General features: G+C 37.6%; 1 pseudogene across 1 annotated transcript; it reads left to right on the top strand.

Moving 5' to 3' along the window:
* The first annotated feature begins 35,136 nt into the window (after positions 1–35,136).
* LOC309815153 (AP-3 complex subunit sigma-1-like) lies at positions 35,137–96,999 on the top strand (annotated as a pseudogene). Its single transcript has 5 exons — positions 35,137–35,733; positions 36,685–36,821; positions 83,437–83,505; positions 84,106–84,158; positions 96,888–96,999. The product of its transcript is annotated as an AP-3 complex subunit sigma-1-like (transcript).
* The last annotated feature ends 47,180 nt before the right edge of the window (positions 97,000–144,179 follow it).

Here is a 144,179-nt window from a genome sequence, read left to right as displayed (position 1 = left end):
ATCTTCCTTGGGGACAAAGACATGACTTTGATTTCTTTTGTACTCTCCTCATAGCATATGGTATCACGTCAGACAGGGCTGAACTGTAGGGGCTGTGGGCCTCTTTCCCTGTAAATGCAGCCTATGGAGCCTAAAGGCACTACTGCCGGAGTCCAAAGACCAGGGTTGCTCAATAATTATTAGCTATTATTGCACTTGTTCAGTGAATTGGTCTCACTGTCATCAAATAATTAGGGAAAATGAAAGCAGATCTAGGAATTTTCACTAGGAGAAAAAAATCTTTCATGACTAAATAATTTTTAAATTCTTTTAAAATAGCACCTTGTAAACCAAGGTGCTACTTTGTTATAAAAAGATGGTTGGCAGATGAGTTCTTACAGATAAAAATGTATTGTTAATAACAGCATTTATTATTTGCCCACCATAAGCCCACCATTGAGCGAGATACTTTACAAAGGTTGGCTCACTGAGTCCTTTCAAAACCTCTGATATGTAAGTTTAGTTATCCTCTTTGTTCACATGAGGAAACTGAACTCCGAAAAATGAATGAACTTGCCCAAAGTCATCTAGTTAGTTAGATATCAGAATACTAGAATCAGGACTGGGGGTGGTGAGGAGTAAGATTCCTGTCTGGAACACAGTAACAGCTGCTAGTATCCTGAATCTAATGATCGACTTCCAGCAGAGAACATCCTAATCAACACCTCAAATCTTTATCAATTCTTGAAACTCAGGTTTAATGTTTCCCAAGTTGCTGATGGGACAGGTCATATCAAAAATCAACATAACCAAAATAGAGCTCAAATTTTTATCACCACATTTTAGCCTCTTATTCCAGATCCTTACATGTTCCAGTAATGTCACTATTCCCAATGTCCTCACACTCCAAGTCTCCACTCAGCCCAAGCCATCTCCAATAACTAATTACAATCATCAAGAAAGCAGCTGCCACCTCCTAAAAAAAAAACCACTCTGCTGGCTACTGGGTTTAGGTCTAGAAGACAGACAAAAAGCACATTAGCCAATTCATCACTTGAAGGAGCTTAAAATCTAGCAGTATTCACATAAAATGTTTAAAATGTAAATCATAAAGTAAACGATCCAGAAAAATGCAACTGGAACTCAGAGGACAGTTTACCCTGGGCTGGAAGAGTCATAAAATGCTTCACGTGAGAGGCGAGATTTGACTGGGCCTTGAAGGATAGAGGAAGCATTGAAACAATGATTTTAAAAGAAATTCTTGCTCACGGTAAAACACTCAAACTGCACAGAAGGACACAAAGGGAAGAGAAAATTCCAGACTCCTCTTCTCCTGGCCCGAGGAGAATGTGCTGCTGGTGATTTGTCAATTCGACAGAATTTAAATACATGAAGGAAAAAGGAACAAAGGAAGAGGGAAGAAGGGCCAGAACAGCACAGTCCTGACAAGCAGAGGTGGTCATGGTGAAGAGGTTTGATGTAAGAGACTAAGAAATGGAGGGGGGAGGGATAAATGAGGAGTTTGGGATTAGCATGTACACACTACTGTATATAAAAGAGATAAACAATAAGGACCTACTGGGAACTCCTAAGGGAACTCTACTCAGTATCTTGTAATAACCTATAAAGGAAAAGAATCTAAAAAAGTGTGTATATATATATATATATAATATATATATATATATTATATATATATAATATACATATATAAAATATATGTATAACTGAATCACTTTGCTGTACATCTGAAACTAATACAGTATTGTAAAGCAGCTATATTTCAATAAAAAATTTAAAAAGAAAAAGAAATGGAGCTGAGCCACGAAGGAAGCCAGCTGTGCCTTCTCTCACTCACACATCTGAGGACCAACCAACCATGTTCCAGGTTTGTGCTCGAGTCTGGGGGATGCAGGGAAGTAAACATGGTCGTGGCTGCTGCCCTCACGGTCTCCAGGTCAGAGTTTGAGGAGTCTCACAGTGACTTTGATAGGTCTTTAGCAAAGTAAATCTAGATGCAAGTTGAATCAGAAGGAGACCCTGGAGGCAAGAAGTTCCATTAAAAGACTCTGTACATTCCCGACATAACATGATGAAGTCTTGAAGTGGAGGGGCGGCAGCAGAATCCATACAGTACAACTGCTCCAAGATCTAACTTCATGAGGAAGAAATTAAGACCAAGAGAAGTTATATGCTGTGCCCAAATTTGGAATGTAATTAAGGGCTTTATAAAATAACCTTTGATAAGAAAGTCTTGAAGAACTAAATGTGAAAATAAAACTTTAATAGTTTATGAGATATAAAAGGATGAAACTTTTACCACTTAGAAATGGAAAAGATTTCTTAAACAAGATATCTATACCATAACAAGAATAATCAAACATGCATCTATTTTAAATTTTAAAAAGAATCTTTTCACCCAAAGGTGTCCTAAAAATGAAAAGACAAGCCACCAGTTGGGAGAAGCCCATTGAAACGAGCTTCATTTCATTTCTGGAATGAAATTACAGAAAAAAACTCTGATATCCAGAATATATAAATAACTCTTACAAATCAATGAGTTTTTTAATGCAGTGGGAGAGTGGACAACATGGATGCCTACACATTCCAAAGAAATCTGAATGTTAAGAGGGGAAAAAAATGGTCAACAACATTAGCAGTCAGGACACAACACATTAAAACTGCAAGGAGGGCTTCCCTGGTGGCGCAGTGGTTGAGAGTCCGCCTGCCGATGCGGGGGACGCGGGTTTGTGCCCTGGTCCGGGAGGATCCCACATGCCGTGGAGCAGCTGGGCCCGTGAGCCATGGCCACTGACCCTGCGCGTCCGGAGCCTGTGCTCTGCAACGGGAGAAGCCACAACGGTGAGAAGCCATAATTTCACATCCCGAAGGCTGGCAAAAAATAACATAAACCACTAAGTGTTGACAATGATACAGAACAAAAGGAACTCTTATAGATGGCTGGTGGGACATAAAGAGACAAAACTCCTTTTGGTAATTTGACATTACCTGCTAAATGGGAAGGTACAAATCCCTCCTACAATTCTCCTAAGAATATACCCTAAGGAAAGGTCCTTTGTTAGCACAAGGAGATGTGCGTATGAACATTCGTAGCAGCCTTGTTGGAAAATAAATAGAATGTCCATCAATACATTAATCACTATATATTATACAACGGAATACCATAGGGTAGTAAGAATGAATAAGTAAGACCTATTCATATCAACAAAATAGTAATCAGTTAAAGTTGGGTAAAGAAGACTACAAAGAGCATGGTGTTCCTATTTATAGAATTTTAAAACAAGACTCTACTGTGTGGTACACACATATACCTACATACTTAGCAAAGTATGAGGAAATGTGTGGCAATGATAAACACAAATTTCAGTGTACAGGGTACCACTGAGGGGAGATAGGCTTGGAGAGACTCTGAGAGTATCAACAGCGTGTGCAGTGACTGGGTACATGGGTGTTTATCGTAATATTTATTTTTTTGTGTTGCTGAAACATTTCACAGTAATTCCCAATTTATAATGAAGAACTGAAAAGTAGTTTGAGGCACAGGTACACAGTAACAGAGAAAGAAAAGAGTCGACTATTACTTGAAAATTTTCCAAAATATTTCATGTCTTCTCTTCTCCCATTCCGTTTCTCTCCACCTGGAGCCCATCATTTATACCTGAATTAGCACAATAGCCCCCTCAGGCGTCCCTCTTTCCCCATCTGGTGGCAGGCTGATCCACTTCCCTCCGTCCCAGAGGTCACTTCTCCACGTCACCGTCTATACAAAGTCCTTCAAAGCTCCTATCAATGCTAAACATTCCTGAGTCATCAGTAAAACCATCCAGAGGGTGCCTCCATCCTTCTTAGTCAAATTCACTTCCAGGTCTAATTAAAACGCACTGGAGAAGCTGGTGCAGAAGACCATCTCCCTGAGCCAGCAATCTGCCAAGCTGGTTTGCATCTCCATGTCTTTGTCAAAGTTTTGCTTTATCTGAAAAGGCATCCCTTCCTCCTACTTAACTCTTACCATCTAGGCAAGTCCAACGTAAGGCCGTCCTCTTTAGGAAGCATTCCAAAATGATCCCATTCCTCTGGGTTCGATTTTCAGCTGCCCAAGGATTCGAACTATATTTTGCACTTCGACAGTCTCCATACTCGTGAATACAAGGAAGATCATATGATTTCATTTGCTTGTTTGCCCATCCTTGGAAAGGCTATATCCATGCCAAATATCTGCCATGGATCATCTAAATCCCTTGGTATTCTTAGCATCAAAGCAGAATATTTTAAATTACCGATAAAGTAGAGGCAAATCTAGAAAAATGATGATGCATTATTATAAAAACATGGGTCATGTCCATGCTGAGTCTTACATTGCCTCGCAGATCTTTAAGGCTGAGCAGTGGTGTAACATCGAAAGCTGGGGGCAGGGGCAAGGGCAGGTTAGCACACCCGTGCCGCTGGCCCACCACATCTCATCATTCCAGTGTCTCAGAAGTGTAGATCGGGCAGAATGTACTACTTGCCTGGCCAGAAACTAGTATAAAAAAGTCAGGGAAATACCAAGGAGGCTGTGAACCCATATAATTTTAAATGGTAGATTCCAACATCCCCTACGATCAAGAGCCACCTGACATAGGTTCTAAGTAAGTACCTCTACAGAAATCAACCTCCAGCAAGAAAGTCAGCTGTAGCCACTTCTCCACCTCCCACTTCATACCTCTCACCCCTGTGATCTGATTCAACCTTTCAAGCCTCAGTGAACATTTGCATCCCTTCCATCAGCAACCCCTCTCCTAGCCCCTATCTCTGTTACCCCTTGAGCTTATGGTCTCATAGAGGTTGACAAGCACATCAACAGAAAATGGAATATAAGTGTGCATCAAGGACTTCCCTGGCAGTCCTCTGCTGAAGAATCCACCTTACAGTGCAGGGAACTTGGGTTTGATCCCTGGTCGGGGAAATTAGGTCCCACACGCCACAGGACAACGAAACCCACCCACCGCAACTACTGAGCCCGTGAGTTCTAGAGCCCTGCGCCGCAACAAAAGATCCTGCACAGTGAAACTAATAAATAAATCAGGGTGCGGCCAAATCAATCAATAAATAGATGTTTTAAAATAAATAAATGTGCATCAGATTCAGTGGAGACACAGGAAGGAATGCTTGATCCTTTGGGGTAAAGGGTGGGAAAGAAGTCTGTGTTTAGCGTCAAAGGGCCGGGGGAAGGGTGGAATCTGATAAAGGCAAGTGGGGTGGTTAAGCTATGCATATGCTTGAGTGAGAAGGAGGAGAAAGGAAAGGGGGTAAGAGGGGTTTTTTCAGGGGGGGAGGGGTTTGTATTGCTTTGTTTTTTTAATCCTTATCTTATTTCAGAACCTCCCTCTGTTGACCAGAAGACTGTACTTTCCGTAGCTGGAAACAGAGCACAACCTAACCCATCACATGCTGGCCATGCTGGGATCAGCCCTGTGTTTAACCAGGTGTTATCAGAAGAAACTTAGGACCAAAGGATGCAGAGTTTGAGACTGCAAGGAGGGCCATGCAAAAGCCATGTAATAGTACCCTCAGAGTTACGGTCCTTACACAGCTGGAATACAGATGTGCATGCACTCATTATTCATTCATTCACTCAATGTCTACTGACCACTAAGTAAGTCCCAGGTGCTGTGCTAGGCGTCAGTGATACTTTGTGAACATGCTATTTTAGTCCCTGATCTCATGGAATGCATAGTTCAGCGGGGAAGACAATCGATCAGATAATCACAAAAGTCCAGGCATCATTATTTACTGTAAAAGGACCATGGTAAAAAGTATCAAGGCAACGAAGCTGCCTGCAACTGGACAGCTTCACTGATTAAATGACCTTTCAGCTGAGGTCTAGAGAAATGGAAATAATGTAAGAAACATGTTACAGGGAGTTCACACAGGAAACTTCTAAATGTGTTACTGCTTCAGGGTTCCCCTGTTGCCCCTTCCCAGCTCCAAGTGGGAAAGCTCATCCCTGTCTGATAGAAAAGGTGACTTTGCTTCTGAGTTAGTGTCTGGGTAAAGAGCTTCGAGGACAGTGACTGTGCCTTGCCTTCTTGCTAGACTAGTCTGATGAATCATATCAAAGAAGAGCTGTTTGCAAAGTCTGAGACAAGATCAAAATGCCATTTTCCTCTTCAACGGCAGCCTGTGTCTTGCAAAGAAATCTCCATGCTATCTACCAGTGGAAATTTCTAGCCCGGAAAAAGATATCACACTGAGTTTCCACTGAAACTGAAACCCAGAAAGCAAGGGTCCCCAGGGCAAGGATGTAATCTGGAGGTTAGAGTGAGGGTTAATGCCAGTCCTCCTATCAGAATACTCATAAACGTTCTCCTGTAGTAGAATTAAAAGGCAAGTTACTCTAGCAGATGTTTCCAAATTAGCCAAAACCATGTCAGGGAGTAAAGCAACAGAGCTGGAAATGCGCCCAGAGAGAGAGAGAGAGAGAGAGAGAGACCTTCCCACAAGCAGCCTGATGGAGCCACTGAAATGCCTCTGAGCCCTCCCGGTGCAGATGGGGATGCAGGAGCAAGGAGATACTCAGGTCCCAGCACAAATCCTCCTCTCCTAATTGCTCATCCATGGCTCCAATGAGACTGCCACTCTACTGAATCCTAAGAAGTCCTGGCAGGATCAGGCAGTTAATACACTGCCAAACCACAGTCTTCACGCTTGCTTTTGTGCTGTTGCTTACAAATCTGACAAGAAGCGTTGGGAGAAGATATAGAAATTGTCCATGACAACAGAGGAGCAAACCATGATGAATGAATGTGAAAATGAACAGTATAGTGTCAGGCAAATAAATCCCAGGAGGAGGGTGGGTCTGCATCTTCAGAGAAGACCCAGAGCACTGATACCTAGTTCACAACAGCCCCAAACTAGGCAATGACATCCCCCGCTATGCGGGTTCTCACCTACCCAGGAAAGAAAAGGCCCAAGAATCTGAGCCAAAGATCCATGTCTACATATCCAGAGGATTTCCTGGGTGTGAGCTGGGCTCCCAAGTGGGCTGTCACGTGTTACCCAGTAATCATTACCTCCTGCAGGAAGGAGAAAACAATAAACACCATCCAGGAAAAACCTTAGGTCAATAAAGGCAGAGAAGATCTCCAGTTTCTCACTGGTACACCAGCTGTCTGGCCCTACCATTGTCTAGCCTAAAAGATGTAAAATTTGTGGGTCAGCACAGCTCACATGCAATACCAACTTCTGTGCAATCAGAGGAAGGAAGAAAAGACCTCAACGAAAAGCCATTCACCATTTTAACCACCTTATATCCACATCCCATTTTTTCTGCCCTCAACCACACGTTTTCCTTAGCAGGTGGTTTGTGTGTTGCAGAGTTACAAAAAAAAAAAAAAAAGAAGTAACAAATTTTGGTATGCATTAATGGTATATTATACATGGCAAATATACATTTTGCGTAAGCCAAAGAGGTATGTGTTAGAAGAAAAGGAACTGGTACCTGGTATCTCATACAATGAGTTGTCAGTGGATGTTTAATAAATTAAAGTGAAAGACTGATAATTAGTTCTAAATCCTCCTCTGTGGTAGAAGAATGGTTTAGACCTTCCTAGGAACCACATCTTTGGCAATTCCTGAGAGACCACACAATGAAAGTCACCTTCATTGGGGAGTAACAGGAAGCAGGCTACACATTCCCCATGATTTAAAAAAAGAAGAGGGAAGAAAGTCAAAGAAGAGGACTTCCGGGTAAGATGGCGCAAGAGTAAGACGCGGAGATCACCTTCCTCCCCACGGATACACCAGAAATACAAGCTACACGTGGAACAACTCCTACAGAACACCTACTGAACGCTGGCAGAAGACCCCAGACCTCCCAAAAGGCAAGAAACTCCCCACATACCTGGGTAGGGCAAAGCGGAGAGATTTCCGCACAGAGGATCGGTGCCGAGCGGCACTCACCAGCCCGAGAGGCTTGTCTGCTCGCCCCGGCGGCGCTGGAAGCTGAGGCTCGGGCTTCAGTCAGAGCGCAGGGAGAGGACTGGGGCTGGCGGCGAGAACTCAGCCTGAAGGGGGCTAATGAGCCACAGCTAGCCAGCAGGGAGTCCGGGAAAACTCTGGAGCTGCCGAAGAGGCAAGAGACTTTTTCTTCCCTCTTGGTTTCCTGGTGCGCGAGGAGAGGGGATTAAGAGCGCTGCTTAAAGGGGCTCCACAGACGGGCGCGAGTCACGACTGAAAGCGTGGAGCCCAGTGACGGGCGTGGGACGCTGGGGCTGCTGCTGCCGACGCCAAGAAGCCTATGTGCGAGCGCAGGTCACTGTCCACACCGCCCTTCCGGGAGCCTGTGCAGCCCGCCACTGCCGGGGTCCCGGGATCCAGGGGCGGCTTCCCTGGGAGAACGCACGGCGCGCCTCGGGCTGGTGCAACGTCACACCGACCTCTGCCGCTGCAGGCTAGCCCCGCACTCCGTGCCCCTCCCTCCCGCCCGGCCTGAGTGAGCCAGAGTCCCCGAAGAGGCTGCTCCTTTAACCCTGTCCTGTCTGAGCGAAGAACAGACGCCCTCCGGCGACCTACACGCAGAGGCGGGGCCAAATCCAAAGCTGAGACCCAGGAGCTGTGAGAACAAAGAAGAGAAAGGGAAACCTCTCCCAGCAGCCTCAGAAGCAGCGGATTAAAGCTCCACAATCAACTTGATGTACCCTGCATCTGTGGAATACATGAATGGACAACACATCATCCCAAATTGAGGAGCCAGGAGTCAGTGCTGTGCCTCTGAGGTGGGAGAGCCAACTTCAGGACACTGGTCCACAAGAGACCTACCAGCTCCACATAATATCAAACGGCGAAAATCTTCCAGAGATCTCCATCTCAACACCAGCACCCAGCTTCACTCAACGACCAGCAAGCTACAGTGCTGGACACCCTATGCCAAACAACTAGCAAGACAGGAACACAATGCCACCCATTAGCAGAGAGGCTGCCTAAAATCATAAAAAGTCCGCAGACACCCCAAAACACACCACCAGACGTGGACCTGCCCACCAGAAAGACAAGATCCAGCCTCACCCACCAGAACACAGGCACTAGTCCCCTCCACCAGGAAGCCTACACAACCCACTAAACCAACCTTAGCCACTGGGGACAGACACCAAAAACAACGGGAACTACGAACCTGCAGCCTGCAAAAAGGAGACCCCAAACACAGTAACATAAGCAAAATGAGAAGACAGAAAAACACACAGCAGGAGAAGGAGCAAGATAAAAACCCACCAGACCTAACAAATGAAGAGGTAATAGGCAGTCTACCTGAAAAAGAATTCAGAATAATGATGGTAAAGATGATCCAAGATTCTATTTCCCAGATCCAAAATCTTGGAAATAGAATAGACAAAATGCAAGAAACAGTTAACAAGGACCTAGAAGAACTAAAGATGAATCAAGCATCGATTAAAAACACAATAAATGAAATAAAAAATACTCTAGATGGGATCAATAGCAGAATAACTGAGGCAGAAGAACGGATAAGTGAGGTGGAAGATAAAATAGTGGAAATAACTGCTGCAGAGCAAAATAAAGAAAAAAGAATGAAAAGAACAGAGGACAGTCTCAGAGACCTCTGGGACAACATTAAACGCACCAACATTCGAATTATAGGGGTTCCAGAAGAAGAAGAGAAAAAGAAAGGGACTGAGAAAATATTTGAAGAGATTATAGTTGAAAACTTCCCTAATATGGGAAAGGAAATAGTTAATCAAGTCCAGGAGGCACAGAGAGTCCCATACAGAATAAATCCAAGGAGAAATACGCCAAGACACATATTAATCAAACTGTCAAAAATTAAACACAAAGAAATCATATTAAAAGCAGCAAGGCAAAAACAACAAATAACACACAAGGGAATCCCCATCAGGATAACAGCTGATCTCTCAGCAGAAACTCTACAAGCCAGAAGGGAGTGGCAGGACATAATTAAAGTGATGAAGGAGAAAAATCTGCAACCAAGATTACTCTACCCAGCAAGGATCTCATTCAGATTTGATGGAGAAATTAAAACGTTTACAGACAAGCAAAAGCTGAGAGAGTTCAGCACCACCAAACCAGCTTTACAACAAATGCTAAAGGAACTTCTCTAGTCAAGAAACACAACAGAAGGAAAAGACCTACAATAACAAACCCAAAACAATTAAGGAAATGGGAATAGGAACATACATATCGATAATTACCTTAAATGTAAATGGACTAAATGCTCCCACCAAAAGACACAGATTGGCTGAATGGATACAAAAACAAGACCCATATATATGCTGTCTACAAGAGACCCACTTCAGACCTAGAGACACATACAGACTGAAAGTAAGGGGATGGAAAAAGATATTCCATGCAAATGGAAACCAAAAGAAAGCTGGAGTAGCAATTCTCATATCAGACAAAATAGACTTTAAAATAAAGACTACTAGAAGAGACAAAGAAGGACACTACATAATGATAAAGGGATCGATCCAAGAAGAAGATATAACAATTGTAAATATTTATGCACCCAACATAGGAGCACCTCAATACATAAGGCAAATACTAACAGCCATAAAAGGAGAAATCGACAATAACACAATCATAGTAGGGGACTTTAACACCCCACTTTCACCAATGGACAGATCATCCAAAATGAAAATAAATAAGGAAACACAAGCTTTAAATGATACATTAAACAAGATGGACTTAATTGATATTTATAGGACATTCCATCCAAAAACAACAGAATACACATTTTTCTCAAGTGCTCATGGAACATTCTCCAGGATAGATCATATCTTGGGTCACAAATCAAGCCTTGGTAAATTTAAGAAAATTGAAATTGTATCAAGTATCTTTTCCAACCACAATGCTATGAGACTAGATATCAATTACAGGAAAAGAGCTGTAAAAAATACAAACACATGGAGGCTAAACAATACACTACTTAATAACAAAGTGATCACTGAAGAAATCAAAGGGGAAATTAAAAAATACCTAGAAACAAATGACAATGGAGACACGACGACCCAAAACCTATGGGATGCAGCAAAAGCAGTTCTAAGAGGGAAGTTTATAGCAGCAATACAATCCCACCTTAAGAAACAGGAAACATCTCGAATAAACAACCTAACCTTGCACCTAAAGCAATTAGAGAAAGAAGAACAAAAACATCCCAAAGTTAGCAGAAGGAAAGAAATCATAAAAATCAGATCAGAAATAAATGAAAAAGAAATGAAGGAAACGATAGCAAAGATCAATAAAACTAAAAGCTGGTTCTTTGAGAAGATAAACAAAATTGATAAGCCATTAGCCAGACTCATCAAGAAAAAAAGGGAGAAGACTCAAATCAATAGAATTAGAAATGAAAAAGGGGAAGTAACAACTGACACTGCAGAAATACAAAAGATCATGAGAGATTACTACAAGCAACTCTATGCCAATAAAATGGACAACCTGGAAGAAATGGACAAATTCTTAGAAATGCACAACCTGCCAAGACTGAATCAGGAAGAAATAGAAAATATGAACAGACCAATCACAAGCACTGAAATTGAAACTGTGATAAAAAATCTTCCAACAAACAAAAGCCCAGGACCAGATGGCTTCACAGGCGAATTCTATCAAGCATTTAGAGAAGAGCTAACACCTATCCTTCTGAAACTCTTCCAAAATATAGCAGAGGGAGGAACACTCCCAAACTCATTCTACGAGGCCACCATCACCTTGATACCAAAACCAGACAAGGATGTCACAAAGAAAGAAAACTACAGCCCAATATCACTGATGAACATAGATGCAAAAATCCTCAACAAAATACTAGCAAACAGAATCCAACAGCACATTAAAAGGATCATACACCATGATCAAGTGGGGTTTATTCCAGGAATGCAAGGATTCTTCAATATACGCAAATCAATCAACGTGATACACCATATTAACAAACTGAAGGAGGAAAACCATATGATCATCTCAATAGATGCAGAGAAAGCTTTCGACAAAATTCAACACCCATTTATGATAAAAACCCTGCAGAAAGTAGGCATAGAGGGAACTTTCCTCAACATAATAAAGGCCATATATGACAAAACCACAGCCAGCATCGTCCTCAATGGTGAAAAACTGAAACCATTTCCACTAAGATCAGGAACAAGACAAGGTTGCCCACTCTCACCACTCTTATTCAACATAGTTTTGGAAGTTTTAGCCACAGCAATCAGAGAAGAAAAGGAAATAAAAGGAATCCAAATCAGAAAAGAAGAAGTAAAGCTGTCACTGTTTGCAGATGACATGATACTATACATAGAGAATCCTAAAGATGCTACCAGAAAACTAATAGAGCTAATCAATGAATTTGGTAAAGTTGCAGGATACAAAATTAATGCACAGAAATCTCTGGCATTCCTATATACTAATGATGAAAAATCTGAAAGTGAAATCAAGAAAACACTCCCATTTACCATTGCAACAAAAAGAATAAAATATCTAGGAATAAACCTACCTAAGGAGACAAAAGACCTGTATGCAGAAAATTATAAGACACTGATGAAAGAAATTAAAGATGATACAAATAGATGGAGAGATGTACCATGTTCTTGGATTGGAAGAATCAACATTGTGAAAATGACTCTACTACCCAAAGCAATCTACAGATTCAATGCAATCCCTATCAAACTACCACTGGCATTTTTCACAGAACTAGAGCAAAAAATTTCACAATTTGTATGAAAACACAAAAGACCCCGAATAGCCAAAGCAATCTTGAGAAAGAAAAATGGAGCTGGAGGAATCAGGCTCCCTGACTTCAGACTATACTACAAAGCTACAGTAATCAAGACAGTATGGTACTGGCACAAAAACAGAAAGATAGATCAATGGAACAGGATAGAAAGCCCAGAGATAAACCCACGGACATATGGTCACCTTATCTTTGATAAAGGAGGCAGGAATGTACAGTGGAGAAAGGACAGTCTCTTCAATAAGTGGTGCTGGGAAAACTGGATAGGGACATGTAAAAGTATGAGATTAGATCACTCCCTAACACCATACACAAAAATAAGCTCAAAATGGATTAAAGACCTAAATGTAAGGCCAGACACTATCAAACTCTTAGAGGAACACATAGGCAGAACACTCTATGACATAAATCACAGCAAGATCCTTTTTGACCCACCTCCTAGAGAAATGGAAATAAAGACAAAAATAAACACATGGGACCTAATGAAACTTCAAAGCTTTTGCACAGCAAAGGAGACCATAAACAAGACCAAAATACAACCCTCAGAATGGGAGAAAATATTTGTAAATGAAGCAACTGACAAAGGATTAATCTCCAAAATTTATAAGCAGCTCATGCAGCTCAATAACAAAAAAACAAACAACCCAATCCAAAAATGGGCAGAAGACCTAAATAGACATTTCTCCACAGAAGATATACAGACTGCCAACAAACACATGAAAGGATGCTCAACATCTTTGCTCATTAGAGAAATGCAAATCAAAACTACAATGAGATATCATCTCACACCAGTCAGAATGGCCATCATCAAAAAATCTAGAGAATGCTGGAGTGTGGAAAAAAAGGAACACTCTTGCACTGCTGGTGGGAATGTGAATTGGTACAGCCACTATGGAGAACAGTATGGAGGTTCCTTAAAACACTACAAATAGAGCTACCATATGACCCAGCAATCCCACTACTGGGCATATACCCTGAGAAAACCATAATTCAAAAAGAGACATGTACCAAAATGTTCATAGCAGCCCTATTTACAATAGCCCGGAGATGGAAACAACCTAAGTGTCCATCATCAGATGAATGGGTAAAGAAGATGTGGCACATATATACAATGGAATATTACTCAGCCATAAAAAGAAATGAAATTGAGCTATTTGTAATGAGGTGGATGGACCTAGAGTCTGTCATACAGAGTGAAGTAAGTCAGAAAGAGAAAGACAAATACTGTATGCTGACACATATATATGGAATTTAAGAAAAAAAAATGTCATGAAGAACATAGGGGTAAGACAGGAATAAAGACACAGACTTACTGGAGAATGGACTTGAGGATATGGGGAGGGGGAAGGGTAAGCTGTGACAAAGTGAAAGAGCGGCATGGACATATATACACTACCAAACGTAAGGTAGATAGCTAGTGGGAAGCAGCCGCATAGCACAGGGAGATCAGCTCGGTGCTTTGTGACCGCCTGGAGGGGTGGGATAGGGAGGGCGGGAGGGAGACGCAAAAGGGAGGGGATATGGGAACATATGTATATGTATAACTGATTAAATTTGTTATAAAGCAAAAAAAAAAAAAAGTCAAAGAAGAAATGATTCCTTTATTTGAAAATGAAGAATTACAATCCCTGAGGATCTTCTGGAAATAAGAGATGGCACAAGATATGATGGGGTGCTTTTGAACCTCCAAGTGTATCTTTGGCACAAAATTTTTAGAATTCTAGACAAAGGGTCTTCTTGTGATTGTGTTTCTTTAAAACAAAAATGTACAAAGAAAACAACATCTCATAAATGTAAGGCATAGATTGTAAGTGTGGGAGGTGAGGATTGGAGGCAAGTGTCAGATTTTTCATAAGTCCTTTCATGATGCTCCTGGTTTAAGGATGCTCCTTTAGCGGGACAAAGGAGAAAAAGAAACAAAAGAACTTACAACTACATTGTTTCCTTAGATTAACCATGAGAGGCAAGCAGTGGTTTCTACAGAGATGAAATCTTCATGACAGTCTTCCAATGGAATGCTTCCTAAGAGGAAACAGATCCTTCTGCATGAAGCAGAGCTGCTCTGAATAAGGGTAGAACAATTTGTGGGAATGATCCAGAAGATACCATAATGTGAATCTGTCATAGAAACTTCACTATGAAAACACACATTTAGGTGGCATATTACTATTCTTTCTGAATTTGAAATATTACATGAAATCAAAATCAAAACACTGAACTCTTTGTTTCCAGAAGAAGTTGCTATTCAAAGAATATGTTACTTGTCTCAACTGAGTTGTAGATGAAACTGTTACTATGCTACAACTCTCTAAATGAGTAGTTAGTAAAACTTCATTTCCTCTCTTCCCAGTTTTAAATTTATATTTAGAAATTAATCAATCTAGGGAATTCCCTGGTGGTCCAGTGATTAGGACACTACGCTTCCATTGCAGGGGGTCGGGTTCGATCCCTGGTCAGGGAACTAAGATCCTGCGAGCCGTGCTGCATAGCCAAAAAAACAACAACAACAAAAAGTAATCAAATAAATAAATAAATAAAAATTAATCAGTCTAGACAGCCATATAGAACAAAGGCATACATAACCTAGTAGAAGTTAAATCAAAGTGCATGCAATCTGTATTTCCAAATTTGATTCAATAGAACGTTTACGCTTAGAAGGACTTAGAAAAGTAGAACTTACAGTTAGTTTAGGCTATTTCCCTGCATGGGCTACACAATATTTTGAGAAGATGGTCTTGATTTCAATAATCACTCATATCAAGGTTTTAGTCCTGGCAGAATGAAGTTTACATTGAAGGAGAAATTACAGATTCTAAACCATGAAAATTCCCCATAAGGAAAACTCAAGTATTATTCCCCCCCGCAAAGCACAATTGCTAGTGTGTGACTTGAAGAGTTTTGTCAGAAAATTACTTCATAATTTTTTAAAGAATCTGTTTACCAGTTCATTTTGCCAATATTTATATTGTCTATAATTTTTGAGATCAAATATTTTATTTAGCGAACTAACCTTGGGATAGAAATATAGAGAGAAATAGCAGACGTAATTTTTAAAATAGCCTATATTTGTGAAGGCATTCAAGTCTCTTCTGATACAAAGGAGCTAATACTTTCTCTTAAGTGAGTCAGTTGTTGTTGTTGTTTTAATAGTCATGGAATTTTAGATCTAGAATTAGGAATATTTCAAGGAAGTGACTTTACTGCAGCAACTTTAAACTGAACTAATACACCCAAAGGAAATTAATAACAAGGCCATTGACACCAGATTTCTATGAACTTTCCTATTTCATGCCAGAACATGAATTTTCTGAACCAAGGGTAGTTTTCGTAACCTAAACGGTTAAATTTCAAATGTTTTGCAAAGTTATTCGATATTTCTTTATGACTTCGGATCTCCTTTTTAAAAATGTAAGCAAAGAAAACTTTATCCTTTTGACATTAGACAAATTAGGATACTTGTAACATCTCTTGCCTTCCTGTCATTTTGGTTCAAGTTGGGATAAAGATGACTGCTCCACATGCAAAATTACCTAGGCCAATAGAAAGTTGCTTCCTGAAGCTGAAATTCGGCTATAAATAACCGTCAAAAGGCAGTTAGCTCCTTCCTGGTAAAAAATAATTTGCAAGATGTTTGTATTTGGTCCTAAAATTGCTTTCCTAGTTCTGAACATTCCTCATCCCAGGATCTGACTACAAGTCAGACTGATCCATCACCAGTTTACAAAGCCATTCTCGAAGACTTTAAAAGCTAAAGATCTGCCTTGAATTGTTACTTTTATGATATGTTTTTCATCACTGTAATTCCATAACTTCATGTGTTATGCTGGGGGTGGAGGGTGGGGGAGAAGGGGCATCGATCTCTCAAGAACGGAGCCAAGCTCACGGGGTCAAGAGGGGACAGTCTCGCAGGAGTCCAGAAAGGAGATAACATCTCACCGCCCCCCCCCCCCGGAGGGTCCTGTCCCAGCCTCCTCGCTGCCTCAAACCCCCTCCCCTTCTCCGACAGAAAATTCCGCAGCCTCCTGGCCGGGAGGGAGGCGAGCCTGAGAGCCCTGGGCGGGAACGGCGCGCCAGCACAGTGTCGCGGGCGCGGGCATCTGAGCAGCCCCTTCCCACCGCCTCCCGGGGCCCCCGCGCCAGGCTGGGCTGGCTCGCCTCCCGCGAGGGGCGCAGCCTCCCGAGCCCTGCAGGCAGGATCTCCCATCTCCGCGCGGCCCCCCGAAGTCCTGCCTGCAGCTGCGGCCGCCGGCCCAATGAAAGTGCAATTTGTTATCCCTCCCGGCCCGGAGGAGGGGTGTCCGGCTCTGGTCCCGGCTCAGCCCCGACCGTTCAGCTGGCTGAATATCGGGTCTCACCGCCCGCGCCGCGAGTGGCCGGGAATTGGCCTTGGCCTCGGCCGCGGGCGGGGGTTGACTCTCCCGTGATCGCTCCCTTGGACCCCGTTCTCTCCGTGTGTCTCTCTTTCTGTATCTCGGTCTCTCCCTGCTTGCCTCTGTCTCTCTTTGTCTCTGCTTCTCTGGCTTTCTCTCTCTCTTGCGCACGCGCGCGCGCGCACACGCACACATACACACACACACAGGGGAGGGGGCTGTCTCCACTACCAATGCCAAAATGTCACCTAAAAAACAAGTGCAACAACTTGCCTCGTCAAAGACCCAAGGAGCCAGTCGAGAAATGCCCTGAAGGGAGCAGCCCCCTCCTTCCCTGCAAGGTGCATCGGGGGTTGGGGTCGAGGGGGGGAGGGGTGGGAATTTGGCCGGTGGACCTGACGGGGACTGTTGTTCTCCTCCCCTCCCCCTTCCGGGACCCTGTCGCAATTAGAAATCCGTCCTCTCCTCAGGCCCCGGGGGGAACCGCGAGAACCGCACGCCGGAGAGGAGCGCGCCGGTCCCCGGGTTCCCGGAGTCCCCCGGGGGTCGCAGGAGTGCGCCCCGGACGGTGGAAGGAAAAGGAGAAGCCGGCCGGCGGCTAGAGGAGCCCAGTCCAGAGTCCCTCCGCCCGCGACAGAAGCGGCGACCGCAGCGGTGGCGGCGGCCCGGGCTCCGGTGGCCGCCGCCGCGAGCGCACGCCTCAGCCCCCGGAGCAGCCCGTCGTTACCTTGCCACTGCCCGCAGTCTGGCCCTCGGTCGCCGCGGCCGTCCGTCGGTCCCGCGAGCCTCGGAGGGAGGACGAAAGAGGTGTCCCCGTGGCCGGGACAGGCTCCCAGCGAGGCGATGGGAAGGACTCAAGTGAGGAGCCGAGGCGGCTACGGCCGCTCCCGCCGCGAATGCCGCCGATTCCCCCGGGCCGGAGGTGTCGGAGAGGCAGTGTCCTCGGGACTGCGGGGCCCGGAGCGCAGCGCTCGCCTCTGGCGGCTGAGCGCCGGGACGCGGCGGGCTGGGGCGGCGAGGCTGGGCTGGTCACCCGCCCCTGGGTGCATGTTAATACGGTGGGGAGGAGGAGTCCCGCGCTTCCTCCGCCCAACCGCGGGAGCCGGCGGGCGGGCGGCGGCCGCGGCCCGGAGCCAACACTCCCACCCGCCCCGGCTACTACGGCGGGCCACCAGCCCTGACCCAGCCCAGGCACGTGCGCCCGAGCCGCAGGGAGGCGCCCGGCGTCCTGCGGGTGATGCCCGCTCAGCTCCGGGCCGCAAGTGCGCTCACACCCCACGGACGGGAAAGCCCCGCATCCCCTCGAAGGAACCGCGAGGCGACCGCGCGTTAGTGGGCGTGTCCCGTGCGTTCCCTGGCGCAGCGTCCGCGGAGAAGTGAACCTGCCCCTCCTCACCTGACAGCTCTCGTTCCCAACCTTGTCATCGGGAGCGCTCAACGCTATCACAGGAACTCATGTTGGCGGGCAGAGGGTTTGCCTTTCTCTCTCTCTCCATCCTCGGGATCCCTAGTAGAATTTTTGAAGAAGCAATCGCCAGGGAGGAGCCGGGGTCGTGGAAAGAGGTTAGACTCACCCGGACTGACATTCAAACCCGATGTCATTACCTCCCCCAGAGCCTCAGTTTCCCCATCTGTACAACGAAGGCTCTTGTGGATTAGATTATACAATATTTTTACCACCAGCTTCTCAAGGTATTGGCCTAAAGATAAGTAGAAAAACGAATCCCTTTTCTTTTTATCCTCTGACCTCAGAAAACTCCCTGCTCTCCATCCCAACTGCATTTGGAAGCCACGCCCATTCACACCGTCTGAGGACCACAAGTCCACGTGCTCTGAAAGTAGGAAGCACCCGTGAGGCTTCCAAGTAAGAATAAAAATAAATATTGTATGAATAGATGAACTAAGATTTGGGTCAAAGAGAGAAAAGAGTCAATCAATTAAGTTTATTGAGCTTCTGCTCTACCCACTTAAGTATCAATACTATGGATGATAATAGTTAAATAGTGGTTAATCACCATCTTCCAATTTCCCTCTACTCAAGAAAGAATGGGCATCTTCATGGAGAATGTCTGCCCTTTGTTCTACAGCTCCCAGAGAGAACATTATGCTAAAGAGTATATGATCTTCTTTCTGTAATTGTACCCATAAAGTTATAGCATAAGATTTAGCATCTGCTTTGTGTGATATCTAATTATAAATATTAATAGAATATCCTTTTTAAAGAAAACCCTTCTAAAAATACAGAGAAGTGAAAACAGTTTCCATAAAAATATGACTCAGATAAATAATCGCTTTTCCGCAATTTCACTGAGTGATTTTCCATTAAAGAGGAAAAAAAAAAATCTGTAAGCCACAAAACACTCCAAGAAATGGAGGTAAATCCTCAGCAGTGATTATAATGCTTTAACAAAGCTCTAAAAATTATCCCCAGCCAATTCAAGAGTGACTGTATAGGGGCACTTATTCTTCAAATAAGATTCCATGAAAAGTCTAAGTACTGTTATAGGAAAAATAGCCTTCATAATCTGGAGAGAGCAACTACCTTGCCTTTCCAGATTTGTAAGTGTGTCTAATCCATAGAATTTTTAATGAGGTCACATAACTAAGAAGGCCATTATAACTGTCAGGCCCTAAATCAAATTAGGTGACTTTAGTGAATAAATTTGCTTGAAGCAGAAAATCATTTTCTTAAAAATTCTTATGGTAGATTCAACCAGACAACAATAATATCTATGTAACACTTCTATTGTTAGTGTTTGCTGACTGTAAGTGACAGAAACCAAATTTGGTGAACTGAAGAGAAAGTTATTTATTGGAAAGATATTGAAAGCTTTGCAGTCTTGAAACAGGCAGGATTGGTGGCAATACTGTAGCTCTAGAAAGTCAGAAAGACAGAAGCAGTTCTGTTTGGTGTTGCACTGAAATGTACAGTTTACAGTCAGTAAATGTCAACTATTTCTTCAAACTTCACCTTACTGGATCAAGATTCAAGTCACAAGGGAGAACATCTGACGTGCCAAACTTCAGCCAGGTACCCACTCCCTGGCTGTGCCAGGAGAGGGAGAGGAAACATTTGGTTCTTTGACTTCCAGAATGGAAGGCAGGCATCTGGATTTATCATGCTTCCAAAAGTACACATGATTGGAGATAGGTGATTCCTCAAAACAAGTTCAGTGAACTATTAAGAAGGAGAATTTGATGCTGAGGTCAAAAAAAAGATCAATGTCTGTTACATTGACTGGCCATGAAATTTACACTGTAATGCTTAGAGTTGTTTGGAAATGAGCAGTACAAGTGAAACTGCAAGTTTGTTTCACTTAAAGAATGCTGTTTAAATACTGTATGTATGGCCAGTTATCTTATTTAATTAAATAAGCATAGTGCCTATTATAAGCACTACTGCAAGCCAGGGCAAGCAGCTGTGTTCATTTCTTGTCATGGACAGTATAGTAGTGGAATAATCGTCCTGGAAAGATGACCATGTCCTATTCCCTCGAACCAATGAATGGTTATCTTGCGTGACAATTTGAAGATGTGATTAAGTAAAGGGTCTTGAGTTGGGAAGTTTATCCCAGATTACCTCAATGGGCCCAGTATAATCAAAAAGGCCCTTATAAGAGGGAAACAAGAAAGTCAAAGGCAGAAGAAAAAGATGGAATGATGGAAGCAGAGGTTGGAGCGATGCATTTTGAAGATGGAGGAAGGAGGTCATGAGCAAAGGGATACAGAAGCTAGAAAAGATAAAGATTCTCTCCGAGAGCCTCCAGAACTCACGCCAGTCTGCTACTATCTTGATTTTAGCCCAGTTAAACTGATTTCCGATTTCTGATCTCCAGAACTGTAAGATAATAAATTCACGTTGCTTTGAGCCACCAAGTTTCTAGAACAGCAGCTAGAGGAAACGAACATAGACAACTTACCCAACCCTTGGGAACATCCTCCCCAAAGCACATGTTGGTAGCAGGTGGCTTGAGAGCCTTTACTATAGAAGAAACACAGAAAGGCATAAATACTTCTGAAGAAGACAACTCAAAGGAGGCTGAGTCAGCAATAAGTTGGTAAGAAGAGGAAATTAGAAACCATGAACAGATAGGGTTCCTATTCAGGAGTTTCCATTTCTCCGGTTAAATCAATGTGGCGGCACTCCCCCTAGACCACAACATGGTCAAACCGATAAAATCCCGTTAGAATGAAGTATACTTGTGAAAGAAGAAAGAACTCGAAGGACAACCTGAATGGTAAGTGTCAAAGACATACAAGTTTGATTCTGCATTTACCAAAGCCTTCTCACTCATTCTCATGGTTTTAAGTAACATTTAAATGGTGATTCCAGATCTATATCTTCAGCCTTGACCTCTCAGCTAGATTTCATATTTGGGAATCCAAAGACCTGCTAGACAAATCCACTTACAACCACTGTCACTCCAAACTTAACAGATCCAAATTAAACTCATTGCTTTCTGCCCTTTCCATCTGTTCAAATTTTTATTCCTTTTCCTGTTATACTATATGAATTCATGGCACAGTCATCCACCAAGTCACCAACACCAGAAGCCCATGAGTTATCCTAGACTTCTACACCCACCAATCACCTTTAATCCATCACCAAACACTGTTGACTTCTCCCACCATCTAAACTGATCTTGACTCCCTCCTATATTTCCATTTCTATAACAGTACACCCGTATAAGACTTTGTCATCTCACCTCTGGGTTATTATCCTCTTAACTCCTTTCCTTTCCCCCTGGTCTTGCCTCCTTTTCACTGAAGCAAGAATGGGCTTATAAAAATACAACTCAGACCACGTTACACGTTACACATTAAAGCTATGGTTTAGCGCCTTATAGATTTATAAAGTTCAGTTCCTTAGAATGATATACAAGGCTCTCCTGCTTTTATCTTTCTTAGGCCTTTGCTCGCATGATTTATACATTATGCTTCAGTAAATCAGACTGCTGCTTATAATGCCATTCATGTAACATGCTCTAGAATATTTCTGTAACTCTCTCATACTTTTATTTCTGTCTTGCATGCCCTCTCTCTGCTTTTGCTGGCTAGTATTTATTTCTCCTTTGAAGCTTGCTTCAGTGGTCTTCATGCCTGAATCATTAGGTTGGATTAAGTCGTGCCCACGCTCACTGAACCTACTACTATCTTAGTTTTTATGACATTATATTAAGTTTTTCAGGTTATCTGGGTTGTATTTTTGAGACTGTAGCTATCCCTATATGGATCCCCAATACCTAGCATAGTACCTGCCTCTCAATAGAAAATTAGTATATATTTGTGGGACTGAATTAACCTGAATGGCTTTGAGAATATTTTGTGATGTCTGTAATATATCTTAATATTAGGTAGTAGAAGGCCATGTGTGATGTAACATAACCTGTAGCCAAATTTTAGAACCCATCACTTCTCAGGTTCAATAAATGGAAAGTGTTCTTTTTCATGCTAAACAAATGCCAAAAAAAAAAAAAACTGAGGAAAAACATATGAAGACATCATGGCTAGTTTTTCCTTTTAAGAGCCAACCCAGTGAAAGGAAATGGTCTTGTTATCCTCAAACGGTTTTCAAGGAACACTTTTGCTTTAATTTTTTTTTATTAAAGATATAAATGCTGGAATACAATTGATTTAGCTTCTGTCCGAACTCTTCTTTTATACCCCATCCTTCTTGTTTACACGTTAATCTATATACACTGTGTCCCCTTCCTGTCACCTCCCAAACACCCCCATTTATTCTTTCATCCATTACAATATGGTGTGAGCCCTGTGCATTGCAATCTGGCTTTGTTCTGCTAAACGTGGTGTAATTTTCCCAACAAGAAGCCCCTTTGTAGTTCCTATTTCCTTGATCTCCTAATTAGAATTGTATGCAGTGGATATGTGATTTTTCAAATTTTCCACTAGAAATGTCCATTATTTTACTGTCTTCTAGTTTCCCTTCTAGTTCTCTGCTCCCAAACTTTCCTACTACCTCTCCTAAGCTGTAATTATTGTGCCCCCAAGATGGTAGCTGAGACCACTGGTGAGAGTGAGGTCTCTGAAGAGAAAGGGCCCTTGGTCAGGACCCTGGGAAGTCTCTGCAATATCCACTGGTGAAAGAGGAAGAGGCCAACGTTAGACGTGGGAAGAAACTCAGAACAGCAGTGCCATGAAAAGACAGGTTCCATGGAAACCAAAGAATGACAGCATTTTAGGAGATAGGATTTGATGCTGAATTTTAAACTAGCACTTCTATACATGTAACATCTCCACCTGCAAGAAATGTACAGACATCACCAATTCAGTAGATACAAACCAAATGGTCCATCTTCCATCCAGCATTAGCTCTTTCCCACACAGTATTCCCACTGATGATCCCCTCCGCCATATACCCAGACCCTGAAGCCAGACATTTAGAAGTCATTCTGATACTCTTTCTCCTCCCTTATCTACTCTATCTAATTAGTCCCCAAGTTTTATCAAATTCCTAAAACAATAAGCTATTTCACTCTACTGTTTAAAATTATTTAGTACATCCTCCTTGTCTTCAAGATAAAACCTGAAAGCTTATGTATAACATCCAAAGCCCTTCACAATCTGATTCTTTCTTCATTAAATTATCAAACTAATTTATTTGAGTGGGTTGGCTTTTCACATACTGGATTGAAAACTTTATTAAAATTTTTTTAATGGTTTAGAAATTGAAACATAGTTAAAAATAAAAATAAATGAAACCAAGAACAATAAACACAAAAAAGAACATATGTTCACCCATATATTCTAGAGACTGCTAATATATACAGTAATGACCCTAGGCAAACTATATATCTTCATATAGTAAAAGGGAGAGAAAGAATCAGAATATCTTGATAACAAAAAAAATTAATATATTATTGTATACATTTTGAGAAAAGACCTACTACAGATTTTTTTGTTGAGAAATATTGTATTTAAGAGTTCCCTTTAAAACAATCCCAATCCCTAAAATACTTAGGAATAAATTTAACCAAGGAGGTGAAAGACCTGTACAATGAAAACTATAAGACACTGATGAAGGAAACTGAAGACACAAATAAATGGAAAGAGTTTCTGTGCTCATAGATTGGAAGAATTAATACTGTTAAAATGTCCACACTGCCCAAACCTCTCTACAAATTTAATGTAATCCCTATCAAAATTCCAATAGCATTTTTCTCAGAAATAGAAAAAACAATCCTAAAATTTGTATGGAAGCACAAAAAACCCTGAATAGCTAAAGTAATCTTGAGAAAGAAGAACAAAGCTGGAGACATCACACTTCCTGATTCCACACCATGTTACAAAGCTATGGTAATCAAAATACTATGGTACTGGCATAAAAACAGACACATAAACCAATGGAATAGAACTGAGACCCCAGAAATAAATCCAAGCATATATGGTCAGTTGATCTATAGCAAAGGAGCCAAGACTACTCACAGAGGAAGGGCTACTTTCATCAATAAATGGTGTTGGGAAAACTGGATATCCGCATGCAAAAGAATGAAACAGGACCATTATCTTATACCAAACACAAAAACCAACTCCAAATGGATTAAAGACTTGAATTTAGAAGCTGAAACCATAAAACTTAGAGAAGAAAACACAGGAGGTAAACTCTTTGACATTGGTCTTGGAAATGATTTTTTGGATTTGACACTAAAAACAAAGGCAACAAATGCACAGATAAAGAACAGGGACTACATCAGACTTGAAAGCTTCCACACAGCAAAGGGAACCGTCAACAAAATGAAAAGACAGCCTATGGAATGGGAGGAAATATTTGCAAACCACATACTGGATAAGGGATTAATATCCAAAATATACAAGGAACTCAATACAACTCAATAGAAAACAAAAAACTAAAACAAAACCCACAAATAATCCAATTTAAAAGTGGGCAAAGGACCTGTTAGGATGTCTATTACCAAAAAGACAAGAGATAACAAATGCTGGTGAGAATGTGGAGAAAAGTGATCCCTTTTACACTGTTGGTGGGAATGTAAATTGTTACAGTCACTAGGAAAAAGTATGGAGGTTCCTCAAGAAATTAAAAATAGAGAATAAAGAGGACTTCCCTGGTGGTGGAGTGGTTAAGAATCTGCCTGCCAGTGCAGGGGATACGGTTTCGAGCCCTGGTCTGGGAAGATCCCACGTGCTGCGGAGCAAATAAGCCTGTGCATCACAACTACTGAGCCTGCGCTCTAGAGCCCATGAGCCACAACTACTGAAACCCATGTGCCTAGAGCCCATGCTCTGCAACAAGAGAAGCCACCGCAATGAGAAGCCCATGCACCACAAAGAAGAGTAGCCCCCGCTGACCACAACTAGAGAAAGCCCGCGCGCAGCAACGAAGACCCAATGCAGCCCAAAATAATAAATAATAAGTAATTAATTTTTTTAAAAAAAGAAAAAATCGAGAATAAAGAATAGATTGAAAGAGTCCACCAAGATGGTTGTGTAGGAGGCTCTTGAAGCCCCCTCCTCCCATGGATGCATTGAATGTACAGCTACGCATGGAGCAACTGCCTCCAACGAGCCAGAAACCCGCTGAGCAATTCGTGCACACTGGATGGATGAGAAAATATACCCATCAAAATGGTAGGAAAGGCTGAGACACACACTTGCAATAAGCCCCACCCCTGGCACAGCACCACACAGTCGGGAGGGAACCCCTAACTCCCAGCATCTCCCTGAGGAGTGAAAGCTTTGGACCCCACATCTATCAATCCAACATTTAAAACATTTTATTCTATTGAAGGACAGTTGATTGACAATGTTGTGTTAATTTCTACTGTACAGCAAAGTGATTCAGTTACACATCTATATGTATTCTTTTTTCATTTTTTAACTTTCATTTAAATTTTATATTTGAGTAGAGTTGATTTACAATGTTGTGTTAGTGTCAGGTGTACAGCAAAGTGATTTACATATACATATATCATCACTCCAGCATTTAAGACAACCACTGGGAGGGAGGACTCGCAAAACACCTAGCTGTGAAGGCCAACATGCTTGTGTCTGGAGACCCACAAGACTATAGCAAAGAAACAATTCCTGATAGGCACCTGGCCTATCCCCCTGAGGGCTCAGCTCAGAGGAAGCAGGCAAAATCACCCATTTCCAGTATTTCCCTGAAAGAGGTTTATCTGCATACTTTAAAAGCTGCTGCCTGAGGGTCAAGCTTCTAACTTAGCAGATACTAAGGGCTGGCTGTGGTCCTCCCCTGAGGCCAGGGAAGCCAGTGGACACCTCTCCCACTTCCTCCCTCCAGCCTGCTCCAATAACACTACAAGGTGCCAGTATCATCCTGGAAGGAGGTCGTATACATGTCTGTAGCTCCAGCTTTTGTGGCTGCCACCCAAGGGAGTGGCCTGGATTTCCTGGCCCTAGTAGTCAATGGGGCTTGCATCCATGAGTCCCCTAGGACTCTAGCAAACAAAGAAACAGTTCTTAATGGGCCTAGGAGCACCCTGACACTGCAGCTCTACACATAGGCCCAGCAGAGAGGGGGCAGGCAAAAATGCCCATCCCGGTTTCCTCCTGGAAGGGACTCCACCACCTGTTTTCTCAGCTGCTGCCTGAGGGTCCAGCTTCCAACCAGCCTGCATCTAGGTGCGGACTACAAGGCTCCCCTTTGCACAGCCCTGACTGCCAGGAACAAAGAAGGAGCCTCGGAAATCACGGAAGTCTGAGAGGCAACTCTGAGGTTGGGCCGGACTGACTGCAGCACTGTTTGCAATAGCAGATGTATAGCAGCAACTTACGTGTCCATCCACAGATGAATGGATTTTTAAAAAGTGTGGTACAGATATACAGTGGAATATAATTCAGCCTTTAAAAAGGAAATCTTGCCATTTGCAACAACATGGATGAAATTGTAGGGCCTTATACTAAGTGAAATAAGCTCAACAGAAGATGAAAAATACTGCATGATATCACTTCTGTGTGGAATCTTAAAAAAAAAAAAGTAAACTCATAGAAACAACATAGAAAAGTGGTTGCCAGGGGCTGGGAGATGGGAGAAATCGAGAGAGATTGGTAAAAAGGAATAAACTTTCAGCTATATGATGAATAAGATCTGAGGATCTAATGTAAAATGGGGTGACTACAGTTGATACCACCACTCTATATAATTGAAATCTGCTAAGTGAGTAGAACTGAAACATTCTCACCAGAAAAATAAATAAATAAAATGATAAATATGTGAGGTGATGGATGTGTTAATTAACTCAATGAAGGGGGGAGATCCTTTCACAACGTACACATGTATCAGATCATCATGATGTGTACTTTAAATATCTTACAATTTTATTTGCCAATTATACCTCAATAAAGCTGAAAAAAAATAGTTCTCCCTTAAGTATTTTAATTGAGCAAGGCATCTTACCCTTTTGGCAAATCGCTTATAATTATGAAGTCTTCTAATATCTCCAGAGACATAAATGTTCTTGACAGACTACATTAAGTAAAATTGTTTAAAAACAAATAATAGGATTCGAATTTAACCTTTAATTTTACATGCAAAATATCCAGTCAACTGAAAGAATACATCATTACATCGTTAGTCTCAATAATTCTTTCTTGCATTACACTTAATTTGACTGCCTTTTTCAACTCCAGTTTATATTTAAATTTTTCATAATAAAGATAGATATGAACTTGATATGTCTAGAGGAAAAATGCCATTTTAAACATTATCCCTATTAAAGAGAATCTAGATTAAAGAATAATTTGTAAAACTGAAATGACCTCAAATTAGCATAAACCAGCAAATAAATCAGCAATGAGCATACACACTTTTGCAGAATTCTATTTTGTTTTTATTGTTGTATTCAAAAGCAAAACAACTTCCTTTTTTAGTGAAAGAATGTGTAATTTAAGAAAAGTCAGCAATGAATCTCCAGTATTCATGTGGATAGCTGAATAAATTACACTCAAAAAATTCTGTAAATAAGCCATATTCTCTTGAGAATCAGTTTCTGTCAGTTTTTGTAGATACAAATTTGTCATAAGATACAATTTATTGAATCCTCAGAAGCATAGTTCCCAGACAGGCATTATTAATATTAATATGTCCATTCTAAGACATTTTAAGATACACTTAAAAATATGGTGAGCATACATTCGTGTCTGGGAAGCTAGAACAACTGAGGTAGATTTCCTAGGTTTTAAAATTCTGTTTCTAATATTCATTCTTTCAAAAAATATCAATCATAGTCTGTTTTTACTGCACTCAGCATCAGAATACTTGCAAGAAAAAAACAAGATATGCCTTCTGTCTTTAAGAATTCTCCACTCTAAAACAGCAATTAATGAAATAATATTGGTAAAATGCAGTTTGCTGCTTGTTGGAAAGCTGGCATTCAAGAACTGGTAGCTGAGGACATCCATAGGGATGATGATTATTATAATTTTATAGCCATTAGTATTTAGAGTGATAACACCTCACATAAAAATTCACGTATCAGCACCCTCAATTCTAAAATATAGCCCTGACATAGGCTCCATATAGCAAATGGATATTACTAACGCTATATCCTAAAGCTCATTTGAGTGTTCCTCAGACTTTCATTCTTGATTGGCACAGGGAATGTGGTAGAAACATGCTAGCTATTCACCAAAATTTGGTTTCTACTTCTTCCTAGGCTATGGTCACAAGACTGTGTCCTGGTGAAGTGAATGTTGCTAGAAATGACATATGCTACTTCCAAGCCTGGCCCATAGAAACCTCTCAAAATATCCTGCACTAACTCTCTCTGATTGGCTGGCTGGATATTGATGCTTGCAGTGTGCCTTGTATTGAATGGCCAAGACCCCAAAAGCTACCCCCCCCCCCGCCCCGCACTCCCTGCTACCAATTGGACATTCCATGAGCAAGAAATAAATTTCTATTGCACTTAGCTACTGAGGTTTTGGGGCTTTATCAGCTAGAGAGTTAGTGTTAATTCATCTAATACAACGAAGAGAGGAATGCAAGGGACTTCCCCGGTGGTCCAGTGGCCAAGACTCCGTGCTCCCAATGCAGGGGGCCCAGGTTTGATCCCTGGTCAGGGAACTAGATCCCACATGCCACAACTAAAGATCCCACGTGTCGCAATGAAGATCCCGCATGATGCAACAAAGATCCCACACGCAGTGAAGATCCCGCATGCCACAACTAAGATCCGGCGCAGCCAAATAAATAAATAAACATTTAAAATAAGTAAATAACAGGTATTACTTTAAAAAAGAGAGAAAGGAATGCAAAAATTTGATGTCTACTGTGTACTAGACCTTGTATATAAATACAATGTTTTATTTATTCTCCAAACTAAACCAATGAATTAACCAGTAGCAGTCCCATTTCATGATGGGGTGACTGAGGCTTGACAAAAAATAACTTTCCTTGGATCCACAGCCAGTTAGCGGTAGAGTCAGAATTTGAACCTGAGTTTATTGACTTCAGAGATGGTATTTTTATAACACATCCTCCTATAATCTTTGGTTGACTTCTAACTGGATGATAAGGGTTACATTCTATTACAGGTTTAAAGCAATAAATCAAAAGACAACATTTTTGATATTTGAAACCACTGATAACAAACTCTAAAAAGCTAAAACAAAATTTCACAAAACACAGAAGCCCAAGGCCACTTGTGTGGGTAAGCAGGCTTAATTAACTAACAGATACTGACATTATTTGTACACTTTGGTTCAAAAATGCAGTTAATATACCAAACAATTATCCTGAGTTAGAAAGGAAAAGGAAATTTGATTTGTATACAATGTTTAAGATGGAATAAAATGATGCAGTTATATTAAACAGCTTTGTTGAAATATAATTAATATACAATAAACTGCACGTTAAATAGCACGATTTGGTAAATTTTTACATATGTATGTCTGTGCACACGTGTGTGTATGTGGAATGTATCAGTATGTGAGACCATCATGAAACCATCACCATAATCAAGATAATGAACATACGTGTCCTCTCCAAAATCTCCCTCCTACCAGTTATCAAACCCACTCTTTCTAATAATAGATTATTTCTAAAATTTTGTAGAAATGGAAGCATATAGTATGTATTTTTCCTCCTCTGGCTTATTTCACTCACTATAGTGTATCTGAGAGTCATCTGTGCCGTTGTCTTTACTGTTAGTGCTAACTTACTCCTCTTTATTCCTGAGTAGTGTTCCATTGTGTGTACATACCACAATTTGGTTATCCATTCTCATCTTAATGTATATTTTTCTCCACTTTTTGGCTATTACAAAATAATCTTTTATGAACACTTATGTGCAAGTCTTTGTTTGGACATATGCTTTGTATGAACATGTTCTCTGGATAAATATACAGGAGAGTGATCACTGATCATATGTTAAGTGTGTCTTTAATTTTCAAGAAGCCATCATACTGTTTCCAACATTTTTGGACCATTTTACATTTCTACCATAAGTGTATGAGAATTCAAATTCCTCCACATCCTCACTAATACTTGGTATGGTCAATCTTTTTAGTTTTAGGCATTCTAATCCATGTGTAGGGTTATTCCCTTGTGGTGTGGCTTTAATTTGCATTTATCTACAGATGTTGAACATATTTTTTTTTTTTTTTTTTTTTTTTTTTTGCTGTACGCGGGCCTCTCACTGCTGTGGCCTCTCCCGTTGCGGAGCACAGGCTCCGGACACACAGGCTCCGCGGCCATGGCTCGCGGGCCGAGCCGCTCCGCAGCATGTGGGATCTTCCGGGATCGGGGCACGAACCCGTGTCCCCTGCATCGGCAGGCGGACTCTCAACCACTGCGCCACCAGGGAAGCCCTGTTGAACATATTTTTAATGTGCTTATTTGCCATTCAAATATCTTCTTTAGTAACATATCTTTAAACTTTTGCCTATTTTTAATTGTTTGTTTGTTTTTTTATTATTCAGTTTCGAGAGTTCTTTATATATTGTGGGCACTAGTCCTTTATATGTTACTTGCAAATATTTTCTCCTAAACTGTGGCTTGTCTTTTCATTCTAAACAGTGTCTTTGCAAGAGAAGTCATTAATTTCTATGAAATAAAGTTTATTATTTTTTTCATTTATGGATCATGCACTTGATGTTAGATCTAATAAATCTTTGCTTGGGCTTCCTTGGTGTCACAGTGGTTAAGAATCTGCCTGCCAGTGCAGGGGACACATTGGCTTCCCTGCCAATCTGGGAAGATCCCACATGCTGCGGAGCAACTAAGCCCATACACCACAACTACTGAGCCTGCACTCTAGAGCCCGTGAGCCACAACTACTGAGCCCATGTGCCACACCTACTGAAGCTGGAGTGCCTAGAGCGCGTGCTCCGCAACAAGAGAAGCCACTGCAATGAGAAGCCCGTGCACTGCAAGGAAGAGTGACCCCCACTCGCCGCAACTAGAGAAAGCCCGCGAGCAGCAACAAAGACCTAACGCAGCCAATAAATAAATAAATAAATAAATAAGTTTATATGAAAAAGAAATCTTTGCTTAAACGAAGGTCACAAAGGTTTTCCCCCTTCGTTTTAGTCAAGAATTCTTAAAGTTTTAGATTTTACACTGAGACCTATGATGCATTTTGAGTTAGTTTTTGTATATAGTATGAGGATCAAAGTGTATTTTTTGCATACACATATGCACTTGCTTCAGTGCCATTTGTTGAAAAAATAATCAATCCTCTCTCCACCACGTTACCTTTGCAACTTTTTCAAAAATGAATTGACCATATATGTGTGGGTCTATTTCTGGATTTTGTGTTCTGTTACATTGACCTGTGTGTCTGTCTTTATGCCAATACCACACTGCCTTGATTACAATGGCTTTACTATAAATCTTGAAGTTAGGTTGTATAAATCCTTCAACTTTGTTCATTTTTTAAAAAGCTATTTTGCTATTCTTGGTATTTTGCTCTTCCATATGAATTTTAGAGTCAGAGTATCAGCTTCTACAAAAGAGACTGCTGGGATTTCAATTAAGATCTCTTTGAATCTAAAGATCAACTTGGGCATAAATGACATCCTAACATGAACACCATATGGTTCTCCATTTACTTAGGTCTTTAGTTTCTCTCAGCAATGTTCTGTAGTTTTCAGCACACAAATTTTGATATCTATTTTTAAACTTAGCTGAAGAATTTCATATTTTTGGTACTATTAAAATGGTACTTTTGATTTCAATTTCTAATTGTTCATTGAAAGTATATAGAAATACAGTTGATATTTGTATATTAATCTTCTATCCTGCAAACTTGCTAAACTCATTTATTAGTTTTAATAACTTTTTGTATATTCCAAAGGATTTTCTAAATAGGTAACGATGTCATCTGTGAATAAATACAGTTTTACTTCTCCTGTAATCTTGATTCCTTTTATTTCTTTTTCTTGTCTTGTGTCCTTGGCTAGAAACTCCAGTACAACATTAAATATATGTGGTGAGAGAGGACATTCTTCTTGCAGTCCTGAACTTAGCACAGAAATATTAATTCCTTCGTCATTGATTGTGATGTTGGTATAGTATTTTCATAGATGCCTTTTATCAGGTTAAGTAATATTCCTGCAATTTCTAGCTTGGTGAGAACTTTTATCAGTCATGGATGTTGTATTTTATCAGATGTTTTCTCTGAATCTACTGAGATGATCACATTTCCCACCTTTCTTAACTCAATTAATAGTGAATTACACTGATTTTACAATGTTAAACCAACCCTGCTTTCCAGTGAAAAACTTGATTTGGTCATGATTTATGATCCTATTGTAATATTGCTGGATTCAATTTGCTAAAATTTCATTAATTTTCAAAATTTTATATTCATGAGGTATATTAGTCTGTAATTTTCTTTGTATGTCTTTTCTGGTTATGATAGCAGAGTAATACCAGCCTCGTAAGGTGAGTTGAGTTTCAATTTTCTGAGACATTTTGTGTAGAAATGATATTATTTCTTCTGTAAGTGTATGCCAAAACTTATCAGTATAGTCATTTAGACATAGATAAAAATTATTTATGCATATATAAATTTCAAGGAAGAGAAACATTGAAACACAAAGAACTAATATGCGCAGCCAGCTTATTTGGGATTTTATGTCTAATATAAGGCCTTAAAACCTCATAGGTGGCAGATATGTGTTTTTATGTGTCAGGTTGTCCCAAAGTCATGTTTTTCCACAGAAATCTCTTGTTCTGTTCTGATTGTACAGGAGATGCATCTAGTATGCCAACTTATATCCTCTTGGCCATAACTTTGATTCCAGCCACAGCTCAGGTGGAGAGTTCCGTGAAGAAGATGTGATTCACTTTTCATTGACAGCATCTTGTATTAGCATGGACTGGGCATCTTTGCCCTCTACCTTAGTGGTTCTCCAAAGCTACCAGACACTCACAGGCACTTGTTCATCCTAACTTCATAGGCATCTTGGAAATACAGGGTTGCCCTGAGCCAACCCTTGATCAGTGAGGGTTGGGAGCTCTTGCTTCCTGTTCTTTAGATGGATTATTCTGGGAGATAACATTCTTAGTCCTGGCAGAAGTAAGACCTTTTTGTACACCTTAATAATGAATCCAGAATGAACACTTATGTAAGTTTCTTTCCCCCTTCTTTTTTTTTTTAGTCTCTGTAGTTCTTCACTCCCGCACATTGTGTTAACCCCCAAACAAATTACCTGCACTGAAGTACTTGTTTCAGTCTCTGCTTACTGGGGAACCCAAGCCAAGACAGATTGCTAATTCATTATTCTTGCCATCCAGTTAAGTGACAATGTGGTTGTGACAACCACAGGGCAATGGAGGAGTGTCCTTTATACCAATGGAAGAAAAGGTAACAAATTAGTCTTTTATTCATAGATAGTCTAGTGGCTTCTCAAAAAACTGCTACACCCGCCAGAGGAATCAGATGGGTGTGTCCCCTTTATGGCCTGATTTGAAATGGTACCAATTTTAATGCTCAGAATTAGACTCTTTTTATCCTACAATGTTCATAATTCCTTTTGCTTTGTGAGCATCTTTATTTTCTAGGCACAAGTGAGAAAAGTGAAGCTCATAAAAGCTAAGATATTTGCATCAGGCCATGTATCAAATATGCATTTTCGTTCAGATCAGACCCAGCTTCCTAGGCTCTAAAGCCCTTTCAGTCTTTTCTCCTAGACTGCACAGCCTTGACTGAATGGTGTCAGGACTTCCTCCATGGCCTCTAACTCTGGTCCCTATGCAATTAGGGGAGGCAAAATCAGCAAATCTTGGAGAATACCTGACTCCAGGAAGCATGAGGTAGTTATGAGAATCTCTGGCTCTGTTTTAATAGGGGTACAGAGAATATGAATGGCAATCAGATACTTTTACTTTCACATCTGTCAGCAAGCAAACAAGAATCATGGGAACCCTGGGGGCAGGTGTATAATTGTCAGGAATTTAGGGTGGGAAGGGGGAACATAACCACTCATGGCACAATTACATCAGATGCAGCGCCAGAAGTAAGGCAATCCACTCTTGGGCCCAAACTCAAGTGTAAACTTCATGAGGGCATTGACTACACGATCTACATCTCTTTTGTAACTATCCCTGGCATCTTAAAGAATGCTGGCACACAGCAGGTACAAAGTAAACTTTTTTGGAATGACCACATGAGTTAATTAATAATGAATCCTGTCTTCCAACTTTGGTCATGTCCCCCAGATGAACCCCACACAGGGAACCAGTCTATTATTCTTCCAATATTTGATTTTATCAGGCATCCTTTGAGCATCTCGTATGCAGAAAGCATTGTGATAGATGCCGAGGGCATTACACAGAAGTTTAAGATTTAATCTTTGCCCTCAAGGAATTTTCAGTCTAGTGAGAGAACGAGAAATAGAAACAGTTAATACGATATAAGACATGATTTTATATATATGCTAAATCTATAAAAGCATTGCTTTGGCAAAAAGGAGTAATTAGCGTGTGTGTGCGGGAGGGGGTGGGTGGGGAAGGATCACCAGCGAGATCCCAAGGCAAGGCTTGGGTGCCCGCCCCCGCCCTGACCCCCAGCTCCCACCAATGGGCCCAGCTCAGCCATCATGAAGGCAATCCTCTGCTTTAACAACCACGGGAAGCCACGGCTCTCCAAGTTCTACCAGCCCTACAGTGAAGATACACAACAGCAAATCATCAGGGAGACATTCCATTTGGTATCTAAGAGAGATGAAAATGTAATTTCCTAGAAGCAGGATTATTAATTGGAGGATCTGACAACAAACTGATTTATTGACATTATGCAACATTATATTTTGTCTTCTGGGTGGATTCTTCAGAAAGTGAACTTGGCATTTTAGATCTAATTCAAGTATTTGTGGAAACATTAGACAAGTGTTTTGAAAACATCTGTGAACTAGATTTAATTTTCCATGTAGACAAGGTTCACAATATTCTTGCAGAAATGGTGATGCGGGGAATGGTATTGGAGACCAACATGAATAAGATTGTTACACAAATTGATGCACAAAATAAACTGGAAAAATCTGAGGCTGGCTTAGTGGGAGCTCCAGCCCGTGCTGTATCAGCTGTAAAGAATATGAATCTTCCTGAGATCCCAATAAATATTAACATTGGTGATATCAGTATAAAAGTGCAAAACTGCCCTCTTTTAAATAAAAAATTTTTAAGGCCACTCCTAGGTAAAATCCAGGGGAAAAGTCATCTAAGTTTACCATGCAGTTGTTTACCAAAAATAGAGGAGAGTCTTAACTTTTGCTCTTGGATTTAAGGCAAGGTACTGTATAGAAGTTATGTAAAATCAGTATGGAAGTTCATTGTTGCTTTTCTTCCTCAGTGATTTTGAAGAAATTGAGTAGTTCCAGTGTGATTTTTCCTTTATTTTCTAAACTGCATTCCTATGGCCACCTAAGGCATGCCTCTATGTATTGGCTACTACGGTATTTTGAAAAGTGTTTGGGACATTTCTTTAAATTATGTATAACCCAAAATGTTGTTTTGTATGGATTACAAAAACAACATTCCTTAATTCTTTCTGTTATTTGTCACAATTGTTATTTAAAGAACGAAGTATGTATTGCATGAAAACATTATGACCTTTTTCTCTTAGTTTAAATAAACTCCAAGGTAACTGGACTTCTAAAGCACCGTTCTGTTTGCCTGGTATCTACTTTAGCAAAAATTTTTTTTACAACTCTCTGAGTCAATGAAGTAAATAAGAGTATATTTTATCACTGTTAAAAAATAAAAAGGAGTAATTAAATTTAGTAGGGAAGCCTCCCTCTGAGTGCTAAGATGATAATCTATATGAAGTAGGTGCTAGGTAAATTTTGCTAGTTTACTGGAAATTTGGTAATTTTCACTTAATTAGTCCTGTGATAAATGGAGGAATTTTTCCCCATGGAAAAGGTTCTGCTTAAAAAGACCAATGAAGTAAGTGCATTACACTTGTAAAGAGTATCCCATCCCTTATGTGCTGCTTTCCTGTCCCCTTGACTATTTAGTTTTGAAACTCAGACACCTGTTCCTATCAAGTCTGGAATGAGCAGCATAGATTTATGCTCTTCACTGGTGTGAAATTAAAACAGAGTCTCCTGATATTTCAACCAATTCTTTTTCTTTTTTTTTTCCAGTTGATAACAGTCAAGTGAAGAATAATGAGGTGGTCACAAAAATTACCACCTCATTAGAGATGGCAGAATGTAGACATCAGCACAGCTCTCATCTTGGACTTCCTGATACTGTGCAGACATTTGGAAAGAGATTTCAGGTAGAAATGTGAATATTTTCTGTTTCAAAGCTCAGCTCTTCAAATTTTATTTCACAACATAACACCTTTGAGTCTGCTTTGCAGGGCAGTGCTCAATGTTTCACACCCCTGGGAAACAAGAGGGTCAAGTTGTGGAGATGCAAAAGTATGCACACACACTCAGCACAGTGCAGGGAAAGCCACCAACTCAGCTTCTGTGAGCAAGATGCAGTGAGCTTTGATGGAGCTGGCCACAGGGAGCCACTAGGATGTTTTGGTAAACAACGAGGGACACTAAAAAAAAAATCAGATATTGTGGAAGGCAGTAACAAAAGAAGAGAGAAATCAAATTTTTAAAAAGTAACATTCTTTAGGGTTGTTTCTATCTATCTATCTATCTATCTATCTATCTATCTATCTATCTATCTGCCTATCTGCCATGCCTTGCGGCATGCAGGATCTTAGTTCCCCAACCAGGGATCAAACCGTGCCCCCCGCAGTGGAAGTACAGAGTCTTAACCACTGGACCACCAGGGAAGTCCCCAGGGTTGCTTCTATTTAAATAAAGTCCTGCAAAATATTCAACTTGCTTGCTCTTGAAATCAATAACAGGAAAATAGAAAACGGAGAATTGGAAGAATAAAACGAAGAAACGGGGGAATTTTGAAGACATTCTCACCCCTGACATGATGCTGGTAGGACTGAAACATGACACCAACCAGAGGGAAGACCATTTCTGACTGGCAGTCATACTTTAGCTTAAGGAAAAAATGGAACAGATTTGGTCATTTTTAAAGGGTTTGTCATTTTGGCAGAATATTTTTCCTTTTTTTGCCTTTTTTTGGGAGGGGGTGAGGGTGGGAATATTAAAATTAAAAAATATTCTTTGAGAAAGTATAAAAGAGCATTATTTCACATTTACAATAGCCTGAGAAATGCACTAATTTTTTATGTGTATTATGTTCCATGGAGAATTTCAGAAAGACCAGATTTAATTTTTTAAAATCCTAATCTGTCAAGAACCAATACATTTATAAAATACAAAATGTGCTCAAAGGTCACAGCAATGTTACATTTCTAGAAGAGTTTTTAAATGTTTACTCATTTTCAGTACTCATCTCCCCAGAGACCAACAGCAAATATTTTGCAGTCCAGCTCCAGCCCACAGTCTCTTTATAGAAGTTGAGAAAGAGAATCAAGGGTCAAGGGTTTAGTCATCTACATATTAGAGGTCAAGTGGTCTACCAGAGTGCAAAGGAGGCCACGTATGCTGGGATACCATGTAGCCTCTCATCTATTTCTGCTTTTAGTATTCCTCAAATGGCACTCAGGCATCAGTGAACTATTTGAGGCCACTTGTCTTTGTGTGGCCCCTCCTCAGATAATCAGTCTGTCAACCTTGGTGGCTTTGGCAGGTTGGGGATGGAGCTGGCTTCTTCTAGGACCTTGCTCTTCTGCATGATTGCTGGTGTGTTTCAAACGTTGCTGGAGACATGGTCTTAAAGAGTTTTCCATTGGCTGGTCCAACTAGACATGTCTAGTAGGTATTCTCATGTCGGAGGCAGTGGTTATTTACCATATTCTTTTCCTTTCTCTTCAGAAGGGGATCCATGACATAAGAAGATAATCAAGTGAGGGACGAGGCCACAAAAGGCATGGACAGATAAGAGGGCTATTCATTCGTGGAGAGTTCTAGATCCTTGTGTTTGAAAAGCACTGGCTTTGAGGAAATCCTGAAATGGGGATTGGGTAATAACTGGAGTGAAAGCTTTGTGATGAGAACTAAGTAGATGATGGCAGTGGATGACTGTGAGGTTTCATAAGTTAGTATACATAATGGCACTGGGCAAAACTCCCACCTTCCACCTACTCTGTACCTACACTAGGCAGATGTAAGAGTCTAGAGATGGACACACAGCCATGCTGCCCCATCTCTGAAGATCACTAAGCACAGTTGGTCCTTACTGCTGCCCAGTTATTCTACTACATTTACCTGTTGTTCTCTCACCACCCTACATTAACGAGATCCCCAGATGACTAGAGCTTATGACAGTCAGGAAATGACCATTTGATTGGGTTCTGCACAACACTTTCCCCCACTCTGCAAAATTCTGGAATAAAGAGTAATGGTTCCTACGTCACTAACATGCAGATAAGCTGCTTGACTTCTCCTATAGAATGTGGTCCAATTCTTTTGAGAAGAGCCTAGGTGTTTTCTTCTGGGCAGTTTACTGTCTAGCACAGCTGCTCCAAGTGCCACGTTAACCATCCATCTTATTTTCATCTCCCTTGTTTGTTTCCTCTTCCCTTCTTTGCTCCTAATACTTTTGCATATGCTACCCCAGAGCTTCCTGGAATCCATTTCTTCTGCCAACATTTCTTGGTTGAGATATCATTTGTATTGATGTCCCCAACAAGTACATTGAATAGAAAGTCTCAAACTAGGTTATATCATCATAAAATCTTAAAACACTGTTGGTAAAAGAAGAAAGTATTCTCTGGAGAAAAAAAGAAACATGCCTTAGACTAAGAATGGCACTGCGCTTCTAAAATGGCAACCCTTGAAGAAGACAGTAGAGCACTGACTCCCAAATGAGTCCTGTTAAAGGACTTAATGTAGATGTTCACAGGCAAAAAAACAAACAAAAAACCAAACCCTCAAAAGTTTGTTATATGCTTCACACCACATGTTAACAATGAACCCAAAATGAATCACAGAACTAACTATAAAACCTAAAACTATAAAAATTCTAGATGAAAACAGAGGAGAAAGTCTTTGGGACCTGGAGTTATGTGAAGAATTCTTAGTTATGACACCAAAAGCACAATCCATATATATATATATATATATTTTTTTTTTTTTACACACACACATATACACATATACATATATACATATATATATACACACACACACACACACAATTTACTTCATCAAAGTTTAAAACTTTTGCTCTGTAAACAACATTATCATGTGAATGAAAACAAAAGACAGAGCCTAGAAAAGATTTTTTGCACATCACATATCTGACCAAGGAACAGTATCTAAAATGCCTGCCGAACACTTAAAACTCACTAAGAAAAGAAACAACCCGATTACAAACTGTATAAAATATTTGAACAGACCCTTCACTAAAGAAGATATACAGATGGTAAATTCGGCCATAAATAAAATTTCAATATCATTATTCATAAGGGAAACGAAAATTAAAAATACAATGTGATACCACCAAAATGCCAAGGACCAAGAACAATGCACAATACCAAATGATAATGAGGATGTGGAACAAGTGGAACTTTCATGTGTGGCTGGTAGAAATGCAAAATGTTACAGCACTTCAGAGAAGTGTGTAGTGGTTTCTTATATATTCAAATATACACTTGCCATGTACAGAGCAACCCTCATCCTAAGTATTTATCCAAATAAAATGAAAACCTATGCTCCCACAATAGTTAATATGTGAATGCTTATTGGCTATATTCATAATTGTCCAAAATAAAAATAAACCAATGTTCTTTAGCTGGTGAAAGGATAAGCAAACTGTGGTACATCCATACAGAGGAATAGTGCTCAGTAATAGAACAAACTTGTGATACACGCAACACAAATGAATCCCAATGACATTAAACTAAGTGAGAGAAGCTAGATTCAAACTCTACATATTGTATGATTCTATTTACCTGACAAATCTATAGGAAATGTGAACACATCAGAAGTTGTCAGGAATTGAGGAGAGGGGGAGGATTTGGCTGCAAAGAGCCAGCACAGGGAATATTTGGGGACAACAGAACCATTTAGTATCTTGTCTTGTTTACACTTTTGTCAAAACTCAAAGAATTTTACACCAAAATCAATTATAGTGTATGAAAATGAAAATGGCAACACCAAAAACAGTGAAGAGAAAGATAAGAAACACCATAAACTATTTAGTTTGGTTAAAACATACAAATAGGGCCTCCCTGGTGGCGCAGTGGTTGAGGGTCCACCTGCCGGTGCAGGGGACACGGGTTCGTGCCCCGGTCCCGGAGGGTCCCACATGCCGCGGGGCAGCTGGGCCCGTGAGCCATGGCCACGGGGCCTGTGCATCCGGAGCCTGTGCTCTGCAACGGGAGAGGCCACGGCAGTGAGAGGCCCGTGTACCGCAAAAACAAAAACAAACAAAAAAAAAACATACAAATAAAAGAAAAAGGATCCGTACAATTCATAGAAAGATGGGTGCTAAAAAAATCCACACAGATATACATTCTTGTGAAATCTCATAACACTAAGAACAAACAAATTTAAGTCTGAGAAAGACAGGCAGAGAAAGAGAGAGGATATCAAACTTACAAAACAAGCAAAATTGCACTGATGGTAGATTTATAAACAACTAACATATAGCCCTATACTTGATCAATCTGTTACTCAATTGTGGTATAAAATAAAGATAATATAAGCTACAATGACAGTTCACTTTTTTAAAGTTTTTAAAAATTTTTATTTTATATTGGCACTTAAATTTTTTTTTAAATATAGTTGATTTATAATGTTGTGTTAGTTTCAGGTGTACAGCAAAGTGATTCAGTTGTACATATATATGTATATATCTTCTTTTTTAGATTCTTTTCCATTATAGGTTATTATAAGATATTGAGTATAGTTCCCTGTGCTATATAGTAGGTCCTCATTGTTTATCTATTTTACATATAGTAGTATGTATCTGTTAATCCCAAGCTCCTAATTTCCTAATTTATCCCACCCCCGCTCCCCTTTGGTAACCATAAGTTTGTTTTCTATGTCTGTGAGTCTATTTCTATTTTGTAAATGGCTACATTTCTATCATTTTTTTAAAATTCCACATATAAGCAGTATCATATGACATTTGTCTTTGTCTGACTTATTTTGCTTAGTTGGATAATCTCTAGGGTCATCCACGTTGCTGCAAGTGGCATTATTTCATTCTTTTTTATGGCTGAGTAATATTCCATTGTGTATATATACCACATCTTATTTATCCATTCCTCTGTCAATGGACATTTAGGTTATTTTCATGTCTTGGCTATTGTAAACAGTGCTGCTATGAACATTGGGGTGCATGTATCTTTTCAAATTATAGTTTTCTCCAGATCTATGCCCAGAAGTGGGATCTCTGGATAATATGGTAACTCTTTTTCTAGTTTTTTAAGGAATCTCCCTACTGTTCACTCTTGATGTCCCCTTTCTGAGGAAATTTCTTGAGGTTGTCCTCCACAAAACAAGGGTAAAGATCAAGGAAGAGAAACACTGCAATTGTGTTAGGAATGCAGTGAAACAAACATTGGAATGACTTGCTTGTAAAAAGCCTAGAAAGAAATTGGTTCAAATTAGATCCCTAAGACAATGAACTCCAAGGATATCTTTTAAAAGAATGGGATACATTCCAATTAACAGATGAAATAATAGGTAACTGGATATTCTTAGTGTTATATTGAAGAATGCATATATTTATTCTCTCAGCCATAAAAATGTAGGGAAAATGAAAAATTCTAAAAAAAAATAAAAGAACTATACTAAAAGGCCATGGTGAATTTATGAAACAAAATAAAATAAGGCATGATTTCAGGCAACTTAAGAAGTATATAAAAAGTACATTTGTTTGGGATTTAAGCAGCATTCTTCTCAAGAGGTCATGGGCATGTGACATTGGACATGAAGAGATTAAAATGGTACCCTAGACCAGAGTGTTCTTTCTTGGGCAGTAGTTACATAGCTGTCATTACATGCTATTTACTGAGTTTCAAGAATCAACTTACACAATATATAACTATATATATAACTATATATATATATAACTATATATAACTATATGTAACTATATATATATAACTATATATATGTATACCATTGGTATTTCCTTTGTAAAGATAAAGCTATACCTGACAGAATTTAGAAGGTGGATGTAAGGAAGGTGAGGAGAGCTAGTACCTTCAACTGAAGGAAAGACTGTCTGAAATTAATGGATCAAGATTGCAAAATCAAGCAATGACTGAATTAAAATAGAGGCATACATTAGAAATAGTGTGGTTCGATTCCAAACCACCACAATAAAGCAAATATCATAAGAATGAAAATGTTTGAAATATTGTGAGAATTACTAAAACATGACATAGACCCACAGTGAGCAAATACGGTTGAAAAATGGCACAAATAGACTTGCTCGAAGCAGTGCTGCCACAACCATCATTTTGTAAAAAACACAGTACATGTGAAGTGCAAGAAAGTGAAGCCCAATAAAACAAGGAATGCCTGTAAAAATATAACTAATAAAATTGAGAATATTATGAGACAGCTAGATGGGGGTATTGGAATTTTAACTAACTCTTACTCATTTGTAGGAGAATCAAAATTTTGTTTAATAAATCAAGAAATGTTTTTATATTATTAATAGTTACAGGTAGAACCACTAGAAGAGACACTAGAAGAAATTTACAAAATGCTTGCTTGTCAGTAGCAGGATTGGAAATGGTGGGGAATGAGATGAAATGTTATAAATTCTTTAATACTATTTAATTTTATACCATGTAAATGGGCTAGTTTGGAAAAATCAAACAATAAGCAAAATTTGGAATGAATTGTAAGTAAAAATGACATAGGAAGTAATTATAAAGGTAGGAAAGATGACTGTAAGCAAACATGACTCCCTCATTTCCAAAATACCTGGAGAAAATAGATATGATCTAATAGTGAGAAACTCTTCAATGAACTAATATTCAATGGGGATGAAACGTTCTAACATTAGTACAGTAACAAATTATTCTGAATTGACAGAACAAAGCTTCTAAAGAAGCAAAATGAGTTTCAAAGCAGGCTTTCTGTTGAGCTCAGATTTTGAAAATTACAATTTTAAATGCTATGAAGTGAAGCACATGAACCAAGGATCTATGAAAGCATGGTCCAGACTCCATTTTCATGATTTTAGTATAAGGGAAACAGAAAAATTGGAATAAGACCAAAGATGGCCTAAGCACAATCATTTAGGTAGATGGCATAATGTTACCAAACTACTTGTCTTATTTTCAGTGTCCTTTCTGTCGTTACTAATATTTTTAATCAAAGAGAAAGGTCTGCAACACAGAAAAGTTTTTAAAACTTTATTAAGTGAGAGCTGAAGTCTAATGAAGATGAGATACAGTAAGTCATTCTTAGATACTTAAAATGTGTTAAAGTAAAATATGCTGAGGGAACTTTCAGATACAATTGAAGAAATATTGTCAGTAACCTTTGTTTTAAAAAAAATCCTGGATATAGAGAGAAGTGCTGGGTGACTTTAGATTTACCAATGTCACCATAGTATTTTTTCAAAAGGGGATAAAAAAAAGTTGTGATATTAAATATTGCCAAATTTCACATCGGTCCCCAGGAAAATTCTACAAAGGACTATGAAAAAGATGATTTAATACATCACTTAAGAAGTTGATCATCAATATAAACAAATATACAGGCATAAGGCATAAATTTTCATGGACTAATATGTAATAAGATAGGATTATTGACTAGATCAAAAGAAACTTACAAGTACTGGGAAAGTATCTTAATTTTCAGTAATTCATGTAAGTACTGTAGGGGAGGAAAACTTTTCTTCTTTCCTTCTAGGTTCTTTGGCTGGTCTAATAACTAAGTTGACATAAGACAGATTAGCAGGAGAAAAACAAATTTAATTTTGTATATACAGAATCTATAAAATGAGACTAAAAAAAATGACCCAAGCAGGCAGCTTTTATACCTTTTAAACAAGGAAAAAATAAATCTGTGAGGTATTGACAAGTAAAAGGCGTTTGAGCTTGGGGTACCAAGTTAGTGAAGAAGTTACAACGTGTTTTTATACAACTTTCTTGGCCCTAAATTCCCTATCTCTGGTGAGAAGAATGCCTTCTACCTCCTGGTATAGGGAGGATACCCTTCCCGTGGGAGATTTATTTCATGCTTCCAGGGAGGGGCAAAGGAAGTCAGCATGTCCATCTTGCACTGGTTGTTTCTTAAGTAACTTTAAAATAATCAATGGAATATTACTCAGCCATAAAAAAAGAACAAAATAATGCCATTTGCAGCAATGTGGGTGGACCTAGACATTTTCATACTAAGTAAGTCAGACAAAGACAAATATCATATAACATCACTCATATGTGGAATCTAATTTTTAAAAAGATGATACGAATGAACTTATTTACAAAAGAGAAACAGACTTACAGATATCAAAAAGAAGCTTATGGTTACCAAAGGAGAAATGTGGCAGGGAGGGATAAATCAGGAGCTTGGGATTAACATATACACGCTACTAAATATAAGATAGATCATTAACAAGGACCTACGGTATAGCACAGGGAGCTCTATTCAATATTCTGTGATAACCTACATGAGGAAAGAATCTGAAAAAGAATGAATATATGTATATGCATAACTGAGTCACTTTACTGTGCAGTTGAAACTAACAAAACATTGTAAATCAACTATACTCCAATAAAATTTTAAAAATAAAGAATAAAAAATAATCAACATGTCAAAGTGGCTTCTTTTGGGGTGGCATAGTCTGCTCCCCTTCAGTACATCACTCATAGCCTGTGGACAAGATTGAAAACTGTGGCCTATATTATAGTCCGATTAGTTGAAATCATATTTAACTGAACAATATTATCCAGAAAATTGTTGATGAATGCAACTGATCAGTCACTGAAGATGACAGGCAGAAAACTCTATAGTTACATAGAATACGGTTCTCCCATGTCCTTTTTACAACTGGATTTTGTCACTGCACTGAATAAAGAAGCCAAGCTGGTTAAGTCTCCAAAGCCACAATGCTGTTAGGATAGGCGCTGCATCAGAGGACCGATGAACTACTCATAAAGTCCTGGCATGCTCAGACAATGAGCTACAACAACATGAAACTTAATAGGAATAAATCTTAGGGCCTCTTGTTAGAATGCTTTTTTTTTTTTAATTTTAAAAAATCACTTGAGTAAGCAGATGGGGAAATTTTACTGACAGTTTATTTTTTAAGAATGACAAGCTTAATAGCAGCTCAATGTGAAGCCAAAGTAGGCATGCCAAGCCTAAAATTTAATGTAAGATAAAATTTCATTAGCAGACATAATAGCTCTTTGATCTGGGGAATTGAGCCTTTTAGTATTTATAGCTTATCTCAGTCAATGGCTGAAGGGTTAAAATTCAATCTGCTAGTTATATTTCGAGTTGACTGATAAGAAAATGGAATATGTCCAGAGTAGGACAAGCAGAATGATACAGAAACTAGAATCCATACTACATAAGAAAAAGTTGAAAACACAGCGACCAGTTAGCCAAGAAGGTAGAGAATTTGTTCATCTTGTATTTTCCATTGCTAATAAAGTTGTCAGTAAATGCTCATGGAAAGATTAAATATGTTGTGTATAATACAAAGGCATATACAGGAGCGATTACATTCCTCTAAGACAAAGAGGTCTTTTTTACATATAAATATGTCACATACAAATGGGCTTTTGCTCCTTGCCTTGCATTGAGATCTACCCTTTTGTTATACCTCAAACATTATTTCCTTTGTTTGGGCACTTAAAAGTGAGTCAAACTTTACAAAGAAGCATGGTTTTTATAAACAATCTCACCAAGTAAACTTTCTGGAAAGTGATATCATGAACAAACAGTTGAAGCCTTGTCCACACAATATTATTCAGAATTAACTTATCAGATTGGCCTTTAACTAAAATAAAGGCACTTGTCTGGGACTTGAATGTTCATGATGTTGTTTGGTGTTTATATCCTTTAGTTAAGTATTTGGTAACAAGGACTCTATTTGACGGGATTCCCAGATGTATTCACAAAAGCATGTTCATTCCTTTTTTTTTTTTCTTTTTTTTTTTTTTGTGGTACGCGGGCCTCTCACTGTTGCGGCCTCTGCCGTTGCGGAGCATAGGCTCCGGACGCGCAGGCTCAGCGGCCATGGCTCACGGGCCCAGCTGCTCCGCGGCATGTGGGATCTTCCCGGACTGGGGCACGAACCCGCGTCCCCTGCATCGGCAGGCGGACTCTCAACCACTGCGCCACCAGGGAAGCCCCATTCCATTATTTCTCATATTAAGTTCCAGCCTTAGCCCAGACGTAAAGTTCTTACTGTTTTTTAGGTGTTCTGGAGATGCACAGAGAGACTTTTTTTCTGTTGTCAAAAACAAAATATATTTTGTTTGTTTATTTTGACATTTTTCAAGAAGGCAGAGAAGGGTAATATTAGGGCAGAGGTGGCAATATGCTACTCCTCTTCAAAATCCCTCCTGGTATTCAGGGAATTTAATCTTGGTGCCATTCTAGACTGAAATTGTCTCAGGGACAGTAAGGTCCGAACATACTCAACCTTCATTTTTATGCAGATAATAACCGTGCTCTATACTTCAAGTGTCTGAAATCCCCTATCTGGGGGAAAAAAAAAGAATGTCTCCTAATTTTGGTCAGCCTTCTATATTCTTTATCCCAAATAACGGTGTCACAATCTACCCAGTTTCTCAAGCTGAAATCACAGACGCATCTCCCATTATTCACTCTCCTTCGTGTCACACATCCAATATGGACACTATTCCCAGAAATGTCTAGGAAATTCCCTCCAACCTGCCACTGCTAAAATCAGGCTCTAGATTATTGCAAGATTATTCCAGATTATTTCTAGATTATTTCAAGAGCCGCCTACATTTCTCATATGAGATGTTTTATAATCTGTCCTCAACAAATACCACCACTTCCTATTACATATGACCACATGCTCCAGTTACACAAAACTAACCACCGTTCCCAGGATATACTGAACTCTTTTATAACTCCCTGCACTACAGCTGTCAGTAATGACCCTTTTTTTCTCTTGTGAGTTCTAAGACAAATCTTTAATTCTATAAACAGATGCTGAGAACTTCATGCATATGACTGTTTAAAATACTTCAAGTACTAAGATTAAGTATGTTTTCACACTACTGTAGAAAGAAGCAATCAAAAAAAAAATCTAAAAATATGTGTCCTAACAAAGGTATATAAAAGGCAGGGAAGTGAACAAGGAAAAAGTGAACATTCTTTTGTTTTGTTTTGAGGTAGGGAGGGACGCTCAGAGAGGAAGACACATTTGAATAGGAAATTGAAGGATTTTAGAGGGTGAATAAGACGTTGCAAGGCTGATATGAAGAACAAGAGAAGTCCTGGCAGAGACGACTCCCCATAGTATAAAGCCTAATACAGGGCTTCCCTGGTGGCGCAGTGGTTGAGAGTCTGCCTGCCGATGCAGGGGACACGGGTTCGTGCCCCAGTCTGGGAGGATCCCACGTCCCGCGGAGCGGCTGGGCCCGTGAGCCATGGCCGCTGAGCCTGCGCGTCCGACCGGAGCCTGTGCTCCACAACGGGAGAGGCCACAACAGCGAGAGGCCTGTGTACAGCAAAAAAAAAAAACACAAAAAAAACCCTAATACATACGTACAAGAAAACATAAGTCATTTGCTATTTTTGGAGCATGAAGAACTTGGGGATACAACTGAAGAAATAAGAAGGAGTCTGATTAAGTTAGGCCTTAGATCCTCGCTAAGGAGTTGAGACACTGAGACTTGACTCATAGGCACGAAGGAACTATGTTGCATTTTAAGCAAGAGAATCAGAAGAATATTTGTAGTTTTATAAGGTTACTCTGGTAATCTTTAAAAAGCAGACACTTTGAAGGCAGTCAAGCCTGGAGGTTGAAAGAAGCCATGGTCTGGTCCAGATTGGGAAAATAAAGGTTGTCATAGGGCAGGGGGATCAAACAAAGGGGATGGATGATTAGGATATTAAATAGCTTGAGTCAACAGTATGTACAGGTTTATTACACTGCGATGTTAAAGCCTGTGGACAGTCTCTGCTAAGTTCTAAGTTTCTGGATTCTGCGAAAAGGTGGATGGTGACATCATTACTGAAAAGACCAGAGAACCAGCATAGTAGGGGAAAATGAGCTGAGTCTTGACTATCCTGTGTCTTAATGTTGTTGGCTCCAAGAGGTGAAGCGGGGGGACCATTGGAAATTTGATTCCCCACCACTGCCACTGCCACTGCTGTGAGGGCAGTTGTACCCAGTGGAGCGACTCTGCAAAGGAACCAAGGAAATCCGAACATGTTTGCCATTACTGGCTAAATGGCAATCGTTGGAAAATTTCTTTCTTTTTACACATTCCTCCATGTTAAATTGTCTCTGTGGTTCTGTACCTTTCAAAAACATTGATGTGGTCTGAGGTTTTGTAGCTAGGTTAGGTTCTCCGTACAAATTTTCCTCAAAATGCATGTGAATAAACACCTATGGGAACTTGAACTGTGGTCTGACAAGCTTTCATCTGGGTTCCCAGAGCATAAGACAGCACAGAACATAAGATGATAGAATCATATGTGGCATATCGTTTGCACTCTATAAATGCTATCCAATAAATTTTTCACTTGAAAAAAAACTGTAACTCTTTACAATTGCATTTACAAAGCTTTGATGATACGATAGCTATTAAATTTTACTTCATTAACAGAAAAAAAAAAAAGCAAACTGATAGAGTGATTCTCTCTGCCTTCTCCTTCCTCCTCTCTTAGTGACCACCAGCAACAGCACAGTTTTCTTTCTTTTTTTCTATAAAATTATTTATTTATTTTATTTATTTTTGGCTGCATTGGGTTTTCATTGCGGTACGCGGGCTTCTCATTGCGGTGGCTTCTATTGTTGCGGAGCATGGGCTCTAGGCATGCGGGCTTCAGTAGTTGTGGCACGCGGGCTCAGCAGTTGTGGCTCGCGGGCCCTAGAGTGCAGGCTCAGTAGTTGTAGTGCATGGGCTTAGCTGCTCCACAGCATGTGGAATCTTCCCGGACCAGGGCTCGAACCCGTGTCCCCTGCATTGGTTGGTGGATTCTCAGGAAAGTCCCAGCACAGGGTTTTCTTAGCAACAGTTATTGCCAGGGAGTATACTGTTGTTAATCATTGTCTTGAAAACTGCAATTATCCCCAAACCTTAAATTCCTTAATTTGGATATGCTATTTTCTCTTTGTTTTGTAACCCCTTGAGTCATACGCTGCCTACATGGGAGTATTTATCAAAGTTTATTTAAGCTTTGTTAAGGAGAAAACCACAGGCCTAAGATGGCATCACTTGTGCTAAAACCTATGAAACTAAACTTAGATTTAATACCTGACCTCACTGTAGTTTCAACCTTCCCCAGGAATGTAATCTTAATTGGTCAGTGTGGAATTTTCTGGTCAGCACCAGTGAGGTAATCTGCCACATGGACCCCCTCCAAAGGAAGGAGAAGTAATCTGTGTGGTGAAAGACACTCACCCTTCTCCCCAAAGAAGGTGACTTCTGGCCTGAAAGATCCTTTATTTTGCTAATATCTTCCTTGACCCACCCTCCTTCTGCCTACAAATAACTTCCATTTTGTACAACCCCTTGGAGCACCCTTCTATTTACTGGATGGGATGCTGCCAGATTCATGAATTGCTCGATAAAGCCAGCTAGATCTTCACATTTACTCAGTTGAATTTTCTTTTTTAACAGCTTGGCTAGCCAAATTGTGTGTTAGGATCACCCCCATGAAATTGATGGAACCATTAAAGTAAGTGCTGTTTCTTGCAATTCGTTCATGATTTATTTTGCATGGCAATATTATTAGTTTTTTTTTTATTTCATACAAGTGCCTTTACTGATTTAAAAGCAGATAGCTGTATTTTCTATTTTTATCTATAAACAGCTTTATATGCCCCATCAGAGCAAGCCCTCAAAACAAAACCCAAAAACTTTAAGTACAAATCAGATATGCTTCTCAATACAGAATTGCAAAGTGCTCCATTTTTTACAAAGTTTATTTTATACTTTTCTGCTTGGATTCTCTCTCATACCTGCTTGGTCCCTGGCCCTTTTTATAACACCTGACTCTCCTATACCGACCTGTCATTGGAAGCACTGGTTGACTCCAAGCACTTACCTATCATTCCTTGTTCTGTCTAGCGGAGCTGATTTTCTCTTGCCTCTAGCCTAGGCTGTTACTTGGATCACTGCCAAGAGTCCTTCACTCTTGCTTTTTCCTGTTGTTTATCTCCCGGCCAGTCTCCTCTTTCACACAAGGAAGGTCATGCGTGTCTCCATTATGGCTCCTAATCCATCCGACCTCTTTATATTCCAGTAGCTCATCTTGTGTCTGCATTTTCCAACTGAGTTTCTGTCTGCTGAAAGAAGTGAATGACAAGTTAGTAGTTTATTTGGGTTTTCTTCTACCCAACGACTGAAATTAATGAGATCATGGGAATTTTTATGACGTAATTTAATTAACAGAAAACCACACCAAGAATGTTAAGCTAACATTTGGTAAATGCATCTGAAAGGGTTTCTTCTTTGGCATCAAACCCTCAGCACTTTCAAAGCCTTCCTTTGGATTGCGTAGCTAAAGGTACAGGGAAGCTATCATACATCCTCCATCCTATGGCCTCAGCTCCTGATCCTAGTTTCCTGGCTTGTGTGGTTCCACCATCATAGAAGCTCAAGTGAATGGTCAGTTTCGCACTCATCTGGGAGCAAGGCAACTTGGAAGTAGCTGGTATGTCCTTAGAAGTTTGCTGGTCTTTTTTAATCACTTGAACTGTGTAGGTTAGTAATAGAACACCTACACTGATATAAGAAAAAGAAATTATTAGAGTTTTGTTTGGGGTTTTCTCTGGGGATAAAGGAGAAATTTGAAGATAGGAAACAACTAAACAAACCAAACAACTAAAAGTTTTACTTTTCATACCCTCAAAAATATTCTTTTAAATTTCTGTCTAAAATTCAAATTGCGGTTGTGATATTTCATAAAGTCATAATAATATATAAGAGAAATAGAAAACTTTGTGTATAAATAACAGTGAAGAAAAACCCTCTTTCCGTGATTATTGCTGCTTGGAAAACTCTAGCTTTTTTTATCAGTGTCCTTAGAACCCAGGAATAAACAAAAGAAGATTCTGATTTCATGGTGATATTGCTTCTGGACAAAATGAATCACTTACCATTTCTAGGACATTGTAGGACATGGTTAGATTTGTAATTTAAAATATATTACACATCTGAACTATTGAAAGTTTAGATGGAGGGGAAAAAATCAGAGATAGCTAAACAAAAACAAAAATAAAGTAAAAAATAATCCCAAAACTGAGCTGAGGACTTTCAAGGCTCCACTAGACTTTCCACAGAAATGAAATGAAATACTTGCTTTTAAATCAGTAAAGGCACTTTTATGAAATCAAAAACAACTAATAAAATTGCCATGCAAAATAAATCGCGAACAAATTGCAAGGCAATACCAAATGGAAACATTTCTAAATTAAAAGACACATACACACATACAAAACAATGATCACCAACTGGTATCAAAATAGGAGTTCACTGAAAATTAATTGTTTGATGGAGTAATGCATGCTTTCTTAGGATTTATCTAAATTGTTATTTAAAAATCTTCCTGAATAAACTATGAGGTACATGAATACATGAAATTGAAAAACTATTAAAAAAAAAAAAAGATGCCAGTGTATCTTTTCGAATTAGAGTTTTCATTTTTTCCAGATATATGCCCAGGACTGGGATTGCTGAATCATATAGCAACTCTATTTTTAGTTTAAGGAACCTCCATACTGTTCTCCATAGTGGCTGCACCAATTTACATTCCCACCAACGGTAATAAGAGGGTTCCCTTTTCTCCACACCCTCTCCAGCATTTATAGTTTGTAGATTTTTTGATGATGGCCATTCTGACTGATGTGAGATGATACCTCACTGTAGTTTTGATTTGCAGTTCTTTAATAATTAGCGTAGGTTCTGGATTTGAATCCTCAAGTATCTGCAAGGGGCTGGTGACATATCATTAGCTACTGATTTTAGATTAACTGTTAGGGCCAGCCCTGAATAAAGTCATGAAATTTTAAACTTTTTAATCTATGTTCCTCCTCATCTTCACATTCCTCACTTTTCTCTCAAATATTCAGTTAAAATATCAGCCCTTACTCCTTCCTAATCAAAGTTTGTTTTCAGAGACTTGAAATCACAAACAATAACTAACAGCTGAGAATATTATGTCTTTTTTAGGATTACTTAGGTTTTAATAAGAATTCACACCATAAACCAATAAAAGTGAAGTTTTTGGTAAAGTTTCATGGCAGTTAGATGGCTTTTTGACATCTTTAAAATTGCCTCACCCAAGCAGTGGCCTGTCCTATCTTAAGCCAGTTGTGGTTAAGAGTAAACTTTCACAGCAGTAAATTATTTGGTAAGAAATGTTTGCTATTCTTAAATATACTCAAAAAGCCATTTAGAGTGGGGCGAAAAATGTCACAGTATAACTATCACTGTGGGTCTGAAAATGCTTTACTTATTTATATAATTGCAAATATTTTATACCAAAAAGGCAACAGTATGTACATATTCAAATAGCTTTATGTAAATTATTTTTCACAATCCTTTTTTTCCCACATTTTTGAAAGTTTATTAATAAGTAGCCTTAGAAAATCAGGTTTTTTAAATTGGAGGTAGTACTTTTAAATCTTCAGCACTTCCAAAATTTATTCATGATTAAAAGTCCCAAAGAAAGTAAGATAACTTTTAACTCAGAACAAACTTAAGCCAATTATTTTTCTATTTTAATTCAAACAATTATTTATAATCCATTTATTATATTACTGCTTTCTAAACATCAGCATTTGCATAACTCTTCCACAGTTTTTGGCTGTATGTGTGTCCCACCTATACTTTTGCTTACTCTATATTTTGCTACCCTGTATTAAAATACATGTATTTAAAATAATTTTGTTTCACTGCCATGCATTTAAAATGATCTCACTTGCCCTAAGTAGAGTGATTATAAATGTAAATATGATTAAAACCAAGCTTTTATGTTAAAGACTATATAGGTAATGCTAAATCTAGTCAATTTGCAAAACTGCACATCAAAAATTACATTACTCAGTGAGAAAAATGATAATGTTTTTGATTAGTCAGTGATAAAGGCACATTTGGTTTAGCATAAGGTGAAGATGAGGTTCCTGAATAAAATACTTTTGCTTTTTAAAGTTTTTATGTTAAATAAAGAATCAAAACTTTGCATATGGGATCAGAAAGCAAAATAATTACTTTTTCTCTAACATAGTTGGATACTGAGGGTTAGTTCCTGAGAAGATATGTGACCTTTGTTAGACTTTTATTTCAAATTGTCATCTGAAGTAATCTACAGAATGAATGAATATAGTTATACCAGTACTTTGCCCACACATGGTAAGAAAAAGATTCATTCTCCACTTACCAGTGCCTTCTGACTGAGAAAAATGTTTATCAAGAACTTTTTCCAAATATTTCAAGTGTCTTTTTTATAATAATTCCAATGGTTTTTAGCAAACTCTTCAAAAAATTTCATAAGCAGATTAGACAAGATCTCAATTTGATAAAGGAGGTAGGTGTACATCTAATTATGTGATGCTTACATTCTTTTTGACTTCATACTTAAGCAAACTTAACTTGTAAAGAAGTTATAGTGTCCTTAGGAAGCTAACAATATTCTAGTGCTCATGATTCCTGGCCCACAGTAAGCATGCACTTCACTGTCTTGAAATTCACCAACTTGCTTTGGTGAATGGAATGATGTGGGTCATTTCCTGGTGGAAGCTTTAAGAGTCAGTGCTCAACTCCTTATATTTTCTTGCCCCTGCCATGGCAAATGGCAGTGCTTTGATAGTGGCAATCTGTCCCATCACGTTCTAAAACAGCACCATTTACAATAGTCAAGACATGGAAGCAACCGAAATGTCCATCTACAGATGAATGGATAAAGAAGATGTGGTATATATATATGTATACATATATATATATATATATATATATATATATATATACACACACATACACATATATATACACACACACACATATATATATATATACACACACACACATATATATATACACATATATATACACACACACACACACACACAATGGAATACTACTCAGCCATAAAAAGAATGAAATAACGCCATTTGAAGTAACATAGATGGTCCTAGAGATTATCATACTAAATGAAGTAGGTCAGACCGAGAAATATAAATACCATATGCTATCGTTTATATGTGGAATCTAAAAAAATGATACAAATGAACTTATTTACAAAATAGAAACAGACTCATGGACATAGAAAACAAACTTATGGTCACCAAAGGGGAAAGGTGGGGAGGAGAGATAAATTAGAAATTTGGGATTAACAGATACACATCACTATATATAAAATAGCTAATCAACAAGTACCTACTGTATAGCACAGGGAACTATACCCAATATCTTGTAATAACCTATATGGGAAAAGAATCTGAAAAATAACTGAATCACTGTGCTGTACACATGAAACACAACATTGTAAATCAATTATACTTCAATTAAAAAAAGAAAACCACACACACACACACACACACACACACACACACAGAAAGAAAGAAAGTCATTTTCACCAGCCTTGGAATGTCAGTGCTGAATACCCTCTGGCATTGTGGAAGGCACCGCAAAGGTACTTTCCTCTCTAATGGCCCCTGCTCACCTATTAAAAGATACATCTTCAAAGCAAAAAAATAAAAAATAAAATGAAGGCCACTGTTGTGGACCTGGGTTCTAGCCAAAGTGAGTAGGACACAGACTCATGTTTTGCAAGTCAAAGAATATGGGGGATTATTTATCACCACAGCTTCATCTAACCCATCCTGACTAATCCTCATCCATTCAGACTTTTCGAATGAGCCATTATTTGTAAAAAATTAATTTGCAAATTCCTGCATAAAAATCTTACTGATTAAATATTTCTTCCAGAGAAAGGTAAAGTTCTAATTACCAGATAAAACACTCAATATTTTCTGAAAGTCAACATAATTCAGTCTGAAAGAGCAATTTTTTTGTAAACATTCCCTATCTCTTCACAAACAGTCAAGAATTTGGAGGTCTACCCTTAATGTAGATGAAAATTTTAACTGATGAAAAAAATACTTTTCCTAAAAAACTGTGTATAACTAATGGGAACAAAAATTCCTTATGTGTTCAACACAGAATATAATTTGCTTCTGTTGTAACAACTTAAATGCCTGAAACAGGTTTTCTTAGCCTAAGACAAAATACATCTTTAGTGTCAGTGCTTAACTCAGTTTATCACATTTAGTCTATGTTACTAGTTGGAATTGAGTTGTTAAATTATTTAGAAATCTCTAATCATAGCTATTTTCAATGGTTGAATGAAAAAATTCTTCATGGAATTCTTTATTCACTCATATCTGCAAAACAGTTGTTAATGAATTGTACATGGCCACACTTAAGATAGTAATCATTTCTTTGGTTTCTGCCATATCTAGAATATTAAAATAGTCTTTACTTTTTGATGAAAGCACTTTATTGATCACTGTATTTATTCCGTTCACAAACGTAATTTTTATCATTTCTTAATGGCAAATTTACTAAAGAACCTGCCAAAAGTTCAGCACCTCTAACCTTGTGTTTAAATGTGACACTGAATGCAAGTATTCCAAAGCTTTTGCCTTTGTCCCCTGGCACAATAGACATTAATTTTTGAGACACATTTGAATATCTTTATACTTAATTTTGAATATTTTGATAGATTCCGCTTGGCATACTTTGGGTACTTCAAAATTATTCCTGAGCTTGATTAATTTAATGTTTGTCTCTACATCTATGATTCAGAATGGAATAGAACAAATTTTATTGCCAGTTCATCAAAATAAGAAACATCAAATATTTCTATATATTTTATGTAAAAATTTGTATTGAGATAAAATTGACATATAACATTACATTAGTTTCAGGTGTACAACATAATGATTCAATATGTGTATATATTGTGAAATGATCACCACAATTAGTTTACTTAACATCTGTCACCATACATAGTTAAAAAATAAATTTTTTTTCCTTGTGGTGAGGTCTTATAAGATCTACTCTCTTAGCAACTTTCAAATATGCAATACAGGATTATTAACTATAGTCACCATGCTGCATGTTGTATCCCTATGATTTACTTATTTTCTAACTGGGTTGAACATTTTGACCCCCTCACCCATTTTGCCCACCTCCTATCCCCTGCTTCTGGCAACCACCATTCTGTTATCAGTATCTATGGCTTGTTTTAGTTTGCTTTTTAAATTCTAAATATAAATGAGATCATATAGTATTTGTCTTTCTCTGTCTGACCTATTTCACTTAGCATAATACTCTCAAGTTCCATCCATGCTGTCACAAATGGCAGTATTTCATTTTTTATGGCTGAATAGTATTCCCTTGTATATGTATGCCACATCTTCTTATCCATTCACCTATTGATGCACACTGAGGTTGTTTCCATGTCTTAGATATTGTAAATAATAATACTGGAATGAACATGTGGGTGCATATATCTTTTCAAATTAGTATTTTTGTTTTCTTCACATAAATACCTTGAAGTGCAATTGCTGGCTCATATGGTAGGTCTATTCTTAATTTTTTGAGGAACCTCTGTACTGTTCTCCATAGTGGCTGCACAAATTTACATTCCCATCAACAGCACACAAGAGTTCCCTTTTCTCCACAACCTCATTAACACTTATTTCTTATCTTTGTGATAAGAGCCGTTCTAACAGGTGTGATGTAATACCTCTTTGTGATTTTGATTTGCATTTCCCTGATGATTAGTGATGTTGAGTATCTTTTCATGTACCTATAAGCCATGTGTATGTCTTCTTCAGATCCTCTGCCCATTTTTAATTGGATTTTTTTGGCTATTGAGTTATATAAGTTCTTTGTATATTTTGGATATTAACTACTCACAGGTATACAATTTGCAAATATTTTCTCCCATTCAGTATGTTGCCATTTCATTTTGTTAACGATTTCCTTTGCTGTGCAGAAGATTTTTACTTTGATGTAGTCAACTATTTTATACATTTTAATGATATTTTGGGGTTCTTTTGTAGATAATATTTATGAAACAGTATGTAATTTATGCACTTAGTCTTCATAACTCTTTGAAGACATATGGCTGTACTGCTAACAGTAATAGTACTCACATTTCTATCAGTCTCTTTGTCATTATGCTTTAAAAATTCTCTTTTAAATTATTCATCCATGATGGGATAACCAACAACAAAATAAAAAACAAAAACCAAAAAAAATACCAATGACAGGTCTTATTCCAATTCATGATTATGTATAATTATAGGAATTTTTTTATAATCAATAGGTGCCAACCCCCAGAAGTGACGATTTAAAGTACTGCTAGGAAAAAATGTAATGATGTGCTTATAGACTCAATATTTAATAATCCACAGTAGGAATACTACTCAGATGTAAAAAGAATGAAATAATGCCATTCGCAGCAACATGGATGGACCTAGAGATTACCATACTAAGTGAAGTAAGTCAGAAAGAGAAAGATAAATACCATATGATGTCACTTATATGTGGAATCTAAAATATGACACAAATGAACCTAATTATGAAACAGAATCAGGAACAGAGAATAGACTGGTAGTTGTCAAGGGGGAGGAGGGTGGGAGAGAGATGGATTGGGAGTTTGGGATTCACAGATGCAAACTGGTATAAATAGAGTGGATAAACAACAAGGTCCTACTGCAGAGCACAGGGAACTATGTCAATATCCTGTGATAAACCATAATGGAAAAGAATATGAAAAAGAATGTATATATGTGTACAACTTAGTCACTTTGTTGTACAACACAAATTAATACATTATAAATCAACTATACTTAAATAAAAAATAAAAATTTTAAAAATCCACAGTAAAAACCCACATTTTTTATACTTGCATCCTTCTAAAAAATTATGATTGACGTTTCAATTTCTGTAGGTTTGAGGCATTCAGGGGGTAGGACTGAAATGTTATGGTGAATCCACTATCTGGGTGCATCCACTAAAGCCAGCAATCTGTTGGGGATCACGGGTGTTATGTAATCACTACATTTGTTTCCCAAACACGTCATTTTATTGGTTCATAATAAGGCACTCCAATGCCTATTATCTTAAAATAACCACCATTCTATTTTCTTCAAAATCCTCTAGTTTGGCTATGGTTCACCTGGATGTATTTTTTGCTCTTCTTATTTGAGGACCCCCAGGTAGCAGCATTTACTGCTGGTTGGGCTGGAGTGTCCAAGGTGGCTCCACTGATATGTCTGGTGGCCTGATGTGGATGGTTCTAGAAGACAGGGCTCAGCTGTAGCAATGGGATGGCTGGGCCTCTCTCCCTCAATGTAGTCTTGGGGTCTCTCCCTCTCCACTAGGCCTCTACATTGTTCTCTTCAGCAGGGTAGCTGGATGTCCTGTGTGGTCTTTCAGGACTTACAAAAGTGCAAAAACAGAAGACAAAGAGTTTTTAAGGCTTAGGCCTGGAATTGGCAAAATATAACAAAGATGAGACAGAAACAGGAGTACTGAAAGAGACAATTCATTCAAAAAGATTTGGGAAGGCATGTAACAGACACTAGACCATAGCAGTTATGAAATCTAGACAGATAAGTGTTTCCAATTGCCCTGGCTCTGGGCCAGAGAGTGAATATTGATTTAGACCAAATTTTGCTTCCTAAGAGTGATTCTTCTAATCAGTCAGCTCTGTCCTCTGGACTCTTGGTTCTAATTTCTGAGCTTATTCTTCTTTTTCCATGAGAAATGGCCTGAGTGGGCAACTCAAGGAAATTTCTGTCTGCTTTCTATTCTTGTAGTTCAGGGGCTCAGAGGTCTCTTTTCTTATTCAACTGTCTCTTTACCCTTTAGTCTGAGCTAGTAGAGCCCCTAAATGAACTTTTAAGCCATCTAGGTATTAGGGTATAACCCGCTCCAGTAGACAGAAGCCATAAGCACAAATCTCTTCAACATAAGCCCCTCTCTACTTGGGCCATGAGTCAGCTTGCTATGGAACAATACCCTTAAGATTCTTAGATGTTCTCTTAGACCCCCTATTATCTATCAGAGGTGGTCTATAAGGAATGCCCTCAGCTTTTTAGAAACCTTTTGTCTAGATGATATGGCCTGCACACTTGCCTTACATTTTCCTGAGGTTTTCACAAAGGGTCTTAAAGGTGTAACCTGTACTTGATCTTTACCTGAAGTTACATTTTGCTATAGATGTGATCTTAGCACTGAGGTCTATTTTTGAGAGTCTTTTTACAGGAGATACTTGGGGTGAGAAACCATTGTATTTTCAGACTTAGCAAGCCTTGATTTCATTACATTCCTCTAAATTCTGTTTGCAAACTGAATTCTTTAGCTCATCTCAGGCCTCCCATACTTCATCAAAGGGCGCCAAAATAAGTCCATTGGCACTTTCAACTTTCTGTCTGGAAATCTCCATAGCTAAAATGACAAGTTCCTTAGATGTCTCTTCTATCTTCCACATCATCTCAGGCAGCTGTTTTATGAATTTCCTATTGTTATACAACTCGAGTTCCCTTTTCTTCAGCCTCTCATCCTGATGTCCATACTTTCCAGGTTCCATTAACAATACCTTCAGGTCCTTCCAGTTTCTACCTGCTGCGTAATAACAAAACCAACACCACATTTTTTTTTTTTTTTTGCTATGGCAGTACCCACTTCTGCTATCAGTTTCCATTCTGATTGTCTGTTGCAGTGTAATAAACCACCCCAAAACTACATAACCTTTAAAAAAAAACACACACACACAATTTTACTATCTCTCATGATTTAAGAATTGACTAGAACTCAGGTGGATGGTTCTTCTGCTGATCTGGGTCTGGTCTGGGTCTGTTTTGTTGCTGTAGTTAGATGGTGCTGAGGCTGGAACCTCCAGGATGTCTTTATTCATGTGACTGTGACTCTGTTATTGGGACAGATGGAACTCTGGGCTCAGTTGGGACACTGAGGTGGCTGGACCTCTGTCTCTCTCTGCATGCGGTTCCAGATCTTCTCCCCTCCAAATGGCTTTTCTACATGGTCTTGTCCCATAGTCTAGCATGAAAACCAGATTTCTTAATTGGTGGCTCAGACCTTCCTAAATCACAAAAAGTTGAAGGGGTTAGGTCTCCTTAAAGATTAGGTCTGAAAATGGCACCACATCACTTCTGCCACATCCTACTGGTTAAAGCAACTCACCTAGACTCAATGTGGCAGGTAACTAAAACTGGCTTGAAAACAGAAAAGAATGGTTCATTGGGGATCATTTTTGTAGACGAGCTACCATACATGTTAATATAAATGTGTTACTATTAGACAATGTCTAATGTCTCTGTATTACCTAAAATAATATTTTGCTTCACCAGTGGTATGCAATTTACTCTTTGGGGAACATTTGTTTACCGGTGTTACCATTATGTCATATATTTACCTAGAATCACCAAAACCAGTAATAAATGTTTAGGGCAATTTAAATAATACAATGTAGCATGAAATGATTTAACTATCTTTTCAAAGATTTTATAGTTATTAATGAATTGCCTTTTTTCTTAATGTGCTGCAGACACTTCATATTCTAGTCAAAACAGAGTAGTCTCCTGCAAGCAATGTGATAAAAAATGGTTTAGACAGACTGTCAAAATCTCCTTTAAGAGAGTTCAGGGGCACTCAATAATCTGAAGAGAGAAGTGGGTGATATCTGTTGGTTAAGAATAGAGTGGAAAATACGTATGACAATTTATTTGTAAAAAAGTAATATGCTTCTTTACACAGCTTTACAAAATAGGTATGAAATTGCCTGAAGCCCATTTATTCTGCTGTTTGAAGTAAAATACCATTTTAAAATAAGCTTTACAGAAGACAACAAGTATGCCAGGCAGCTGAAAGAGAATATATGTAATATGCCTTCAAAACACATAATTAAGTTTCACCAAAAGTGAATTTTTTGTAAATAGAGGTGCCAAGTAAGCTATTACTGTTGCAAAATGCAACTCTTGTATTGATTTGCTATTGACAATAATGGCTACTACATTTCAAGCTACATGATACATATAATTATTAATTTTATCAAGGTTTTTTTCTTAAAGTCAAGTTATTCATAATATGACTCCATATTTAAATATTTAAAATATTGCAAATTTTGATGTTTAAATATTTTTAATTTAACTATTTTACATAATCCTTTCCTCTTAAACGGCAAAACTTCCTTCTGGGATGCTTTTCATGCACAAGGAAGTAAACTGTTTCAGAACCTAGTTTGTAGTTTGTAGTACTAACACCAATGTTATTGCTGGTCATAGTCCATAGTAACTGTACCTCTGTTAAACATTTTCTTATTTCTTGTCAGAAATTTCTCTTAATGTATACTTAACTTGTTAAAACAAGACACTTGCTTGCCAAGTACCAGAAAAAAAGACATACTCAATTATGTTGTCAGTGATGTGATTTTTACCCCTGAGTATTCTACAGCACACAACCCTCATGTACACTCATACTTAACTAATGCAAATTCTATTTCATTCATTCATTCATTCACAAGCATTTACTTAACATATACTATAAGCCATGCACAATTCTAGGTACTAGAGTATTTGAATGCCCAGGACAGCTCATAAATGAAGCAGCCTAGTCTCTGCTGGAAAAGCTTAACTGGTAATAACTTATATCTGAGTATAAAACATGGAATTGTCCCCTCCTTACTGTCTTTCAGAAAAAGTGTAATAATTTTATATTTGAGTCCTGATATAGTCTTCCATATTAGAGAACACTCTCTCAATGACTTTATTTTGAAAGTTGACACTTAAGGAAGGCACCACCCAAACTCTCAACAGTCTCTTTGGCTTCTTAGAGAGGTCATATCTCTAAAGTAAAAGTGGGCAAAGAAATTTAATGCAAATTTGCTAACTATTCTTGGGGGTATTATCATGGTTTTGAGTATTGAATGTCATTATGAAAACAAGAGAGTGAAAAATTATCTGTGGAGACCACAAATCTACACCCACAGGAAGAATTAAAGAAAGAAGAACTGTTGAAGTGCTGTGCAAATGAGTCTTTGAGTCCTCAAATTTTCAGTTACAATACCATACCTGGGTCAAACATCTGCATCTCAAGCAATAATCATGTTAGATCACTCAAAACACATTTTTAGTGATGATGAAGATACATTTTTAAAAAAAGAATGTACAGAGTTAAATAAAATATTTTCAGGAAATGTTATACAGGAAAAATATCAGAATTTTCTTATTTTTTAGTTTAAATTATGTTTAATACTAAGAATTTCAGACACCCAGAAAAGTACAATGAGAACATAACAAACCATGTGCCCACCACCCAACTTTAGCAAACCCTAATATTTTTGTTCATGTTCCAGACTTCTTAATTTTAATGAAGTTAACTTATCGATCAATTTTTTCTTTCTTGGATCATATTTCAGTGTTGTATCTAAAAAGTAATCACCCAACCCGAGGTCATTACAGATTTTCCCCTATGTTATCTTCTAGAAGTTGTGTAGTTTTGTATTTTACATTTAGGCTAATGATCTATTTTGAGCTAATTTTTGTGAAAGGAGAAAAGTCTGTGTCTAGATTCATTTTTCTGCATGTTCATGTACATTTATTATAGCAAAAATTATTGAAAAAACTATCCTTTCTCAATTGAATTTCCTTTGCTTCTTTGTCAAAAATATGTTGACAATATCTGGGCTCTATTCTGTTCCATTGATCTATGCGTTTATTCTTTCACCAGTACCACACTGTCCTGATTACTGTAGCATTATACTAAAACCAGGTAGTACTTTGTTATGGAAGCCCTAAGAAACTGATATAGATTTTGGTGCCAGGAGTGGGATGCTGCTCTAACAAATACCTAAAAATGGTGAAGTGTTTTGGAATTGAATAATGGGTAGGAACTGGAAAAATTTTGTGGTGCATGATAGAAAAACTTAGATTGCCTTGAAGAGACTGTTGTTAGAAATGCAGACATAAATGGTGATTTTGGTGAGGGCTCAGAAAGAAGTGAGAACTATAGAAAAAGCTTTTATGTTGGCAAATTCATATATCAACATAAACAGAATATGTCTAGAAATATTCAAAGTGCTTCTGGTAAGGTCTCAGGTGGAGATGAGTAACATGTTATTGGAAACTGAATCAAAGATGATGCTATTTATAAAGTGGCAGAGAACTTGACTACATTGTCTTCTGCTGTTAGGTGAAAAGTAGAATTTGTAAGGGATGAGCCTGGATATTTAGCTGAGATTTCCAAGAAAAGTGTAGAAGGTGCAATCTTTTTTCTTCTTGCTGCTCAGAGTAAAAAGTTAGGGGAAAGAGATAACTTGAGGAAGGAACTGCTAAGCAAAAAGGAAACAGAATTTGATGGCTGGGAAAGTTCTAAGCCTATTCAGAGAGCTGGAAATAGAGCCAAGGTTATGTCTGGTTAATCTTTTGGTGAAGAGATTAGGCACGTGACTCATAGGTCCATCAACAATCTCAGCAGAAACACTGCCAGACTGGAGTAACAGTGGAAGAGATGCATGCAGTGAGGAGAATGTGATCACACAGCCCTGTGATGCTATTCAAATACAAGCCCAGGGATACCAAGCACTGCCAGCAACCACCAGAAGTGAGAACAGAGAACACGGGCATGCCAACACATTGATTTTAAACCTGTAGCCTTCAAAACAGTGAAAAACATTTTTGTTGTTTTAAGTTCCCTATTTTGTAGTAATTTGTTATGGCAGCCCTAGGAAATGATACAAGAAATTTTATGGTGATGAAGAAATTGGAATTCTTCAGAAAAATAGATTTGAATCTAGAAGCCATTAGACAACAGCCTACACATATACCAGTTGGTATGTGAACATCCAGTTGGTATCCAGACTATAATCTCAAGGAATAAAAGTTAACTTAATTTTCTCATTTTTCCAAAGCTGAGTAGTTTAATTCTCTTTTTGGCTTCTCTTCTGTAAATCCATACAATCAAGGTTTCATCATCTAGCCCAAGCAGCTTATAAACATGTTGTCATAAACAAAGACAATTTTGTCCATGAGAAGGATTTTGGTTAACTTTTAATTTTTTAATAAGTTCATAAATAAGTAGAATTCTTATGGTAGAAATTGTTTATATTTTTCAGACATGTCTTTATTCCCTTCCTATTCTTATGATAATTCCAGGAAATAAATGATATATTTTTAAAATTTAAAAAAAATTTAACTTAAAATCTCACAGAATCAAGAGAAAGTGTGATATTATTCTTTCAGGGGCCAACAACAGTGGTGAGGAATACATTTACTTTCAATTTCAAATTAAATTAAATTTCACAAAATATTAACTCCTACTGCACATGATACAGTCTGACTTGTCTATCCTGTCCTATCCTATCCTATCCTTTTCTCTTTGATGTCATAAAAGAGGGATTACCATGACCAACCAAGCTGATTTCATGAATCAATTTCTGGAAAGTAGTGTGCATGGAAAATGCTACTCTAGCACTCCCTAACTTTCTCACACTCCCTAACTTTCTTACACTGCTTATTTCTAGTGAAGTACAGACTCCTTTTGGCTCAGCAAAAAGGAGTCTGTACTTCACTAGAAATAAACATGGCTGCAGTTTCTTAAATTATGTTTTATTCTTGTCTGTTGCTCTTAATACTATAAACAGTCTTGTAATAGAAAAATATTGAGGTATACTCATCAATATGGTACCTAAAGCACAGTGCCTTCCATGAGTAATTCGACACACGATCATCTATTATTTTCATGTTCATTATGTAAACAGAACAGAGAGGTTTTCAATCTGTCCAAGTGTTTATGAATAAATGTTATTATCTTGATAAAACTCACCAAGGTGGTAAAACAGATAAGGCAGAAGACAGCCATGTTTTGATGCCATGCACTCCTGGTACAGATTCAGCTCTTGTTTATCACGGAAAGAGGGAATGAGAAAACCACTGAAATTAGAGAGAATGTGCATTGACTTTAAGAAAAGAGTGATTGGATGGGGTGCTTCAAGATGGCGGAGGAGGAAGACCTGGAGATCACCTTCCTCCCCACAAATATATCAAATATATCAAAACTACATCTACATGTGGAACAACTCCTACAGAACACCTACTGAACACTGGCAGAAGACCTCAGACTTCCCAAAAGGCAAGCAACTCCCCACGTACCTGAAAAACAGAGAAAAAACAGAGACAAAAGAACAGGGTTGGGACCTGCCCCTCAGGGAGGGAGCTGTGAAGGAGGAAAAGTTTCCACACACTAGAAGCCCCTTCGCAGGCGGAGATGGAGAGTGGGTAGGGGGAAGCTTCGGAGCCACGGAGGAGAGCGCAGCAGCAGGGGTGCAGAGGGCAAAGCAGACAGACTCCCACACAGAAGATCGGTGCTGACCAACACTTAGCAGCCTGAGAGACTTGTCTGCTCACCTGCCCAAGCGAGTGGGAGCTGGGAGCTGAGGCTCCAGCTTTGGAGGTGAGATTCCAGGGAGAGGGCTGGGGTTGGCTGCATGAACACAGCCTGAAGAAGGCTAGTGCTCCATAGCTAACTGGGAGGGAGTCCAGAAAAAAGTCTGAAACTGCCTAAGAGTCAAGAGACCATTGTTTCCAGGTGCGCAAGGAGAGGGGATTCAGAGCCCCGCCTAAACGAGCTTCAGAGATGGGCACAAGCCATGGCTATCAGCATGGACACCGGAGATAAGCATGAAATGCTAATGCTGCTGCTGCACCCACCAAAAATCCTGTGTGCAAGCACAGGTTAATATACACACCTCCCCTCCCAGGAGCCTATGTAGCCCGCCACTGCCAGGGTCCCATGATCCAAGGACAACTTCCCCGGGAGGACAGACAGTGCACCCCAGGTGGTTCCAACATCATGCTGGCCTCTGCCGCCACAGGCTAGCCCCTCATTCCATACCCCTCCTACCCCTCAGCCTGAGTGAGCCAGAGCCCCCTAATCAGCCGCTCCTTTAATGCCCTTCTGTCTGGGTAGGAACAAATGCCCCCAGGCGACCTACATGCAGAGGCGGGGCGAAACCCAAAGCTGAACCCCAGGAGCTGTGCGAACAAAGAAGAGAAAGGGAAATTTCCGCGTGCAGCCTCAGGGGAAGCAGATTAAATCCCCACAGTCAACTTGATGTACCCTTCATATATGGAATACCCGAATAGACAATGAATCATCTGAAAATTGAGGCAGTGGACCTTGGGAGCAACTGTAGACTTAGGGTTTGCTGTCTTCAACTGACTTGTTTCTGATTTTTATCTTTATTGAAGTACAGTTTTTAGCACTTAATATCACTGGTGGGTTTATTTACTGGCTTGGTTGCTCTCATTTTTTTTATTACTTTAAATTTTTTTTTATTTTAATAATTATTTTTTCTTTTAATTATTTTACTTTATCTTTATTTTTTAAATTAATTAATTTATTTTCTTTCTTTTTTTCCTCCCTCTTCTTCTGAGCAATGTGGGTGACAGGGTCTTGAGCTCTGCACTGGTATCAGGCCTGAGCCTCTGAGGTGGGAAAGCTGAGTTCAGGACACTGGACCACCAGTGATCACCCGGCCCCACGTAATATCAATCAGCAAGACCTCTCCCAGAGATCTCCATCTCAATGCTAAGACCCAGCTCCACTCAAAGACCAGTGCTGGACACACCATGCCAAACAACAAGCAAGACAGGAACACAACCCCACCCATTAGCAGAGAAGCTACCTTCAATCATACTAAGTTCACAGACACCCCAAAACACATTACCAGATGCCACCCTGCCCACCAGAAAGACAAGTTCCAGCCCCAACCACCAGAACACAGGCACCAGTCCCCTCCACCATGAAGCCTACACAACCCACTGAACCAACCTTACCCACTGGGGGGCAGACACAAAAAGAACAGGAACTATGAACCTGCAGCCTATGAAAAGGAGATCCCCAAACACAGTAAGTTAAGCAAAATGAGAAGACAGACAAATATGTAGCAGATGAAGGAGCAAGGTAAACACCCACCAGACCAAACAAATGAAGAGGAAATAGGAAGTCTACCTGAAAAACAATTCAGAGTAATGATAGTAAAGATGACCCAAAATCTTAGGAAACAGAACGGAGAAAATAAAAGAAACATTTAACAAGGACCTAGAAGAACTAAAGAGCCAACAAACAATGATGAACAACACAATAAATGAAATTAAAAATTCTCTATGAGGAATCAATAGCAGAAGAACGGATAAGTGACCTGAAGATAAAATAGTGGAAATAACTACCGCAGAGCAGATAAAGAAAAAAGAATGAAAAAAATTGAGGACAGTCTTAGAGACCTCTGGGACAACAGTAATCATACCATCATTCGAATTACAAGGGGTCCAGAAGAAGAAGAGAAAAAGAAATGGTCTGAGAAAATATCTAAAGAGATTATAGTTGAAAACTTCCCTAACATGGGAAAGGAAATACTTAAGTCCAGGAAGCACAGAGAGTACCATACAGGATAAATCCAAGGAGAAACATGTCAAGACACATATTCATCAAACTATCAAAAATTAACTACAAAGAAAAAATATTAAAAGCAGCAAGGGAAAAACAACAAATAACATACAAGGTAACAGGTACCCATAAGGGTAAAAGCCGATCTTTCAGCAGAAACTCTACAAAGCCAGAAGGGAGTGGCAGGAGATATTTAAAGTGATGAAAGGGGAAAACATACAACCAAGATTACTCTACCCAGCAAGGACCTCATTCAGATTCGAAAGAGAAATTAAAAGCTTTACAGACAAGCAAAAGCTAAGAGAACTAAGAACCACCAAACCAGCTTTACAACAAATGCTAAAGGAACTTCTCTAGGAAGGAAACAAAAGAAAAGGGAAAGACCTACAATAACAAACCCAAAACAATTAAGAAGATGGTAACAGGAACATACATATAGATAACTACCTTAAATGTAAATGGATTAAATGATCCCAACAAGAGACATAGACTGGCTGAATGGATATAAAAACAAGACCTGTATATATGCTGTCTACAAGAGACCCACTTCAGACTTAGGGACACATACAGACTGAAAGTGAGGGGATGGAAAAAGATATTCCATGCAAATGGAAACCAAAAGAAAGCTGGAGTAGCAATTCTCATATCAGACAAAATAGACTTTAAAATAAAGACTATTACAAGAGACAAAGAAGCACACTACATAAGGATCAAGGGATCAATCCAAGAAGAAGACATAACAATTGTAAATATTTATGCACCCAACATAGGAGCACCTCAATACATAAGGCAAATACTAACAGCCATGAAAGGGGAAATCAACAGTAACACAATCATAGTAGGGGACTTTAACACCCCACTTTCACCAATGGACAGATCATCCAAAATGAAAATAAATAAGGAAACACAAGCTTTAAATGATACATTAAACAAGATGGAATTAATTGGTATTTATAAGACATTCCATCCAAAAACAACAGAATACTCTTTCTTCTCTAGTGCTTATGGAACATTCTCCAGGATAGATCATATCCCAGGACACAAATCAAGCCACGGTAAACTTGAGAAAATTGTAACCGTATCAAGTATCTTTTCCGACCACAACACTATGAGACTAGACATCAATTACAGGAAAAAAAAAAGTGAAAAATACAAACACATGGAGGCTAAATAGTATGCTACTAAATAACCAAGAGATCACTGAAGAAATCAAAGAGTTAATTAAAAAAATACCTGAAACAAATGACTGTGAAAACACGACAAACGAAAATCTATGGGATGCAGCAAAAGCAGTCTAAGGGGGAAGTTTATAGCAATACAATCCTACCTCAAGAAACAAGAAACATCTCAAATAAACAACCTAACCTTACACCTAAAGCAATTAGAGAAAGAAGAACAAAAAAACCCCCCAAAGTTAGCAGAAGGAAAGAAATCATAAAAATCACATCAGATATAACTGAAAAAGAAAAGAAGAAACAATAGCAACGATCAATAAAACTAAAAGCTGGTTCTTTGAGAGGATAAAATTGATAAACCATTAGCCAGACTCATCAAGAAAAAAAGGGAGAAGACTCACATCAACAGAATTAGAAATGAAAAAGAAGTAACAACTGATACTGAAGAAATACAAGGATCATGAGAGATTACTACAAGCAACTCTATGCCAATAAAATGGACAACCTGGAAGAAATGGACAAATTCTTAGAAAAGCACAACCTTTGAGACTGAACCAGGAAGAAAATATAAACAGACCAATCACAAGCACTGAAATTGAAACTGTGATTATAAATCTTCCAACAAACAGAAGCCCAGGACCAGATGGCCTCACAGGCAAATTCTATCAAAAATTTAGAGAAGAGCTGACACCTATCCTTCTTAAACTCTTCCAAAATACAGCAAAGGGAGGAACATTCCCAAACTCATTTTACGAGGCCACCATCACCTTGATACCAAAACCAAACAAAGATGTCAAAAAAAAAGTACAAGTCAATATCACTGATGAACATAGATGCAAAATTCCTCAACAAAATACTAGCAAACAGAATCCAACAGCACATTAAAAAGATCATACGCCATGATCAAATGGGGTTTATCCCAGGAATGCAAGGATTCTTCAATATACGCAAGTCAGTCAATGTGATACACCATATTAACAAAGTGAATAAAAAACATATAAAATCTCAATCGATGCAGAAAAACCTTTTGACAAAATTCAACACCAATTTATGATAAAATGTCTCCAGAAAGTAGGCATAGAGGGAACTCACCTCAACGTAATAAGCTCCATTTATGACAAACGCACAGCCAACATCGTTCTCAATGGTGAAAAACTGAAACCATTTCCACTAAGATCAGGAACAGGACAAGGTTGTCCACTCTCACCACAATTATTCAATAGAGTTTTGGAAGTTTTAGCCACAGCAATAAGAGAAGAAAAAGAAATAAAAGGAATCTAATTCAGAAAAGAAGAAGTAAAACTGTCACTGTTTGTAGATGACAGGATACTATACATAGAGAATCCTAAAAATGCTACCAGAAAACTACTAGAGCTAATCAATGAATTTGGTAAAGTAGCAGGATACAAAATTAATGCACAGAAATCTCTTGCATTCCTATACACTAATGATGAAAAATCTGAAACACAAATTAAGGAAACCCTCCCATTTACCACTGCAACCAAAAGAATAAAATACCTAGGAATAAACCTACCTAAGGAGACAAAAGACCTGTACTCAGAAAATTATAAGACACTGATGAAAGAAATTAAAGATGATACAGACAGATGGAGAGATATACCATGTTCTTGGATTGGAAGAATCAACATTGTGAAAATGAATATATTACCCAAAGCAATCTGAAGATTCAATGCAATCCCTATCAAATTACCAATGGCATTTTTCACAGAACTAGAACAAAAAATTTCACAATTTGTATGGAAACACAATAGACCCCGAATAGCCGAAGCAATCTTGAGAAAGAAAATCAGAGCTGGAGGAATCAGGCTCCCAGACTTCAGACTATACTACAAAGCTACAGTAATCAAGACAGTATGGTACTGGCACAAAAACAGAAATATAGATCAATGAAACAGGATAGAAAGCCCAGAGATAAACCCACGCACATATGGTCACCTTATCTTTGATAAAGGAAGCAAGAATATACAGTGGAGAAAAGACAGCTTCTTCAATAAGTGGTGCTGGGAAAACTGGACAGCTACCTGTAAAAGAGTGAAATTAGAACACTCCCTAACACCATACACAAAAATAAACTCAAAATGGATTAAAGACCTAAATGTAAGGCCACACACTATTAAATTTTAGAGGAAAACATACGCAGAACACTCTATGACATAAGTCACAGCAAGATCCTTTTTGACCCACCTCCTAGAGAAATGGAAGTAAAAACAAAAATAAACAAATGGGACCTAATGAAACATAGCAGCTTTTGCACAGCAAAGGAAACCATAAACAAGAGAAAAAGACAACCCTCAGAATAGGAGAAAATATTTGCAAATGAAGCAACTGACAAAGGATTAATCTCCAAAATATACAAGCAGCACACGCAGATCAATATTAAAAAAAACAAACAACCCAATCCAAAAATGGGTAGAAGATCTAAAGAGATATTTCTCCAAAGAAGATATACAGATTGCCAATAAACACATGAAGGATGCTCAACATCTCTAATCATTAGAGAAATGCAAATCAAAACTACAATGAGGTATTACCTCACACCAGTCAGAATGGCCATCATCAAAAAATCTACAAACAGTAAATGCTGGAGAGGGTGTGGAGAAAAGGGAACCCTCTTGCACTGTTGGTGGGAATGTAAATTGATACAACCACTATGGAGAACAGTATGGAGGTTTCTCAAAAAGCTTAAAATAGAACTACCATATGACCCAGTCATTCCACTACTGGGCATATACCTTGAGAAAACCATAATTCAAAGAGTCATGTACTACAACGTTCATTGCAGCTCTATTTACAATAGCCAGGACATGGAAGCAACCTAAGTGTCCATCAACAGATGCATGGATAAAGAAGATGTGGCACATATATGCAATTACTCAGCAATAAAAAGAAATGAAATTGAGTTATGTGTAGTGAGGTGGATGGACCTGGAGAGTGTGATACAGAGTGAAGTAAGTCAGAAAGAGAAAAACAAATACCGTATGCTAACACACATATATATATATATATGGAATCTAAAAAAAAAAAAGATTCTGAAGAACCTAGGGGCAGAACAGGAATAAAGACACAGACATGGAGAATGGACTTGAGGACATCGGGAGGAGGAAGGGTAAGCTGGGATGAAGTTAGAGGGTAGCACTGACATGTATATACTACCAAATGTAAAATAGAAAGCTAGTGGGAAGCAGTCACATAGCACAGGGAGATCAGCTTGGTGCTTTGTGTCCACCTAGAGGTGTGGGTTAGGGAGGGTGGGAGGGAGATGCAACAGGGAGGGGATATGGGGATATATGTATACATATAGCTGATTCAGTTTGTTACACAGCAGAAACTAACACAACATTGTAAAGCAATTATACTCCAATAAAGATGTAAAATTAAATAAATAAGTAAAGCTTAAAATATGATGATTTGAGAAAATACAATAAAATAGTGATTGGCAGTTGTAGGACATTAGTGGTAATCTACTCATTAACTATGGATGTTACCAAGGACACCAGTGCAGTACAGAAAATCATGAGTGGGAGAAAAAAATTATGAGAACCAAGAATAGTATCTTAACATAAAGTATGTATTTCTGAAAGATAATTATTTACTTGCAATTTTCTGAGTTTTTCTTTTGTTTCAGTCTCTGATCTTTTCAAATGTCAAAGTCCCTCCTAGCAGAAGCAGAAAAAGAGCTTGATAGAAGCAATATTAACAGCTATTTGCATTCTACCCTATTTTGATCCTTTCTTTTCATCAATTTGTAAAAACCTCTAATGTTTACAAAACTGATTAGGAGACACATGGGCTGTCCTTTAGAATAACCAGTCTTACAAATGGTATGTTCCTTCAATGTTATGTATTGTTTGTTTTAGTGCAAACACAAATACTGTAATCTTGCTTTTGAAGAAATGATATCAACCAGTCATTCAGCTCTATTGTTAAATATTTCATTTATACATTTATATTTTCATTTATTTGATAGATTAATGTTATAAAATGATAATGAAATTCTGAAATAAATGTATATAATATATGTCTAATGTCATGGTACAAGTTTGCTATTGTGTTCAGAGACATGAATGGGAAATTTGTCATGATTTTGTTCTGGGCATGATATTTACATGCAATGGAAGACAAGACCATAAAGCAGAGAAAGAAAAACTGGAAGATTGGTAGAGCAGAACACATATCAGTCAGGGTACAATCAGGCAAGAAGAACCAGTAGGTGAGGGTGTGAGTGAGTGTGTGCCCGTATGGATTTGCTTTGGGGGATTGGCTTACACAATTGTGGGGGTTTATTAAGCATCTCTGTAAGACCAGTGTCTCCTCATATAACGCTAGATCTTGAAGTTAGCAAGGCAGGCAATCAAAAGGAGTATGCAGGCAAATGGAGAAGACCAAAAGCAGGATAGAATCCATACACATGACCTGGAAACACACATGGATGGGCTGAATCCATGTCCTGTTGGCTCTGCCCTTGGTGATGAACACAGAAGTCATTCCCTTTGTCATGAAGCTAAGACATGTAGCACAGGAGGCAGAGAGCTAAAGGAGGTTCCAAGAAAAGGTGAAGCAATGGTAGATTCAGCTACTTTTCATGCCAACAAGGTGAGTCAGCAGATCTGCAACAATGTGTATGAACTACGCAGTGTTGCTGCTTACTTTCTGCCCTCCAAGTAGCGCAAGGGTATCCCTTGTGGCTGAGTCTTTTCCTTAGTTGTCCTTTCCAGGTATGGTTAAAAGTTTCTCCTCTGTATCCTCTTTATAGCCCTTTTTTTGTCTTAAAAAATTTTTTTTATTGGTGTATAGTTGATTTACAATGTTGTGCTAGTTTCAGGTATACAGCAAAGTGACTCAGTTACACATATACTACATATACCCACTCTTTTTTCAATTCTTTTCCCATAAAGGTCACAACAGAGTATTGAGTAGAGTTCCCTGTGCTATACAGCAGGTCCTTATTAGTTATCTATTTTATATATAGTAGTGTGTACATGTCAATCTCAATCTCCCAATTTATGCCTCCCCCACCCTTACCCCCTGGTAACCATAAGTTTGTTTTCTACATCTGTAACTCTATTTCTATTTTGTAGATAAGTTCATTTGTACCCTTTTTTTTTTAGTTTCCACATATGAGTGATATCATATTATATTCATCTTTCTCTGTCTGACTTACTTCACTTAGTATGACAATCTCTAGGTCCATCCATGTTGCTGCAAATGACATTATTTTGTTCTTCTCTATGGCTGAGTAATATTCCATTGTGTATATGTATCACATCTTCTTTATCCATTCCTCTGTTTATAGTGCTTTGCAAATTAAAATAATAGTTATCATGAACTGAACATTTGCTATGTGTTCAATATATCAGGCATATATGTTGTCTCATTTAATCCTCAAATACTTCTTGTGAGGTAAAGTACATTAATAACCCAATTTTTCAGAATGAAGAAACCAAGGCTTTAAAAGGGTAATAAATGTACATGAGGCTATAATGCTAAATTATTGACAGGATGGAAACACAGATCTTCATGTCTAGGGTCATTCTCACACTCTGAAATTCCACACCATACCTGGCTTTATTATACCACACATGTGAGTAAATTCTGATTATTTCTATCTATATGTGTCTGTTTTTTCCAGCACACTGGAAACTCCTTAAAGGCAAGAGAATGTCTTACTTTTTTCTCTTCTCATGTCAATTTGTATTTCCTCTTATACTTTTATCATTCTATAGCCAGATTATTATTTTTTTCATTGTAAAAACAGAATAAAATATAATTTTAAGGTAACTTCTGTAAATTATGAGAAAATGCTTTTTTATGGCAGTAACTTTTGGGCAGATAATTATGACTCTAAAAGCTTCAAGAAGATTCCAGAAACTTAACAGATTTTTTAATTGCCTAAAAACATTCATCAGTTCTTTGGAGTGATAAACTACCATCGTTCTCTTGTACATAAAATTTCAGCACCCTCATATTTGATAATGACTGGCCCACTGCTACCAGCATAATCACTGGGAGAAGTGACTGCTGTCAGGCACCAGAGAAGTGCTAACAAGAAGGCCATTTCCCTTCACCCTGAAAAAAACAGCACAAAGAAAATGGATGTTTTGGTGTTGACAAGATGATAAAGAAATAAAATTAAAAGGAAATTAGGAAGAGAAAAATACTGAATGAGGAAAGCAACACCAAAATCAAAACAGGTCTCCATATGAGAAAAGGGATCTTCATTATGAGAGAAGAATTTGCTGACAGCCTCCTGAGTGCTCTAAGCCCATTAATGAAAGAGGTGTCATTAGACTAATTAGTCATAGGACTAATTTTCAAATAGAACATTTATTAGCATTGACTAGAGAAAATTACTGAAAATAGAAAACATTTAAAAAAATGGTTCTATAGCAAAGCAGAGGAATTTTAACACTCATTCTTGACTTGCACCTTTTAAAAGTATTAAATGTGTGATTCCAAATGTATTTTGACCTCTTCTTAAAAGGCAGGCAGAACTCTGCTAGCTTCTGGGCATACAGTGGTAAATCAGTCAAGGTCCCTCATCTTACAGAGATGACAGTATAACAGGGACACACACAAGAATGAGGTGATCACACGCCAGGGTGAGAAGTGCAACCACAGGACAAGACACAGAAAGGGAACCAGACCAAGTGTTGAAACTTCAGAGCAGCCTTTCTGGAGGTTATGTGACATGAAGGATGGGTAGAATTTAAAGAAAAGAGCTTAAGAACAGGAAAGAATATTCAAAGCAAGAAAATAGTGTACAAAATGATAGGAAGTGAGGAAACATGGCATATTCTGGGAACAGCAGTCCGTACCAACTGAAAGTTTACATTTTAGAAATGTACTGTGGATGGCAAATCATGGTTGACATAGGCAAGGTCTCACTAAAAGGCCCAAATCAGGTACAATAGATGAGGGAGGAGGGGGTGTAGCTCAGTGGTAGAGCACATGCTCAGCATGCATGAGGCCCTGGGTTCAATTTCTAGCACCCCCATTTTTGATTGATTAAAAAAACAAACAAAAAAACCCTTAAAGGCCATGGCTGTACAGAAATTAACACATTGTTTATCAACTGTACTTCAATTAAAAAGATGAGGAAATCTATCTATGCTTTAGAAGATTTCTTCTAAAAGCAAGCATTGAACTGGAATTAAGTCTCTACTCCAGTGTTGCTTGAATATTCAGTTTATCAGGACATATTTTCACATTGCTATGTTTCTCATAAGCTATTCTCCCACCTACTTTATGTTTTGTACATAATTGTGAAAGTTGTGAGCTAGTCCCATTGCCCTTAAACCTCCATTTCATTTTTTCAACTATTGGCAGCTCCTCGTTGGTATTTGTGTACGTTGTCACAGAATTTAACCGTCTGCCTTCTAAGTCTTGTCTTTAATCAGAAAATGAGACTATTTTCTGCACTCTTCCTTTGAATATTAAGTCCATATGGTCTTCAAAGTGGGAGATATAAAGTTTTTGTGTTATTTTTCTCTAAAAAGACTCAACATAACTTTGTAAATCATGAAATTAAATAATACATTAAAAATATTTGTTGTAAGCTAATATACAGAATTATACCCAAATCAAGAGTGGACCACTGCACAGTGGGGTTAGAGCATGTAATAAAGTGAATGTCAAGAGGTGAAGCTGAATGAGGTGGGGGAGAAAGCCATAAAGGCTTTCCAAGTTCATCCTGAAAGTGATGGTTAATCGCTAAAAGGATTCAATTAGGTGAACATCATGAAACATTATCTGGTGACTTCGGGGTTTGTGGATTTGAAGTGACTGAGACTGAACATAGGGCAACCAGTGGGTTTTGCTGATGATGATCAATCAGGAAAACAAACAGGAGATGTTGATGTCCTCAGTGGGGAAAGGCCAGTGGATACCTAAAGAAGCGGGTGTACTGAGACATATGTAAATAGGACCATCAACAAAATGAGGAGGTTAAGTGTGGAGTGTGAGTTAGAAAGGGGAGTAAAAGTTGAAGCTCAAGTTATTCACGTGCACAGTTAGGTGTATTAACAGGTCAGAGACTGAGAACAGAACCACAGCGATTGCAGAGAATGCAGCAAGTGAATGCCTACTATGTGCCAGGATCTCTGATGTTTGTTTTTCGAACATTATCTTAGTCAATTTTCCCAAAAACTCAAATAAGGAAACTGAGCCTCGGAGAGTTTATTTAAATAATACGTCCAGTGTGACACAGCTGTTAAATTGGGAAAGTGAGATTCAAACTCAAAAGCCCAGCCTCTTTTTTTTTTTTTCACTAGCTTTCTATGTTTTGAGTTTGAGGTCCCAGTACAATCTGAAAATGAAAATGTCAAAGTAGGAAAACGGGCGATTTCAGATTTTGAGCTTAGGAGGGAGGCTATATAATTTGTAAACATGACTCCATGGTCATGAATGTCTGTCCATGGAGAGTGAGAAGATGCAGAATCCAAGATAGAGTGCTGAGCCATAAACAGAGTAGGGGATAGAGAGTTCACAAAGACAGAGAAAAGGCAACCATAAAAAGGAACTGAACAAGAAACAGCAGTGTGTCATAGAAGCCAGGAAAATAGAAAAGTTTTAAAGGAAGTCTTCAGTGTCAAATGCCTATAATTTACACTGCTGCATGATGTATAGGAAAGTTGTTTAGAGAGTAGATCCTAAGCGTTCTCATCACAAGGAGAATTTTTTTTCTTTTGTTTTTATTGTATCTATATGAGTGATAGATGTTAACTAAACCTACTGTGATAGTCATTTCAAAACATATGTAAATCTGCACCCCAATGTTCATAGCAACACTACAATAGTCAAGACATGCAAACTACCTAAATGTCCATCAACAGGTGAATGGATAGGGAGTTCCCTGGTGGCGCAGTAGTTAAGAATCCACTTGCCAATGTAGAGGACACGGGCTCGAGCCCTGGTCCTGGAAGATCTCACATGCCGTGGAGTAACTAAGCCTGTGTGCCACAACTACTGAAGCCCGTGTGCCCAGAGCCTGTGCCCCGCAACAACAGAAGCCACCACAATGAGAAGCCCACGCATTGTAATGAAGAGTAGCCCCTGCTTGCCTCAACTACGCACAGCTATGAAGACCCAACGCAGCCAAAATAAAAATAAATAAATTTATTTAAAAAAAAACAGGTGCATGGATAAAGATGTGGTACATATATACAATGGATTATTACTCAGTCATAAAAAAGAATGAAATAATGCCATTTGCAGCAACATGGATGGACCTAGAGATTATCATACTATGTGAAGTAAATCAGATAAAGAAAGACAAATATCATATGATATCACTTATATATGGAATCTTAAAAAAAAGGTACAAATGAACTTATTTACAAAACACAAACAGGCTCACAGACACAGAAAACAAACTTATGGTTACCAAAGGGAAAAGAGAGGGGAGGGATAAATTAGGAGCTTGGGATTAACAGATACACACTAGTATATATAATACAGATAAACAAAAAGGGCCTACTGTATACCACAGGGAACTATATTCAGTATCTTGTAAAAACCTATAAGGGAAAATAATCTGAAAAAGAATGTATATACTATTGCTGTATAGCAGAAACTAACACAATACTGTAAATCAACTATACTTCAAAAAAAACCATATGTAAATCAAATCATCATGCTGTATACCTTAACTTATACACTCATGTATGTCAATTACTTCTTAATAAAACTGGGAAAAAAGATCATGTTAAGTAATAACTTTGTCAGCCATGTGTTACAGCAGTGAGAAGATTATTGGTAACAGTGAAGATGTCTTTCACTAGAGTGTTAAGGATGGAAGCCAGTGTAAATTGCTTTTTTTTTTTTTTTGATAAAAGAAAGAAATGGGAAGGTGGAGAGTGCAATTGTTCAAGAAGTTTGACGGTAAGTGGGAGGAGATATAAAGGAGGATGTTGGTTCTAGGAAGCCTATTTGTAATTATTAGAGATACTTAAATATGCTTAAATGCTGTCATAAAGGAGCCACACAGCCAGGCTTCCCATGGAGGAAATGCAAAAGGTCAGGCTTTGGTTCATAGCTTTCCTATTTCACAGTAACAAGGTGGTGTTTTCTGCTCGTTTACTATACCAAGTCATTAGGGAGATGCAATATGTACATGCTGATAACTGACATTTTGGTTAAGACATGAATATTTTGCATCTCCTTTTCTCCTGAAGAACATCGTTGTTAAAGTTAAAAACTCAACTATGAAATATGTTCAACACAGACAATATAAGTAGGGTTCCCTGCTGATAGGGCCTTATAGGCTATGAGGCTCTTACAGTAATTATAAAGGGACATGCTTGGCCATGGCTGATCGCTATCCATCACCACAAGAATATGAAAAGAAATGAGCAGGAGTATGGGACATGGACCTGGGCTGGGTGTTTTTCCTTCCTCTGGTAGTACTGCTGGTAATTCACAGAATCATGAAATGAGTGGAAATTCAATGAGATTCATTCCAAGTTATAATACCTCTATTACCAAAATAGTCATATTTGGGCAGCAAAAGCATAGTATTACTATATCAACTGGTAGCTTATCTAGAGCAAATACTGCTTTTGTGATATTACCAATACTTAATAGTTTGAACCTATTAAAAATCCTTTATTTTTATTTCTCCTATAACCCATAAACGAGAATCAGGCTTTTAGTTTGTTTTAAAAATCAAACTTATTGTTCCTTTCCTGGTTTTAAACATAACACATGCTCATTATAGAGGTGCATATGGTAAATAACTGTTCAAATAGAAAATTTAAATGTCACTCATTTATTCTACTCATATATGAGAGCTATTTTCATTTATGAGTTTATTTCCCTTTAGACTTCATTTTGTATATAAGATTTCTTTTTTTTTTTTTTTTTTTTTTTTTTTGCATTACGCGGGCCTCTCACTGTTGTGGCCTCTCCCCTTGCGGAGCGCAGGCTCCGGACGCACAGGCCCAGCAGCCATGGCTCACGGGCCCAGCCACTCCGCGGCATGTGGGATCCTCCCGGACCGGGGCACGAACCCGTGTCCCCTCCATCGGCAGGCGGACTCTCAACCACTGCGCCACCAGGGAAGCCCTGTATATAAGATTTCTATCATAGGCAATTCTTTTATAAAATGTACCAAAATAATTCTATTAGCATAAGGAGATGAGCTCGGTGCTTTGTGACCGCCTGGAGGGGTGGGATAGGGAGGGTGGGAGGGAGACGCAAAAGGGAGGGGATATGGGAACATATGTATATGTATAACTGATTAAATTTGTTATAAAGCAAAAAATAAAAAATAAAAAAATAAATTAAAAAAAAATAAAATAAAAAAAAATAAAATAGAATTTTATCTAGCTATATAATATGATGCATATGATATTCAATGATGATATTCATCAATGATATTCAATGATATTCAATGATGATATAAAACATGCATATGATATTCAATTATAAATATACAGAAATAAAATATTCAATAATATAAAAATATAATGTATTTAACCATTGTACTATTCTTCAATAGTCAAGGATATTATAAATAATTCAGTGATCAAGATCTTTGTACCTAATTATTTGTTTTGTTTTCCCCACTTAGGATAGATCCATAGAATGGGAATTACTAAATATATTATGAAATAGTAGAATAATAATAGATTATTAAGTAGTAATACTATAGAGTTAGTTTTTATTCTGAGTCTAACCATTAAATTCCTGCCACCAATAGATGAGACTGATCATTTCAGTGGTTTCATAGGGCCTTCCTTGGTGGTGCAGTGGTTAAGAATCAGTCTACCAATGCAAGGGACACGTGTTCAAGCCCCGGTCTGAGAAGATCCCACATGCCGCAGAGCAACTAAGCCTGTGTGCCACCACTACTGAGCCTGTGCTCTACAGCCTGCAAGCCACAATTACTGAGCCCATGTGCCACAACTACTGAAGCTCCACAACAGGAGAAGCCACCGCATTGAGAAGCCCGTGCACTGCAACAAAGAGTAGCCCCTGCTCACCGCAGCCAGAGAAAGCCCACGCGCAGCAACAAAGACATAATGCAGCCAAAGATAAATAGATTAATTAATTAAAAAATTATTACTGTGCAATATAGTTGAGTGGTTAAGATTGCAGGATTTGGAGTCAGACACCTTGGGTTTAAACTCAGCAGCTCCACCTACTTGTAATGTTCCTTTGACTAGTAACGTTAACCTCTTTAAGCCTGTTTCTTCTATGACAATAATAGTAGCTAACATTTACAAAATGTCAGGCACTATTCTAAGAGCACTTTATATATCAATTCAGGTAACCTCCACAACTCCATGAGAAAAGGGCATTCCTATTACACCACGATTTTCCCTGTTAACCCCTATAACATGCTGCCCCACAGGACTGCTGGATGGCTTAAATGAGACAGTATCCATATGTAAAACATTTTAACACTATACAAAACAAAGAGAAAGCATTATTAGTAGCCAAAAAATTTTTTCTGTTCATTCACTATGTACTTTATTCATTATTCATCAGTACTTTTGAAATTTTCTTATCAAAATATGTACTTTTTTTCAGAGTACTGCTATAAATCATTCGTTTCTCATTTGTTGCAAGCTTCCCCCCACCCCGAAACCCTATTAAGCTAAAACAATCCTACTTTTGACGCCCCTCAAAAATATGAATGATTAAACATAGAAAGTTTAGACCAAAGTACATTAAGGACACAGAATCAGTTCGTTTTTAATTGGTGTCTGGTTTCATTGTAAGAGGCAGTTTCTGTCTAGCATCCAATGGAGAACAGGAAGTAGTTCTGAGCAGTGAGGTATGATAGGGAAGCCAGGCAACTGCCCTGTCTTCTGCAATCAAATGTACACTTAGTCTTTGTTACGAATTTTTAGACTGTCAAGCATATTCAAAGATAATCAGAGGTGGCACGATTGCAGTTGACCTTGAATAATGATTTCTATTTACATGAAGGGGAGGGAACAGAAAGGGCAGTCTAAGAAAGGGAATAATAATAAGAGTAAAGTCAGAGCAATAGTCATAGGCTTGAAAAGAGTGGAACAAGAAATGTTTGGGGTCCTACATAACAGGCACAGTGATAGATGCTGTGGTTACAAAGATGAATATGACACAGTCTCTGTCCTCAAGTTTAGTTATGGAAATTATTCCCACCTAATATAGTGTGAAGTGTGCAGAATTAAAGTTGACAATTAATTAGGTTAAGGAGCAAGATGAATGATGATTTGTATTTCGCAAAAGGCAGAATTAGGCAAGAATTCACAAGCTTTGTCGAAGTGGTGAATTGTCCCATCAATGACAAATAGTAGTGTGTTGGTTGAACAAAGGTGGGTAGGGTACAGCATCATGCCAAGCGAATGCAAAATATGAAGGTGGGAAACAGCATGATGGGAGCACTCATTTTCTACCTCTGTACAACAGTATCATCACACAATTAGCAGCCTAAAACTCCACTCATTTATTAGCTCACAGCTTTGGTGGGACAGGAGTCTGGGGATGGTTTACCTGGGTTCTTAGCTTCAGAGTCTCAATCTTGTCAGCAAGCACTGCAGTTTCATCAGAAGCTCGACTAGGGAAAGATCCACTTCCAAACTCACTCCAGTTTTTGGCAGAATTCATTCATTTGTTGCTACAGAACTGAGGATACCAGGTCCTGGCTGGCTGTTTCTGGAGGTGGCCTTCCCTTTCTAGAGGCCTACCCAGTTCTTAACCATATGGGATCCCCCAACAGGCTGCTTACTTTATCATGCCAGCAAGAGAGAGGGTCTCCTCACAAGATGGGTGTTCAATTCCTATGTAATGTAATCACATGCATTTGAAGAATACCTGTAAATATGGCCAAAGTGCATTAATACATATGCAGGGTGGAAAAGTTTAGATTTAGATAGTTGGGAGGTATAGGTATGAGACAAACCATGGAAAGCCCAAGGAACCTGAATTTTGTGTTTAAGTGATAGAGGCCCACTGAAAGGTTTGAAGAAGAATATTAATATACAATAATTTAAAATACAGTATGTATAATATAGTAATATATTAATATGCTCATATTTGTGTTTTAGATAGCTCACTCCAGCAGGTACCAGAAGGATGAATTTGAAAATGATGAGATTAGCTGGAAAATGATTCAGGTATAGACTATAAGGAAATGAGTTTCCTCAATTATATTAAGCTCACTGAAAATAAATAGAAATTTCCTACTTATGGAACAGCAGGTAGAAATTGTATCTTTGGCCTCTGTAATCTGAGATTCATTGTTTCCTTGGGATATTTCCTCTGGTCTTTTACCAACACTCTGGTCTTAGATGGGGTTAGTGGTACTCTTGATAATATCTATGAAGTAACAATTCTAATTTCCTTCATTACAGTAGAGGCAAAGCTAGAAAATTTAAACTACCTCCCTTAGAAATACAGGGTATAAAGTGTGTTTCATACCTGACATGATAAAGGTGATGATAATGGAAATAAAGATAGTAGAGAGTAAACTTTAAAAACCCTGGAAAGAAGATATAATAGGATATAATAACAAAAATGGAAGTAGATGATTTAATAAGGGAAAATGTTAAGGATGAAGTCTAAGTTCAATTCAAATATTTTATGTTTCTATGACTCCATAAATCTAGACTGAAGTCTAAAACAATTCATGGAACATAAAAGCAAGATAAAGTCAAATTAGAACAAATATAAGATCAAGAACCCTACCAACTGCTTTCTTTTTCTTTCTGCCCAAGTGCCTTCTTCAACAACTTGCACAAAAATGTACTGGTTTTGCAATTAACAAAGAGTAAGAGGACCCTCTCCAAACTCCTAATTGCTGAAAAAATGTTTCCTCATATCTTCTTATATTAAAAAGCATGGTCTTTAAAATATAATTAGAAGGGTTAACATTTCCAATAAAGGCAGACTAGCTTCCTGCTGAACAATTCTCCCACTGAGATCAACTCTAATTGCTGGAAATGAAAAACATAAGTGTTTCCATCAAAAAGCTAACAAAAGGCAGCAAGTGCTTAAAGTGTAAAGGTCCCAGAGAGAAGGGATGAACCTACATTTGACATACCTTTTAATCTGGCCATTTGCAAATTCCCAAGGAGAGGCCAAAAAGCTCAGCACTGATTCCAAAGTCGTAATAGCTTGACATTCAAAAGTTGAAGGGAAAGAAGTTTTTCATTACAATCACTGAAAAGCTGGCTACACTCCAAAAATAGGAGTGAATCACAGCTAAATCCAGCTTCCACAAAGCCTAAAGCATACCATGAAGTTAACGCAGTCTCTGCCCCTGCATAACTGCTTGCCAAAACTAAAGGCATACCTCCTTAATTGTGCTTCCCTTTTTTGGGCTTTGCAGATACTGCATGTTTTACAAATTGAAAGTTTGTTGCAACCCTGCATCGAGCAAGTCTATCGACACCATTTTCCCAACAGTATTTGCTCATTTTTGTGTCTCTGTGTCACACTTTAGTAATTCTCACAATATTTCAAACTTTTCCGTTATTATTATATTTGTTATGGTGATGTGTGATCAGTGATCTTTGATGTTACTATTGCAAAAAGACTACGACTTGCTGACGCCTCAGATTATGGTATTTTTAGCAAGAAAGTTTTTTAAATTAAAGTATGTATGTCAGTTTTTTTTACACATAATGCTATTGCACACTTAATAGACTACAGTATAGTGTAAACAACTTTTATATGCACTGAGAAACCAAAAAATTCGTGTGAGTCATTTTATTGTGATATTTGCTTTATTATGGTTGTCTGGAACTGAACCTACAAAATATCCCAGGTATGCCTGTAAAATCAAGTTCCTTCAGGAGGAAGACAATATCAGGCAGAGCCTAAATTTATCTTTACAATTGTTCATACACAATGAGTGGCATTCAGTTAGACATTGCCAGATATATCAGGAAATAAGACCAAATGACAAAAAAAAGGAGAGAAAGAGAGAGAAAGAGAGAGGGATCCACAGGAGATTCAGACCTTGTAGTTATCAGAAATAGACTATAATATTAAGTATGTGTGATTAATATACTCAAATTTGAAGACAGGATGGAGATTTTAGAAGAGAAAAAGAAACTATTAAAAAAGAACCAAATGGAAGTTTTAGAACTCAAAACACAAAAACTGGACTTAAAAATTCAACTGTTGTGTTCAGTAGCATATTAGATACAGTTGAAGAAAGAATTAGTAGAATGGAAAATAGGCCAGAAAAACATATCCAGACAGAATTCATAGAGACACACACAAAAAAAGGAAAACATGAAAAAGTTTTTGAGTTACATGTAACACAGTGAAGTGTCCTAATACACAAGTAATTGGATTTCACAAAAGCATACAGAAAGAATGGAACAAAAACAGTTTTTGAACAAATAATTGGTGAGTATTTTCCAAAACTTATAAAAGGCAACAAATTATATGTTAAGAAATTAAAATATATTTCAAGTGATAAAAATCTGAGAAAATTACAACTAGGTACATAGTTATGCTGTTGAAAATCTAAGACAAAGAAAAATCTTAAAAACAAGAGATTCAAAATATCTTGCCTTCAAAGATGCAAAAATAAGACAAACAGCTAACTGAATTATCAACTAAAAGACAATGAGAGCAGAGAACGATTGAATTACATCTTCAAATGCCAAAAGAAAAAAAAAACCCTACCAACCTAAAATTTAACCCAGTAAAATCATTAAAAATGAAGGGAAAACAAAGAAATTTCAGAGAAAGGAAAACTGAAGTTATATGTCACCAATAGACCCACTATAACAGAATAGTAGAGGAAAATTTTTTAAGGCAGAAGGAAAATTACCCAAGATTAAAGTATGGGGATGTTAGAAGGAAGAAAGAGCAATGGAAAGAGTGAATATGTGGATAAATAAAAAGAAGTGTTGGCAAGGATATGGAGAAATTAGAACACTTGTACACTGTTGGTAGAAATGTAAAATGGTGCAGCCACTATGGAAAACATTATGGAAGTTCCTCAAAAAAGAAAAATAGAATTATCATGTGATCTAGCAATCCCACTTCTGGGTATATATCCAAAGAAATTAAAATCAGTATCTTGAAGAGATATCTGCACACCCATGTTCACTGCAGCATTATTCACAATAGCCAAGATATGAAAACAAGACAAGTGTCCATTGACAGAAGAATGGATAAACAAAATGTGTCATATATATAAAATAGAATATTATACAGCCTTACAAGTGAATGTCATCCTACCATTTGTGACAACATGGATGAACCTAGAAGACATTTTATGATAAGTAAAATAAGCCAGTCTTAAAAGGACAAATACAGTATGATTCCACTAACATAAGGTATCTAAAATAGTTGAATTCATAGAAGCAGAGAAAAGAATGGTGGTTTCCAGGGGATGGGGGTAGGAGGAAATGGAGAATTGTTCAATGGGTATAAAGTTTCAGTTCTGCAAGGTGAATAAATTCTAGAGATCCATTGTACACACAGCACCTATAATTATCAACACAGTATAGTAATCTTGTTAAGAGGGTAGGTCACACATTAAGTTCTCTTACCACAATTAAAAAGGGACACATACACAAGAGGGAGGGGATATGGGAACATATGTATATGTATAACTGATTCATTTTGCTATAAAGCAGAAACTAACACACCATTGTTAAGAAATTATACTCCAATAAAGATGTAAAAAAAAAAAGCGACACAAGGAAAGTCTTAGAGGTGATGGATATATTTATTACCTTGATTGTGCTGATAGAATTATGAGTGTATTGATATGTTCAAATTCATTAAATTGTATACATTAAACATGTGCTTTTTGGATATCAATTATATCTCAATAAAGCTGTTAAAAATATCAGCCCTTACACCCTCAAACTCCTATTTCAATACCTCCTTCACAAACCTCCATTCCAATTAGATGTTAGTACAGTATGTGAAAGGCAAAAGAATGAAGCTTCTTGAAGATAAGATAGGAGAATATCTCTGCAAACATGGAATAGTCAAAGTTTTCTTCAAAAGGACACAAAAATCACTAAGAAAAGATGTTGATACATGCACTGATCCAAAATTAGGTGTAATCAAAAGAGAACATCATGAAGTGACAAGGCAAGACACCAAGTGGGAGAAGATATTTAATATACATAAAATCCACAGAAGGCTTGTATCTTGAAAATATAAAGAACTTCTTCAAACCAATATAACAAATAGATGATGAAAAAAATGGGATAAAACATGAACAGTCATTCACAAAAGAACATATCCAAATAGCTGATAAATATAAAGAATTGAGAAACTTCATGAGTCATCAGGGAATTGCTAATTTGAGCCACAACAGGTAAAGTGGAAAAGACTGACAACACCAGCATATCCCTGGGCAAAAGAAGCAAGCCATAAAGCAGTGTCTTTTTCTTTACACAAATTTCCAAAACTTTGTGATGTTGGAAGTCAGCTTAGCTGCTACATTTGGGAAGGAGGTACGGGGATGTGGTTGGAAAGGGACAAAAAGCGACTTCTAGGATTCTAGTATTGCTCTATTTCTTGACCTAGTTAGTGGTGGTCTCATTGATATTTTCACTTTGTATAATTCATCAACTTGTATATGTATGATTTGGGCTTTTCGGTAGTTTAGATATATTTCAATTAAAATGTTTGGAAAACAAATAATTAGTAGCTATGTAAATATAATTATTTAGGCTAAAAAGCAGAATACTTGACAGAAATAATTTTTATAAAGTATAGAATGTGTGACTAAAGTCTTTCCCAACTGGTAAAATGTAACACTAGCCACCACTGGCTAAATTTAAATCACCTTCATTTCCCTGTTCTCATGGATATGAACATTATTCCATTAAGAAAGAAGATAACCTATTTCCCATTTTTCTATCCCCTGCAGATTCATAGTTATATTATCATCATTATTATAATATGCAGATTTATTACATTTATATTCCATTATTTAACCATAGTTTCACAGTTGTTAGCCTGTTTCATATGAAAATTATTAAATCCTAATAATCTCTTAATCATAGCTTTGCCAGTCAACTTTTGTGTTGATTGGCATTTATTCTCAACAAGAATTTTTCTAGAAGTAGATTAACAGATGTTACAAGTCCTTAATTATTTAATGTTTGAGAATTTGTGTCTCTTGGTTTGATTCTTAAATGGCAACTTTCTGGATAAAAGTGTCTTTCATTAGAATTTTAGGCATTTAATTATTATCTCATCATTCAATATGGCAGTGAAGAAGTATGAGACTAACTTAATATTTTGTTCAGATGCCAATACAATTATTTCTTTAAAGTCCAGTAATTTTACTAATTTATCTACTGATGTTCATTATTCTGTATCTTTGTACCTTTTATTCTCTCTTCCTCCATATCAGGGAAGTTTTCCTTTATGTGTTTAAAACATTTCTATTTTCCATTTGTTCTATTTCATTTACAACAGCAGATGTTGATTATATTTTGGGCCATATCTCCATTTTTTTCTCTTAACTGTTTAAACATTATGTTCTTCTCTATTCCATTTTGCTTGAATATCTAAAACCTATCCTTCAGATCTCTGTTTCCAATGATGTCAAACTACTATTTATTGCTTTTGATGTATCAGTCATTTTTATAATGATTTAATTTTATGTTCATTTCTTTTATCAGCTCTTCCAGCTCATAAAAAATTAATGAGCAATGCATCATACATAAAATGACAATTTAACACACGAATGCACAATTTAAATAATAATACTGATAGTAAAAACACCAAGTACCAGCCATTTTACTTAAGAAATAGAACCAAACCAATCTTTAAGGACTTGGTATACTTCTCTCTCATTCCCTGAAATTAAATAATTGTGATAATGAAATTACAGTCATGTTTATCTTTTTTTTTTTTTTTGCGGTACGCGGGCTTCTCACTGCTGTGGCCTCTCCCGTTGCAGAGCACAGGCTCCGGATGCGCAGGCTCAGCGGCCATGGCGCACAGACCCAGCCGCTCCGCGGCATGTGGGATCTTCCCAGACCAGGGAACAAACCCGTGTCCCCTGCATCGGCAGGCGGACTCTCAACCACTGCGCCACCAGGGAAGCCCCAATGTTTATCTGTTAATTTTAATGCTTTAAAATGCATCAATATATCATTTTGGGGGGGTATATTTTAGGGTCCTATTTAAGGACACCTCTATTACTCTGAGGTCAACTGATACAGTGAACACATGTTATGTTCTGCAGAATATCCAGAAAATTAGGTTTCTTTCAGTTTATATTAGGACAGAGAGCACAAGTCACTGAGGAAAGACATGGCCCCTGGGGCAAGACAATAAATATATACTGTTGGGTATTTTAAGGGAATACAAACTGCTTTGATCCTCTTTCTGGTTATGAGTTCAAAAGAATGCATGTGGCCACATATGAATTTCAGAGGCTATATTGATCTGCAAAGACATTGCACCTATCACAACATCTGTGATTAGGGATCCAACTTTGTTACATTTATTTTTTGCACCATTACCCACTATACACTCTCTGCTTTTTCACGGGGCAGACTAATTAACTATACAGAAATACCATTTATTTAATACAATATAACATACAACAATATTAAAACAATATATGCTATGTTATTTACACATATTATATCACTATACATAATGCAATATATTATATAGAAAGCATATAGCTATCTGCCTATAATCTATAGAAATATTAATATATGCTAATATAATCTAAATGTTTACATTTCTAAATATAATCTAAATATATTTACATTTCTAAATATGTTTTATTTCTTAATTAAAATTATTTCCAGTTTTATTGAGATGTAATTGATATATAACATTGTGTAAGTTTAAGGTGTACTGTGTGCTGAGTTGATATGCTTTTATTGCAAAATGATTACCACAATAGTGTTAGCTAATACCTTCATCATGTCACATAATTACCATTCCTTTTTTTTGTGGTGAGAACATTTAAGATCTATTCTCTTAAAAACTTTCAGGTATATAATACATTATTAACTATAGTCAAAATGTTGTGCCTAAAATTTCCAGAACTTAATCATCTTCTAATTGGAAATTTGTGCTCTTTGACCAACATCTCCCCATTTCCCCAAGCCCTAGTCACCACCATTCTACTTTGTATTTCCATGAGTTCCGGTTTTTAGATCCCTCATTTCTGTAAGGTTATAGAATATTTGTCTTTCTCTATCTGACTTATTTCACTTAGCACATGCCCTCAGATCCATCCATGTTGTTGCATTTTTGTGTGTTTTGATCTTATATTCTGCAGTCTTGTTCAAGTTTTTGTTAGTTCTGCAAGATGTTTCTTTTTTCTTTGTAGGTTTCCCAGAATTTTTAATGTTAAAATCATCAAATAATCTGTAAATAGAGAAAAATTTTCTAATATATATGCCTTTTCTTTTTCTTGCCTTGTGTCAACTAGATCTTTCGGGACTGTGTTGAATAAGGGTAGTGAGAGCTTACCTTGTACACTATGTTATAGGGAAGCATCCAGTATTGCACTTTAAGTATGATACTCGCTTTTTTCAACAGACTTTTTTTTAAAAAATCAAGTTTAGGAAGTTTCCTCTATTTCTAGTTTGCTGAGAGCTTTCATTATAAATATGTTACATTTTGTGAAATGCTTTTTCTGTGTCAATTGATATGATTATACAACTTTTCTTCTTCAGACTGTTAATACAGTAGATGACATTAAATTTCAACTATTGAGTAGGCTTACACATTCCACTTGATTATAGTATTTAATTCTTTTTATCCATTGCTGAATTGAATGTCTAGTATCCTGCTGAGGATCTTGTATCTCCATTCATGAGAGTTATTAGTCAATGTTACCTTGCTTTATGCTGTCTTTGTCTGAGTTTACTGGTTAACACTGATCTCAGAGAATGAGCTGCTGGGAATTGTTACGCCCTCATACATTCTCTGTGATTCTGTGATTTTGTGAAATTGAGATTATTTTTTGGGTGAAATTCTCCAGAATAACCATCTGGGCCTGGGCTTTTCTTTTATCCCAGCTTTTAAATTATAAATTAAATTTAATTCATCGTTATAGGACTATTTAGACTACCTATTTCATCTTTAAGTATAGGTAGTTCTTGGTTTCAAGGAAATGGTCCATTTCTTCCAAGTTGTCAAATTTATGAGAGCAAATATTTAAATATTTTTAACTTGTATCTTTCTGTTTGTATATGTTATTTTGTTTATGGAGACGTTTAATTTATATAAATTCTGTTGTGCACACATTTTTTTTTTCACTCTTCTCACTCCACTCTATACTTTGAATGGGCTCAATATACATCTAATCTGTGGCTTCACATGGCTGGATGGTACCGCATGGTATCCATCCACAATATTTGCTCAAAAACTACATCAATACACCCTAAATTGCCTGCAACTCCAAATTATCATCAATGTCTCAAAAAACATTTTGGGGCTTCCCTGGTGGCGCAGTGGTTGAGAGTCCGCCTGCCGATGCAGGGGATACGGGTTCGTGCCCCGGTCTGGGAGGATCCCACATGCCTCAGAGCAGCTGGGCCCATGAGCCATGGCCACTGAGCCTGCGCGTCCGGAGCCTGTGCTCCGCAAGGGGAGAGGCCACAACAGTGAGAGGCCCACCTACTGCAAAAAAAAAAAAAACATTTTGCATGTATCCAGAGGAATTTTTTTCAAATACTGCTTTTTATATAAAATATGTTGTTCAATTTTTAAAAACTCCAATCCTAGAGTCTCTGGCGAGTTTAACCTATTTATATATATTCTCATTATTTATAATTTCAGAGTTATTTCTACCATTGCAAACCATAATTTCCATTTATTCTACTTTACTGTGTTGTTGTTTCTTCTTTTATCTTGTTTCCATTAGACTAACTGAATTTTATTTTGATGATTTTAAAAGTTATACATTCCATGTTTCTAATGGTCATTGCCCTTACCTTAAAACCCAAAACCATATGGTTCATTTGTACTGATTTCCTAAATTTATCAGGATCTGTCTATAATTTCCCTGTAACATGACAGGTATATAAGCATGGCCCTTCTCTAATCCCTTATATTTTGATTTGGAATATTTTTTAAATTCCAGATTAATATAAACCTAATTTTAAAAAGCATAAAGTTTATCAATGATAGATATGAATTTAAAGATTATTAATATAATTACAAATAACTGACATAATTATACAGAAAATATAATAGAAGACAAATGTCCCAAATAAACATTTATGCTTTCAACATTCCAGGTATTTTAATAGTCCCCACAGTGATTTTGTATTATTGAATTATAAGAAGGGTAAGTTCCTTTACTGGGAATAAGAGAAGGAGGAATAATCGTGGTTCTTGTCACCCAGGTCTTAGTTTAAATGTCACCTCCTCTGAGGTGCTTTCCCTGACCATTACACCAACTGTCACTTTATGTCACATGACTGTATTTTAATTATTTCCAGAGCACTTATCAAAACTATTTAAATTTTTCCTGTTCACTAATTTTTTTTGTGACCTGTCACCCAACACTAGAGTGAGAATATAATCTCTATGAAATCAGGAAGAGGACCCTAATTGGTTCTTGAATTAATAGATTTATATTTTTAGCTTACTTTCAATACACTTGGGTTAAAATGAAATGATGATATTGATATGAACATTTATTATATGGCTATTCTTTTCATGACGATTGTTTTTAAAGAGTTTTTTGGGGTGGACTTCCCTGGTGGCACAGTGGTTAAGAATCCACCTGCCAATGCAGGGGACGTGGGTTTGAGCTCTGGCCCGGGGAGATCCCACATGCCACGGAGCAACTAAGCCCGTGTGTCACAACTACTGAGCCCCTGTGCCACAACTACTGAAGCCCGTGTGCCTAGAGCACGTGCATCACAACAAGAGAAGCCACTGCAATGAGAAGCTCACGCACCACAACGAAGAGTAGCTCCCACTCACTCAAACTAGAGATAAATAAATAAATAAATAAATAATTTTTAAGAGTATTTTTTTCTTTCTAATTGTTCTTTCTTTGTTCTAGGAACAGAGACAGATAAACATCAGAATCTTTGGTCTGATTAAGAGTGAGTAATCTTGAAATATGAAGTTATTCATATTGACCTAGCATAATTTTTCAAGAATCAGTCCTTTAGGACCAACTACATAAATGGTTCAAGAAGGCTGAAGGTGGGCACACCGTGTGCCCATCTTTGTGTGGAACTGTCCTTTCCCACCCACCTGCCCTAAAATGCAGTAGTCTGAATACTGCTCTGTGCTTGGAAACAGAGCTTGCCCTTCTCTTATATTATGGCATCACTACACATGGAGAGCAATTATTCCTACTCATCCTTGTCACTGGAAAAAAAGTGAGTAAAACAATGATTTACTCCACTCTTTTTATAACTAGACACATCCTGTAACACTTAGAAAGTGTCAGATGGCAAGAAGAAAATAGTGGTGATTTTGTACATTCTGAGAAACAGAGTATCTTTTACTTATGGGATTTTCTAAGGCTGAACTTAAGAAATGCAACCATAAAGAAAACTTGATAAAATTTGACTTTTCATCATAAACTATCTTAAACCAAATTAAAGGGTAGATATGGCATTGGGAGTATAGTGGTGAGCATAGCTGCCTTCCAAATGAAAGGGTAAATAATGAATCGGGAATTATAATTTATCATATATGCAAATAAAGTAGCATAATGAATAAAAAGATTTAGGCATTAAAAAGAGATCAATAAATGAAAGAAAAATCAGAAATGCACCTATGGGAGCATCGGTCAGACATGAAGACAAATCCAAAATGAGAAATATAAATGGTGCAAGCACATGTCAAAAGTATTTCTCCCTATTTATAAAAATATGTAAATCCAAAGAATAAGGCATTTCAATGTTTACTGAACAAACTGGCAAATATTTACAGGTAATAATAATCAGCCTTGGCAGGTTGGGAAAATGTGATTTTTGGTTTCAGCCTTTCTGGGCGGGAATTTAGTCATATATACCAAGAAAACAGGCCATGCTGTGCTAGGGTGTCCCAGCTTCTTAGCATCATTCCAACAGTTTCATTCCTCAACAGTCCCTACACTGCCAACAAAACAAGCCATCCTGAGGACCCTCAAAATAACTCTAACACCAACAACATGCCCCCCCAAATGCTGACAAAGCACATTCTTTCTAGGCATCCTTTGCTCATAATATTTTGAAGGGCCACAAGCTAAAAATATCAATGCTGGGCATCAATAACACAGAAAACTTTGTTCATAATTTAGGACCTTTATACTTGTGAACCCTGCAGTTAATAGTCATTTCTTCAACAGCAGTTTCTGATGTTGTATTTATGATCCCTCCTTTTGGTCTTCATAGCAACCAAGAAGTCTCTTATTTTGAAATCAGACATCCTTTTCTCACCTCTGGAGTGTCCTCTTTCTTCTCTTACATAGAACCATCCATCAACCATCCATCACTACATAGAACCAAACATCAGTAATGGGTAGAATTTGCTCAGGGTTTTCTCTGCATACTTATCATGGACCACATTGATTATTTTTTTGTAATAGATCTTTACTGGAGTATAATTGCTTCACAATACCGTGTTCGTTTCTGTTGCACACTGAAGTGAATCAGCCATATGCATTCTTTCTTTCATTTATTCTTTCATTCATTTCTTTGCACTCATTCTCTTATCCTAGGCAGTCGACATTTTGATAAGGGGATTATCAGGATTACAAAAATTCATGTATACAAGGAAGAACTATTTTGCCAGTAGGTTAATTTCTAGAGAATAAGAGGCCATGGTTATTAAATCCTGTATGTCATTCAAATAAGCATGGAGCAGTCCCTTCCATCTAGACTGCCAAATTGATGTCAATACCAGCAAAACTTGGAACTGTATGTTTTAGGGCATAGAATCCACTCTTTAGAAGCCACTGTTGACAGTCAGACATGCCCAAACTGAGCAAGTACATTGGGATTTTGAGATGAACTTCCTTGAGGATGGGACCAGGAAGCATAACCCAAGAGCACTTACAGCAAGTGTAATATGCAAGCACGGAGGTAGCATTCACTGTGATAACAGGAGCAGGTCCTTAAGGAGGAGGATGCTAGGCTGACACCAGCGCTCGAGGCGATACCTTGCAGGGAAAGTGATTAATGATTTGTGCTGCACAGATGTTGTAAGATGGCAGAAAAAATATTTACAGTCAATAATTTAGAGTCTTTCTAAACATAAGAGGAGTAGATACTGGCTCAGGTATGCATACCTATTAATAGAGTAGTTTTATGATAGGGCTTCCATTCTGAACAGTTCTGTCTTCCCATCCATTAAGGTCACAGTGGACAGAGGGGAGTCTTTTGACTCAATGTTTACCACACTATGTCATTTGAAATGAGGATTTCTGGCACACAGTGCAGACGTGTGCCAGAATAAAATTGGCATTGAGTAACAATTCTCACCTACCTAAACAGTTGGAAAGAATAAATACTTTTTATTACTAGTTCCAAATGCTGTGCAAGAATATGAAAACATGGACCTCCAGATAAACGAAATCCCTTTCTTAGAGTGGACTTGACCTCGGCACCAATCACCCTCCACTCTGTCTCATAGAGACAGCTCTCAACAGCTGAGAACATGACTTATTCTTTCACTTTTTCAGTTGAAGGTAAGTGTGATCCCTCATCTGGCAAGTAGCCCACTTGCTTTCTGTTATACAGATGCAACTATCACTGTAACTGTGTCAATGTGGCAATTGTAACAATGAAATATAGGAAGTTAGTTCAAAAATTAGAATAATAGCCAAGCGTATTCAGGAAGAGCATTAATTGAAGTTCTCCGTAGTTTTCTAAATGGTTTTTAGCCAAAGCCAGGAGGCTATCAGCAAACTGGGTTGCTAAGATTCTGGGATGAAGAGAACATGGGAGTCTCTAAAGGATTATCTCAAAGTTTCCACATACCTTGTTCTATCTGCTTGTATGCATATGATAAAGGAGTTAGTGGAAACTTACTATCTACCTGATGGAAAAAAAAATGTTATGTGCTTTGTACTTGAAGGTAGAAAAGAATTAATTTAATATGTATGTCAAGTTATGTCACTATAATAAATTAAGCCTCTTAGTTTCATCATGGTATTTTATGCTTAAGTAAGTTTGTATGAGGAAAATATTCAAATGTTGCTTACATGTCCCTAGGTCCCTATTTATCATAAAATCAACTCCCATTTAAACAGATTGGGGTTATTTATTTTTTTTCTAGGAGTACCATTGTTAGTTCAGATTCAACTACATTTTTTAAGTTACACTTTAAAAAGTATAGATGATCATTACTTAAAATCTTGTTAAAGTGATAATAAGGCTATGACCTTTAAAAAATGCTCTAATAAACAAGGGCACCCTTTTAATTCTCTGAAAGGAAAATAAATATCACTTTCTTGTGGCTGCTGCTGATCTTCAAATATTTACATTCTGTGCTACCCAGTAATCTTGACAGTCGTTAGGTTTATCCCAGCCCCCCCAAAATAACGTAAATCAGACAAAAACTGTTTTGCTTTCTACAGACAAGAAAATATTGATGGGGTTAAACATCATAAGGCTGAATATGATGAGGTTAAAGAAGGCACTACTTCAAAATTCCAGATCCCATTACCAACTCCAAAATCGGAGGAGTGAAATAAAACAAATTATTTGCCTTTTCTGTGCCACAATATCTAATTATATACAAAATGGAAATTAAACAAATGCTACAAAGAAATGTTAAAAGCAGTTCTTTAAACTCAGAAGATAAAAATGTCTAAATTTGTCAGTTCTATTATACATTAAACTGAAATTCCTAACACAATAAGAAAAATAAACTGAATGCATGCAGATTAAAGAAAATATCATTAATTGCTATTGTTTTCAAATGGTGTGGATAACTATATAGGAACTTCTCTCTAGCTGTACAAATAATTAGAAATATTAGTATAACAAGTTGCTGAATATAAGAGAAATATAAAAAGTCAATTTTACTTCCATGCATCAGAAAAAAATAAAATACAAAATGAAATTTAAAAATAGATAGCAATTTTAATAGCATCAAGAATGTAAATAGCTGAGGAAAATCTAAAAAAGAATGAGCAAGGACAATATGTAGATAATTACAAAACTTTACTAAAAGATATTATGGACAATATCATATTTCATTGAAAGGAATACTTAGTACTGTAAATATGTTACTTTTCTCCAGGCTTAGCTATAGATAAATTGCAATTTCAAACAATATTCCATAGGTATTTATTTTAACTTAAAAAAATGATTCTAGGGCTTCCCTGGTGGCGCAGTGGTTGAGAGTCCGCCTGCCGATGCACGGGACATGGGTTCATGCCCCGGTCCAGGAAGATCCCACATACTGCGGAGCGGCTGGGTCCAAGAGCAATGGCTGCTGAGCCTGCGCATCCGGAGCCTGTGCTCCACAACAGGAGGGGCCACAACAGTGAGAGGCCTGCGTACCACCAAAAAAAAAAAAAAAAAAAAAAAAGATTCTAAATTGTATGGGAAAGAGGAAAGGCTCAAGCTCACATAGAAAGAATGACAATTAGACTGACAACAGCATCAGCAAAGGAAGAAAAATATTATAAAATACTATTTTCAGTATGCTAAGAGAAAATGACTGTCAACTTAGAATTCAATAACAAGCAAAAATGCCCTTCAGTAATGATAAAAAATAAAGGTATTTTCAAATAAGCAAAAATTGAGAGTTTAACAGCAGATCCTCAGGAAAGAAAATTCTAAAGGATACTATTTAAAGAAAAGGAAAAATATCCCAGATGGAAGAGCCATGATACAAGAAGAAATGAGGATAGTGAAACTACAAAACATTGTTGAAAGAAATTTAAAAATTGAAAGGTATTCTGTGTTCATGGATTAGAAGACTTAAGATTACTAAAATGGCAAGATTCCTCAAATTGATCTATAGATTAAATGTAATCCCTATCAAAATTTCAACTTCCTTATTTACAGAAATAAAAAGGTGATCCTAAAATTCATATGGAAATATAGGAAAAACTATCTTAAAAAAGAACAAGTGAAAAAGACTCACACTTCCTGATTCTGAAACCTACTACAAAGCAACAGTTACCAAAACCATGTGGTATTGGCCACAAGGATAGACATAGATCAAGGAATAGAACAGTCTAGAAACAAACCCAAAGACCTAGTCAAGTGATTTTGACAAGGGTGCCAAGATCATTCAATGAGGGAAGAATAATCTTTTCAATAAATGATGCTGAGACACTGGATAGCTAGATATAAAAGAATGAATTTAGACCCCTACCTCACACCATAACCAAAAATTAATTCAAAAAATATCAAAGATTTAAATGTAGGAGATAAAAATATAAAACCCTTAGAAGAAAACAAAGACCTAAATCTTCATACTTGGCATTAGGTAGCAGTTACTTAAATATGACAACAATAAAACAAGCAAACAAAGAATAAATAAATAAATTGGACTCCATTAAAATTAACAACTTTTGGGATTCAAAGAACACTATCAAGAAACTGAAAAGACAACCCACATAATGGGAGGAAATATTTGGATGTTGTATATCTGCTAAGGGTCTACTATTCAAAATACATGAAGAACTCTATATCCCAATAATAAAAAGACAACACAATTAAAAATGGGCAAAATATTTTAACAGGTATTTTTCCAAGATACATATATAAATGGCCAAGAAGCACATGAAAAGGTGTTCAGCATCATTATTCATCATGCATATGCAAATAAAAAGGAGCCAAGCTCCTCTGTCTTCCTGCTTTACCATCTTTAGGAAACTGCCTTCATTGTCCTGACTCCAGCATAGCTACTCTACCTCCATGCGTTGCTTAAAGTTCCAAGCAGGAAGAAAGGGAACATTCATCTTCTTATCATCAGGAAAGTGAAGGAAGCTTCACCCAGAAGAATTCCATTCACATTCCTCAGTCCTGAACAAGGTTACATGGCATAATTATGCCACTACTTACTGTATATTTCAAGGGGAAGTAAAGGTCAGTTATAAAGTATGAGATAAGAATTCCAGTGCAACAGTATGTCTGACTTGATCATTTAAAAGCCCTTTGTCTAAAAACACCTGGAAATTCTGTAAAAAACAAATAACAAACATTGTTATATACAAAGCTGCACTCTTGAGAAAGAAAGAGATACCCCTCAGTGTTGGGCATGAGCTTGGACCCAGAAATGGGAACAGTAAGTGCATTGTTAATGCTCAGCGGGATGGGGTGGGGGAGGGGTAGTTCAGCCTTCATAATCTTGGGACTTGTGCTGGAGTGCCCACCTGGGAAGGGGACACAGGCAGACCTTGGGCTGCCTAAGCCAAAGTATGAGGACTGAGAAACCCACATTAAGATAGGATCTTCAAGTGGTGGTCCTCTTAATAAAAGGGTGGAAATATCTTTTACCTCTCAGAGGGAGATGGTAAGACAGACGTTGTTTCCTTCTGATCTTCCTATGGACAAAAGTTTCCCTGGAGAGTCTGATCTGGGCTTCACAGGAGTTTAAAGTACCACTTCTGGTTCAATAAAATCCAAGCCAAGAAATTAACATAAAAGTTAGTTCTTGGATGGTGATACATTTGGTATGGTGGACAAAGCAAAAGCAAAATGCTCTGGAGGGATACTCCCCCAGTAAAACCACAAAGATAAAATGTTTAAGGAGATGATCCACTTTGATTAGAAAAAATATCTCAAGAATTTAAGGAAAGTATATAGTAATCTAAAGAAAGAATAGAACAGAAGTGACTTAAAAATAATTACAAACTTTAAAAGAACTGAAATTCTCTGCAGGAGAAAATAAAATACTAGGAAAACAAGTTACTAAGGAAAAGAAAGGCACTTGAAAAGATCTAAATTGAAACTAAGAAGAAGAAAACGTAGTCAATGAGACAGAGATAAAGAGACATAATAAGTAGAGGCAGAAAAAGTTTATACAGAATGTTGTACAGAGAGCAGCGAAGAGGGAGAAAATACAGGGAGATGAGTGACATGGAGGAAAAAATAAGATGATCCCATGTAAAGAGTTTCAGAAGAAAGACTAGCTGAAGGAAAAGAAGCAATATTCAAGCACAAGGTTAAATAAAAATAATTTCATAACTGGACACATAGTAGTAAAATTTTAGAAAAGCAAAACAAAGAGAAAATCTTAAAAGTAATCAGATAGGAAAAACAGATTTCTTACAAAGAAAGAGTGATTTGTTACACAGCAGACTTAATAATGACCCTTCATTCTAAACTATGAGGCTGGGAAAACCTCATAGTAGAATTGGGAACTTTTCTAGGGCAGTAATTCAAAACATAAGAGCCCTGCAAAGAGAAACCCTATACATATCTCGACCCTTGGGTCAAAAACCTATTCCAAAACAAACAACCATTCCAAGGAAGAATTCCAAAGCATATAATAACTTTTTATTTAATGTGCCATTTTTTATGTTTAGGATAAACAAACGAAGCCTCGGGGTTCTGGTACTGGTCCCTTACCTTTGTGCTTTACATTGCCATAAATAAAGGAAATAGTTTTCTATCCTATACAGTATTATATTTGATGGAGATTTATATTTAAATGCTAATTAAGTTAGGCATCTATTGATATGAAGAATGGTAGCAGTGTAAATATCCCAACATGTTATTAACAACAAAGCATAAATTTTTCTTTAAAAATAAAATCAAGTTTAAAAATCCTTACGAAGAATCTAATATACACCTGCCCATTGTTACCACTGTAGCTTTGAATTGGGGATAGTCCACAGCAGGGACAACACACAGTTCTAATATTCTAGACCTAAAAAAAAATTGGCACACCTGTATTGTACATATTAAATATGTTCTAACACATTTAATCATAATTTTAAAAATCTGGGGGTCCATAGTGATTCTAAAATGAGGGGTAGGACTCTTCTTTATGGAAGAATGCCAACTAATAAATGCAGAAGGAATGGTACAGTTAGAAAAGTCACCACTTTGCAACCGTGTATTAATAATTGATTCAGGCTAAGATCATAATTCGATAGTAAAACCACAAAGTGAAAAGTTGCTGGAGAACAGGACATAAATTCACAGTGTCTCTTCATAGATTATTTATTAATTAGGAGGGGAACAGGGGAGCCTAGGTGATCATAAAGTCTGGTGGGCACTCCAAGATATCAAACTGAACCTCACAAGGAGTGAGACATCGAGTACCCCCCACCTGAGGCACTGAGACGGAAACAGCACCAGCTATGTGGTACCCAGAGCATCTGGCCAAGAATCTGAATCTGAATCTGGGACCCAGGAAACAATCAGACAGTCAAACTGAGGGACAATCTGTGATACAACTGACCTACAGCCCTCAAATCAACTGTCATGAAAGAAGAGAAAAACATGCTGAGAATTTTCTAGAATGAGAATGACAAAAATCTTTTTTGACTCACCTCCTAGAGTAACAGAAATAAAAACAAAAATAAACAAATGGGACTTAATTAAACTTAAAAGCTTTTGCACAGTAAAGGAAACCATAAACAAGACATAAAAAGACAACCCTCAGAATGGGAGAAAATATTTGCAAATGAAACAACAGACAAAGGATTAATCTCCACAATATACAAACAGCTCATGGAGCTCAATATCAAAAAAACAAACAATCCAGTTAAAAAATGGGCAGAAGACCTAAATAGACATTTCACCAAGGAAGACATACAGATGGCCAAGAGGCACATGAAAAGCTGCTCAACATCACTAATTATTAGAGAAATACAAATCAAAACTAAAATGAGGTATCACCTCACACCAGTCAGAATGGCCTTTATCAAAAAATCTACAAACAATAAATGCTAGAAAGGTTGTGGTGAAAAGGCAACCCTCCTGCACTGTTGGTTGCAATGTAAATTGATACAACCACTGTGGAAAATAGTATGGAGGTTCCTTTAAAAATGAAAAAATAGAACTACCACACAGCCCAACAATCCCACTACTGAGCATATACCCTGAGAAAACCATAATTCAAAAGAGTCATGTACCACAATGTTCACTGCAGCACTATTTACAATAGCCAGGACATGGAAGCAACCTAAATGTCCACTGACAGATGAATGGATAAAGAAGATGTGGCACATATACACAATGGAATATTACTCAGCCATAAAAAGAAACGAAATTGAGTTATTTGTAGTGATGTGGATGGACCTAGAGTCTGTCATACAGAGTGAAGTAAGTCAGAAAGAGAAAAACAAATACCGTATGCTAACGCATATATATGAAATCTAAAAAAAGGAAAAAAAGGTACTGATGAACCTAGTTGTAGGGCAGGAATAAAGAGGTAGACATAGAGAATGGACTTGAGGACATGGGGTGGGAGGGGGAAGCTGGGGCAAAGTGAGAGTAGCATCAACATATATACACTACTGAATGTAAAACAGTTGGCTGCTGGGAAGCAGCAGCATAGCACAGGGAGATCAGCTCAGTGCTTTGCAATGACCTAGAGGGGTGGGATAAGGAGGATGGGAGGGAGTTTCAAGAGGGAAGGGCTATGGGGACATGTGTATGCATACAGCTGATTCGCTTTGCTCTGCAACAAAAACTAACACAGTATTGTGAAGCAATTATACTCCAGTAAAGCTCTATTTTAAAAAAATGACAAAAGAAACATGACAATAAAATGCAAATGATCCTTGATTAGTGTCAAATAACACAAATTAAAAAAAATAAGACAGTTACAAAGATCAAATGAAAATAAAAGTTATAAAGAACATTATTAAAATAAAAATAAAATGAAAGTGAAAATAAAAATGAAACAACTGTAAAAAACATTACGGCAATTGGGAAAATTTGAATATGAATGATCTATTATATAATAGTAGCACATCCACATTAGGCATCTTGAAAGTGATCTTTACACTGAGGGTACATGGGAGAATGTCCCTGATTTTAGGAGATTCATGCAGATGCATTTAAACATGAGGAGGGAGAGATACAGCTAATGTGGCAAAAAATGAACAGTTGGTGAATTGTGGTGAATATATGGTGGTCATTGTAATACTCTGGAAAGTTTTCTGCATGTTTGAAATTTTTCAAAATAAAAAGCAGGGGAAAATGTGATTGCCTGACTAAGTCTTTTATTTTATTATACTTAGAAATTCATAATTCAAATTTTTTATTAAAATTTTCAGAAAACAGACACCATTACTGCCTCATGGTCTATAAGACTTTATCTGTGTACTATGTTAATAATAAGTATTATTCTTACAACTGATCACATACTATGCCAGATAAGCACTAAATATACTCTCTCAAAGGGAACCCTCTTACACTATTGGTGGGAATGTAAATTGGTGCAGCCACTATGGAAAACGGTATGGAGGTTCCTCAAAAAACTAAAAATAGAGTCGCCCTATGATCCAGAAATCCCACTCCTGGGCATATATCTGGACAAAACTATAATTCCAAAAGATATATGCACCCCAATGTTCATAGCAGCTCTATTCACAATAGCCAAGCCATGGAAAAAACCTAAATGTCCATCAACAGATGAATGGATAAAGAAGATGTGGTACATATATACAATGGAATAATACTCAGCCATAAAAAAGAATAAAATAATGCCATTTGCAGCAACATGGATGGACCTAGAGATTATCATACTAAGTGAAGTACATCAGAGAGAGAGACAAATATCATATGAGGTTATTTATATGTGGAATATAAAATAGACACAAATGAACTTATCTACAAAACAGAAAGAGACTCACAGACATAGAGAATAGACTTGTGGTTGCCAGGGGCAGAGGGTTGTTGGCAGAGGGATGGATTGGGAGTTTGGGGTTAGTACATGCAAACTATTATATATAGAATGGATAAACAACAGGGTCCTATGGTATAGCACCAGGAACTATATTTAATATCCTGTGATAAACCATAATGGAAAAGAATATTTAAAAAGAATGTATAGGGTTTCCCTGGTGGCGCAGTGGTTAAGAATCTGCCTGCCAATGCAGGGAACACGGGTTCGAGCCCTGGTCCAGGAAGATCCCACATGCTGCAGGACAACTAAACCTGTGTGCCACAACTACTGAGCCTGTGCTCTAGAGCCCACAGGCCACAACTACTGAAGCCCGTGCGCCTAGAGCCCATGCTCTGCAACAAGAGAAGCCACTGCAATGAGAAGCCATGCACCACAACAAAGAGTAGCCCCTGCTCACCACAACTAGAGAAAGTCCGCACACAGCAACAAAGACCCAATGCAGCGAAAAATAAATAAATACAATAAATAAAATTTAAAAAGAGAATGTATATATATGTATAACTGAATCACTTTGCTACACGGCAGAAACTAACACAACATTGTAAATCAACTATATGTCAATAAAAAACAAAAGTAAGAAATATATAAATGAACTAACTTACAAAATAGAAACAGACTCACAGACTTAGAGGATGAACTTATGGACCAGGGGGGAAGGGTTGGGGGAAGGGATAGTTAGGGAGTTTGGGATTGACATGCACACTGCTATATTTAAAATGGATAACCAATGAGGACCTACTGTATAGCACAAGGAACTCTGCTCAATATTATGTAACAACCTAAATGGGAAAAGAATTTGAAAAAGAATAGATACATGTATATGTATAACTGAATCACTTTGCTGTACACCTGAAACTATCACAACATTGTTAACTGTACTCCAATATAAAATAGAAAGTTAAATATATATATATATATATATATATATTTTCACTCATTTACCTCTCAAGGCAACAATCTATCATCATTTCTATATTTCACACAAGAAAATTAAAGTTTAGCAATGTTCCATTACATTAACCTGCCCAGGAGGCCAAATTAAGATTTAAATACATCACTCTCTTCCCAGAATCCAAGTTCTTATTTGTATAGCCTCCCTCGGAAATGTTTGCAGCTCAACATTTGTACCTACAGATGTGACGTGGACCTGCATGAGGAAACACACATGGTGATTATTAAAATGAGCCACTCTTTATTCACCTGTAAGTTTCCTGATACAGGTGGCAGTTCCATTCTGAAGAAATGAAAATGAACAAAAAAGCAGGTTTAAGTACAATAATATAAATACAATCACTTTCCAAAATGATTAATATTATTATTATTTTTTTAAATAAACTTGGATAGTTTTTTTTTTTTTGATGTTGGGGGTAGGAGTTTATTAATTAATTTATTTATTTTTGCTCTGTTGGGTCTTCGTTTCCGTGCGAGGGCTTTCTCTAGTTGCGGCGAGCGGGGGCCGCTCTTCATCGCGGTGCACGGGCCTCTCACTATCGCGGCCTCTCTTGTTGCGGAGCACAGGCTCCAGACGCGCAGGCTCAGTAGTTGTGGCTCACGGGCCTAGTTGCTCCGCGGCACGTGGGATCCTCCCAGACCAGGGCTCGAACCCGTGTCCCCTGCACCAGCAGGCAGATTCCCAACCACTGCACCACCAGGGAAGCCCCAAAATGATTAATATTATTTTGAGTGAACCAATGAGATTGTTTTTAATAAATGTATTTTATTTATTTTTTATTTTTGGCTGCGTTGGGTCTTCATTGCTGCATGCAGGTTTTCTCTAGTTGCGGCGAGCAGGGGCTACTCTTCGTTGTGGTGTGTACGCTTCTCACTGCGGTGGCTTCTCTTGTTGTGGAGCATGGGCTCTAGGCACACAGGCTTCAGTAGTTGTGGCACATGGGCTCAGTAGTTGTGGCACACGGGCTTGGTTGCTCCACAGCATGTGGGATCTTCCTGGACCAGGACTTGAACCTGTGTCCCCTTCATTGGCAGGCGGATTCTTAACCACTGCACCACCAGGGAAGCCCCACTGAGTTTTTTCTAAGTACATAAATATACATACATCTTTTTTTCTCACATGTGCAAGAATCTTTTCTTGGCCTACCACTTACTAGGTCCTATTATGACTTAGCTCTCATTCTTTTTTTTTTAATAAATCTATTTATTTTTGGTTACATTGGGTCTTCGTTGCTGCGCAGGCTTTCTCCAGTTGCGGCGAGTGGAGGCCACTCCTCCCTGCCGTGCGCGGGCTTCTCTTTGCGGTGGCTTCTCCCGTTGCAGAGCCCGGGCCCCAGGCGCACGGGCTGCAGTAGCTGTGGCACGCGGGCTCAGTAGTTGTGGCTCGCAGGCTCTAGAGCTCAGGCTCAGTAGTTGTTGCGCACGAGCTCCGCGGCATGTGGGATCCTCCCAGACCAGGGCTCGAACCCGTGTCCTCTGCACTTGCAGGCGGATTCTTAACCACTGCACCACCAAGGAAGTCCCAGCTCTCATTCTTAATGTAGATTAAAAAATGAGATGAGAATGATTCTCACCATCTTAATAACATGTAAGAAGATAAATTCTCTGAAGATCATTTATGAGTTGATACATGCTTTTTTCTTTCTTTGACTGTCTTATTTTTCTGTTCTCTGAGCTAGCAAGGCATCTTCACATAATGCCTTATAGTTATCTTTAATAATTAAATGGATAACCTTTAACTTTTTTCCTGTTAAGATTGTAGGAAACTATTTGTCAATAATATTTCAGCTACTCTATGTGGAATCAACAGAAACACAGCAAAATGGTATTATAGTAATAAGGCACTTTTTAATATAAAGTGTTAGAGAAAAAGCTTTGAAAACATCTGTTGTAAAGTAGAAACATACCCAAAAGGGAAAAGTTCTATTGGTTTTAGAAATACTTTTTCTTCATTCTGAATCACCTAAAAGAACACCCAACATAAACAATTTCTCTAAGCCCAAGAGGACATTGCAAATTTAGAGAAAATTATTCAGTATATTCTTTTTCAAATGTATAATATTTTTCCATTCATTTATTTATTCATGTATAAACTTCTATTTATAGACTTTTATTTGGCTCTTGTTAGGTGCCAGAAACTGTGCTGATTACTTGAGAGATAAAATATGACTAAGATATAGTAACGACCCCATTGCGTTTCACAAATTGTGGACAGCAAATTAAACTATTATCTTCTAATAGATAAATTCATCAATGCCATTACATCAGGAGCTGGTCTTTTAATGCAACTTTTACTGAATGTTAGATTTTAGCCTTTGGCAAGAACTGTAGGTCACAGCACAGGGTGTTAAATTCTGCATATGTAATTCAGCTAAGTTGAGTAAAACACAGAAACCTTTGTTTTCTAAAGCAAAAGAGTAATCGGGCTGATGACTCAGAATGAAACACTGCCATTTTCTAAAGGTCAAAAATGTATGACTTTGAGCCAATTAACCAATGGATTGATGCTATCAAGATGTTTTCCAAACCAAGTAGCTATTTTCTAATCATTATGTCAAAGGTTAAATTCTACCCATCTTGTTCCTCTTGAGTATACCAAGGTGAACTAACCAGCCAGTGGCATCTACAAATCCAATGTCAATGGAAGAGAAAAAACTATCCGAAAGAGGATTCAAGTGAAGGTCAAACAAATATACAGCCAGCTTATGAAATGCCCATAAACTTGTAGGTTAACCTTGACAACAAGATACTGCATAAAAGGCAACATAAGAACTCTTCCTAAAAGAATAGTCTACATTTTTTAAATTCTAGGGAAAAAAATAAAAAGAAGAGAAATAAGTTTGTCAGTAACCCTAGAATACTGCCAAGAGGGGGATTGAAGCTGATTTGATTTGGGCACTGATCAAGGATCTGACACAAAAACAGGTATCAAGCCAAAGGCACTGAATGGGAGGGAGGTGGTGATGGGGGGATAGAAGGCATGGAGTGAGTTTTGTGGATTTTTTTGCATTTATTCATTTTTTCCTTGATATTCCTCCTATACTTTGAACATACTGTTATTAGCCTCACCCATTATGCCATGCATGATTAATTCCTCTCTATAAAACAGAGAATGGAAGAGCCCCTGGCAAAGCCTCTTTGTGTTTCCTGTATATTTTTTTGAAGATAAAGGAGAAAAAAAATCATGAATACGCCTAAAAGTCAGACTAATGATAGAATATTTTTAGTGTCCTTTCTGTTGCGAGTGACAGAAGCGGAACACGAACTAGGTTAAACAAAACTGGAATTTATAAAACAGAGAAGCCTAAAGCTGGCCTGGGCTTTATATACAGCAAGATCCAGGAGCTTGGAGGGTGCCATCAAGGCTCTCTGTTGCCGGGAACTCTCAGCTCTGCCTGTCATGGGGCAGCTTCATTCTGCATCCAGCTCTAAGCATATAGCAGGCTGTTCACATATTAATTCCAGAAAATGATTCTGACTGTCTCATCCTGGGTCTCATTCACACCTCTGCCTCAGGATTAGGAGAAGGTATAGTGACTGAAATCTTTACCCCATGGAGTAGGAGGGGCTGGTTTCCCAAAGGAAAGGATACTCTCTATAGTACCCAATCAATATTTCTGGAATGAATGAATGAATGAGTGAAGATGAATCAATCAGTAAGATCATTGCTAGAACAGTGGACATTTTTTGAAGTGGTAAAATTTCTGTACTCTTCCCCCTTACCATTCTCTGACATTCTTCAAAATACTCTTAACAACTAGAAAACAAAATGTGGTTAAAATAAACAAGTATTGGGAAGAGTACCTATCGCAGCTATGATGCAGGTGAGTAGAAAGACATTAGCAGTGAGGCAGTAAAACTGGCAAAGGTGACCTGATATTTTGTGACACTCTTAAGGATAGGGTGGAGAGGGATGGGAAGAGAGGTTAATTCATGGAAGCCTGAATATCTATACAAAAAAGTAGTGATTCTTTGTTTTAAATTTTTAATAAACTTTGATTTTGGAATAATTTTAGATTTACAGAAAAGTTGCAAAAATAGTACAAAGATTTCTTGTGTACCCTTCACCCAGCTTCTGTTAATATCTTTTTTTTCAGCTTGATTGAGGGATAATTGATAAAATTAAAATATATTTAAAGTATTTGAAGTAGTGCCTCATAAAGAACATATCAGAGCTTCCTTGGTAACATTTTCAAGCCATCATCACCACCCAAGAGACATTCTGCTATGCCCCATGGACTTAAAGAGGACCTGTATTCAAGGCATTAATAAGCAAAACTGGGGCTTCCCTGGTGGCGCAGTGGTTGAGAGTCTGCCTGCCAATGCAGGGGACATGGGTTCGTGCCCCAGTCTGGGAAGATCCAACATGCCATGGAGCGGCTTGGCCTGTGAGCCACGGCCGCTGAGCCTGCGCATCCAGAGCCTGTGTTCCGCAATGGGAGAGGCCACAACAGTGAGAGGCCTGCATACCGCAAAAAAAAAAAAGCAAAACTGGTTCAGTGTGCTCTCATGATGAGTGATGAAACTACTTTTGACATGATCCAAAGAAGCTGAAGCAATGAGCCCAAACTAGTAAATTTCGGATAAACAGATACAGATGTAAAGTTCCATGTGCAAGTTAAAAAGGTATAGAAACAGGAGAGAAAATCTTGGAAGATTATTTGGGAGGGGAACTCAGGATCAGGAAATGAATTTAGGACATCATAGTGAGCATCTGTCTTTTCTGACAGCTCAAAATAATTGAATTGCATTTTGCTCTTTACATTTTGCTATTTCTTACATTGTGTATCTTGCCTTCTCCACGTAAAATTCAGCAAGAACCCTATTTCCTAGCTTCCCTTGTCACGAAAGTGCAGACGTGTGACATATTCCACCCAAGGGATGCACCCACAAAAGTTAGATCAGAATGGAGCTGCCTGAGGAGAAGGCATTGATTTTGGAATGCGGGTAGGGAGGCCACACTGGGCTCAGACAGCTCTGAGCTGTGGTTCTGGGGGTTGTTTAATGTGAACTCTGTCCTTACAGAGTTGCCAAAGATTCTGAGAGCTATCTAACATTTTGTAAAACAAACAGACACATAAACAAAGACAATTTCTCCACTTAAATGGGATTCACTGTTTCCCTTTATACAGCCTGATAACAGGAGCCTCTGCTGTTTATTCATAAAATTGAGAAAACTATACTTCTGCAAACCTTACAGGAGCTGTAAGAATGAGATAAGCTAATAAAGGTGAAACAACTTGAAAGGTATTAAAGAATGATACATATGTAAGATTTTAACATGGAATGGGCCTATTTTCTCCTGCTCCAAAAGGCAAACCTACGTTACCCTGGAGCTATTGCAAAGGGAGAAATTCTGAATAAATTTTCCAAGAGATTAGAGCTAGCCAGTGTTGTCACAGGCAGCCTGATAAAGGAGTGAGCTTCTCATATTGAAGATATTCAAGCATAACTGGGTCATCAACTAATAGACATACAGTAAATGGGATTTCTATTTCTGAAACAGACTTGAACTAGAGGCTACTAAGGTCTCCTTAAAATTCTAATATTACCTGATTCTGCTTTGGCAATTTTATGTCAAGAGATTTTCTGGTCCGTTTTCTATGGTTTTTTCCTTGTGTATATTGTATCACATTTATTTAATTTTATGCTCTGATAAAACTACTTTGTATCCCTATAAATGATATAAATATGCATAGTCACTAAATTTATAGGGATATGGACTATACATACATACATAGCAAAATATCAAATATATTAATATATACCAATATATCAAAATATATGTGTAAAAGTATCTAATAAAATATAAAGCAGTATAATTACATTGTGAACATGTAAAAACATGTATAGGTACACTGTATGCATTTGCAAAATAATTCATGGTGTGACTTCATGCTTATTGAGGGTTTTTTTTCAACTGTTATGAAGAAAGACAAAATTTTTTATCTTATATTTCAGTGTGAAATATATACTTTTTATCTGGGGTAAATTTAGTATGCAGGTGCTTCTGGGGTTTTGAGTTTACAAACTCAATCCCCTAATGTTACAAGAGTAAACACATATATGTTATGTTATGCATATATGTAAGTAAACACATATATGCATAAAATCTTGATAAAGTGTGTCTGTCCTCTTCTCATCTTGCTCCAAGGGTCTTTTTGGATTCTTCTACTATCACTTAAGTATATAATCATTTGCCATTCTCTCTGGTTGGATTAGGAACTCTTCAAAGATAGGGCTTGTTAAAATACCAACTAGTTTACAACTAGTGTTGTGCATGGCCCCCCTTAGTGAAGTATATACAGCCAATGAGTGGCAATAAGCCAAGGGGACTGGCCTTTCCTGTTTATTGTTTTGAGAAGAATGTGTAATCTGCTATTGTTGGATGAAGTAGTCTAGAGATGTCAATTATATCCAACTGATTGATGGTATCACTGAATTCAACTATGTCCTTAATGATTTTCCACACCAGTGAATCTGTCCATTTCTGGGAGAAGGATGTTAAAGTCTACAACTACGATAGTGGATTCATCTCTTTTTCCTTGCAGTTCTATCAATTTCTGCCTCTTGTAGTTTGATGCTCTGCTGTTAGGTACATACACCTTAAGAATTATTATGCCGTCTTGGAGAATTGACCCCTTTATTGTTATGTAATGGCCTTCATTATCCCTGATAATGTTCCTTACTTTGAAGTTCTGCTCTGTCTGAAAATAACATACTCTTCTTTTTCCTTTTGATTAGTGTTAGTATGATACACTTTCTCTATCCTTTTACTTTTAACCTATATATGTCTTTATATTTAACATGCGTTTCTTGTAGACAATGTATAGTTGGGTTGTGCTTTTTGATCCACTTTTACAATCTCTGTCTTTTATTTGGTGCACTTAGACTGTAGACATTCAAAGTTCTTATTATATAGGTGGGTTACTATCCACCACATTTGTTTCTGTTCTCTATTTGTTGCTCTTGTTCTTCGTTACTATTTTTGTCTTTCACTCTTCTTCTGCCTTGTGTGGTTTTAGCTGAGCATCTTATCTGATTCCATTTTCTCTCCTTCCATAGCATATCAGTTATACTTCTTTTTTTTTCTTATTTTAGTGGTTACCCTAGAGTTTGCTATCTACATTTACAATTAATCAAAGTTCACTTTCAAATAACATTATACCACTTCACAGTTGTGTGAGTACCTTATAATAACAACAATCCTAATTCCTTCATTCCATTCCTTTATCATTGCTGTCATCCATTTCACTTTATAAGCATACATAAGTATATATATATATATATACATATATATATATATGGTACAGACTAATCAAATACACTGTTGGTATTGTTTTGAACAAACTGTTATCTGTTAGATTAATTAAGAATAAGAAAAATAAATGATTTTTTCTTCACCTCTCCCTTCGTCAGTGCTCTTCCTTACTTTATGTAAATGTGAGTTTCTGACCTACAAAAATTTCCTTCTCTCTGAAGAACTTCTTTTAACACTTCTTGCCAGACAGGTCTATTAGCAACAAATTTCTTCAATTTTTGCTTGTCTGAGAAAGTCTTTCTCTTTGACTTTTAAAGGATAATTTTGCAAAGTACAGAATTCTAGGTTGGTGGGGTTTTTTTCTTTCTCTCAACACATTAAATATTTCACTCCACTCTCTTATTGCTTGCATAGTTTTTGAGGTGAAATCAGATGTAATTCTTATCTTTGTTCCTCTACAGGTAAGATGTTTTATTCCCTCTGGCTTCCTCCAGGAGTTTATCTTTGATTTTCTGTAATTCAAAAATGATATTCCAAGGTGTAGTTTTCTTTTTTTTTTTTTTGGTATTTATCCTGTTTGGTGTTCTCTGAGCTCCTTGGATCTGTGGTTTGATGACTGACAATTTAGGGAAATTCTCAGTTATTATTGTTTCAAATCTTTCTTCTCCTTCTGGTATCCCCATTATGCATATGTTACACCTTTTGTAGGTGCACCACAGTCCTTGGATATTCTGTTATGTTTATTTCAGTCTTTGTTCTCTTTGTCTTTTTGTTTTTCAGGAATTCTATCAGTATATCCTCAGGCTCAGAGATTCTTTCCTCAACTCTGCCCAGTCTACTAATAAGTCCATCACAGGCATTCTTCATTTCTGTTACTGTGTTTTTTAAATCCAGTATTTCCTTTTGGTTCTTTCTTAGGATTTCCTTCTCTCTGCTTCCATTGCCCAGCTGTTCTTACCTGCTGTCTATTTTATCCATTAGAGCCCTTAGCAGTTCATAGTTGTTTTAAATTCCCAGTGTGATAATATCAACATCCCTTCCAAGTGTAGTTCTGATACTTGCTCTGTCTCTTCAAATTGTGTTTTTGCCTTATAGTATGCCTTGTAATTTTTCTTGGCAGCCATACATGATGTATCAGGTAAAAGGAACAGCTGTAAATAGGCCTTTAGTAATGTTGTGGTAATGTGTGGAGCTGCAGAAGGATTCTATAGTCCTATGATTAGGTCTCAGTCTTTTAGTGAGCCTGTGCCTCTGAACTGTGAACGTCACAAGTGTTTCTCAGGTTTTTATTCTCCCTCCTCAGGTGGGACAGAATGACTAGAGTGGGCTGGAGCCAGATAATTCCATTCCTCAGGTCAGATAGGCTCTGATAATACCCTAGCAGCTTAGGCTCTGGTTCACCAGTTTCTCCTGAGAGTAGGTCTTGTGAAGAACAGAGTGCTCTGGCATATTTCAAAATGTTTTCTTTTCCTCTTCTGCTGGAAGCACAAGGTGACTTTTCCCCACTGTTTACTGTGGGAACATGATAGAATTCCCTGGAGGTAAATCTCGCAATATTGTGGGGCCCTCCTATGACTGAGTCCCCCTAGAGTTTTTAACTCTGAGCACTGTCTCCAGCGAGCCTTCAGCAATTCACCAATTACATTTCAGGTTTTCCTACCCTGGCACTGGTTCCTGTGGAAGTTTCTACTTGCGAGTCTGCTCTGGTAACCCTGTATTCACCTATCCATTGCTCTAATCTTGGGGGCAGTGCTTTGTTACTGCATACTCCTCTCTCTTATGGATCCAAGAAGAATTGTTGTTGATTTTTTTAGAGTATGTAGCTATTTATTTTTTGTTAGGATGGAGCTTGGACAACTTCCAGGCTCCTTACATGTGCAACTGGAAACCAGAAACCCCTGCTTACTATCTTAACATGTCACTAACTGCACAACTGTAGTAGCTTCCTATAGATTTGTAGCAGTAGATTAGAAAGTACTCCAACCCTTAATTCTGCCATATGTTTAATATAGTAAGAGTGTCTAAGCTCTGTGGTGAAAGGGGCCTGACCCAAGGTCAGACAAATAAAAATTGCTCAATTTTTTGGTACCTGTTTTTCTGTTATGTAACTATTTCTTGCCTGTAACACCCTTCTATGTTCTTGTCAACTCCATTCTCGTATGTAGGTGACAAAGTTAAATTTACAAGAATTGCAACTTTGATTTTTTTCAAAACAGGACAAAAAAGTCTATTTTGGCATTTTAGTTTTTATATTCTTCTGTATTACATAAGTCTAAAAACTAGAAATGTCAAATGAGAAAGCTAGCAATCCACTTGGAATATATAATATATGATGTCTGTTTTTACTATGTGCCAGGCATTGTGCTAGTTTATATATATGATCTCATTTTACCTTTATTCCAGCAATGGAGGTAGTTGCATTATAATGTTTATCCTAAGAAAGGAAAACCAAAGCAAAGATAGATTGAATAACTTAACCAAAGTCATAGGTAGAAAGTTCTGGAACCAGTACTGGAATATAGATATGATCAATTCCAGAGCCCATAGCCTCAATAAATAAATGCAAAAGGGATCATCATTGTAATGTCTTCATTTTATGAATGAGGAAAATAAGACCTCAAGATATTTAATGATTAAGTCTACTTATGCAGGACCACAGAGCACAGCTGTTCAGGTTTTGCATTACACAAACCCAAGAGTTTCACTTACATCATGCTGCTAGAACAAAAATTGTTTAATGCATTTTTTCTATAATAGCCCTGAAAATATTTTCAAATTCCTATCATGTACACCTAAAAACTCCACATATCTGCTCTTAATTTCTACTGATATGATTCCAATTCCTTATCAAGTTCACTTCTAACATAGTTAGATTCATTTGTCGTAGCCTGCATTATGCCCTGGGATCCATGACATATTAGTTGAGTTGAAAAAAAATTTCATACAGTAAAATTCACCTTTTGCAACATCCAGTTCTGTGGGTTGTGACAAAGGCATAGAGTCATGGATCTATTAAGCCAGTACCATACAGGGTACTTCATCTGGGGTCACCAACAACACTGGTTTGCCTGTAAATAAGAGGAATTCCTGACACACAGGCTGTGCAGTTGTAAAATCAGAACAGTCTTGGGCAAACTAAGGTGAGTCGTTGGCCACCCTCCTTCTATCATCCTAAAATTTCTCCCTGCAATCCCTTCGTAGTCTACCCCATCTCCAAACCTCACCCTCTGGCAACCATCCATTTGTTTTCCATCTCTGTAGCTTTGCTTTTTCCAGAATGTCATATAAATGGGATCATATAACATGTATTCTTTGGGTCTGGCCCTGTTACCTCAGTGTTCTGATATATTTAAGAAAAGTCATTGATTTGCACTTTGTCCAGCTTTTTTCTTATTGTAGAGGTGGGTGTGTGGCTCTTTTTCCAGCTCTCTGCATTTCTGAGCTGAAACCACTCATCTACTTTTCAAATGAAGGGGGGAAAAATGTCTTTAACAACATCAAACCCAAAAGGTGATCAAAATTTACGAATTTTTGACATATGATTAGCAAAATGACACACATGACAGTTTGATAGTTTTTTCCAAAGATGATGCACAAAAAGGAGTAAGCCAAAACAGAAGGAGGAAATGAAAATGTTTAAAATCATAGAGAATACAAAATTCAATGCTACTTCAACTATAGGAAGACAATGGTCCCTTTATGACTATCTGGGGGAAAAAATATAGTTTTAAGCAGTCTTCTAGTAGCTGTTGGTGTACTCTGCTATTGCCAATTAAAGACCAGAGTTTCAAGGAAAACTGTGATTGGTATCATAATTCTCTTTACATGATGCTATAAGGGATAAAGAGTTGGCAATCACTGTTTCCTAGTTGACTCATCCCCTCCCAACAATAATAAAATTATTTATTACTCAGCAACCTTGTAAATGATTACAAATACTGCAATAAGCAAAAGGTATTCAACCTCATCATTGCACTGTCAAGGTATTTCAAGATTAATCAAAGACATCAGCAATGAACAAATGAGGCATTTCTTTTCACAAATAGAAATGGATATTGTTCTCTACCCCCAGCCCCTTTGCAGGTTTGAAAATGTAAAAGGAAATTACAGTCCTCTTCAAAACACAGCTGCTCACCACACAGCCTAGTTCTTGGATTTGCATGTGTAAGCCTCCTTTACTGAACGCAAGAGTAATAATTTTATGTCAATATTTAAAGAAGGAAATTTTACATTGGGTAGCTGAGGAGAAAGGGAGAAGGCACATATTATATAATTCAGACTTTAACTCATTTTCAGAAATCAAACCTGGCAAAAAATTGTTTTGATTAATTTCAGCAACATCATCAGAAGCAACATCAAACCCTAAGGTCATACTGGTCAAAGCAAGGCAGGACCACTCCTCTCCCTCATCTTAGATAACATAGACCCTAAGATATATTGAGAGAGAAACATAAAAACACAAAGGCACGTGTGTGCACGCACACAAATTCCCTGGCTAAATCTGAATATAGAATGAGAACTATATCTGAGGACAAGACAGAAAAGCCCAGTTGCCAGAAGTGATTTGACTTGATGCTGATCCCCAAAAGTTTGGTCCTAGATCCTGAAACCCTTTCCACCATGAGGGTTTCAGAGCTAAGTCTGGAGTTTTAGGTGACAGAAGTTGCTAACCCAGCAAAGTCCGAAAGAGCCAGTGAAAAATCACCATTATGCTTCGTAAGCATATCTACAATGCCTGCTCAACCCACCCTTCAAAATCAATCTCAAAGAGGCTGTACTAGTGTAACTAGAAGAGGCTGAATGTTCTTGCAGATTTCAAGATCGCCCTGTGAGGCAAAGAGAGCTAGTGGCCAACTCCAGCATGAACTTTCCCTTTGTTTCCTGTAACAGAACCACAAAAGTTAGCTGGGCACACCATCTCCTGGAGCTGGAGACTACATTCCCCACCTTACCTGACAGGTGTATGTGGCGAGTGACCAAATTCTGGCTATGAAGGTGTAAGCACACGTGAGGGACTTCCAGGCTCTTTGAAAGGGGAGGGGGCCAGCCTTTTCTCCTCTTTTGGCCCTTTTGTTGTTTAGAGAACAGAAATGAAGAATAGAGCTCCAGAAGTTTTTGTGGGTGGTGAATTAACCTTGATGATGGAAGAGATGAAAGGAAGAGGATGCAGCAAAAAGGGACCCAAATCACTGACAGGAAGAGCCACCATACCTGCCCTAGATAGTGTACCTACACACTGCATCTATGTGAAAGAGAAATAAACTTCTATCTTTTAAAAAATAATGTTTTTTTCTTGTCACTGTTGTTGTCATATAAATCCAAACCTAATCCTAAACAAGATCTTGCATTTGTTTTAAACTATGGCATGTTACCATGTAACTTGATGTTTGTGTGTATGTGTGTGGATATGTGTGTGTGCATGTGTTTGGTTGGTGGAACCATATCTAGAATTCATCAATTTTGAGTCATGAATCACTTTTAAAAACATACTTGATATATCTATGAACTCATATGTCTCCATAATGGTTAGGTTTATCTGTTAACTTGACAAGGCTATAATCCTACTTATTCAATCAAACACTAATATAGGTATTGCTGTGAGTTATTTTGAAGATTTATCTCAAGTCCATAATCAGTTGACTTTAAGGGAGATTATCCTAGATATTCTGGGTAGGTCTCATTCAATCACTCAGAAATCCCCAAAAGGAGCCTGAGGCTTCCTGATGGAGCAACAGCCCCACCTGTGGGTAGCGGTTTCCACTCCCATCTCCCATCTGAGAGTGCCAGCTGCCCTTGCTCATGGCCCGGCCAATGATTTCCATCATGCCAAGCCACCCCCCTGAATCACATAAGCTAACTCCTTGTAACAGATCTCTTTAATATATATCTCCTACTGGTTCTATTTCTGTGATTTAGTCTTGACAGATACAGTCCAAAATCAAAAAGAAAGAAAATAGAACAAAGAACAATTTTTTTAAACAAAAAAAAGAGAAACTAATTCTATGAAGAAACTCAGCTTTGATTTTTTACTATATCACATGTAAGTTACAATTAGAGAAATATTGTTTCTTCATTTCTTTCTTCCTCCTGTTGGCCTTAGAAAATTTGCCAGCTTCAATAAAGTTACTGTGTGCTTTTTTGTTTCTCTAGGTACTCTCTCAGATGATTTCATCTTATGACATTTCTTTTTTTTAAATTTTATTGAAGTACAGTTGATTTATAATGTTGTGTTAATTTCTGCTCTATAGTAATGTGATTCAATTATACATATATATATATATGTTCTTTTCCATGATGGTTTACCACAGGATATTGAACATAGTTCCCTGTGCTATACAGTAGGACCTTGTGGTTTACCCATCCTATATACAATAGTTTGCATCTGCTAATCCCAAACTCCCAATCGTCCCCTCCCCCACCCCCCTTATCCTATGACATTTCATTGCAATAATTGTATCCACATTTTCTTATTAAGACAATTTTAATATGGAAAAATTAAATCAAAATTAATGGGAAAAATCTCATTTTGACTTAGGAAGGAGCATTTATTTTCAACTATAGTCAGCCTGTTTTGATTGAGCTACTCCATGAGTTTGGTCCATCTTTCCATTTCTCTTTTAAGATGCAGTCTGTTTGCAAATGGTTTCTAACATTCACAAATTAGCTCTAGGATTGAGTCCAGAAATTATGTTAGGGTCTCTGCTTATGTTCTTTGTTCTAATAGATAAAAGGACAAGATGTGTATTTTAAGCCTTGACTATTGAGACTCTGCGTTTTGGTGGATACTAATTATCTCTTGGGTCAGCTGCTGGAGATCACTAGTCACAGTAGGTAGTCTGCTGGAGCCTGAATCACTGTGGAGTTTTTAAAGTATTTTAAGGATGGTAGGGAGTCAATGTCAAGACAATTTGACACTGGAATCAGGGCATTTCCCTTGATCTGATTTCCCTGGAGAGTGTCTGTGGAATATAGACTAATGGAAATGTGAGTTTGCGTATATGAAGAAGAAAGAAAAAGATTTGCTAGTTGTATGGGCTGAGAGTTTGTGTCCTGCCAGAAGTCATGTGTGGAAATCTAATCCCCAATCTGATAGTTTTAGGAGGCGGGGCCTTTGGGAGGTAAATTTGGTCTTGAAGGTGGAGCCCTCATGAATGGGTTAATGTCCTTCTAAGAAGATGCAGAGAGCTAGCTCTCTTTCCACGATGTGAACACAGTAAGTCAGCAGTGTGCAACCCAAAGGGGGCCCTCCCCAGCTAGCATCCTGATCTCAGACTTCCAAGACTCCAGAATTGTAAGAAATAAATGTCCATTGTTTATAAGCCACCCAGTCTATGGTACTTTGTTCTAACAGTCGAAAATGACTAAAACAATTGTCAAGCAATTTTGGGAGACAGTGGGTTAAACAAAGTTAAAAGATGTCTCTATTACAGGACTTCTGAAAGTCTTTGACATGCTAATGTGCCCTGTGAATTACCCAGAAGAGTAGTCAGCATCTATCGCATTCCATTCTACAGAAGCCAGATTTGAGAAACTTGCCCCAGGTGATCTATTTGCTGGACTACTGCCAAGTGGAATAGTCTTTTTTTCTAAGAGCACACACTTGTATCTGAAATATGGAACAAGTTATCTTATTGCATCTAAGTTATCATTATATCTTATTATCTTATTTACTCCAAGCAACATAAAATTGTATATATAGTATTCATCTACCTAATATTGATTGCTATATATAATTTCAAATTTGACCCTGAGAATACCTGAGTCATCTTAGACAATAGATGATTTTTGCTACATCTACAAAATGAGCTTGAGGTTTAAGGGATTCTGTGACATCTTATTCATCGGTTCACTCCCACTTCCAAAGACCATGGAATATTTTCGTTTCAGCCTCTACTAACACCCACTGTATATGGGAACTGTCATTCATTTTTTACTTTTTGCCCAAAGCATTCACAAAATCTTGGAAATGGGCAGAAACCTTGTAGAATTTTAAATAACCGTTCTGTTAGTCTAGTCTGTATCAGGTTAAAATTCATGCAAAAAAAAATGCTTCTGTTTTTTCAAAATGTGGGGTTTTTTCATGACTAGTAAGAGAGCTGAGTTTTTCACCAGGAAAGGGAAGGGTATTATTGTTCATAGAATTAGATATAAGAATAAAATACCTAGGAATAAACCTACCTAAGGAGACAAAAGACCTGTACTCAGAAAACTATAAGACACTGATGACAGAAATTAAAGATGATACAAACAGTTGGAGAGATATACCATATTCTTGGATTGGAAGAATCAACATTGTGAAAATGACTATACTATCCAAAGCAATCTACAGATTCAATGCAATCTCTATCAAACTACCAATGGCATTTTTCCACTGGTAAACTAGAACAAAATATTTCACAATTTGTATGAAGACACCAAATAGCCAAAGCAATCTTGAGAAAGAAAAACGGAGCGGGAGGAATCAGACTCCTGGACTTCAGACTATACTACAAAGCTACAGTAATCAAGACAGAATGGTACTGGCACAAAAATGGAAATAGATATCAATGTAACAGGATAGAAAGCCCAGAGATAAACCCACACACATATGGTCACCTTATCTTTGATAAAGGAGGCAAGAATGTACAATGGAGAAAAGACAGCCTCTTCAGTAAGTGGTGCTGGGAAAACTGGACAGCTACATGTAAAAGAATGCAATTAGAACACTTCCTAACACTGTATACAAAAATAAACTCAAAATGGATTAAAGACCTAAATGTAAGGCCAGACACTATCAAACTCTTAGAGAAAAACATAGGCAGAACACTCTATGACATAAATCACAGCAAGATCCTTCTTGACCCACTTCCAAGAGAAATGGAAATAAAAACAAAAATAAACAAATGGGAACTAATGAAACTTAAAAGCTTTTGCACAACAAAGGAAACCATAAACAAGAAAAAAGACATCCCTCAGCATGGGAGAAAATATTTGCAAACAAAGCAACTGACAAAGGATCAATCTCCAAAATTTACAAGCAGCTTATGCAGCTCAATATCAAAAACAAACAAACAACCCAATCCAAAAATGGGCAGAAGACCTAAGTAGACATTTCTCCAAAGAAGATACACAAATCGCCAACAAACACATGAAAGGAGGCTCAACATCACTAATAATTAGGGAAATGCAAATCAAAACTACAGTGAGGTATCACCTCACACCAGTCAGAATGGCCAGCATCAAAAAATCTACAAACAATAAATGCTGGAGAGGATGTGGAGAAAAGGGAACCCTCTTGCACTGTTGGTGGGAATGTAAGTTGATAGAGCCACTATGGAGAACAGTACGGAGGTTCCTTAAAAAACTAAAAATAGAACTACCATACAACCCAGCAATCCCACTACTGGGCATATACCCTGAGAAAACCATAATTCAAAAAGAGAAATGTATCACAGTGCTCATTGCAGCACTATTTACAATAACCAGGACACTGAAGCAATCTTAGTGTCCATCGACAGATGCATGGATAAAGAAGATGTGGCACATATATACAATGGAATATTACTCAGCCATAAAAAGAAATGAAATTGAGTTATTTGTAGTGAGGTAGATGGACCTAGAGTCTGTCATACAGAGTCAAGTAAGTCAGAAAGAGAAAAAAAAAACACCGTATGCTAACGCATATATATGGAATATAAAAAAAAAAAGTGTTCTGAAGAACCTAGGGGCAGGACAGGAATAAAGACACAGACATAGAGAATGGACTTGAGGACACGGGGAGGGGGAAGGGATGAAGCTAGGACGAAGTGAGAGAGTGGGATTGCCATATATACACTACCAAATGTAAAATCGATAGCTAGTGGGAAGCAGCTTCATAGCACAGGGAGATCAGCTCGGTGCTTTGTGACCACCTAGAAGGGTGGGATAGGGAGGATGGGAGTGAGACGCAAGAGGGAGGAGATATGGGGATCTATGTATATGTATGGCTGATTCACTTTGTTGTAATGCAGAAACTAACACACCACTGTAGAGCAATTATACTCCAATGAAGATGTTAAAGAAAAAAAAGAATTAGATATAGTTTTAGCTCATCTATATGGAATAAGGATGCACTGTCCAAATTTGGCATGACTATAACATTTATGTATCTAGAACACAGCCATTACTTTTCTGTCTCCTACTGTGATTTTTTAGGCAGCATTTTCAGCTTACATCCTTACTTGCTGTGAGAACTACAAACTAGAGGTGTACATGTGAAAACCATCGGTGCCTGGCCCATAGACATGCCAGGACTAGAACAGGGATCACTGAAGTATATATGGTGCTATCACATTTTCACTGCTGAAGTCTAACATAATTCTCTGGAGAAAGTGAAAATGCATCTTGTTATAGCGAAAAAATTTTCTACTGACTCGGAAAAAATATTGAGGCAGAACTTGATATATTTTGAAACTTACCTATATAAAAAGGTGTCCCTTCCTCCCTGCTGTCATCTCAAATGTTTTAATAAGACCTGTCACCTTTCTTATTTAAAAAAACATAAACTTTAATTTTTCTTTTCTATTCTAAAGCTAAAATAAATGGGATATGAGTCATATGGATTCAGGACAGACATTAATTCTATCAAAAACATTAAATTTGTTTTAAAAGCCCTGTAAGTGGAAATTTTTTTTATGCAGACAACTTTTCTGATTTTCTAAAAAATGACTTTTTCAAAAATATGCCAAGACAATGCCACTCTTAAAAATACTATAACCAGGGCCTCCCTGGTGGCGCAGTGGTTGAGAGTCCGCCTGCCGATGCAGGGGATACGGGTTCGTGCCCCGGCCTGGGAGGATCCCATATGCCGCGGAGCGGCTGGGCCCGTGAGCCATGGCCGCTGAGCCTGCGCATCCGGAGCCTGTGCTCCGCAACGGGAGAGGCCACAACAGTGAGAGGCCCGCGTACGAAAAAAAAAAAAAAAAATACTATAACCAACTTATAAATTTCCCCCTTATTGTTCTCTATTTTTTGAGGAGGGAATAACAAGAATAAATACATTGCTTTAAAATATAGGAGAGATTCAATCCCAGGTTTCAGTGCCAAAAAAAAAAGATACATACACATACACACACGTATATATATGAAAGAAACTTACCAAAAAATTGTTGATTATCCTATATCCACCCAGAGATAACAAAAAGCATTTGTTCCCTCCATTTGTGTTTTACTTGTGACTATATCATATCTTTATAAAGACATTCATTCTGTATCTATAAGTTTGTATGTAAATCACATAAGGCTGTGATCCACAGAGTTTATATACCAAGAGCAATGCAAAAAAAGAACTCAGTGTATAAAACCAGTAGAACTCTGTGTATGAAACCAGTGGAAAATATAAAACAAATTTCCCAGTGGTTTCCATTGTCTTCAATAATATATTAGAAATTTTACTTTTCCCCTCATCATTTTTCTCATACACCACAGCTTACATCCGAATCTGTCTCCTCCACAAACTGCAGGAAAAAACCCCAAACCTTTTCCGGGCCATGGTCTTACCTTCCTCCCGCCTCCCCCCCCCCATTTGTCTTCCTTTACTGTCACATGGCTGAAAGAACCTACAAGGTGGGGAGGATAGTAAACCTCAGAATTTGTTTCAGAGGACAGAAGAAATGCCTAGTAAAGATCTGAATTATTAATAGTTATTTTCAATATACTAGTTTCTTTTTTGATGGTTTCTGTTTCAAAATTTAACTGCTTAAATTCAGTTCATCTTCCACAGTGTTTCTCTGATTGGTTCTTTTTAAAAATTTTATATTGGTGCATAGATCATTTACAATATTGTGTTAGTTTCAGGTGTACAGGAAAGTGATTCAGTTATACATATATATATCTATTCTTTTTCAGATTCTTTTCCCATTTAGGTTATTGCAGAATATTGAGTACAGTTCCCTGGGCTATACAGTAGGTCCTTGTTGATTATCTGTTTTATATATAGTAGTGTGTATAGGTTAATTCCAAACTCCTAATTTATCCCCCCCTCACCTTTCCCCTTTGGTAACTGTAAGTTTGTTGTCTGTGAGTCTGTTTCTGTTTTGTAAATAAGTTCATTTGTATCATTTTTTTTTAGATTCCACATATAAGAATACACTAGTGTCTAAGGCACATTTTCTCATATATTTATGAAACATTTGAATTGTTTCTACATTAGCCTTACCCATTGGCAACTGGAGTGTTTATTCTTTATCTTGCTGATTTTTATGTGCATTCTAATGTTTAATCAATTATGTGCATTCCAAAAAAAATAGTTTTTCCCAAATTTATAATTCACATTTGTCTTCACCTATTTGTCTACTTGGGTCTTAGTTATTTATATATTTATTTCAATTTTTTTTGTCAGTTATGTAAATTGTAAATCATTTTCTTCACCTATTTGTCTACTTGGGTCTTATATATTTATTTCAATTTTGTCAGATATATTGATATAAATTGTAAATAGTTTGCCTGGATTCTATTTTCAGGTCATTTATGACAGTTTGCCGATATGAAAGTTTAAACTTTCATGTATTCAATTCTGTTGTCTTTTTCTTTTGTTAGCTGTTTTGGGATATATGTCCACGTCCCACATTTATAACAATATTGATCTATGTTTCTTCTACAACTACTTGGGGTTTATCTTGATGCTGAGTGTGAACCGGAAGACCTAACTTTAATTTCTCTATTTGGTGTACTTTCACCACTAATAAATAAGGTAAATTGAGAAGCTTTCCTTTGATTGTGCTAAATTTAATAACGTAAGAGGTATTTTTGCTCAAGTGTTTGAATAAATCTATTTGTAAACCAGTCTATTTGTAGGCCTCTCTAGATGTTATTTCAGAAAAATAACTTTTCTGACTTTTCTCTCCTTCTCTATTTGTTGTGATTTTCTGGTTTTGCTTGTCTTTGCTTTTTGAGCCTGTTCTTATAATTTATTTTAAAGACACAGAAAGGTGTCAGTTATCTCAGAAAAGGGCATAATGTTGACACGAGGGGATGGATTTTCAGATATTCTCTCTAACGCTTCCAACAACCCGCTCTCACCCCTCCCAGGCTGAGGAACTGTTATGTCAGCATCCAGGACAAGAAAGGTGCACTCTGCTCATGGCTTGATGTTGTTAGTACTTTGTTGTGGTGGTTTCTCGCCTTCCTCTTCTACCTGTTTGTCTGAGATGTTTGCCTGACCCAGGGCAGCCTTCGGAACCAGCAGGCTGACCATCCTCAGTGCTTTCTGTCTCACATGGCACTGGTTGGTATACAATCAATCAAAGACTTGGGGTTTGCCTTAGGAAATTTGTAGGCCAGCTGGTCCACTAGCCCAGACCACATATTTCAGCCCAGTTAACCAGAGTTCAAATTAGACTGGAGCCCAGTCCTTCATAAGTGCTATGATTTTTTTGTGTTTCTGTGTTACCATTCTCTGTTAAGCATCTCCCTTGAGAATCTCTTAAAAAAGAGCCTCTGTAGGATTTTTTTTCTTAATTTTTATTTTATATTGGGGTATAGCTGATTTACAATGTTGTATTAATTTCAGGTGTACAGCAAAGTGAATCAGCTATACATATACATATATCCTTTCTTTTTCTGGTTCTTTTCCCACATAGGTTATTACAGAATATTGAGTAAAGTTCCCTGTGCTATACAGCAGGTCCTTGTTGTTCACCTATTTTATATATAGTAGTGTGTATCTGTTAATCCCAAACTCCTAATTTATCCCCCCTCCCATCTTTCCCCTTTGGTAACTGTAAGTTTGTTAAGATTTGTTTATTCCTAGGTTTCTGGTCTTAATACCATTTAGAACAATACCAAAACACCATAAATTCCCATAAGCATTGTGTATAAGGGCTTTTAATGTCAAGAGTGTCATGCATTCAAATAATAATTGGCTGCAAGCTAACATGAGTGAAATTTATAGTCAGGAAATAAATGGCTGAAATGAGGCATAAAGGGTCACGTGGGCCCAGAATGTGCACAGCCTCCTTACGCTAAACGGATTATTTGCAATTCTATCCTGAGAGCAACGGGAAGGCTTTTGAGGGTTTTAAACAGGGGAGCAAAATTATTAAACTTTGAAAAAGAAGAACTATTCTTGATTTTTTATTGCTTATTTGATAGATAGCTTGTGATTATTTATCAGTTCTATTGTATTTCTATGATTATTTTATTCAAATCCTTTTATCTTTGTAATTTATTTTTCCTTTGCTTGCTGATTAAAGACTTAAAAGGGTATGGTAGTGTCCATCATTACTGTTGGTTTTGCCCATTTCTCATATTTTTTCCTCATACATATTGATGTACTTTATTTGGCAGATAAAAGTGTGAAAAATATATCTATATTATAAAGAGGAACTCTTATTACAAAGCCAAAGCACACAGATCACAGGAAAATGAATGTTTATCCATAATTAAATTAATTTTGTAAGGTTTGGGAGATAAATTGCTTTTTGTCTGGGTCTACAATGTACAAAGCAAAATTTGAAAGTCGTCATGAAAAACTCACTGGAATTAGAAGAATGTGAAAGAAAAATACTAAAATTTGTAATCACTTTAGAAGCTTACGTAGCTCTCCAACTCACTGTCATTCTCTGTTAGCTGGTCCCCTAGGGATCAATAAGAGCTGTTCTGGTTGGAAAACTCTAACTACTAGTGCAAAAAGAATTGTGTTGGGTTTATTTAGTCATGTCATGAAGCCTTAAGGAAGGCAATTAAAATCTCCAATGCTCTCCAGAAAAGCAGAAGCTTACCACACAGGAACAAATGTTCTAAAAAGGCTTTAGCCTTTGAAAAAAAAAAATAGTTCAACTACTTTTTAGTGAAGGGAAAGAGAAGCTGTTTATCCATGGAATATGGAATATCAGATGGGAATAAAGAATTCTTGGGGGAATAAAAAGACACATAACCTAATTTAAAAATTGACAAAGGATCTGAATAGTCATTTCTCAAAGGAATATATTCAAGTAGCCATTAAGGACAGGAAAAGATTTTAAACATTGTAAGTCATCAGGGAAATTCAAATCAAAACCAGGATGAGGTGCCACTTCATACCACACTAGAATGGCTAAAATTAAAAAGGTGAACAATAACAAGTGTTGGCAATAATGTAGAGAAATTGGAACCCTCATACAGGGGAGGTAAAATGCTGTAGCTGCTCTGGTAGTTGCTCAGAAAACTCTGGTAGTAGCCCCAAGGATGAAATGTATTAACTTATGACCCAGAAATTCCACTCCTAGACATACACCCAAGAGAAATAAAAACATTTGTCCACACAAAATCTTGAACATGAATGTTCATAACAGCATTATTCATGATAGCCAAAAACTGGAAACAACTCAAAGGTCTATCAACTGATCAATAGATAAACAAAATGTGGTATATCCATATAATGGCAGCCATAAAAAATGCAGTTCTGATACATGCTACAATATGGATGAATCTTGAAAACATTAGGCTAAGTGAAAGAAACCAGTCACAAAAGCCACATATTGTATGATTCCATTCATACAAACTGTCCTGAAGAGGGAAATCTATACAGATAGACGGTAGGTTAGTGGCTGCTTAGGCCTGGAGAGGAAGGGGATATAGGTGGGTGACAACTAAAGGTATGGAGTTTCTTTTAGAGACAATGAAATGCTCTAAATTGACCGTGGTGATGACTGTACATCTGTGAATATACTGAAATCCACTGAATTTACACTTTAAATGGGTAAGTTGTATGGGGTATGTGAATTATTTCCAAATAATGTTTAAGAAAAAAACAACTCAAGAAGGTGCATGATTACCCATCTAACTGCTTGCAACCCCTGACTGTGTTTATCACAGATTTTAATATGGATTCAAAAGCCATAAGGGTTTGGTGCAGAATGATACTCAAATAAATCATGTTACTATGACAACTTAAAGAGGTAAATACTTTGAGGTATTGCAAAATTTGCTTTTCTGAAATATATACTCCCTTTGTCACAACATTAAATATCCCTCTCAGAAGCTAGAGGTCAAAGGGTATGTGGTTTGCAACACTGTTTAAAAGACTATTCCTTCTCTTGTACACTGTTTGGCAGAAAACATAGCCCTTATTAAAGTACTTAATAGACCACTCATGTTTATAAAATATGATTTTAAAAAATATCCATGGGGTTGAATTCCAGTTTTAAAATGCGACTATAAACAACACCTGTATTCATTCTAATTCCAGAGCAACTCATTTTTACCTAGGTTTTAGGCAGACAGTAGGTTGATATTAGCATGAGTTGAACATTGTAATGACCGTTAAACACACAGATTTTGGGAAGAGTTTCTCAATTTCAAGTTGCTTGTTTTGCTATCTCCATATACTCATACCCATCAGGCAGCATGTCCAAATTTTTCACTTATAAATATGATTTCTCTATTTGTGTAGAGGAAATACATACTGAAACTCAGAAATGCAAACTGTCACTAACTTAGCTTTAAATTAGGCACAGAATCCTTGTCACATTGATAAAGCAACACCAATTAGTTACTTTAGAACTTTCCTTGAGAAGCTCAGTCAAGTATACTAGAGGTCTGGGCCATAAGGACAATAAAACGCCATCTGTCAAGTGGTTATTACTACAGTACTAAATTACCATCACTGTGCAAAACAAAATAAGGCTTTCTCCAAAGCAGAGTCCCACTAGTTGGTTTTCTGGAATTCTCCCCGTAAGTATTCTCTTTGGTTCATGATGGGGTGGAGAGTGTGTTTCTAGATGCCTGTTTAAGTACCATAATTCTCTTATTCAACAAAGCCTCCTAGTTATTTTATTTTATATATATTTAAATTTTTAAACCATTTTAAAATTGAAATATAGTTAATTTACAATGTATTAGTTTCAGATGTACAGCAAAGTGACTGTTACACATATATATGTATATATTTATATATATATATAAATATTCTTTTTCAGATTTTTTTCCATTATGGATTATTACAAGATACTGAGTAGAGTTCCCTGTGCTATACAGTAGGTCCTTGTTGTTTATCTATTTCATATATAGTAGTGTGTATCTGTTAATCCCAAACTCCCAATTTATCTTTCCCCCCACCACTTCCCCTTTGGTAACCATCAGTTTGTTTTCTATGACTGTGAGTCTATTTGTTTTGAAAATAAGTTCATTTGTATCATTTTTTAGATTCTACATGTGATATCATATATTTGTCTTTCTCTAACATACTTCAGACATATACTTAATATGATACTTATTATACTTAATATGATACTTATGATACTTAATATGATAATCTCTAGGTCCATCCATGTTGCTACAAATGGCATTATTTCATTCTTTTTTACGGCTGCCAACTGTTGCCAAAAAGTCTCCATTTCCTAATCTAGTTCCAGGAGAGAACTGCCTCCACTCCCAGGCAGGAGAGGTTTACTAAATCGGTGCTGTATGAATGTTGGTTATTCAATTAATGTTTGCTAAACTGAACAACCTATGTCTTTGAATGCCTCAGGTGTTCACACCCAAATAGCTGAATGTTATAAAACTACTATCAAAACCTTAAAATTGTGAGTACTAGTTTGTAATGAGCAAGGTCTTTCTGAGGCTTTGGCTCTGAGCAGGCTTGGGTAGGTACTTTTAAAAGCTGTATTAACTCTTTAAAACCACAAGGGATCTATTTAGTAAATTGCTAGTTCTGCGCTAATTTGCATGGCTGACTTGCTCTAATTTTTAGTCGGGATGGAAACTTGGAAGGGCACAGTGAATGAGCAGAGCTATTGTCAATGACTCTATGGGATGAGCCGAGTTGTAATAACCGAACATTAGTGAGAACTTGCTAGTTTACAAAATGTTTACAATCGTTAGTGAAAAGGCTGAGGGAGTACAACAAAGATACTTCAAATTATAGTGGATCAAATAAACTTAATGTAAACATTTGTCTTTCACACAGTAATCTACAGGTCATAGGAGTACATTACAGAATAATAAAGTTGTGTCTGCTCCCTTAGCTACCCAAATTGGAGGCAAACTACTGATGTAAGGGTGTTGAGGACAATTCTGCTTCATGAGATCATGCTGGGACTAAGGGTCCTCCTATCTTGCTGCCTTGTATTTTAAGGTGTTTTGGTTCTGGGTCAAAGTTATTTGACACCAGTATATTTGCTTTCCAGCTTATAGGAAGGATGGAAGAGAAGGTTTGGAAAGTGACAATTCCTTTTAAGAAGAAGCCTTCATTATTTCTCTTCATATTCCATGGGTGAAAACAGTCACATGGCTACATCCCAGCTGCAGTGAAACCTGAGCAGCCATGTTCCCTGTTAAAACCCAATGAGTTTCTAAGGCTGGAGCACAGGATGGAGGATGTTCCTGTGGGTGAAAGGGAGATTCCATTCGGTGGCAGTGACCGAGCTCTGAGATAACCTCCTTTGAGGCTCATAGCAATCTAGTGGTTGAATGCTTACTGCCTTCTTACATTTTATAGAGGATGAAATTAAAGCCAGAAGAAGAAAATAAGTTTAGATTTGTATCTCTTATAATGGAAGCCAACAGATAATTTCTAAAAGAGGTAAGTAAAGAAATAGAATAAATATGAGAAGAAGTTAATGGCAGAAGAAATAGCTTTAAAAGCTAAAAGTGAAGGTCCCTAGGGATCAGCGTTTGAGATTTGGGGAGGGTGGGAAAGAGATAGCTGCCTTTTGTGGTTAATATTTTGGTTTAAACCGATTTGGTAAAATACATGCATATATTACTTTGATAAGAACTGAAAATATAAAGAACAAATACATACATATATATATGATTATATATATAAACCACTGGCCATAATTTAGGCAGATTGCTTCCACTCATCTCTAGGGATAATACCAATCCTGTCTCTAAATGTTCGCTAGGGAATGCTAAATTCCAAGTAATGATGTCTTTTTGAAAAGAGAGATGTCAAAAAATCACCCCCTCACACTGAGCTCAGACCTCACCACCTCCACTTCAGAAAATCACCACATATTTGGGTGGTGAGATGGAGAAGACACAGCTGTTACGCTTCATTTGGCTGAACATTTGTTAACACCTCCAATTTCAAAGAGTAATGACCTTCACCCAGTTCTATTCAACTTGAACTAACCAGGGTAGTGAAGAAATCTAGAGGCAGCAACGCCCTTAGAGATAACTGTGTGCTTGGTCAAAATACGAAGCTTATATACAACACCTCTGAACCGTGTGGTCAGTCATTCAGCATCTTAAACTTTTCACGTGATGGGAGCTGACCACCTCACATCTCATTCATCCCATATTCTAAGTGTATCCCTCCTCTCTCCACCTCTATTCCCATGCACTCCATCTGTATCACCCCTCTTCCTGTGCTACCCTCTGTGCTTTACAGCACAGTGTAATCTTTTTAAAATCAAAATATTGGTACATTTCTGTTTTCAGCTATTTCCCATTATCTTTAGGATGAAGTCCAAGCACCTTACATCTTTACTCCTCTCTGAGCTTCTCGACATGCTGTTCCTTCTTCCTGGAACACTGTTCTACTTTCCCTTCCTGCACTTAGATCAACAATCTTAGTTGTCAACTTGATAGCACTTCCTCTTGGAATCCTTCTCATATGCCTAGACTGAGTCAGACACTCTGTTATATGTGATCTAGTAACATCCTTGTACTTTCCCTAAATGGTACTGTTCACATCATGTTGTGATTGCCTGTTTGTTTCTCCCTCTGAATAGCAAACTCCGTGAGGGAAGGGATCATGCTGGGCAGGTTCACGGCTGTATCTTCAGCACCTTGCACTGTGATTGGCTCTTGATAGATTCTTGAACGAATTCTTATGCCCCCACTTTAATTGCTATAAATGTTTTCTCTATATTTAATAAAAAAGTGTTCCTTCCCAGGCTACACAGAGCAAGCCCTATTCTCAAAGAGAGTCCTTCATGTATTTTAAAGCCACTAGTATTCTCTGCCTTTAAATCATCTATATTCTTGACTCAATATGGATACTTCTAAGTTGTTTCATATTCGGTTTAGCTGAATTTCAGGGAACACAGTTAATAATACAATTTTGCCCACATGACTTTGGGTAAATTGAACAATAGACACAAAAGTCACATGAATGGAAATTTATTAAAGATACAAGCTAAACTGAAGTATGTAGCATAAGTGTGGAACACAATGAGTTTGTTAACTCTTATATCTGGTTCCTGTGAACCTGGGTATTGGAAGAGTGTAATCATAAAGAATTTGGTTTTGTAGAGTAGATGCACTTACCCTTAATTGCTCTCTTGCGATGCCCTGGGATACAGAAGTAAGAATGCCTTTCAGCACTTACACATTTATAGAAGGTCAGCTCCACCACCAATCATGAATTAATGCTGGTGACCCCCTAGTCAGGTAAGTCATGGGATAAGAGAACAGGAACATCACCCTATTAGAGGTCTACAGAAATATGAAGCAAGATGAAAGGCATTTCCCCTCTAAAACTGTAGCTAAACCAGACTTTCCAACCCTCTTTCATGCCATTAATTTGTATAACTTTAGTGGAGGAATTTATTTTTTATTCCTATCAAATTTTATTATTAATTTCAGATAATTCTAGACTGTCAACTTTACTCTGTATATTGATCTTCCGCTTAACTGATTAACTACTGTTTCCACTTGTCATAAACTAAGACTTTGATAATTAGTTCTATTTTCATCAAAGCCATTGGCTATCCTCTTGACAGAATGATTGATACAGAATCCTAACAGAGGCAACTAGAGATTTCTGACCATTGTGAAATCACGCCAGGGAGGATGTTGTACCTGAATGTGCCACTATCCCCACAGCCATTACACATCCTTGTGCTGTTGCATATGGTGACCAAAAGCAGGAGCCATGTGCTCGTTTGAGGTGGCAAAAAAACCAACAAATGTTGTATCCATGTCCTATCACTTCTTGGTCTCTAGATCCATTTCCTTGACTTTACTTCCAATGAATAGGTTGTTTTCAGTGTAGAGACACCCTCTGAGATGTAGGACTACGCAGGGAACAAAGTCCTGCTGAATACTCTTTTCACTTTCATATTACAAATCATTTCCTGTGACTCAGAAGTCTTTTTTCTTTCAAGAAAAAGTCTCCACTTAATACTCTATGGTGGGACTTCCCTGGTGGCATAGTGGTTAAGGATCTGCCTGCCAATGCAGGGGACACAGGTTCAAGCCCTGATCTGGGAAGATCCCATGTACTGCGGAGCAACTAAGCCCATGAGCCACAACTACTGAGCCTGCTCTCTAGAGCCCGGGAGCCACAGCTACTGAGCCCATATGCCTAGAGCCCATGCTCCGCAACGAGAAGCCACCACAATGAGAAGCCCGCACACCGCAATGAAGAGTAGCCCTCCCCTTGCTGCAACCAGAGAAAGCCTGCATGCAGCAACGAAGACCCAACGCAGCCAAAAATAAATAAATAAATAAACTAATTAATTAATTTGTAAAAAAATATTTTATGCTTATGGGTATATTGTACTCTGCAGAGCTAATTCAGCCTTTCTATTCCCTCTTTTTCTTACAGATTTGTCAGTGAGGAAATTATCATGTGATATACTCAAGGATCACTGCATTTCACACATCTCCAAAGTGAGACTGCATCATTATAACTGTGTCATCTGCAGTTCCCACGTTATTGTTCTTGAAAAAAAAAACAAACCCAAACCCTCTGTTTTTGAAAAACAAATAAAATCTTATTGTTTCTCACTGAAGTTTTCCATTTTTCTCTGTTCTAGGTATATCCAATCACAGTAACATATTTTAATTTCTTCTTTCAATAATTAAAACTTGGGCCTCCCTGGTGGCGCAGTGGTTGAGAGTCCGCCTGCCGATGCAGGGGATACGGGTTCGTGCCCCGGTCTGGGAGGATCCCATATGCCGCGGAGCGGCTGGGCCCGTGAGCCATGGCCGCTGGGCCTGCGCATCCGGAGCCTGTGCTCCGCAACGGGAGAGGCCACAACAGTGAGAGGCCCGCATACCGCAAAAAAAAAAAAATAATAATAATTAAAACTTTATTACTCTATCCTGTTTCACTGCCTTAGCCAAGACCTCCAGTACAATGACGAACAGAAATGGACATAGGAGGCATATTTGTTTTTTACCCAACCTCAAGGTTGGGTAAATGTCTCCTATCAAGATGTTTGCTATAGATTTTTTTGTAGATACAGTGAAGAAGTAAGCAAAAATGAGTCAACAAGAAAGTTACGCATGACTCCTGTCAATTTCTCATACTCTACATCTTACCCACCAGCACCTCTTACCATCTTCAGGTACAAGTATCATGGACCAAACCATCACTACCCACTTGCGTGGGTTACTTTAAAAGGCCCCTAAGTGCTTCCCATGATCCTACTCTTCCCTTCCTTCTCCAGACAACCCTCAGATGGCACTTATTCTTGCTCTGCTTAACCCCCATCAGTGATTCCCATCACTTCCTTGGCCCACAAGACTCCCAGTCTGGGCCTGGTACACACTGATCTCAACTCCTACTCTTTTTCCTTTATTCATGATGCTCCAGCCACCCCACCTCCTCCAAGCTGATCCTCAAACACTTCAGACTGCACTTGCCTGAGGACCTTGGCCTGAAAGCCTCCCTCATACCTCGTATTGAATGGTTCAATTCCTTGTCTCCTTTAGGTCTCAACACAAACATTACCTGGAGAGTGAAGTCAAAGATGTTTCCTTGACAGTGAGACCTAGCCATCTATGTTCTCCCTTTTGGGGGACCATATTTTCATCCATAGACCTTATCGCCATGTTTTTTTATATACTCATTTTCAATTTGTAGTTTCCCTCAACTGTAATGTAAAGCTATGATAGCAGGCAGTTTTGCCCATTTTTGTCCATTACTATATCCACAGCACCCAGGACAGTGCCTGACAGAGTAGTCACTTAAGTAGTTTCCAGATATTTTAGATCTATGGGTATTAATTAAGTACATAGGAAATCTTATCTGTTATATTCTCAAATTTCACAATTTTTTTATAGTTTAGATTTTGTTCCTAAGGGACTTGGAAACTAGAAAAAAATCATGTCTTGTTTTTTATTTAGACAAGGAAAAGGATATAGACAAACCCTAAGTTGCATATAAAAGTTCAATGAAAAATAAAGTTCAATGAAACATGCCTTTAGAGGCAGGATACCCAAACCTCCAGTGTGCAGCCTCTGTCTGTGCCATTTGCTTTCTGGACAGACTTTATCTCTTAGCCAATTCTCAAGATACTAGACATTAAGAATCCTCTCCATGTCCATTTTCCAGCATCAAGTTATCCTCTAAGACTCGCTCCATTAATCAAATAGATAAGAAACTTTCTATTTGCCATTATCAATTGTTTTTACCTTATACTTTACTATATGTCATTGATGTCATTATATTTGGATTTCAGCAGCCTTGGCCCTTTTTATTCAGTATATATGTATTTTAAAATATATATATATATTTTTTAAATTAATTAATTTATTTATTTTTGGCTGCGTTGGGTTCTCCTTGCTGCGTGCGTGCTTTCTCCAGTTGCGGTGAGCCGGGGCTACTCTTCGTTGCAGTGAGTGGGCTTCCCATTGCAGTGGCTTCTCTTGTTGTGGAGCACAAGCTCTAGGCACGCGGGCTTCCGTAGATGTGGCTCGCAGGCTCTAGAGCGCAGGTTCAGTGGTTGTGGCGCACGGGCTTCATTGCTCCGCAGCATGTGGGAACTCCCCAGACCAGGGCTTGAACCTTTGTCCTCTGCACTGGCAGGCGGATTCTTAACCACTGCGCCACCAGGGAAGCCCTAAAATATATTTTTTAAACAACTCTGTATCTGAAACCATTCAGCAAGCCTAACTCAACATTTTCTTTCAAAAGCATGGCACTATTGCTGAAAATTAGTCCCGTGAACCAGGTTCTATAGGAATGTCATTTAAGATTAATGTAGAAGGAAGAAATTGAGGAATTTTTGCAGCAGAAAGTAACCTGCAGTTATCTTAAGGGCAGAAAGGTTATTAAGGAAACCAACATGTTAAATTTCACTCTTCACTCCCTCATTTTTTTGGACATTTCCTCAAAAAGCTTATAGTGTCAAAATCCTAAGATCCATCCCAAGTTAAAGCTGTTTTACAAAATGCAGTACAAAGGACAGCTTAAATGATGCTACTAATAACCTCTGTTTTGAATTGAGGGCTCATGCTACTGAAACTAGCATGATCAAGTTGACTACCAGTATGTTGCAGTGCACTTAATGGGCTCTAAATAAATGTATGTTGAATTAATCATTGAAAGAGTCTATTGTAACTTTTTTTGCATCAAGTTAATAAAGTTTAGAGCAAGCAGGAAAACAGGTCTTGCTTAGTGAGGAAATTCTTTTTTTTTTTTAACATCTTTATTGGAGTATAATTGCTTTACAATGGTGTGTTAGTTTCTGCTTTATAACAAAGTGAATCAGTTATACATATACATATGTTCCCATATCTCTTCCCTCTTGCGTCTCCCTCCCTCCCTCCCACGCTCCCTATCCCACCCCTCTAGGTGGTCACAAAGCACCGAGCTGATCTCCCTGTGCTATGCAGCTGCTTCCCACTAGTTATCTATTTTACGTTTGGTAGTGTATATATGTCCATGCCACCCTCTCACTTTATCACAGCTTACCCTTCCCCCTCCCCATATCCTCAAGTCCATTCTCTAGTAGGTCTGTGTCTTTATTCCCGTCTTACCCCTAAGTTCTTCATGACCGTTTTTTGTTTGTTTGTTTTCTTAGATTCCATATATATGTGTTAGCATACAGTATTTGTTTTTTCTCTTTCTGATTTACTTCACTCTGTATGACAGACTCTAGGTCCATCCACCTCACTACAAACAACTCAATTTCGTTTCTTTTTATGGCTGAGTAATATTCCATTGTATATATGTGCCACATCTTCTTTATCCATTCATCTGATGATGAAACTTAGGTTGCTTCCATCTACTGGCTATTGAGGAAATTCTAATCATCAGTAAAACGATGTAAAGGCTGGAAGCAGAAGACGAAATAAATTTTGCTATTCTATAACTATTACCTATTTCACTTTCATATTATAGTGAGGCATATGGTAGTGAATAAAAGGAAAAACCTTATTATTTAGCCTATAATTTATAGCATATGCAGATGATGGCCCTTGAGCTAAGAATAGCCTTTACATTTTTTATGTTGTATAAAAAAAAGGAAGAAAAGTAAGAAGAAAAAGCAGCAGCAGTGGAAGCATCATCAATAGAGACCATGTGCAGTCTGCAAAGCCTGAAATATTTGTTATCTGACCCTTTATAGAAGAAATTTTTCACCCCTGATCTAGAAAACTGAGTACTATGTAGTCACAAAACATGACAATATAAACATATACATTTCAAATGAAATAATGTCACTGTGTATTAAGCTTAAAAAGCAAGTAAAAGGATTCTGGGAAGATGCCCAGTAGGAAGCACAAGGAAGCTGTCTCTCCATCTAGACTACAATTGCATTGGCAGAATATGATATAACTCTTTTGGATCTCTAGCATCTATTGAAGGCTTGTAACTTCCAGGATAGGCTTGCACAGTGAATCACTGCTGTTCATTTTGGTCAATTTCAGCTTTTACCGCAGTAGCTGCTACCCATCCCCCATCCCTAGCCATGTGGCAGGCAGCTGTGCTCACGTTCCAAGATCAACCTGATCACTGCTTGCAGGAGCCAGGATGGGCAAAACGGATTGGATAGTGTCTTCCAAATATCAAGAATCTGTACTGTGATCATTGAGTGCTGCCTCTGATCAGACCTTTGTCTGAGGTACAGACAAAGAGGCAGGTGGCCACTGTGGTTGTACCTCTCCCCACTGTTACAAGCCCCTCCCCATTCAGCTGAAATGACTTCCAGTGTAATTAAAGGGTCAGCACTCTTCCCCCTCCCATTTATTTTTCTCTTTTTCCCCTTTTGGGAACCAGACGTTAAAGACTAGACACTGAAAAGCAACTGCATATATGGGGAATATTAGAAAGTTGGTGACTGCAGATGGACAGGGAAAGGGGCAGGCTGAAAAAGAAGACTTAAGTTTACACTTTAAGCTGATACTTGGCACAGAGACAGCCTACAATAATCAAAACCAAGATCAATAAACAAAACACTAAAAAAAACAGCAACCCCTGGAGAAGAGGGAGAATCTGATTTCTAGAGTTATCACATTATTTGATTCAAATACCCAGTTTTCAACCAAAAAAAATCACAAAGCATACAAAGAAACAGAAATGGATTAAACTCTCCAATCAAAAGAAAAAATAAATCAAAAGAAACTTCAATCCTGCCCAAATTTTTCCAAAATACTGATGAGGAGAAAATACTTCCTAACTCATTCTATGAGGCTAGCATTACCATGAAAGAAACCAAAGCTACACAAAGATACTAGAAGAAAAGAAAACTAAAGACCAATATCCCTTAGGAACACTGATGCAAAAATCCTCAACAAAACACTAGCAAGCAGAATTCAACAGCAAATTAGAAGGATTATACAACATGACCAAATGGGATTTATTCCTAGAATGCAAGGATGGTTCAACATATGAAAATTGATCAACATAATATGCCACATCAACAGGACAAAGGAAGAAAATATGCATGATCATCTTAGTTGATGCAGAAAAAGCATTTGACAAAATTCAAAACCCTTTCATGAGATACACACTCAACAAACTAGTAATTAAAGTAAACTACATCAACACAATAAAAGTCATGTATGAAAAAGCCACAGCAAACATCATGCTCAATGGCAAAAGACTGAAAGCTTTTCTTCTAAGATGAGGAATAAGGTAATGATGCTCACTTTTGCCACTTTTATTCAAAATAGTGTCAGAATTTTTGTATCAGAATTATCTTTTTTAGAAAAAAAGATAATTATTTCTGTTTGTAGATGATATATTCTTATATGTAGAGAAGTCTGAAGATTCCACAAAAAAAGTTAAAACCAATAAATTATTTCAGCAAAGTAGCAGGATAAAAAGTTAACATGCAAAAATCAGTTGCATTTCTATATGCTAACAATGAACAAACTGAACAGGAAATTATAAAATAATTCCATTTACAATAACATTAAAAATAAAACATATATTAATCAAGGAGGTGAAGAATTTGTAGAATGAAAACTATGAAACATTGCTGAAAGAAGTTGAATAAGACATAAATAGATAGAAACACATCCCATATCATGAACTGGAAGGCTCCAAATTGCTGAGATGTCAATACTACCCAAATTTATCTACAGATTCAATGCAATCCCTATGAAAATTTCAATGGCCTTTTTTTTTTTTTTGGCAGAAATAGAAAAAATCAATCCTAAAATTCATGTGGAATCTCAAAGAATCCCAAATAAGCAAAACAATATTGAAAAAGAAGAACACAGGTGGAGGACTTACACTTCCTGATTTCAAAACTTACTGCAAAGTTACAGTAATCAAAACAATGTGGTACTGGCATAAATACAGACATAAAGATCAATGGAATACAACAGAGACCCCGAAATCAACTCTTGCCTATATGGTCAAATGATTTTTGATAAGGGTGCCACTTAATAGGGAAAGGACAGTCTTTTCAGCAAACATTGTTAGGAAAAATGAATATCCATATGCAAAAGAATAAAGTTAGATTCCTACCTAATACTGTATAGGAAAATTAACTCAAAATAGATCAAAGACCTAAGTGTAAGACCTAAAACTATAAAAGTTTTAAGAAAACATAGGGGAAAACTTCATAACATTGGATTTATCAGTGATTTCTTGGATATGACATCAAAGACAAAGGCAACAAAAGAAAAAAATAGACAAATTGGGCTTCCAATTAAGAAATTTTTAAAATTCATGCATCAGAAGATATTATCAATAGACTGAAAAGGAAATGCATAAAATGAGAGAATATATTTGCAAATCATATATCTGATAAGGGATTAATAGCCAGAATATATAGAGAACTTTTAAAACTCAACAACAAAAAACAACCTGATTCCAAACTGGGAAAAGGACTTGAATACCCATTTCTCAAAAAAAGATAGGCAAATGTTCAATAAGTATGTGAAAAGTTGCTCAACACTATTAATCATTACGGAAATGTAAATCAAAACTTCAATGAGATACCACTTCGCACATATTAGAATGGCTACTATGAAAAAAAAGGCAGAAAATAATGTGTTGGTGAGGGTGTAAAGAAATTAGAACCCTTCTGTGCTTTTGGTAAGAACATAAAATGGTGTAGCTGCTGTGGAAAATAGTGTGGCAGCTCCTCAAAAAATTAAAAATAGAATTGCCATATGATCCAACAATTCCACTTTGGGGTATATATCTAAAGGGTTGAAAGCAGGGTCTCAGAGAGATATTTGTACACCAGTGTTTGTTCATAGCAGCGTTATGCATAATAGCTAAAATGTGGAAGCAACCCAAGTGTCCCTGGGTGTGTGAATGGATAAGGAAAGTGTGGTATATATGGCAAAGGAGTATTATTCAGCCTCACCAAGAAAGGCAATTCTGACATATGCTGCAACATGGATAAACCTTGAGTATATATGCTAAATGAAATAAACCAGTTACAAAAAAAAAGAAAAAGCTGTGTAATTCCACTTCAATGAAATACTTAGAGTGGTCAAAAATCATAGAAACAGAGAGTAAAATGGTCATCATCAGGGGCTTGGGGGAGAGGGGGATGGAGAATAATTATTTAATGGGTATTGGATTTCAGTTTTACAAGATGAAAAGAATTAGGGAGATGGATGGCGAAGATGGTTGCACAACATTATGAATGCACTTAATCCTGCCAAACTGCACACTTAAAATGGTTAAGGTGGTAATTTAATGTTATGTGTATTTTACCACAAAAATTTAGAAAAAAAACAAGTTAATTATATTTGGAAAAAAGGGGTTAGTTATAGATACAGATATATACATATGTATATGTAAATACAGACTACATATATGGAAAAGGCAGAGCACAGATTTGGAATTATTAAAATTATTTCCTTTGAATGGTGGAATTATAAGGAATTTTTATTTCTTTTCTTCACCAAATCTTTTCTAATTTTTTTTGTATGGTAAGGATAAGGGATGTTTTATTGCTACAAGAGATGAGGGCTGATGATGGGTACACAGGCACACATCTCAATAGGAAGAGTAATGTTTGAAAGGAAAGCAGGAGAACCTGTCAGGTAGGTGATAAATGCATGACTCCAATGCTGGCTGGCTGGCTGACTCTCTTGGTGGCATGAATCTGGGGACAGAGCAGGGTTTTTGAGTCTCACTATGTCCCCGGTTTGACAGCTGTACTGTGCAAAGATGCAAGTCCTTCCCTCCTAGACCCCCTTGACTGCACTTGAAGGTTTTTTTCCTAGTGGTCCTAGTCACACTCTTAATTTTGGTTGGACACTACCTCATAGTCAGCAGCAGGAGGCCCAGCAACAAAGTGATGTAATGCAGGTAACCACAAAGTCAGCAGGTGACCACAGGCTCTGAGAAGGGAAACCTCAGGGTCTGGAAGCTCCCTTCCAGAGCCCTGTTCATGCAGTAGAAGTCAGGCAAAACCAGCAGCAACTCAGTCAGAAATTCCAAGCATCCCAAAGTCTCCTGGTAATAGCAGAATACTGTCAATTGGACAGTATAAGCTACACCAGCAGGTCCTTCATTGGCTCCACCCTTGAATAAGATGTGCTCCAAGAGTGTTGCTGCCCCTGAAACAACAGGCTGCCCAGGGGCAGGCTCAGGACAGTAAACGAGAGTACCAGGGGTTAGTATGACATCAGGGAACAGTCTGGTACTGCCAATGGAGATATTGGTGCAGGTGGCTACCTATCTGTTAGAGAATTCTCTTAAATATAGGTTTCTGATCCTCCATTATATATTCCATTCTATGCTTCATCAATAAATCAAGGTTGTCATGGCTTCATGTAAGCACTGTTATAGACTTGACCTTCTTCTTTAATGTCTCAACTTCAGACACTTATTGTCATCGTCTGCCAGATGCCTTCAACAATGGAAGAGCATTGCAATTTCTATTCCCTTTTTAAAATCCTAACTTAAAGCTCTGACTTTAACTGGTTCGATTTTGAATATGTGAATATAATGGGAAAAAAAACAGATTCCAGGTTTTATCTCTTAAAAAAAACGAGTTGTCTGTTACAGAGCTTAGAGGTTGGTTTCTTAAATGACTGTGGCCCTTGACAGTGCAGAAATAATGTTCTTCAGGTTTTTGCAATCCTTGAAGTTCTGTGATCTTCTAAAGTCATCACAAGGAGAACCAGCAGGATTGCTATAGATTTTTATCACTTCATTGAGAAGATATAACATTTGGCGCATATTTAGTGATAGTTATGTGTTTCATATACATAAATTTGCATAAAATTTGTGTAAATTTCACAATGTTTAATTTATTAAAACTTTACATGATAATCTTTAAAAGCACAATTTATATTCTCACAAGCAAAAAAAAAAGAAAGAAAGAAAGAAAGAAAAAAAGAAAATCCCAAACCAAAACAAAACCCCAACTTTCTTCAGGGCAGCAAGAGACCAATGCAGTTTTTCTTTTCCCCATAGAGTACAACACAATTACCTTAATCAGACACTCCTGATACATTGTATCTGCTTAGGTCTTGCTTACTAGCTACAGAAATCACTCTGTTCAACTTAGCATAAGGAAATCTATTGGAAGAATCATACGGCCTTGCAGAATTGTTACAGAAATGGCAGAATCAAAAGAAAACTAGAAAGATTTCTGCTTCTGACCAAGATGGAGTAATAGGACCAGATTTACCCTCCCACCAGAAATATTCACAAAACAGTAAACACGTATGGAATCAGTGCCAGTTCTGACTGACTGAAACCTTATGAGTAGAATCTATAGAATGGTTTTGCCTCAGCAGTGAAGAGTACAATCTAGACGGCGTTCTGCTTCAGTCCCGCCAAACAACTCAGAAAAGTAAGACTGAAAGGCAGATGTCAATAAACTATGGCCTGTGGACCAAATCCAGATCATAGCCTATTTTTTTTTATGGCTGCTGGCTAGTAATGTTTCAAAACTTTTTTACATTATTCAAGAGTTTTAAGAAAACAAAATATAAAGAATACTCAACATAGATCATGTATAGCCCACAAAGCCTAAAATATATACTATTTGGCTCCTTACAGAGATAGTAAACATCTGCACAAAAGGATTAATCTTTCCAAGCAACTTAACTATCTTACAGAATAAAGTTCAAGAACGTTTACATTGAATAAATATCCACATGCAGCATGCTAAAATTCAGAGCCTAGCATCCAACAAAACATTACAAGTCATGCAAAGAAGTAGGAAAATATAATATATAATGCAGAGAAGGAAAATAATAAAAACTGACCCAGAAACGATGTGGATATTAGAATTATCAGACAAGAACATGAAAAGTCATTATAATGTATCCCATATGTTCAAACAGTTAAAACATGGAAGGCATAGAAAAATAAACTGAACATGTGAAATAAAACATAAATTAGAAAGGACTAAAGGCAGATAAGATATGACAGAGGAGAATATTAATGAGCTTGAAGCCATAGCAAGATAAACCCTCCAAAACGAAATACAGGAAGAGCGCTAGCAAGTTGTGAGACAATTTTGTGAACCTAGTAACGTGTCCTTGGAGTCCCCAAAGGAGATGAGAAAGAGAAGAATAGAAAAAATATTTGAAGAAACAATTAGTGAAGTTTCTAAGTTTGATGAAAACTATAAAACCATAGATCCAAGAAGTTCAAGGACCCTCAATAAAAAGAAACATGAAGAAAACTCCACCAAGTCACATCATAATCAAAACACTCAAAACTAGTGATAAAGAGAACAAATAAAAAGCAACCAGAGAAAAAAGACATGTTGTAAACAA

Source organism: Mesoplodon mirus, assembly GCF_964341445.2.
Source record: "Mesoplodon mirus genome assembly, chromosome: 13".
Taxonomy (NCBI): Eukaryota; Metazoa; Chordata; class Mammalia; order Artiodactyla; family Ziphiidae; genus Mesoplodon; species Mesoplodon mirus.
This window is presented reverse-complemented; position numbering and strand designations above follow the sequence as displayed.